The 144,179-nt window shown below is 35.6% G+C and overlaps 4 protein-coding genes, 1 long non-coding RNA gene and 1 pseudogene across 6 annotated transcripts; 3 read left to right on the top strand and 3 right to left on the bottom strand.

Annotated features, from left to right (window-relative positions):
• Positions 1-22,446: 22,446 nt before the first annotated feature.
• On the bottom strand, positions 22,447-28,220 carry LOC112290683 (uncharacterized). Its single transcript, XM_024537244.3, is given in 3 exon segments — positions 22,447-25,007; positions 25,261-26,334; positions 26,520-28,220. Coding segments are annotated over 3 exon segments (3,024 nt in total). The 3' UTR covers positions 22,447-24,758.
• LOC112290684 (uncharacterized) lies at positions 28,168-30,180 on the bottom strand. 2 transcript variants are annotated; one of them, XM_073538287.2, is made up of 3 exons: positions 29,930-30,180; positions 28,637-28,731; positions 28,168-28,253 (listed from the first exon to the last, which is right to left on the bottom strand). In XM_073538287.2, exons 1-3 carry the CDS (start codon positions 30,163-30,165, stop codon positions 28,249-28,251), a joined length of 336 nt encoding a protein of 111 aa, XP_073394388.1. In that variant the 5' UTR covers positions 30,166-30,180; the 3' UTR covers positions 28,168-28,248. The 2 variants fall into 2 exon arrangements, with proteins under 2 accessions (XP_073394388.1, XP_090111286.1); XM_090255160.1 differs by having other exon boundaries at positions 28,238-28,731.
• Positions 30,181-31,117: 937 nt separating this feature from the next.
• LOC149987896 (uncharacterized) lies at positions 31,118-32,751 on the top strand (annotated as a pseudogene).
• Positions 32,752-35,514: 2,763 nt separating this feature from the next.
• LOC112290359 (uncharacterized) lies at positions 35,515-36,791 on the top strand. Its single transcript, XR_002972147.3, has 2 exons — positions 35,515-35,860; positions 36,330-36,791. It is a non-coding gene; the product is annotated as an uncharacterized LOC112290359 (long non-coding RNA).
• An 865-nt stretch (positions 36,792-37,656) lies between these two features.
• On the bottom strand, positions 37,657-122,607 carry LOC112290758 (uncharacterized). Its single transcript, XM_090255513.1, has 4 exons — positions 121,058-122,607; positions 119,798-120,871; positions 116,821-119,545; positions 37,657-37,931 (listed from the first exon to the last, which is right to left on the bottom strand). The coding sequence occupies exons 1-4, from the start codon at positions 122,033-122,035 to the stop codon at positions 37,657-37,659; spliced, it is 5,052 nt and encodes a 1,683-aa protein (XP_090111639.1). The 5' UTR covers positions 122,036-122,607.
• A 3,130-nt stretch (positions 122,608-125,737) lies between these two features.
• On the top strand, positions 125,738-135,558 carry LOC112290757 (uncharacterized). Its single transcript, XM_073538330.2, has 3 exons — positions 125,738-129,726; positions 129,913-130,986; positions 131,239-135,558. Exons 1-3 carry the CDS (start codon positions 128,749-128,751, stop codon positions 134,368-134,370), a joined length of 5,184 nt encoding a protein of 1,727 aa, XP_073394431.2. The 5' UTR covers positions 125,738-128,748; the 3' UTR covers positions 134,371-135,558.
• The last annotated feature ends 8,621 nt before the right edge of the window (positions 135,559-144,179 follow it).

Below are 144,179 nucleotides of genomic sequence, written 5' to 3'. Positions count from 1 at the left end.
TGTGATGTTTAGGTTTCAAACTAACATGTACTGTAAAATAATGATAGAATTTTGAAAAAAGAATAGAATCTTTATTAAGTATTGTACAAGGTTCTAGCCACATGATCTTTATTATAGTTGGACATACTTATTTTTTAACATACTATCTTTTTTGACAATTAAACTTTTCATTTTATAATAGCATTATTTCTTTGGACAATATTGAGATGTATGCTTTGGTTCTCTACAATATAAACACAATCCTTCTTAATAATGATGAGTCTTTTTTTACTCAATAAGAGGTTTAAAACATACTGCATTGATTTGCATATCCTATACTTTCAAAGGTATATGTTGAGAAGATATTGATGTTACTATTGAATTATAATAATATTGAAGCCTATTTATACAATTCTCAGACCAAAATTCAAAATATTGATTGTCACATTTTACAACAAAATCAATTATTTGATTTAATGTTTATGGATTAAGTAAACTAGGCATCAATTTTTTTATCTTATATTGTAATCTATAAAAAAATTGGCTAATGAATGCATCATCATCCTACTTGATCTTAATCGTAAGTTGTCAAAATTATGAAACATATAATATTACAGATTAATTTCTTTATTATAAAATATAAATCTTATTTGTTGTAACATGAACTACATCATGTTTTCCATACTGTCAAGGACAAGAACTCGATGAAAAAAAAATTAAGACAAGTGAGCCTTCATTCAAAGAGAGGTAACAAAATATATATATAAACAAGTATATATATTGAAAGAGAAACTGGAATGGCTATTGCCGAAAGACAAGAAAACTAGAGACCCTTGAAACTAGACTAGAAGCAAGAAAAGAGTTGACAAGAGTGAAGAAGCCTTCACTCTTGTCTCTATATATACTATCTAACTAGGGACTATATGGCGACGTTCTATGGGACCTCCAATATGTGTTGACTTTGTAGGATACATGCCTTGACTTACAAGGCAAGTTTTTCTATATGTGGGCCACATAATTAGCTTGATCTTCAAGCTAACAACATGTGTGGCACACGGCCAACTTGCTGACCACGTTTCTAATCCAAAAAGTCAATTAAAGACACCTATGAAGTCAAAGCAGCATCTAGGAAGTTTCTAAGAAGCTTTCGTATTAAATACTATAGAACTAACTTACTTTTACCTACTTTTACTTACTTCTACCTATTTATTTATGTAATTATTTAGCTTATATGATTATGTCCGTGACATTAGCCCTCCTTCTAGGGACGAGTTCTACGAGGAGCGGTCATCATATGTTGAAGAAATCTATGATGCGACAAATTATATTCGCTACATACTCTAATCTTTGTTCTCTTCAAAGATGATTGATACGGCCTCTCAACCATTGATAGTATCCCATACCAGGGTGGAAAGACCACCCAGTTATTTGATCATTGTTGAAGCCTTCGTAACTTCCTTTGAATAGAATATTTGGAACACCATCAGGAGTTGTTCCTACCTCTAACAAAATCATGAAATATCAGGAGTTCCTTCCCAAATCGTGATACCAAACACATTGTATCTCGCCATCTATTCGAGGAAGAACATGTTGTTCTTGAAGATCTTCATCTCGATTGCGTCGTCTTGAAGGTTGTGACAATCGTAATATCTCGTCCGATAGGTCAGCAAATGAAGGCTCTTGAGTCGAATCCACTTGTTGTTGGTTCTCCATCTCCTGAGCGTCACTACTACAACGAAGCTACAAACAAGAATTGAAAGTAGAATGTTATCTTGCCTAGATGTTGTTTCTTTTATAAAGAAGGTTTTCATCTTGATTTTGATGGATGTCATCGATGAAAATCCTCCACCACCTTTGCTGCATTTGCAAGATTCTTTATTGGCTCCCATGTGCATTCACTAATACCATATCCGTGCCAATGGACAAGATATTCTAATTTATTTTGGCGCCGCCTTGAATCTAAGACTTCTTCTACTTCAAATTCTTCATTATTGTCTACTTCTATAGGAGGAGGTGGAGCTTGTCATCTTCTTGGTATATCCATTGTCTTGTATGGTTCAAGAAGAGACATGTGGAATATTGAATGGATTTTCATTGACTCCGGTAGATGTAAATGATATGCAACTTGATTGATTTGTGCAGAAATAGAAAATGGTCCTAGCCTTCGATAGTCCAACTTGTCGCAAGGATGAGTGGTCTTGATATTACGACAAAGTAGCCATACCTTATCACCCAAGACGAATGATGGTTGTTCTTTTCGATAGACATCCGCATTGACCTTCTGTTGTTCTTGAGCCTCTTTTAACTGTGCTTTCATCGTTGCATGTAGCTCTGATAAATGAATTGCCAAATCTTTTGCAGCAGGATTATCAACTTTTGAAAAGTCAAAAGTATCAAGTCATGGATGATAACCATAATTAGCAAAGAAAGGTGTTTGTTTTGTAGAAGAATGTACCATATTATTGTAAGCAAACTCTGCCAATGGCAAAAGAGTTGTCCAATCATCTTGTTGGTAATTAATGGTACATCTTAAATATTGCTCCAAAACTTGATTAACAAGCTCCGTTTGTCCATCAGTTTGAGGATGGAATGTCGAAGATAGTTTTATTTCCACTTTAAGAATCTTGAAAAGAATCCGCCAAAATCTTGATACAAATTGAGTTCCCCTATCTGATATAATATCCTTGGGTAATTCATGATAGCGATAGATATTGTCAAGAAAGAGCTTAGATGTTTCTTCACCTATGATAGATTTTGTACATGGTAAAAAATGTACCATCTTGGTAAAACGATCTACTATCACGAATATAGAGTCATAAGAACCTGAGATTGGAAGATCCATGATGAAGTCCATAGAAACAGAAGATCATGGTTGTTCTGGAATGGATAATGGCTGAAGAAGTCCAAAAAGTCAATGATGAGGAATTTTTGAACTTAAGCAAATATCACATGATTGTACAAAATCTTTAACTGCCTTCCACATTTGAGGCCACCAAAAATCCCTAGATATCAGCTCCAAAGTCTTATTATATCCAAAATGTCCTACTGTTGGGAAGTCGTGACGAGCTTGAAGAACACGTAAACGTGCTTCTCCTTCTGGAACAGATAAGCGTCCTTCGAAATAGAGTAGGTTGTTCTTGAATTCAAACTTAGAAGGATCATGAGATTTAGAAGAATTATTCTTGATATCATGAACAAGACGGTCTGAAGACATACTTAACTGGACTTACTTAAGAAAAGTTAAATCAACAGTCAATGTTGATTTTATTGCTCGAAGATAAAATTGCTCTGGCTTCAAGAGAACCATTCTTTGTTGCTCAAAAGTTGCATCTCCTTCTTTTGGTGCAAGATAAGAACGTCTAGACAAGGCATCAGATAAACCTTGTTGTTTTCCTGGCCGATAAGTGATGATGAACTCGAATCTTGATAAAGACATGTTCCAACGAGCTTGGCGACGATTTAATACAGGTGCTGACATAAAATATTAGAGGTTCTTGTGATCCAAATAAACGGTGACTGGACTGGAAGTACCTTCTAGATAATGATGCCATTCTTGAAAAGAATCCACAATTGCAAGAAGTTCTTTGTCATAGAACTCGTAATTGATTTTTGCTACTGAGAATTTTCTTGTATGAAAGGCTACAGGATGAAGTTTGTCATCTGTTCCCATTTGTGATAAAACCGCACCCAGAGCAAAGTCCGATGCATCTGTTTCCATAAAGAATACTTTGGAAAAATCAACACGATACAAGATTGGTACAAAAACAAACGATGTCTTCAAAGATTCAAAAGCAACTTCCGCTTCTTGATTCTATTGGAGTTTGTCTTTACAAGTCAAACGTGTAAGTGGAGCTGCAACTCGAGAGAAGTCTTTGACGAAGATCCAATAGTAGTTGGCAAATCCCAAAAAACATTGAACATCTCTTACCGTTTTTGGGATCTTCCAGTCTATAATAGTTTGAACTTTCTTAGGATCCATCATAAGTCCATCATTTGAAATGATGTAACTTAAGAAATCGACTTGAGTAGTATGGAATACACACTTTTCTATCTTGGCATAGAGTCCTGCATCTCTTAATTTTTGTAACACACGACGAACATGAAGTTCATGTTCTTCTAGATTCTTAGAATAGATAAAGATGTCGTCTAGATAACAGACCACAAAATCGTCCAAAAACTCTCAAAAAATATCATTCATTAGATGTTGAAAAGCTGCTGGTGCATTTGTAAGTCCAAAAGGCATGACGTTGTATTCAAAATGTCCATATCTAGTTTGAAATGCAGTCTTCCATTCATCTCCTTCTTTGATGCGTACTAGATTGTATGCTCCCCGAAGATCTATTTTTGTATAGATCTTAGCTTGATTCAGCTGATCAAGAAGTCCAGATATTAAAGATAGTGGATACCTGTTCTTGATGGTAATCTTGTTGAGTCCTCAATAATCAACATACATCCGCAATGATCCATCTTTTTTCTTCACAAATAGAATTGGAGCTCTTGCCAGAGATTTAGAATGGCGTATGAAATTCTTGGCTAGATTTTCTTCAATATACTCTTTGAGTTCAGTCAACTCATTTTGTGATAAATTGTAGATTGGTCCGAATCGCGGTTGTACTCCTTCTTGAAGGTCAATTGAGCAATCATAGGAACGATGTTCCGGGAGTGTATCTGCATTTTTTTTTTCAAATACATCTTAAAATTCTTGATATTGGCTTGGAATGCGACTTGAAGTCTTTTCACCAGTAGAAACGGATGTGGCATAAATAATATATGGTGATTCTTTCATAGCAGCATGCAAGAAAGCTTTTGCTCCTATAAATACGGATTTAATTGAACTAGACTTATGACTCTCTACTTGATTAACTACACTGTTAGTTATACTTCTAGAGAAAGTAAGAGTTCGGGAAATCGAATCTATTTGAGGGTTGTATTTTTCTAACCACGATAAACCTAAAATGACTGGATTAGAGGGAGATCTAATGATATTAAATACTACAAAACTATTATGACCATTGATTATTACTTCTATAGGAAGGGTTTCGTGAGTAATATCTCCAAAAGACAATGGACGACCATCTATGACTTCTACATGAACAGGTTTAGTTTTCTTTACTAAAGATATGCTATGTCTTTTAGTAAATTCTTCATCTAAAAAATACGCTGAGGCTCTTGAATCTAACAAGGCAGAGACTTTGTAATATTTAGGTCCTAAAATAACATTTAATGTAAAACAAGAAGAGGGCTCTGAGGAGAGAATAGGACCTTTACTAGATGTTGTGCAAGGTTCCAGCCGCACGGTCCCTATTGTAGCTGGACAAATTCATTTTTCGACATATTATCTTCTTTCACAGCCATACTCCTCATTTTGTGATTGCGTCGTTTCTTTGGACAATATTGAGCAGTGTGCTTTGGTTCTCCACAATATAAACATAATCCTTCTTGACGACGACGAGTCTTTTCTTGCTCAATAAGAGGTTTGAAACGTACTGCATTAATTTGCATATACTCTACTTCCGAATGTATGTGTTGAAGAGGTGTTGGTGTTGCCATTGAATTATAGTAACGTTGAGGTCCACTTGTACGGTTCTCAGATCGAAATTCAAAAAGGCGATTGTCTCACTTCACAACAAAGTCAATTGCTTGACTCAATGTTTGAGGATCAGGTAAGTTGAGCATTAATTTTTTTATCTCATATTGTAATCCATAGAGAAATTGGCTAATAAGTGCAGCATCATCCCACTTGATATCAGTTGCAAGTTGTCAAAATTGTGAAGCGTATAATATTACTGATCAATTGTCTTGTCGTAAAATACGGATCTTATTGGTTGCAACATGAATTGCATCATGTTCTCCATACATGGATCAAAACTCCGCCAAAAAAGCCTCTAGATTATCCAATATTGGATCTCGTCATTCAAGAAAAGATGAAAACCACGATAGTGCTGAACCTGAAAGAAGCGTACCAATGAATCTAACTTGCGATCCTGGAGTTGGATAGCTTTGGGATTGAAGTTCAATCACAAGTTTTACTTGATTGATAAATCCTCGAAACTTGGACCTGGTGCCATCAAACTTCTCGGGTAGGGCGATTCTTGGTTCTCTAACATTTGAAGGACGTTCCACCATAGGAGAAAGGACATGGTTTGGTGCAGATGTTGAAGCAGCTTCAAGCATTTCTATATCTTCACTTCCTGCCAATCTAGTTGCTCCTTGTGGTGGTAAATTGAGTTGATGTATCGTAAGCATTAACTCCCTCAATTACTCTTGCATTTGTGCCATTGCACTCTTCATTTTAAGAAGTTCTGCCATGATAACACTTAGAAGAAAGAAGATGTCTAATATAACTGAAGACAAATAGAAGAGAGGACTTGAGAACAAAGAAAATACTAAGGACAATATCAATTTAGAAGAGGGTAATCCGCAACTTCTAATATGCTTATATCTTATCAAGAAAAAAGGATAATCCACTCTTAATCAAGATTAGACAAAGCTCTGATATTGTAGGTGTACTCTTGTCAATCTATCAAGGACAAGAACTCGATGAAAAAACAATTCAGCCAAGTGAGCCTTCACTCAAAGAGAGGTAACAAAATATATGTATAAACAAGTATATATATTAAAAGAGAAACTGGAATGGCTATTGCCGAAAGACAAGAAAACTAGAGATCCTTGAAACTAGACTAGAAGTAAGAAAGGAGTTGACAAGAGTGAAGAAGCCTTCACTCTTGTCTCTATATATACTATCTAACTAGGGACTATATGGCGACGTTCTATAGGACCTCCAATATGTGTTGACTTTGTAGGACACATGCCTTAACTTATAAGGCAAGTTTTTCTATGTGTGGGCCACATAGTTAGCTTGATCTTCAAGCTAACAACATGTGTGGCACACGGCCAACTTGTTGACCACGTTTCTAATCCAAAAAGTCAATTAAAGACACCTATGAAGTCAAAGCAGCATCTAGGAAGTTTCTAGGAAGCTTTCGTATTAAATACTATAGAACTAACTTATTTTTACCTACTTTTACTTACTTCTACCTATTTGTATATGTAATTATTTAGCTTACATGATTATGTCCGTGACACATACATAGAACAAAACTTTGCTAAAAAATCTTCCAAATTATCTAATATTACATCACGTTGTTTAAAAAAAGATGAAAACCATGATAAAGCAAAATTAGAAAGTAATGTTCTAATAAACTTGACTTATGATGCTAGAATTGAATAGCTTTGGAATTGAAGTTCAATTATCAGTTGTACTTCATTGATGAATCTTCAAAACTTTGATCTTATACTATCAAACTTTTCAAATAAGTGTCAAGGATATAAATCTCAAAAAACTAAAATGTCAATACACTCTTATATCACTTAAAAAGATTAAAAAATTTTTTAAAGATGATGTAGTATTAAATTAGAATGGCTATTGCCAAAGACAAGAAGACTAGAAAGTCTTGAAACAAGACTAAGGACTAAAAAGACATTGATAAGAATGAAAAAGACTTCAATCTTGCTTCCATATATACTCTCTAATTAGAAGCTATGTGGCGATATTCCATAGGACCTTTAACATGTATTGACTTTGTTAGCTACATGTCTTAACTTACAAAGCAAGTAATCTATGTATGCACTATATAGTTAGCTTATTTGACAAGCTACTATATAGATTAATTTATTCTATAAGCTATTAATACGTGATTAATTTGTTGGCTAAGTTTCTAACCTATAAATACATCTAAAGTCAAAATTGTGTCTATGAAGCTTTTAAGAAGTTAGTGGAGAAGACTTTATGGATTTAATCTATATTTACTTACTTCTACCTAATCATTTAAGTAACTATTGGGATAAATGTGTATATCAACTTCTAATATGCTTATGTCTTATTAAGAAAAAGAAGTAATTTATTCTTAATTTAGAAAAGACAAATCTCTAATATCATAAGTACATTCTTATAAATTTGTCAAAGACAAGAATTCAATAAAAGAAAATAAATAAAAGAGACTTTTTTAAAGAAGTATGATAAAATAGAAGTAATAAAATATGTATATTAAAAGAAAACTGGAATGACTATTGTCAAAAGTCAAAGAAATTAGAAACTCTTGAAATTAAACTAGAAGCAAAAAAAGAATTGATAAGAGTGAAGAAGGCTTTACTCTTGCTTCTATACATACTATATATCTAAGAGCTATGTAGCAACATTCTATAGGACCTCCAAAACGTGTTGACTTTGTATAATATGTATATTAATTTACAAGGCAATTTTTTCATATGGACGCCACATAGTTAGCTTATTCCATAAGCTCTCAATACGATTAACTTGTTGACTAAGTTTCTAATCTATCAATCAACTATAAACACATGTAAAATCAAAGCAACATCTATGAAGATTCTAGAAAGCTACTCTAGGAGATATTATGAAATTAATCTATTTTTAGCTATTTCTATCTATTCATATCACTTAAGTAATAATTATAGTAATGATATGTCGATGATATTAGTCTTTATAAGATGTTTATGAATAATTGGTTGTTTTTAAATTGATATCATTAATTTTTAAAAACTATCAATTCTACCTACTATAATAAAATATGTATTTTTACTCTTTTTACTTCTAAAGTTTAATAATTCTATTAATTATGTAATCTAAGCTATTACATTAAAAAAAATTATTTTAATTATAATAGACATTTGAACACTATTAATGTATTATAATTAAAGCTTTTTAATAGTAATCATTTATATATTATGATTTGATCCTATTTATTTTAACATATATATGTAAATTATACTATCAAATTTAGAATTTTTAATTAGATATAAAAAAAGAAAAATCTCTCTTATTAGATAAAAAATAAATTTTAAAATATAAAATTAAATATAAGTAAAAATATGGATTTAAGTATATCAATTTAGGATAGAACTTTAACTCTGAAATTTATGATTAAATAAGTTAAAATTTTATATGATAATTTACTTGGTAGTTATAAATTAGATAGTATCTAGTATCTAGTATCTAGTATCAAATTTACTTTAAAGGAAATTAAAAGAAGAAGTAGAATAAAAACCATTAACAATTACTTTAAAAAACTTATTTCAAAGATTCGAATAAAATATTTTAAAAAATAATTCTATTTAAATAAAAATAAAAATTTAAAAAATTCTAAACATACAAAAATGTTAAGTCTAATTTGATTCAAAGCATATGTAAATGGGTTTGATATTTTAGATTATAGAAATATTTTTTGAATTTATAAAATGTTTTAAATCTAAAAAATTCTAGAATAAAATCTCATATCAAAATGCATAAGGTAAAGAATTTGATTCTTCTCTTTAGTAGTGTGATTTGTCATGTTGCCTTAAAAGTTCAGTTTGCAAGCAAAACAAGAGGTCCATTGCTACATTAGACAATCTAATGATGCATTATCTACTTGTTGATTGATTCACCTTTTGCTCATACTAGAAAAAAAACCACCTCTTTAAGTGATGTTAAAAACATTAAATGAGATGGTTCTATATTATCTATAGAATATATGTTTTTAAACACATTCAACAATGTTATATTTAATATTGTCTTTAACATAAACAAACATGGCATATTCAATTTAGTGGATCAGTATGAACTTATTAAAATTAATGTATTTATATTCTATTTATAATCCAAAATATACTTGTTGTCTTTTATAACTTAGTTAAAATTCTATTCTAGTTTTTATAATTTGACATTTAATGTACAACTGCAATTTTATACATAAATTTCTATGCCCCTCTTTTTAGACTATATGAGCCAACATTATTTTAATTTTTAACCTTGTGTCTTTCAAAGGAATAATCAACAATGCACAATAGAGAATTACATATATATATATATATACTATATACTATATAGATTATTATTCAAAATCAATGTTATTGATTTAGAATAAAAATATAATATTTTATTATGATTTACATTTCTACACTCTATAAGAGATACTTCACATACTAGAAAAAGTTATCTATTCATCAAAAATATTCTCAAAATTAAATAACAAATAATATATTCTTATATTACTTTACTAATATTGTGATCTATTGTAGGTACCCCTTAATCAATGTAGACACTAACATCTCATTTGTCATTTTTAGTCAAAAACTAAGTTCTTAATAATATACCTAAACATCTTCTTTTAATAAGTCTTCTAGTAAACTCTTATCTTGTACATTATTTTGTTGTATATTTTCATTGAGATAAAGACTTGTAAAGTTAAAATTGAATCCAACTAAAAAAAGAAGACCTTTTTTTTTGGCAAATTGCTGTTATCATGTTATAATATAATTATTAGATTAAAAAAAAGATTATATTATAAAAGAGCTTAATTAAAAATATTATATCAAATTATTTCAATAAAGTAGATAATGGTCACTGAAATAGTAGAACTAATAAGTACTAATGTTATCTTTTTGTAAAAAGAACTATTTATTTTTTAGAGCCAAAATTAAGATAAAATAAGATAAATTAAAAAATATATTATTGCAACCTTCTTTGGATGATAGAAAAGAATAGATTATATCAAATTTAACTTAGAAAATTTAGACGTTGATATCTAAAGGTAATCGGTTTTGAACCTAGATTGAAATCAGACCTTAAGACACAAAATTGCAATCTTACAGCAAAATCATGATTCTTTTGTTGATTGAAGAGTAAGATTAGAAAAAAAAACTTTACGAGGATTATTTGATTGTTGGTTTTATGTGATTTGGATAGTTATTGAATTTTGAAGAGCTTTTTAAAAAGAAGGATATTTTTAATAATTTTGGATTTTAAAAATATAAAAAGATGCTTACATATTTAAGAAATTTTTGAATATTATAGCTCATGTATAGATAAAATTGTAGAATCCTATAAATATACTTATCATCAATATGTTTTTTAAATTTTAAGCCAAACAAAAAATTAAATTAAAGAATATAGAAATTTGATTGGTTTAGAATCTTAGATATTTAAATTTTAGAGTCAATGAGATTTTTTGTGATTTTAAGAAATCCTTTGATTCAATCAAAGCAAAATTTTGTGAGTGCATAGTGGACTTAGGTATCTATACTTTTGACAATTTAAATAGCAATTGAATGATTCAACAAGAAGTAATCATTGCTAGAAGATCAAAATTCAGGTTAGCGAAAGAGGACAACTAACATTCAAGAATATTAAGAGTTTTCTTTTTTTCTTTTTTTTCCAATTAGTAAGTTCGGATTTTTTCAAATTTTTTGGAATTATTCTTTGCTTGAAGATTGAAATGTAAAATAATGTTCAGTCAAAATCAACAATTTGAGTAATAGTTATTAGAATTTTAAAATTGCTATAGAAATTTAGTTAGGATTTACTTAAGATTTACTTATGATTTACTTGGTATTTATTTTGAATTTACTTCGAATTTATTTAGGATTACATTAGGATTCATTTTTAAAAAATGAATTTTATTAAGTTTTTATTAAGTTTTGGTTAGAATTTATTTAGAATTTAATTGGAATTAGTATTTTTAAAGATTTCCTTCTTATTTCTTTAATAATTTTATTTTGATATTTTTTTAAGATTTTTATTTTTAATATTTTTTAACTTTTACTTATGATTTCTTTAGGATTTATTGTAAAGTTCTTTATAATATTTTCAAAACTTCTTTAGGACTTCTTTATGTTTCTTTTATAATTTCTTTAAGAGTGCTTTTAGATTTGACTAAGGTATAATTAGAATTGTTAAGGTCTAATTGATGTTTAATTAGGATACTACTAGAGTTTTTAGGACTTTGTTGTTGTAATTTCCAATTTATTTTCCACATCTAAGTGCCTGTTGCATTTCTAAGCAAGACTTCACATACTATAATATATTTCATGAATCTAATATAAAAAGCTTCAAGTGGATGATATTTTGTTTTTCTTTGTTTGTTTGAGTTATAGAAAAAAAGACAAGAAAGTTAAAGAAGGAACTATAGATGGTACTTCAAATAGAGTTTTAAGTAAAGTTACAAATGGAGCTAGAAGACTTAACTATATACCATGAATATTGTTTTCTTGTAAAATTTATATTAGATCCATTAAAAGATATGATTTATTGAATATTTAGGAATTTTTTTTTAATTTTTTATTTTTTATTTTTTATTTTTAATAATTTTCACATTTAAGACGTGAATTTCTATATTAAAAATCATGATAAAAGAATATTGTGATACTTATAATGGCCTATTTTTGTTTTATGTTATTTTCAAAAGCCAAAGATTTGAAAAATTTACATATCTTCACAAAGTGCATGATCTTCATATGACTTTTGAAAGTAGACATATAGACTTTAAAATCTTGTCAATCTTTTAAATTTGAAATAATGTTTCATATCCAAGTCAAAAAAAAAAAATACCTTGTTATCTTACTATTGTTGATTATTTTATTAACTTATTAACTTATTATCTTAAATAAACTAAAATATTTAATAAAATACTACTACATGACGTGCATTTAGATTTATTAGAAAACAATTAGAAAAATAAAAGATAAAATATAAAAAATGACAAGTATTTTGTGAATTTTTTAACAAATCATTTTCTTAGAAGTATCCACTTCTAAAACCTGAATTGTTTATTTAATTATTTTAATATTTTTTTTCAGTAACTCCAAAAAATTTTGAAAATTACGTGAAGGCCAATCCACAAGAAGAAGATTATGCCACAAGCATCTTCTGGAAGAAAACATTTCAACTTGTTTTCTCTTTTCTATACCCAGAAGCCAATGATTGTGTGCAGTTATAGAAATTAGGCAAGTTTAAATGTGAATTTTGAGGAAAAAGAAAGAGTTGATAATTCAATTAAAAATTTATCGGAAATTCTATATTATGTCAATTTATTGTTGGTGCTGAAAGACAATAAATTTCTAAAGATGCAGTCTATTTATTGATAAATAAAACAAAATTTATTACCTTTTGTTGCAACAAATTTGGAGTTTTTTTTCTAAAAATAAATAAATACATTTATAATCTGAAATATATAGATTTGAAAAAATATTATTGAAGTAATTTTTGAATTTGAATGTATATAAAACCTTTCAATGGTTTATTAAAATTATTTAAAATAGTTGATTGAAATCTCTAACAAAACAAAAGCTAAGATTTTTTATTTTTTATTTGTGAAGCTTTCAATATTTTACTTTATCAATAAAAATATTATGGAAAATAAAAATCATAAAACTATCTATTTATTTAATTATTATAGCTAAAAGCTAGAAGAAGATGTTTAATTTTTATTTAAATGCTTAAGTTTCAAAACTTCTAAGTATTCAAAACAATTATTATAAAAATTCCATTATGCCAAAAAATCAAAAAAGAACTCTGAAATGATATTTTAAATTATTAAAAAACTTAATTGTGTATAACATAAGAAAGAGATTTATATCTTTAAATTCAAAATTAAAACAAATACAAATAAATAGTTATTTGAAGAGACAAACAAGTAGTTAAAGATTATGAACCACAAGACTTATTAAATGTTTAAAAGACTATTTAGAAAGAAGGATATTTTTTATATTTTATCATTACAATATAAAAAAAAAAATCTAAAACAAATCTTGTTGCACAATTTTCAAAGAGTACATTGCAAAAGTTGTCCTGAGTCTTCATTTGTAGTAAAATTGGCCAATAGTTCTATTGTAGTTTAAAAGTCTTAAAAATTCCAAATTTTGGATTGTACATGTTTTAACTTTATTACATTCTATCATTTATACAACACAAAAAAATTATTATAAAATTTTAATTGTAGAACATTGGTAATAAAAATATTCTATAATTTAGTTTTATTATAACATATTATAAACTTGTAGAGTTATATAAAAATGCTCTCAAAAAAGCTTTTGAGGTTCTTAGATTTATTTTAAAACTAAAAACTGATTAAAATATATTTTACCAAAAAAAAAAACCTAAAATTTTTATTTCTACTTTGGTTAGATTAAGATAAAATATTATTTAGAATAATTTTTTTTGTAATAAAATAGTGTAATATAAAAATAATCTCTAACTTGTACAACTTTTTTTCAAAATCTTATAAGAATTATTTTAAAAAATATAGAAATTTATTGTAAATAATAAATTTCTTTTAAAAAAATTATGTATAAATTTAAAATATTTTTTAATTAATACCTAATAAGATTTTATAAATTACATTTAAATTACATACATATATATAGAGTGGAAGAAAATAAAATTTGGTTTTACATTCAATTACAATATGCCACATTCCAAACAATGTTTGTTTATTAAAATTTAATATTATTTCTTCTAATTAAAGTTTTTATATTTAGAAGAAGAAAAAAAGTTAGTAGCAATCATAGTTGCTAATGATGAAGCAAGGATTCTCATGCAATAAATGCATTGGCATCCCCAAAGAAGAAGTTGTATAATGGTAAGCACGACAATCTTGTATAAATATAAGAAATTGGACACAATCAGTTATTTATAGATTAAGATTTGAGATGAGACCTTCAATTAGTCAAACCACAAAATTGGTTAAAATTGACACATTGAATTTCCTCTGTAATCCTCTAACTCTCAATTAATTCTGTGTAGATTTAATGTCAATTCTACAAATTCATGTTTCATATAATTTGGTATATTTGTGACACAATTTAATTGATGAAATATCTATAGAGAGTTTTTTGCATCTCCAATTATCAAAAGTTAATCTAATCACTCTTACTCAATACAAAGAAGCAGAAAGTAGAAATGTAAACATTTTTGGTAATGCATTCAACTTGGTAAACCTATATGTAATCTTTATCATAAATATTAGTAAAATACGCAAATAAAAAATATGTTCAAATAAGTCATATGTCTTAATGCCAAGAAGATTGCTCAGTCCCTTTTGCAACTCACAAATAGAAAAATTTCTTAGGGAGTTAAATATCTTAGCATGCAAAAAACTGCAAGGCATGTCAAAATATTTGTATTGTTGATATAACCTTAATCAAGAGTACATACTTTTGAAACTCCTATATTATTCATATGATAATTAGTTCATTTTTGGTAATAAAGATGATACTATTTGCACTTCATTGAATGCTCCTTGCTAAGTCAAGCTTATTGCTGGACATCTAATCATTTTAAAAATCTCTAATTGATCAAAGACTAACTTATATCCATTATCAAAGGATATGGCTTTGGCATTATTTTTGTCTTCCCTTTAGGTACTCAACAAGCATCATCCTATGCTATATTTTGTGTATCTATATTACATTTGCACTAATAAAAACAAAAGATAAATGAACAATAATCATGTATTTTATGAAAATCATGCAATCTACTAATCATCATGAACAGATCATATGACACAATATATACCATAAAGATAGACTAATCAATAAAACAAGATTCTTCATCTAAAAAGCCATGTAGATTTTATTTGAATAAAGCTCAAAAGGAGACATAAGTTCAATAAGTGAAACGCAGCAACAATAATGTTTATATGCCACTTGTATTTTTTTCTCAAATCATATTGAGTATGAACATACTAATTTACTTACTGATATCTATGCTCTGAAATAATGAATCTACAAGACAAATATTCTCTAACTAAGATATAAACATCCTTCAATTGCAATAAAATAATGATTGTTAAAGTACAAATCCCCCCTGGCAATATCAGTTCTACCACTGATTGCACCTTACATAATCCGACAATATTTACAAGTCTATCAACTCATTCCACGATTAGAATAAAATTCAGGTTTTAGACAAAAAAAAATAATTATTGTGTTAATTTTATGGATTGTATTATATTATCAAAAGGCAATCACTCTCAATGCAGATATAAGATCAACAAAGTTAGAAAATTCTATTCTGTACTTTGAAGCTTTGTCATTATAATCTAACCATTCAATTGATAATTGGCAGTAGGTAATATCCAATGAGGCTTAAGTAAAATATAAAAATTTGACCACGAAGATGACTTACCAACAAAGAAGGAGAATACAGTTGAAGTATATAAATTTGTTGTGCACGTCTTTTAGGCTCCATCGTAATTTTAATACTAACAAGTTTGTAGCTATTATCGATAATTAACTATGACAATTAATAACAAAACTTTAATTTTGTTAGAAATCGTCTAAAAAAAAAATCAAAAGTAGCAAAACAAAAATAGGTTCCAACACCTGAAAATATGATCCCAGTTATGAAAGACATCATATTTTTTGTAAATTTAATTGATGCAATCTCCAAGTTGTCATGTAAAATAGTTCTATGTATGTTCAATAAAAATATGATCAATATGTAAAATAGTTCGTATGTATGTTCAATAAAAATCTCAAATTGTATCTCCAAAACGAGTACAATAGGTTGTATACGAAAATTCTAAAACTTACACAAATAAATCAGCCATGATGAGCATAAGAATCATTGCATTTGATTTATACTGCACTCTAATATAATTCCACAACAAATATGCTATATGATATATCCTCCAATATAACCAGAATATCTGAAGTTCAACTGAGATTAGACCTAATTTCGCATTGTTTGGTTGCAGCAAAGCAACTACATTAGATTATTCATCATTTACTTGTAATTACTCAAGTCATTTAATACAAAAATATCTACATCAAATGGTTCTTCTCACACAATCTTTTGGCAACATACAAAATCTAGTTGCATTTAAATGCCTATAATTCATCTACAGGAATTGTTTCATGATATCAATCATAAATCTTTCTAATTTATCTTTGTTCTTACCAAACTGTCTTGCAACTTTTTTACATTTATCTTTTATTTCTATTTCCAACTTCATAAAGTAATGATAAGAATCGCCTCCATGCATAAAGAAAATACTTTGCTGATAGATGGTCTTTAATAATCCAACAACTCCAAGAATAATACTAATCTAAAAAAGTGTAAAAGATTTTTCAAAGGTGTAACATAATAATAATTCGTTGAAATAGTAGTGTATTTAATCGAGCTGACACTCCATGTGAACAACATGGTTTTATTACATCAGTAGAGTTGGCAGTACAAGTCACATATAGCACAAGATTAAAAAGTACTCTCTTCGACGACTCACCAATCCTACTGATCAGCAGAATTACGATGTAAAATACTAATGACTGGGGAGAATCGGCAACAATGTATATGGAAATCAATTGGATTTGAAATCTAACCATCTTATGCAGATTGATCGATCAAAGAAACAATAATCCAGCAATATCTAAGATGGCTACAATTACTATTAGATACACCAACATAGATCTAAATCTAAGGTCAACTAATAGCATACCAAAGAGCATCTGAAGAAATATGAAGTAAGAACTACTACTACAATGCAACATCACATCATTACAACTAGACTGTCAAATCCATCAATACATATATTGCATGCTCGTTTGCGTTGCCATCTCAAACTTGGAATCTTCTACTATGGTCCTTTCCATACATCACATCTCACATTAGTACTTCTATTGCTGAAATATATAGATCCTCTGAATATCGAACAGCATTGGTTGCTAACAACACAAATTACAAGGTAACAAAAAATTGAGCCAATAGTTTTGATGTCACAAATCCTATGGCTATACTTTTTCAACATGTGCATGAATCGAATTAAAGAACAAAATTAGGAATTGCTGCCACAAAAAATAAGAATGTAAAATTCCTAAAGCCAACATGCTCTTCACAAACTCCTCAATTAGTATAGATATGTTGTTGTTTCGATGTTCTTTTCCTCAATAATAACTCCTACACAATCTTATAGATGTAAATTATTGAAGGGCCTTGAATATTATGCCCAACAACTAAGTAGATGACAATAATTTTTCACAAGCATCGCTAATGCTAGTCATCTTGCTAGTAACTTTGAGTACTCAAGAATTTTAGGAGATTATACATTTGTCACTTTCAATGAAGAACGATCATACTGATGAGGAAAAGATATACTAGTGAGGATGAAAATACATCATCATTGGAAGCATGGATCTTGGAATGCTAGGAGATTATTATCGTATTACGTGTTATCTAGCTTAAGAATGCACCGAGCGTCTGGTTGTAGAAGATAAAATAATAATTTGCAAGTACCCAAGTAGTCTAGTGGGTTTCAACCATCTAAATACAAACTAATTCGGATTTCAATGTAAAAGCTTAATCCCAATACAAAGTACTTAGAAACACTATTTTTAATAGCTTCTAGATATTATAAGCATAATTTCTTTTGTTATTTGTTATTTATTATTTTTATTTTTATTTTTTATTTTTTATTTTTTATTTTTTATTTCTTTATTTCTTTATTTCTTTATTTCTTTATTTATTATTTTATTTTATTTTACTTTTTTTAAATCCTAACCTTGGACAGTGAGCATCCACAAGCTATAATTCTCAATCTGATCTTCCGATTGTTGTAAAACTTCTACCACTAGTGTCTTTACAAGTCTTCTAAATGCTGAAGAAGTTTAATCCAATCCAACTTATAGATTGCAAAAAAATGCCATAAATCCGTACTAATGTTCCTTGACGATTGCCTAAAAAGTTGTTGACAAACTTGAACTTGTAATTTTTCCTTTTCTAACCGTTAATTCTCACTCAACTTTGTGTGTAGCTCCGTTTTTAAGTCCTTGACTTATCGCGTTAAAATTCACCTTATTCTAGTTGGTAGATCTCCAGATATTACAAAAATCCTAAACAACCTCAATATGCTAACTTTTGATACCTCTTTATACTAATGATCAAATATCCTCTATCTGTACTATTAGATCAACACAAATTCTTGCATGCACTTGGTATACTCAACCATCTAGACACCTCTAAAATTTTAACTACAGATGTCTCTCTAATTGTACAAAATAGTCAAGAGTACTAGCCTTTACTTTATTGCAAAAATCTAATTCACCAATACAAATACTAACTTTGAGCAATGATTGCAAAGTCCTCCTAAATCCTATGAAATCTAATTCTACACCTTTCGAAGGAGCTTGAAGCTTGCTCTTCGATCCCAAAATTCCAATCTTTGAATGTCTTCTTCTTGATCCTATCCTTTCTTTTAACTCTATGAGGCTCCTATTCTTCCGCCCTAAACTCCCGAATTAGAATAGCAAACTGCGCTTCCATGGAATTTCTCCCTCTAAGAGGATCTTTTCATCAAAAAGACGTTTTTCCAAAACGGCATAGAAAACGGAATAGCATGAAATAAAATCGAAGCCTACATAATCGGAACCTCATTGGATTGCTCAACTGAGTCAGATCTCATACTGGGTAAGAGGCCCGTAATAGGACCTGGACTGGATATTCTCTGTAATTGGATCAAATTAGCCCTTTCCATCAGGCTGACCCGAATGTTGAATTGGTCCTTTCTACTTTTATCGACTCCTGGTAAGAACAGCTTGGACACATTCCATCCGATTTATTGGAGAATCTTGAAGACCTCGATTTATCTCCTCAATTTTTTCTTAGCTTTATATCTACTAATCCCAATTATTGAAATTAAACAGAGCATTATATTATCGATAAGTATGCCCTGTTTACTAATAATTCCCACATGCTGGTGTGTAATTGTCACTAGCTCTAGGATTGGGACATTCACTAGCATAATGACCAATCTGTTTGCAACGGAACAACGAAGTGGTCTTCCTGTACCCCCATCAGCCATATTGGGTGTCTCCACCGATATATACCTACTAGGCTTGTTGCATATAGGGTTAGAAAATGATCCTGGTTGTCCCATTGGTATGGAGGGTACTTAGTTTGATGACGGTGATGGAGCATATTGTTGATGTCATGTACAGTGGTATAGCTTGCAATGGGATGATATTTATTGGCCCTTGAATATTGGCACTGGAATTGGCCATTGTTTCTAACATTCACAATGACTAAATGTTAATAAAATCTTTTTCATTTATATTTTTACCATATAGTCGTGTTACAACATGACACCATTGTCGTATTACATACTATCTTGCTTGAGAAAGTATCGGGCATCTGGCTGTGGAAGATAAAATAATGTTTTGCAAGTATCTAAGTAGTCTAATAGGTTTCAACCATCCAAATACAAACTATTTTGGATTTCAATGTAAAAACTTAATTCCAATACAAAGTACCTAGAAACACTATTTTTAATAACTTTAAGATATTACAAGCACAAATTCTTTTGTTATTTGTAAGTTTTATTTTATTTTATTTTATTTTTTTAGTATTATTTTCTTTTTTTTATTCTTTTTTTTAATCCTAATCCTAGATAGCGAGCTTTGGAAAGCTAGAATTTCCAATCTGACCATTTGATTGTTGTAAACTTCTTTGACTAATATCTTTGCAAGTCTTCTAAATGCTTAAAAATTTTCAAACCAATCCAACTTCCAAATTTCAAGAAAATACTGTAAATCCACATTGATGTCCCTTGATCGCCGCCTAGTAAGTTAATGACAACCTTTGAATTGTAATTTCTCCTTCTCTAATCGTTAATTCTCATTCAACTTTATGTGCAGTCCTACCTTTAAGTCCTCAACTTACTATGCTAAAATTCTCCTTATTCTAGCTGATAGATCTCCAGATATTGCAGAAACCCTAAACAACTCCAATCTGCCAACTTTTAATACCTCTTTACACTAATGATCAAATATACTCTATCCATATCGTTAGATTAATACAAATTATTCATGCACTTGGCATACTCAACCATCTAGACATCTCTAAAATTTCAACCACAGATGTTTTTGTCAATTTTACAAAATAGTCAAGAGTACTAGTCCTTACTTTATTGAAAAAAAATCCAAATCACCAATACAAACACTGACCTTGAGCAATGATTGCCAAATCTTTTCTAAAATCTTATAAAAAAATATCCTCCTAGTCTTATACCTTTCGAAGGTGTTTTAAGCTAGCTCTCCAACTCCCCCCCTCCCCAAAAAAAATCCTTGATCTCCCAAAAATCCTATATTCCTCTTTTTCTTGAATTTTCCCCATGTGGTCTAATATTCTTCGACCTTGGATCCCGAATTAGCCCGACCAATGGAACTCCCCTCCAATTTTTGCCTCTAAGAGGATCTTTCAATAGAAAGGATATTTCTCCGAACTACATAAAAAATGGTGTCGTACTGTAAATGCTTATAGTATGTAAAAATTAGTTAAAACATAGTATATATTAATAAATCTAGATGTGAGTTATAGTGGATAGTAGATTAAATTGAAAGGACTTGGTATAAGAAACTTTAATTTCTTCCTTTACTTATTTTGATTTTGGCAAAAATAAAATAAAATAAAATAAGACCTAAATATTTAGTATGAAGCCTTGCGAGAAAGAAGAAGCCTAAGGATGAAAATCTAAACTAATAGGAGGCTAATTGGGAGGGATGAAAGTAAGGCATAGTCGGATGAAGGCAAGGAATGGAGAACTTCATCCTATTGATCGAATACCATGTTCAATGGACTTTGAGGAGGTTGTCCACGACCTTATTTTATCTCTAATTTTGTCTAATTCTTCATATTCATACAAGAATGTCGTACTTATTATTATAGAGCTGCCTCTTCAAGGATATCAATGCACTTGATGAATAAAAATCTTTACTTTATTATTAGCAACTATGCCTACCAGTCCGGCTCCCACTTACTTTTTTGCTTCAATATATTCATGACATGAAATATAAATTGGAATCAGTAGACTAATATTTCTTTTGAGAAGATACTTCAAAATTTTGCAATTGTGTATCTTTGATGGTGCATCCAAGTTGTTATGCATTGAATGTGCTAATATGTTTTATGGTTTTTGCCTTGAAGTTGTTTAATTTAATTTGGATACACACATAGAATTTTTTTATAATGTATAGTTGATTAATTAAATGGTTTTGTAATTATCTTTCTTCTTCTTTTTTTTTCTCTTTTTTCTTTTTTTCTTTCCTCTAAATATAAGAACTATAATTGAAAGAAGCAATATAAAATTTTAACAAAAAGTCAAGGATTGTTTAGAATGTGGCCTATTATAATTAAATGTAAAATCAAATTTTATTTTCTTTCACTTCATACATAAATGTGGATAATTTAAAATTAATTTATAAAATACTACTAGGTATTAATTAGGAAATATTTTAAATTTATACTTGCAAAAAGTTTAAGAAATTCATTCTTTACCATAAACTCCTATATGTTTTTAAAATAACTCTTATAAGATTTTGAAAAAAAAGTTTTATAAATTACAGATTATCTTCATATTATACTATTTTATATAAAAATAACTACTCAAAATAATATTTTTATCCAAAGTGGTAATGCAATTTTTAGGTTTTTTTTCTTAAATCACATTTTAATCATTTTTTAGTCATAAAAGAAATCTAAGAACCACAAAATTTATTTTGGAACATATTTATACAATTCTACTAGTTTATTGAATGTTGTATGAAAAAATATGCTTTAGTAATAATTAGATTCATAGAATTTAATTATTTATAATAAATTTGTTGAAGGAAAAAAAATTACATGCATAAGAAATGTTTCAAAAATAAAGTTATTTTATCCATATCCAAAACAATATACACAAGTATTGTGATTTTATCAAGCTTAACTTTAAGATTGTTAAAACCTTCATAAACAATTCAAAAAATGCTCTAAGCATTCATTATATAAGACATATACCATGCTACATAAGGCAATGCTTCTTCCTCTCTCTATAGCAAAGAAAAGATAAATTTGATCAATTTCTTCTATCAAAGGTGGTCAACAATATGAAGTTGATCAATTCATTTGGCTATGATGTCAAGCTTGAATATCTCCTCATTTAAAAATTAATCAAAAAATTGAACATATCCAATTCTTCTAGAAATGATGTCAATTGTGAGTAATTACTAATACCAAAAGTAGTCAACTCTTTTAACAATAATGCCAAGCTTGAGCAACTCTACAAACTACAAATATTTCAAGATGTAAGATTACCCAATTACTTTGGCAATGCTATCAAGTTTGAACAATCTCTCATATTCAAGATACTCAAAGTTGTAAAATTAACCAATTCTTTTGATAATTATGTCAATTTTAAGTAATTACTAATATCAAAAATATTCAATAATGGTAGAACTCATAATAGAACAAGTAGAAATTTTGAAATAAAGATGTCAATAAAATTAATTACATCCATATAATCTTAAATTCTAAATTTTTAAATTTAACATACCAAAAGTTAAAATCCTAAAACCAAAGTCAAAGCAATTATATCCTCCAAACTAGGATATTATGTAAGAAAGTGTTTATATTACTAAACTTATCAACCTCAAAAATAGAAAGGTACATTATGTTAAAATTAAAAAGTAAAGGTGTCAAGAAACTAGAAATACTTACATAATTCTAACTTGTAAATTATAAGTTTCAAATCATAAACTTATCATTCACTTTAAAAATTAAACAAATTAGATATTTTATTTGTATGCTTACAATAATCTTCTTGTCTTTATAAATATCTTATCTAGATTTAATTTTATATTTTATACTAACTTGTGAGTTTAATAACTATTGATTTTTTACTTGTTTAAAAAGTATCTTTCTAAAAATGCATTGACCATTCATTTTGACAATGATGTCAAGCTTAAGCACCCTCTTATATCAAAGGTAGTCAAACATGTAAGGTTGTCTAATTTATTTGGTAATGATGTCAAACTTTTGCAATATCTCAAATACAAGGTAGTCAAAGATGTGAGGTTGCCTAATTCATTAAGCAATGATGTCAAGCTTGAGCATCCATTCATACTTAAGGTAGTCAAATATGTGAGGTTGTCCAATTCATTTAGCAATGATGTCAAGCTTTTGCACCCATTCATTTTTAAGCTAGTCAAAGATGTGAGGTTGCCCAATTCATTTGGCAATGATGTCAAGCTTGAGCACATTCTTATATCAAAGGTAGTCAAAGATGTGAGGTTGCCCAATTCAATTGGCAATGATGTCAAGCTTGAGCACCCATTCAATTTTAAGGTAGTCAAAGATGGAGGTTGCCCAATTCATTTGGCAATGATGTCAAGCTTTTGCACCCATTCAATTTTAAGGTAGTCAAAGATGTGAGGTTGTCCAATTCATTTGGCAATGATGTCAAGCTTGAGCATCCAATCATGTGTGAAGTAGTCAAAGAATTGAGGTTGCCCAATTCATTTGGCAATGATGTCAAGCTTGAGCACCCTCTTAAATCAAAGGTAGACAAAGATGTGAGGTTGCCCAATTCATTTGGCAATGATGTCAAGCTTGAGCACCACTCCATATTTAAGGTAGTCAAAGATGTGAGGTTGCCCAATTCATTTGGCAATGATGTCAAGCTTGAGCACCACTCCATATTTAAGGTAGTCAAAGATGTGAGGTTGCCCAATTCATTTGGCAATGATGTCAACCTTGAGCACCACTCCATATTTAAGGTAGTCAAAGATGTGAGGTTGCCCAATTCATTTGGCAATGATGTCAACCTTGAGCACCCTCTTAAATCAAAAGTAGTCAAAGATGTGAGGTTGCCTAATTCATTTAGCAATGATGTCAAGCTTGAGCAATACTCTAAATATAAGGTAGTCAAAGATGTGAGGTTGCCCAATTCATTTGGCAATGATGTCAAGCTTGAGCACCACTCCATATTTAAGGTAGTCAAAGATGTGAGGTTGCCCAATTCATTTGGCAATGATGTAAACCTTGAGCACCCTCTTAAATCAAAGGTAGTCAAAGATGTGAGGTTGCCTAATTCATTTGGCAATGATGTCAAGCTTGAGCAATACTCTAAATATAAGGTAGTCAAAGATGTAAGGTTGCCCAACTTATTTGGCAATGATGTCAAGCTTGAGCACCATTATATATCAATGGTAGTCAAAGATGTGAGGTTGCCCAATTCATTTGGCAATGATGTCAATCTTGGGCAAACTAGTACAAAACATCTTAAGTTGACTAAATGTGTTGTCAACTTCAAAAACCTTCCCAAATCATCTTTGGATGTGACATCACAATCATTACAAATTAATAATCGGAGTGATGAAAAGCATGCACTTTTCATTTCACTAAACTTAAACCCCTTCACATTGTTGCAACACAATCCCTCCAACTATGACATAATATGATTCAAAGACACCACAAAATTAGATTCTTTGCATCAAAAGTCAACTTCATATATACATAAATTTCAATACAATACAAATTAAATAAATCAACTAAGAAAGTTACATCAATATGCATTTCTAACACATATTAATACCAAAATGATACAATTATATTACATCTCCAATCTTCAAACCTTCATTCTTGTTTATCATTATTACTTCCATACATGCTATTTGAATAATGGTCAAGTCCAATACCTTTTCATTAATTCCATCAGACACCTCTTCATTCATATTCCACATTCGTGTGTTCGTATATTCTATTTCTGTTTCAACAATCTTTCTACCCATGTCTCGTAGTTGATCATGCACTCTTATAACTCCATATTTGTGTACTTTTATCAATGATTGGTTAATCAATGTATTTAATGTATATTCCATATCTTCTTTTGCTCTTTTTTCTTCTATGTTGGACCATATTCGCAATGCTCTTTCTTTCAACATGCCTTCCAAAAACACATCATTGTTAAAAAAACAACATATATCCAAAAACATTTTCTTCTCTTCAACTCTCAAGTTATCAAAACTTACTCTCAATATATTCCAAATCTTATAATCACTATTCTTTTCATCTCCATCCAACTCTCTTCCCCTCTTCAATCTTTGAAAAGCTCGCTCCCAACATCTCAATCTCTTTTTATCTCTTAAATATGCACCCATAACTTTCAAACTCAATGGTAGGCCATTGCATGCTTTCACAATCTTTTTGCCAACTTCAACAAGTTCATTAGGCAATTTGCCTTCATGTCCACAAGAATGAGTGATAAACAACCTCAATCTTGTTTCTTCATCAAGTTCTTCAATATTTATTTTACATAGTTCAATACCACAATGCTCCATAACTTCCCCATTTTGAGTTGTGACAATTAATGTACTACCACTCATTGAAAATAAATCATCCATAGGCACAACATCTTCAATTTGATTTTGATTTATTACATTGTCAAAGACTATAATGACTCTTTTTCTAGACAAAAACAACTTCAACATTTTTTGTGATTCTTTCAAATCCTTTGGTTTTGCTTCAACTTTCAATTGTTCTAAGATGTGGCACAGGCTTTGGTAACAATCACTTGTACTTTCATCACACTCAATAAAGCATGAGGCATCATACATATGCTTCACATTATTCAATGTTGTCTTTGCTATTGTAGTCTTGCCTATTCCACCCATTCCAACAAGACACAATGCTTTCACTTTGCTTATACATAAATTTGATATTTGCAATAAGCATTGATTTCTACCAAGCACTTCTTCCTCAACCATATCAACCTACAATAAGGATTAAACAAACAATCAACACAAAGAATAAAGTAAACACTCACAAAGCAAATACTACATTTTAATCTAGAACTTTAAACTAGTAGTCTTTTACCACAACTCACTATTATCACATCATGTAATTTTGAGTACAAATAAAAACCCTAAACAATCAAATCACTTCAATACATTCTTACCTCATTTAAAAAAATTGGTTTTGGAACAAATACTTTTTTGGATAATTGTTGTAACTCTATATTTTCATAACCATTATTCTTTGATATACCATAATATTTTGTTTCTACTACAACAACTCCACTCATAATCTTTTTCTTCAACATTAAAAGTCTTTCACAAATGTTTGCAAACTTTGGTCGATGCAATGGATTTAAGTTCTAACACTCTTTGATAAGCTCCGTCAATTCATTGCAATTTGGAGGTAATTCCGGTCTTTCACCTCTTTCTATTCTTTCTAATATCTCTGTTCTCTTACAATCATCAAATGGATCTCTTTTGGAAAGAATCTTACAACATACCATTGCAAATGAAAACACATCAGCATCAAAAGGGCACATTGTCATCGTTTCATATTTTTTCTTCAATACCTCTGGAGCTATGTAGGAAGTACTACCATAAATATAATTATTCTCTATTGCTTCTGGATTGCTACCAACTTCAATCTTAGATATTCCAAAATCAATCACTTTTACAATAGCATATCGAACAATCTTGTTCATCACTTTCTTCTCCACAACATTAACCAAAATGTAGTCAGGCTTCAAATCACGATGTGCAATGTGCATGTCATGTAAGTAAGACATCCCTCTCGCAATTTGATACATGATATCAATTAAAAATATGTCAGATGTCCCTCCATTTGTTTCCAACATATGCGTTAGACTTGTTTGCATCAATTCCATCCCCAAATAGACATGATCATTCTTCATTTCAAATGAGGAACATCCATTATATTCATTTGTAATACTTTTCATTGCAAAATAATATGATATCAAGTTGGGATGGCTTAGATTAGCTAGGATGTTTGCTTCTTTTACAAAAGAATTCACATACACATTGTTCATCTTTTTGGTTGCACACAAAAGACCATACCACTTTGATTTATACACTTTTCCATAAGATCCTTCACCTATAGGTTTTATAAAATCAACAGTTTCCATATTTAATGATAATTTCAAATCATCCAATTCTCCACCTTCTATGCAATGCAAGTTTCTCACCCTTAATAATAGATGCTTTGCCAATCCACAATTTTCAAAATTTCCTTCTTCATTTAAAAGAATCAATCTTTCATACAAACACCTTTCATCACCTTCTACTTCATCATAGGTTGCAACATGAATAGTATCAAAAACCTTCTCTTCAAACATTTTACCAAAGTCCTTCAAAAGGACATGAGTTGCTACTTTATAACAACACTTCAAGTCCAAAAGTAGTTCTCTAAAAGTCTCTTTGTTCTTCAATTGAATCACTGCTGCTTTGCACCATTTCTTTTTCCCACAATTCTTCACCAATACATAAGCTTTATCCAATGTAATCATCAACTCCCTCAATAAATCCCCATATTTTAATCCATCATTGCTATAACTCATCAAGTAGTCATACACCTTCATAACATGTTCAATCCTCTTGCATAAAATTGTACATTGGTTTTTGTTTAATATGTCTTCTTTTTTCAACAAAACCTTCAATGCTACAATATAGGCTTGACATCCTCTCCAAACATCTCCACCAATACCTTCCATGTTTGATATTGTGTCAATATCTTGCAAACAATCATTAGACTGTTTCATACTAGTTAAGTATCTTTCCTTCCATACACATGGATCAGACCTCAACACCAAAATATATTTCTTGATCAACTCCAAAACATATGCCATACTCACCTGCTCACAAATTATCCAATATTCAACCTGTTCCCATACGTTCACAATTTTACATTAGATTTACTTTCTTAGCTATTCTACACACTCTTGTCTACATTGCTACACCAAGCATATCATCTTCTGTCCTACACAACACATGTATCATTCTAGCAATACCTCTTCAGCTTTAGAGACTTTAGAGGAATGCTTATCTGATGCATTCCTAAGTGTAACCAAGGTGCTCACAGAAGAGAACCTATAATTCACTGCCATAACGCCCATCATGTCACTACGTCTCCTAATGCATTGGCGTACCCATTCCAAATTACATGCAAGATCCTGCGTTTTGTACAAGTAGCTTCGGCACATTTCACTATGATCTCATACATCTGCATAAGCATTTGAAACATGTGAGCGCCCACAACATTCACCTGAAAAGAAAGTGTCTCCAGACGGAGCAGTCGACGCTGGTGTGGACGGTACGCGTATAGGATACCGCACATGCAATGGCGGAAGAGGAAATCTGCTGATAAACAAGCTCCCGGTTAAAAAAATCGTACTCACATCAGTTCCACTTGCGTACTCCTGGAACTCCGTAAAACCGGACGCCGTAATAGTGCTCAATTGTTATGATCTTTCAAAAAAGACAATTGCGCAACTCAACATCATCGATGAGAAACTACGAGCGTGAATGAAGAGTTAACAGTACAACACTCTGGTTGAAACACGCAACAAATTTTGGAAGCCACCCATCCGTGAAATTTCCGAGTACAGATTCCGACCACTCGATGACATCTTCATTACGGACGAGATGCTGATTATGGAACTACCCATGTGAAACGGGAATCAGTACAGTCATTGTTTCTTTCAAGCACCAGTTTATCAACCCAATGAATTACGAAGCCACGAAGGCTTGATATTTCTTGGTGTAAATGGTTAACTAACTTGATTTTCTCGTCCAATCCGAGACAAACTACATAATTGTTTCAATCAATATGGGGAGGGGGGGTGCACCAGTTGAACTGGATATCAAGCACGATAAGCAGTTCTTGCTGAATTGAGCTCCTACCTCATAAAAGATTCAGATTGAATATCACCAGCTCAGAACTTCAATGACTCAGACAACCTAAAATTGATTCAAACCAGAAAGTAGATTGTCGGCAGAAATAATCCATGTTTGCGTTTCCAAATAACATGATGCAGGGATGACCTGAAATGATCTATGACTGCTTTTAAGCTGGGTAGGTATGTAGTTGACAGACATGTAGCTACCCACAGCAACGAAAGTGACACAGTACATATCGATAGACCCTCGTTACCGACAAAAAGTACACTCGCTAAAAATAAAACGATGTTGCATGCAGACCCTCCTAACTAGAAACGAAGTGCTGATGTTATAACGTATCAGCCTACGGTCACTTAAGTTTCAACTCGACCTAAGAATATGCATTTGCAACGTTGGACCTAAGATTTGGGAACAATCAAAGTTGGGAACCATGCGGCACACCAACCCGAGGCTGCCACGAGATCCCCAGAACGCCATGACATCAGGCAAGTGGAGGTGTGTTAAGGAGTTAACAGACGAGGAATATGAGAGAGCAGGTTCGGATGGGAATTGTGAGATCCGGTTCACCGCACTAGAGAGAGGAGGGAGCACTGTGCAGAAACAAAGATCGATTGAGCAAGAGAAGAGAAGAAAGGATGAGACGAGCATACACACATACCTGGGAGGCAGGCAGGCAGAGGAACGGGAGGCGAGGGAAGGGGCAGGTTGCAGTGCAAGTGACGTGGGGGTGGAGATGGCAGCGATACGTTCGTTAGATTGCAGGCATGGGGAAGAGAACGAGTGGCGAGAATCACGAGAGGAATGAAGAAGGAGAAGGGCACGGCAGTGCAGGGGCAGAGCAGGGTTAGGATTAGCTAGGGGGGAGGGAGGGTTAGGGTTAGGGAGGAGGGGCATCTTGGAAGCTGTCAAAGCCGCAAGACCAGGTGTGGAGGCCCAGCAAGTCCAATGATTGATGATGGCATTGATGCATTTCCACCCATCCCAACAAAGTCGTCACCTCGACTTTCCTCACTCGCTCCCTCTTAGCCAATGTTTACGGATATGCATGCATTCAAATATCAAGGTATCAACAAACTTGAAAATGTTTGGTTGTGCTTTTGGACACGAATTTGGATATTTTGATGCAGCTTCAAACACAAAAAAAATCTTTTTGTGAAATATTATTGATGAGAGTTTTTTACATGAAATTTATTCAACGGAGTGGCAAAGAAAGCACTTGATGCACAAGGAGGGGACAAAGAATTGTTACTTGATGGTAAAGAACTTTATTTGGAATACTGATAAGGGATGGTTATTGTTGGAGTTGCGATAGCCACTACAGTTTTAACTTATAGTACAAACAATGAATGTTGAGAAAGTTGTGTGCAAATAATAGATTAATCGAAAACTTTACCTGTGCAAAGTTATTGTCATGTCTTCATTAGCTTTACTCAGTAGAAGTTACTGGCTCTTATAAAGATCTTTTTTGGTTCCTACTTGACATTCTGCAGGTCCTATCATCGAAGAAGTGCATGATGAAGAAGCTGAGAAGTCGATGTCTGGAAACGACACGCAGCCATTAGAAAGTACTGATGATCGAGAAAAGAACATTCCAATATGCCAAATTGTGAAGCGTCTACTGCTACCAGTAACTCTGTTCTGGTAATTCCCAACACAGCTGCTTTTGGTGATACCCTTTCTGCTTTGAAGCAGAATCCTGAGATGTTGACATGAGTTATTTCTTTTCCCTTGTCCTATCCCCTCCCTCCCCCTGTTCCTAATGGTTTTTATTTTGACGTATGTTCAACCTGCAGGATCATTTGCTATAATCACCATTTTTGTCTGATGCACGATTTTTCTTGTTTTGATTCATGTCAATTGACAAAGATCAATGTGTGCTATTAGTTTAAAAAAAGTAATCCATACAAGTAACTTGTGTGCCAATTGTTTTGCCAATTTTCTGGTCAGGAACATGCACTCAGTTTTGTCAACAGTGAATCAGGACATAATTGCTGCAATGAGCAGCCGTCAAATGTCCCCTAAAATGGTGAAATTTGCCACAAATATGATGGAACAGCTGTCTCCTGAAGACATGGAGAGAATGATGAATTTGGCCAGTACACCCCAGATGCCAATGCCCCGGAGGCACTTCTCCAAATACCACAAGACACATCTTCAGCAATTCCAAGTACATCTCAATATGCTTCAGTCAAGGCCACATCTGGACTCCAAATCACACCAGATGCAAGCTTCAGATCTGGAGTTCGGACACTTGGTACTAATATACCTAGCATGGAAGACTTTAGTCCCGAAATGAAGGAACACATGAGGAAGCAGATGAAGGACCCAGCAATGAAGCAGGTGTGTGTTTGGTTGATCTAGTACAAGATTGATACTGACCCACTTTGATCCTATTACTTAATTATTTTCGCACATGGGCTTTTTTTATTATTAATATCCCTAAAATTTCTTATTTATTAAGGTTGGCTCTTGTATTTTTATTAATTTTAGTACTCCATGGTATGGAAACATGGTAGTAGGTAGTATAAAGTGTCATTTTGCAGGTGATGGCTGAAATGACACCTGAAATGATGACCAGCATGAGTGAGCAACTTGGCATGAAACTTAGTCACAAGCCCAGCAAGCCAGTTTGAGCCCAGAGACACTTGAACAAATCGTAAGTATGTTCTTTTCTTTCATTGCCTGTTAGGCTTGCTGCTCTAGTATATATTATGTTGGGCTATTGTATAATGATCTGTTCAATTTACATGATTTCTCTTCATGACATTGATGGGTTATTTGTGCAGATGCTATGGGCTGAAAAGGCCCAAAAGACAACCCACCAAGCACGATCCACCAAGAATTGGTTATTAAGAAGATCAGGCTTGATACTATCTTTAGTAATTTTAGTAGTTGCAGTTATTTTGAAACAATTAGGTTACATTGGTTCCTAACTGAACTTGCCCATTTCCAGCTTCTTTAACTCTCAGTTGGCATTCTTATAAAGTTGACAGTGTGCTCACATTGCATAGTTTAAGGAAGGTGAACATGCAACTGCTAAGTGGAGTCTAACTCTACTAAAGTTAGTGGTAACCACCAACTTCATTGTTATCAAGAAAACAGATTGAGGGTTGATTGAAATTCTAAAATATTGAATTGAATTGAACAAAATTCTACTCAGAATTGTTTCTATGATAGTTGGTTCTGAATATGTAGAGTTCTTCAATTGCTTATTCTATTTTGATACTCACATGGATGTGCTTAGGCACAATGTACCTTTCATGACTTTAAATTGGAAAAAACTGAGTATGAGGGTTCAGGGATTAGTTAAATGAGGTATTTATGCCATTTCTTATGCCATCATCCCAACTAAGTACATTACGCTGAAATGGGCATGATAATAAAACAATTAATAAATTAGACTCCATATAAACTAAAAGTTCCAATCATGATTAAGGAATAGGTAGATTGATAACTACTTGAAAAGACATACTATTTACCTATCTAATCAGATGCATAATTGACCTCAAACCATATATTTCAAAACTGAAATAGTAAATAAGCACTGTGTTGGAATAAGCAACATACAACCATGGACCAAAACTATACAAAAGATTTCTATGTACATTATATGAATATTGAGCTCATAGCCACTGAAAGGGATGGCAGACCTGCCTAGGAACATAATAATATGCATTACAATTCTATAAAGAGCAACAATAATAGGGAAAGCTAATGTACTCTTAGAGGATGACTGATTGCATATGTCCCGATATGCCACTGTTTCGGTTGGAAAAACTTCTTCAACTTCTTCCAGCAGATGCTTCCATAGTGCATGAAATTTCAAAAGCCACAGTTGAGCCAATTTTTCAATATATGTACTACCAAAATATAGATTAAGAGATATCTCCAAAGTAAAGAAATGAACCAATCTTAATGTAGAACACCTCCTACATCTGAAACCAAGTCCTTGAACCATATACAATACTCAATGCATTTACTTACCTTAGAGGAATCCACCTTGCCTTTTGATGTTTGATTCTTTTGAATACAACCATTTAGTAGATGCTTTGTATGCTCATCAGGGTTCCAGCCTTCATCTATGAAGCTGCTCATATTCAGCCAACCATTACAAATGTTTAAAAACTCAACATAGCTATAAGTAATGAAAGATCCATAAAACTTCAACCATATTACTGTAGAACTCAACCACAAAGAAGATCCCATATCAATGTCACCAAGTCAATTAATTAGTTCTGGCATTTTCATTCATACAGCCAATTCAGTAAAATAGCAAAACCTAAGTTCCTGCCGTAAAGAGACCAATTTGTAGTCGAGAATGAAACCGTGATTGAAAATTGTTTAAGAACCATTGCTTAAACAGATTACTAAATTAATTGATTTACCAAAACAATTAATTGGGTATTTAGTAATTCTGGGTAAACAAAGAAATCTTACACATGCAATGAACAAAATCTAAAGCAAAAACTTTCAAAGCCAGAATTACCTCGATGGTTTACTATGAATTATGTTCTGAATCATGAAAAAAATTAAAGCTACATACAAATCAATTCAGGCAGTAACGTGTCCACTTACTTCAAGACTTCCAATGGAATCTGAATGTGACTATGATTTATTATTATTATTATTATTATTATTTGTAATTCTAGAATTTTCTACAAATAATACTAAAATAACATTTATCTAATTTAGGAAACTTTTGTTTGATTCCTATAATTCCAAAAATATTTTGTCTTTGCACAATTCGTTTTGTAAGTATTTTATTTAGAGAAAAAACATGTTTTCTTTTGTAAATTCAGTTACATATCAAGGAAAAAGCATGAAGATACTATTATTATTATTCTGGACAAGGGTGATAAGACTAACCATTGACCTTCTCAAGGGCCAAACATCCCTTGTTGTTGGATGTTAATGTGATCCCTCAATTGTAATACATCAATAATGTAATAGAACATATAGATACATATTGTAGGTTCTTATCAATATTTACATCATTCTTCTCTGGATACATTCTTAGATATAGATTAATATTGTTTTAACTTTGGCTACAGTATATATATTTGTATTTTCTCAACAAAAAGAAGACCATTTTTATATTCTCTATTATGTTTTTATTCTTATTTTCAAAATAATTAATAATTTTTGTTTCATAATCTTAGGAAAAAAAATGGTATTTAAAAAAAGAAAAAAGAAAAAAGAAAAAAGAGTGTATATTTCAAATTTAAGTTTTAAAACTTATTTGTATTTTTTGTTAGCAATTTTTATATAAAGTTGATATTGTTTCTTGTATGTTTAGACATAAGTAACAAGTATTTGACATTGAAAATTAAATCATGATTAAATCATATTGATACACCACCATATTTTGAAGTAATTCCAATTGTATCAACATTTAAACTTAAAATTCAAAATACATCTTACTACAACTAAAGCATATCAATTTATTAATCTGAGAAAAAACATTGTTATCAGTGAATATGTTGCTTTCAATTGTTATCAAGGAGAAATTTTACAACATTCAATTTTGTCTGTATTGATTGATACACCTTCATTAGGGCATGTATCTTTTATGTCCATTGATGAAGAAGAATAAACACACCACAGTATATCCAAATGAAAAAGAAGCATCACTTGTATTTTCTTTTATTTATTTAATAACGAAAAGTTATTTCTTTTTATTTATTTATACTTTTTAATAGTATGAGAGTGTGTGTGCATAAATATATAGACCAATAGATTGATATGTATTGAGAGAGGAATCAGATAATAACAAGATGATGAGGAGAGAGAGTTATTGTTGCGAAGAAGTCCCTGAATGATCCCAGATGACCATGACAAGGACGATGATCCCTATCCCCGTGCCCAACTTTATGGCGGGATAGCAGACGTGGACGATGACGAGGCATGCTGAGTAGCGACACGCCAGCATCCAGCTGTCACGATGGGTCCTACCCAATGCTGGGAGACCACGTCATCATTGCCTGTTTTTGAAGGGAAAGGGCGGAAGGAATGTTGCATTGGGGTCCTAATTTGGGGTTTTCGGATCTTCTAGAATCTTTGATCCTATTCATCAATCGCCAGAAGCAGCAGAAGAAGGTGAAGAAAGTTTGGCTTGGATTTGCTTGGCTCGGCTTGACTTGGCTTGACTTGGCTTGACTTGGCTTGGTGTGGTGGTGCCGACTGAGGGCGGGTCCTCGCAGCTTTTGATGCTTGGGAAATTTGATCACCGCATTCCGGGTAACACTCCATGTGGCTGCTCACCCTAACCCGACTTTCCTAGAATTTCTGTTATTGCGGGTCCGTGGCGACTTTTCCTCTGCGCCGACGAGAAGGGACTTGAATTTTTTCCATGGTTTACACTGGTAAACGGTGGCGAAGGATGTAATGGGGGAAGCTGGCATCCCGAGTAGAGGTACACTGCGTGGGAATTGGTGCTGTAAATGAGAAATGCTGTTGAATTAATTGTGTTGAAGGATTCTTCAGGCGGTTTGAAACTTGATCGAGGTGAGGAGGACTGATGGATGGATGCGACTGGAGTCCGTTTTATTGTGACGAAGGAATGATGAATGGAATGTTCTAGACAAAGCAGGTATGGCTGTCTCATTCGTTAATGAAATGTTGATGATTGAAGGCTGATTGGAATTGTGATCACGAAAATCCTATTTTCTCTTTCTTCGATTCTCTGCTGCGTTCGTTGTTTGCATTTGTGAATTTTTAGCGGGAAATGGTCAAGGACGAACGTGATGGTTTGTGCGTAGTCTTGTACGTTTATGTCATTTGTGGTGAAGAACAATTGATGCGGTTACATTGGCTGTTACCTCCAGCCACAGAAATTGCTGATTCATGGATCACTGTACTTTCTGGACCTTCTTAACACACATCTGCGTGGATATTTGTGCATACTATCCGACTAGGAATGCCTTGAAGAAGTCCACCTCTCCCGTCTTTTCCGTAATGACATCCCGTCATAGTTCTCTTGAAGAAGCTATTGAAATCCTGATATTTATTTAGAATGAAGGCATTATATTACAATACTATTGTCTTTTACTTGCACGCAGAGATGAACACCTACGGGACAAAAAAGCCGTTGTGATTTGCTATTGGCAAGACCTGCATTGCCTAACGAGGCAGACATGTACCATACACTCTATGTCAAGAAAATTCATGAATGTATTTCCTCGGGAAAGAGACGGGCCGAGGGAGGGAGGGTGGAGGTGATGAGGAAACGAGGAAGGAGGGAGACTGTTCCAGACAGTTGAGGAGCAGGTGGGATGGTGGAACGGGTACAGCAGAAAGAACCACGCGGACGTAGCAATTGTATGGGGCAACGATTTCAGATGGTGGACATGATATTTTCCGAAAGGGCACATTACTGCTTCACCTCCTTCGCATAGTTCAATCACTGTTTGATCTTGTGAAATACGTTGACTTAGTAACTTAGGAGTCCCTGCAGGATTGTTTGTGTGATGGGAGCAATTTTCATATTTTTGTATAGATCTTTTTTTTTTTGGGTTTTCTCCGTGAAATTTAGCTTCTAATCCTCAACGTCGAATCGATATCTTGCATTTGTATGTAGAGCCGGCGTAGTGTCCTCATGGAAACCTTGTAGATAAGTTTTCAAGTCACACGGTGTGCATAGAGAATCGGTGTATCATCTTCAGAAGGTTAGTGCAGAGTGCTCTAGCTTGATTCAAATTTTGTCATCTGGAATTTTATCTCATGGTTTTCCCAGAGATTGTCTTTGGAGTATAACTTGATGGCTGCATCCATGTTCTTCTTTACACTGGAAGGACAATGAACCGCCAGTGCCCACTCAATAGAATGGAAGGTTTTCTGCACAGTTTTGGATTAAACCAGAAAACTATGTGTACAGTATGCTTCCCACTAGATTTCTAAGTTTTTTTTTGTTTCATTTTTGTCTATATATATATATATATATATATACATAAATATATGTGTGAGTGTGTAATCAAACATTTACGAAAGAATCTTTCACAAATTGTAGAAAAACACTTCATAATTCTATATATTTATCATTCCTATTTAAAGTAATAATTTTTCATGTTCTGTTTGTATTGAATTCTTTGTAACTTAATTTTGGATTAGTTAATGTCACCAATAACCACACTAAAGTTCTTCAAGCATCCATTCAATCTCTTCAGAAAAAAGTACAATCAGTTCATTGTAAATTTGACATTTTAAGAGATATGGCCTTAATTGTGGATAGTTCCTAATAAATCACCAAATTGGAAACACCTCATGCGGGAAACACGACATCATAAAACATGCAGATGTAAAATCCTGATTAAGACAAACATTAGAACTAAGCATATCTAAGACTCATTTTAGCATGAGCGTAATTAGATAAAAATAATGGAACACTCTTCAGTAATTCAGAATTACGGCATCACCATCACAAATTAGATACTTTGGACGGAGTGCAACGATATTTTGGACAAGTGGCATCTCCTCCAACGAGTCTCCAATGGTGAGCAGTCGGAGCAACGGAGACCAGGAACGAGAACAGTTCCATAGTCGGTCGGGCTCGTTCATCGACAGAACCATCACCCGTCGTCGGTCGTTGAGCCGCGTCCACTCCCCCGGAGCACTCGGTGGGCAGAAGCGAAAGATCTCAGTCAGAGGCTTCAGAAGAATCGTCCCTAAACCGACCATCATGCATGAGACGTTAACCCCCCTCCCTGCTTCGGATGTATGCTTGCACCAGCATTCACACCTTCGATGATGTGGTATTGATTCCATTGCTGTTTGTGTTGCCAAGTCTCCTTCGGTTAGGGTTAGGGAGGAGGGGCATCATAAATCTGCATCATCCTTTGTTGCATGAATCTGCTACACTGCATTGCATTGCATTTTGACCCATCATGTTTGTCCTTCTGTAATCTCATTAATGTCCCTCCACAATGAGCACATATTGCATTGTAAGCCCAACTCAGAACACTGTGTGCTTTCTACAGATTTTTAGGATTTAAGAAAAGACTAGTTGTTTTCTTCAAAAAATGTGGTTAGCATAGAGTCCTTTCTAGCTACTTTCAAGTTATTATTATGAAAACAGCTGTTTCCTTTGAAATAAAAATGTCTATATTTTTATTTTTAATATTTAGTATTTAAATTTTCATTTGTTTTTATGTTTGGTGATATATATATACATATATATTTTTATTTGTTTTTATGTTTGGTGATATATATATATTTCTCACTCTAAGTTTATACAAACATTTTTGATTTTGGGACAATCTCATTTTATTTTAAACAGGAAAAAACTCTATTTCACATCTATATAATTTTTAACTTAAACTAACAAATAAAATATTTATTTATATGCTTTTTGATATTTATAAAAATATATACTAATTGTATAAAATAACGCAAATAAGTATTGTTAGCTCTTTGAAAATCTTCTTAGTTACATAAAAGTAAATAAGATTAAATATTTTATATTTTAGAGAAAAAATTGCTTAAATGTTCTTGCTATAGAAGAACAAAACATATATCCATCTCATCTTATTTGTATCAACTTCTGGCTAAATGTTTGTATGTCTTTTGCAAGGAATTTGTAATATGACAGAATTTTATATTGTTGTATTCATATTATCTTATTTAAAGTATATATTTTTCTGAAATCTAAAATACCTTCAACATACCTAAATTTGACAATCATGAGAATAATCTTAAAAATAACCAATTGGTAGGAAATGCTTGACCATTTTACTTAGATTTGATTTTCTGGAATAGTAATAAACTCAGCTTACTCCAGTTGTCTTTGTTTTCAAAATATTGTTTGTGAGATAATAGAATAAAAAAATTTATTATTATTATTATTATTATTCTTTCATGTGCCTGCTCTGTACTTCTACAAACAATTGTTTCTTCAAAGATTTTGTTTTATACTATCTAATTATCTAAGTGTATTTTGCAAAAACAACTGGCACTATATTCACTTATACATATATGCATATATATATATATATATATATGTGTGTGCGTGTGTGTATGTATATATATATATATATATATATATATATATTACTTCACAAAAATTAATTTGATAACTAGGGCCCCTCTACTTATTATTAACTTTTTAATTTTTTTTTAAGAACAACTATAAATTTATAGAAATTGGTATAAATCCTGGTTTAGCAGAGTAATGATATATATCTATATCTATATCTATATATATGAATGTTTGTGTGCTTGATTTTAATAAAATAACCTAAATATAATTGATTAAGAAATAAATAAAAAATAAAATAATAACAAAGACTAAATTACTTAAATACCAAGCAATCAATATGTGGATTATTCTAGTTTTGAATTCTAATTTAATGTATGCATCAGTTTTACTATTTTATCAATATTTTACAGATTGTATGAATTTAAAATTTTAAAGAATAACTCAGCATAATTTGGAAAAAAAATTGAAGACTTCTGAACTGTCATTGAACTTTAATGTAGTATGTCTGGGTCTGTATTGTTTTTAAATTTTTTGAAGGTTGTATATTAGATTGTGTATAGTTTTTTCAGAGTTATTTTCAATAAATAGATAATATTTATATGGTGATAATTTTTAAATCTTAATTTGAAGTTATTTGTATGAAATGTAAAAAAAGACTATACACGTGTTCATGTAGGTGACTTATAAATTTGAATACTGGAATAGAAGATAATCTGCTTCTTGTTTACGTTGGTTCGTTAAGTATCTTGATCCTTTTGTTGTTTTACTAAAAACAATACTTTTAAGCAGTATTTTCAAAAAACATCTAAATCAAAACTGAAGAAATATGATGTCTCTATCTTTAATATTGGAATGTACTGTTAATGTTAAAAAAATGAATGCTACAGTATTGTGGGTTTATAAACTCATTATTTTAACATAATGTTTTGATGTCATTCTTGTTATTAAAACATTATGGTTCTCCAATACCAGTTGTATTGCTGAGTAGAATTCAATTTTAAGTCCAGGCTTATTAACTTGTTAAAAGAAGCTCCATTCTTTCTTAGTTTCTTTTTGAAATAAGGCTTACCAATCAACCAAATAGGATAGCCTTATATTTACTTTTCAAATTGTTTTAATCCTAAAGTGTGCTACAATTATATATTAATTTATAAAGTTTTTGCTTTTCAAGATTTAACCCCAAATACTTAATTACACCACCACACCAATATTCGCAGGCCATTCCATGTGCCCTTTCATATCTCTAATAATGAGTGTATTATTTGTTTTATTTGATGATTATTGTAGTGGCTTTTGTTAAGGAAAAGTATAAAAGAATAAAATGATTCATGTACCCATTCGAGAGACTCCTAAATAAGTGATGTTGATCGAAAACATTATCATTTTGCTGCAAAGTAAATCAAATGTTGGACTTAAGACATCCTTGACTTCAATTCCTTCTTGATATTCACAATCCATGTCCATCTGGCATATTCTTGATGTAAAAATCACTATATAATGTTGCATCTTCATGTTCACATGATGTTTCAGTGAGCACTGTGAGACCCAAAAATTCACAGGAGAAACTTGTTAACCATCTCAATGAATTCAAATCGAAGAAAAGAAACACCAAATTTCTAGCATGAAAAAGAATCAAGCAAGTACCAACTTAGTGCACAATTTGTGTCTCCGCTTCTACAAACCTATCTCCAAATTCATCGATTCTAAGCATCAATCCTTCTACTGTGCCTATTTTTGTTGTTCAAAACCATCTGTGCGTGTCTATTAAACCTAGTGCAAGAGGTCCTTTAGACTCATTATGAAATAGAGTGGGAGGTTTTCCTCGATTTTCTTTGATGGATTCAGTTTGAAATCATTCATATTCTCTTAATTAGGAGTTACATGGTAATATCTTATAGGACCTCCAAAACATGTTGACTTTACAAGATATGTATCTTAATTTGTAAGGTAAGTGTTTTATATATGTGCCACAAACTACCAACACGTGGTTATTCCACAAGCTACCAACACATGATTATTCCACAAGCTACCAACACATGATTATTCCACAAGCTACCAATATATGGTTAACTTGTTGATTAAGTTTTTAACCTATTATTTGATTAAATTGCCATAAATATAAACCAAGAGATAACAAAATATCAAGTCAATAGTTTTGATATTACAAATCTTATGGCTATGCTTTTTCAACAATGTGGATGAATCAAATTAAAGAATAATATTAAAAACTATTACTACAAGCAACAAGAATGTAGAATACTAAGAGCTAACATGTTCTTAACAAATTCTTTAATTAGTATAGACATATTCTTGTTTTGATGCTCACTTAGTCAATTACAATTGCTATACAATTTCATAGATCTAAATTATTGAAGAGCCTTGAATATTATACCTAACAGCTAAAAAGATAACAATAATTTTTTATTAGCATTGCTAATTCTAATCAACTTGCTAGTAACTTTGAATACTTGAAAATTTTAGGATATTACGCATTTGCTACTTCAGTGAAAAATGGTCATATTAATTAAGAGAAGATACATTGATGAGAATAAAAATGTATTATCATTAGAAGCATGAACCTTAGAATGCTACAAGACCACTGTCAAGTACAATGATACCAAGAGTATTTTCATGCACAATTATAGCAACAAGTTGCTGATAATAATAAATTTATCATAATTGAGCTCTTAAGTGACCTCTATTGGAGATGCTAATTGTAAGCTATGGAAGATAAAATCATGATTAAAGCTTTATGTGATTGAGATTCTTCCTACCTTGACTAGCTAACCATATTCAAGTTTGTATAATAAAAGTAAAAGTATGATTCTTCCTTAAAACCTAACTTAACTGCTCCCACATGTCTCTTCTCATTGCTACAATTTCCAAATTATTAACAAAATTGATCCAAAAAGAATGCCTTACAAAATAATCTCTTAGAATTCCTAAGAATTTCATTTAAAATAAATTGTTGCATAACCTCTAATATGATGTTACAATTTATTATCAATATCATCCTCAAATTCAAAGGTTTTGATGATTTTGTCTTTGACAACAACATATTGTGAAATCTTGGATTCCTTTATATTTCATAACCTTTGACAGCTAAGTTAATTTATATGCATTTTGTTTCCTTTACAGTATGGTTTTATATGTTATGATATGAATTTGTAGCATATATGCCAATATTTGTATATAAATTGTAATGTGCTTTGGCTTGACAATTCTTTGTACATATTATTATTGTAGTCACTTTGAAGTGGTATTTATTAGCTTAACTTATGCATTTGTCTTCTTTATCATATTCATTCTAATAAGCAGATGTCAACTTTCACCTCAAAATTGGTCTTTATCTTCCATGTTCTTATATCATGCCCTTTTTACAAAGTTACAATACCACTTGGCATATAATACATTCTAATTTTATTTAAATTCTTATTAAAAAAGTTTTGAGTGATTACACTTTGTGGTGCCTAAAGATTGTTGCCATCAAGTAGTGTGAGTGGTGATAAAAATTAAAGAATCTTTTCATTACTAAATCTGCTAATAGCTTCTTTCTTTTCAAGTTCTTGTGATATTTAAGTCAGATTTGTAAGATACACTAGTGAAAAATTTAATTTATTGCTATGTATTGCAAATCCTAAATGATTGCTTTGTCTTCTGCAATATTGATAATCAATGCTTGAAGGAAGGGCCAGATATACCTAAAAGAAGTTTTTCTCCAAAAAGTTTTTTCAGGCTTTACTTTATTGATTGATTACTTTGTAAAGAGTTACAAGTTGGATTCCTTTGTCACATGCATATAAGAGTCTAGTTTAAGTCATACTTTCTTCATGGATTATCAAATAAGTACTTGTGAACTGCATCTCCTTCCCCCTGCCTTTGTTGATTCATGCAGTGGTTAAAATATCTAATTTGGTGTATGTACTCTATTAATGTACTACTATACATCACCAAATATGTGAAAACAAGAAACTGAATCATGTGCCTTAATCTTCAATTTTAAAATTCTATGAAATATTATATTGCTATAAATGTATTGATAATTTGAGTTAGAAGTTCTAGTGACTATATTGCCATTATTAGTAGAGATATATTTAGGAACCAAGGCACTTTGTTTTGTTACACTTCTTATGCAAGGTTCACACCTATTGTGAGTATTATGGATGTAGATGAGTAATTTTATTTTTACAGTTTATGACATGAATAGAAGCATACTTGTTGTTTAAACCTCAACCATTTGGATTAGTAAAGAGAATTTATGTTATTGTTGTTGATGCACAAGTTGTTGTCTTCTTTTTCAAAGTTGAGTTCACATGGTTGAAGGGCATGGCTTTGGTTGTCATCTTCATTAGTATTAGTCTCTTCAACTAGTTCAAATATGTCCTCTCTTCTTGAAAGTATATGAATATAGCATATGGTTATTTTTTATAAGGAACGTAGTCAATTTTTAGTAAATGTTTAGGCCTAGGATATGATATTGTTTAAACTTTCATCAAAATATTATTTACAAAGAGGTGAAAGATAGCTTTAGTACCTAAATGCCCAACCATAATATGAACCTGGGTCAAATGTAGGAAATAGGATTTTTTTAAATGCTTCCATGTAAGCTTTGCTGAATATATTTTGATTTTTACACAGGTATCAAAAGCTAGTCGAAGGGAGTTTGGATAACCATACGCTTGAAGACAATCAAAGTTCTCCCAAGTATGTAGTTGTCGACAATGAAACCACCAAAATCTTTAAATTTGAAGATGACATTGATCACATATTGTAACATCGTACGAGAGGTTATACTCCACTGATCAATGCTTATAGGTTTCAGCACCATGTTTTTAAATTTATCTTTAATTAAATTCTTGGAAAATCTAAGAGATTATTATGTAAGACATTCTTTTTGGATCAATTCTGTTAGTAATTTAGGAATTGCTACAGCGAATAGAGATGTGTGGGAGTAGTTAAGATAAGTTTCAAGAAAGAATCCTACTTTCATCATACAAATTTGAATATGGTTAGATAGTCAAGGTAGCACGAATTTTAGTTACATAGAGCCTTAATCATGATATTTATATTCCCTACCTCACAATTAGGATCTTTTATAAAGGCCATTCAAGAGCTTAGTTAAGATAGGTTTATTGTTATTGGCAGCTTATTGCAACAATTGTGCATGAAAACACTTTTGGTGTCATCCCACTTATTGATGGTCTCCAAGCATTCTAAGATCTGAGCTTTTGATAATGACGCGTTTTTATCCTCACTAGTATATCTTCTCTTGATCAATATGACTATTCTTCATTGAAAGTATTGAATGTGTAATCTCTTATAATTCTCAAGTACTCAAAGTTACTGACAAGGTGACTAGCATTAGTAACGTGAGAGAAATTATCGTCATCTACATAGCTGTTGGACATAATGTTCAAGGCCCTTCAATAGTTTACAACTATGAGATTGTGTAGCAAATATAATTGAAGAAGAGAGCATCGAAGCAAGAGCGTATCTATATTAATTGAGGAGTTTGTGATGAGCATGCTGGCTCTCAATATTCTGCATTCTTGTAGCAACAATTGTTGCAACAATCCCTAATTTTATTTTTTAATTTAATTCATGTACATGTTGAAAAAGTACAGCCATGGTATTTGTGACATTAGAACTAGGCTCATTTTTTTGTTATCTCTTAGTTTGCGTTATTGAAAATCAGTATTGATTGATATTAAGAGGATATGTTTGTTCAATAGTAGAAGTGCTGATGTAAGATGTGATGTATAGAGAGGACCATAATAGAAGATTTTAAGTTTAAGATGGTAACATGAACGAATGTGTGATAAATGTGTTGATGTGTTCGACAGTCTAGTTGTAATGATGCAATGTTGCATTGTAGTATTAGTCTTTATTTCATATTTCTTGAGATATTTTTTGGTATGCTATTAGTTGAACTTAGATTTAGATCTATGTCGATATTTCCAATTAGTAATTGTTGCCATCCCAAATGCTATCTGGGGATTGTTTCTTCAATCAACTAGTATAAATAAGATTGCTAGATTTTAAATTCAAATTGGAGATTTTCAAATTCAATCGATTTTTATGTATATTCCTAACAATTTTTTTTAGTCATTAGCATTTTGCATCGTAATTCTGCTGAACAACAGGGTTGGTCAATCATCAGAGACAGTGCTCTTTAATCTTGTGTTGTATGTGACTTGTACTATGAATTCTACTCATGTAATAAATCCGTGTTATTTACATGGAGTATCAACTCTATTAAATATACCACTATTACAATGAATTGTCATTATATTATACCTTAGAAAAATCTTTGTTAAAATTATGACAGAGCCTAAAAGATGGGCACAACAAATTTGTATACTTCAGTTGTATTTGCTTTTTTTGTGGATAATTCATCTTCGTGGTCAAGTTGTTATATTATATTGAAGCCTCATTGGGTATTACTGGCTGCCAATTATCAATTGAATGGCTAGACTATAGTGACAAAGCCTCAATGTATAAAATAGAATTTTCTAACTTTATTGATCTTATATCTGCATCGAGAATGACTGCCTTTTGATGACACCATATAATCAATATAATAAATATTTTTTTTATCTAAAACCTCAATTTTAGTGCAATTGTGAGATGAGTTGATAGACTTGTAAACATTTTTAGATCGAGTGAAGTAGAGTCAATGGTGAAACTGATGTTCTTGACGAGAATTTGTGCTTTGACAATCATTCTTTTACTACAATTGAAGGATGCTTATATTTTAGTTAGAAAATGTGTGTCATGTGGATTCATTATTTCAAAGCATAGACAATAAGAAGTAAATTAGTATGCTCAAGTTCACTATAATTTAAGAAGTCAAAAAAACAAGAGTATTATATAACCATTATTATTGTTCCATTTCACTTATATGCACCTCTTTATATCAAAGATAGTCAAAGATGTGAGGTTGCTCAATTCATTTGGCAATGATGTCAAGCTTGAGCACCACTCCGTATCAATGGTAGTCAAAGATGTGAGATTGCCCTATTCATTTGGCAATGATATCAAACTTGAGCACCTTCTTAAACCAAAGGTAGTCAAAGATGTGAAGTTGCCCAATTCATTTGGCAATGATGTCAAGCTTGAGCACCATTGTATATCTAAGGTAGTCAAAGATATGAGGTTGCCCAATTCATTTGGCAATGATGTCAAGCTTTTGCATCCATTCATTCTTAAGGTAGTCAAAGATATGAGGTTGCCCAATTCATTTGGCAATGATGTCAAGCTTAAACATCCATTCATACTTAAGGTAGTCAAAGATGTGCACTTATCCAATTCATTTTGCAATGATGTTAAGCTTGAACACCACTTCATTTTTGAGATAGTCAAAGACATGAGGTTGCCTAGTTCAATTGGCAATGATGTCAAGCTTGAGCACCCTTTTATACCAAAGATAGTCAAAGATGTGGAGTTGCCCAATTCATTTGGGAATGATGTCAAGCTTGAGTATCCATTCATACTTGAGGTAGTCAAAGATGTGAGGTTGCCCAATTTATTTGGCAATGATGTCAAACTTGAGCACCACTTCATATTTATGGTAATCAAAGACAAGAGGTTGCCTAATTCATTTGGCAATGATGTCAAGCTTGAGCACCTTTTCATTTTTAAAGTAGTCAACGATGTGAGGATACCCAATTCATTTGGCAATAATGTCAAGCTTTTGCATCCATTCATTTTTAAGGAAGTAAAAGATATGAGGTTACCCAATTCATTTGGCAATGATGTCAAGCTTAAGCATCCAATCATACATAAGGTAGTTTAAGACTTGAGGTTGTCCAATTTATTTGGCAATGATGTCAAGATTGAGCACCTTCTTAAATCAAAGGTAGTCAAAGTTGTGAGGTTGCCCAATTCATTTGGCAATGATGTCAAGCTTGAGCACCCTCGTATGTCAAAGGTAGTCATAGATGTGAGTTTGCCTAACTCATTTGGCAATGATGTCAATCTTAAACAACACTCCATATTTAAGGTAGTCAAAGATGTGAGGTTGCCCAATTCATTTGGCAATGATGTCAAGCTTGAGCACCACTCCGTATCAATGGTAGTCAAAGATGTGAGATTGCCCTATTCATTTGGCAATGATGTCAAGCTTGAGCACCTTCTTAAACCAAAGGTAGTCAAAGATGTGAGGTTGCCCAATTCATTTAGCAATGATATCAAGCTTTTGCATCCATTCATTCTGAAGGTAGTCAAAGATATGAGGTTGCCCAATTCATTTGGCAATGATGTCAAGCTTGAACACCTTCCAATATCAAAGGTTGTCAAAGATGTGAGGTTGCCCAATTCATTTGGCAATGATGTCAAGCTTGAGCACCTTCCAATATCAAAGGTTGTCAAAGATGTGAGGTTGCCCAATTCATTTGGCAATGATGTCAAGCTTGAACACCTTCCAATATCAAAGGTTGTCAAAGATGTGAGGTTGCCCAATTCATTTGGCAATGATGTCAAGCTTGAGTACCTTCCAATATCAAAAGTTGTCAAAGATGTGAGGTTGCCCAATTTATTTGGCAATGATGTCAAGCATGAACATCCATTCATACTTAAGGTAGTCAAAGATGTGGACTTATCCAATTCATTTGGCAATGATGTCAAGCTTGAGCACCACTTCATTTTTGAGATAGTCAAAGATATGAGGTTGCCTAGTTCAATTGGCAACGATGTCAAGCTTGAGCACCCCTTTATATCAAAGATAGTCAAAGATGTGAGGTTACCAAATTTATTTGGCAATGATGTCAAACTTGAGCATTCAATCATACGTATGATAGTCAAAGACTTGACGTTGCCCAATTCATTCGGCAATGATGTCAAGCTTGAGGACCCTGTTAAATCAAAGGTAGTCAAAGATGTGAGGTTGCCCAATTCATTTGGCAATGATATCAAGCTTTTGCATCCATTCATTCTGAAGGTAGTCAAAGATATGAGGTTGCCCAATTCATTTGGCAATGATGTCAAGCTTGAGCACCTTCCAATATCAAAGGTTGTCAAAGATGTGAGGTTGCCCAATTCATTTGGCAATGATGTGAAGCTTGAGCACCTTCCAATATCAAAGGTTGTCAAAGATGTGAGGTTGTCCAATTCATTTGGCAATGATGTCAAGCTTGAGCATCTTCCTATATTAAAGGTTGTCAAAGGTATGAGGTTGTCCAATTCATTTGGCAATGATGTCAAGCTTGAGCATTCATTCATTCTTAAGGTAGTCAAAGATATGAGGTTGCCCAATTCATTTGGCAATGATGTCAAGCTTGAGCACCACTTCATTTTTGAAATAGTCAAAGATATGAGGTTGCCTAGTTTAATTAGCAACGATGTCAAGCTTGAGCACCCCTTTATATCAAAGATAGTCAAAGATGTGAGGTTACCAAATTTATTTGGCAATGATGTCAAACTTGAGCATTCAATCATACGTATGATACTCAAAGACTTGACGCTGCCCAATTCATTCGGCAATGATGTCAAGCTTGAGGACCCTGTTAAATCAAAGGTAGTCAAAGATGTGAGGTTGCCCAATTCATTTGGCAATGATATCAAGCTTTTGCATCCATTCATTCTGAAGGTAGTCAAAGATATGAGGTTGCCTAATTCATTTGGCAATGATGTCAAGCTTGAGCACCTTCCAATATCAAAGGTTGTCAAAGATGTGAGGTTGCCCAATTCATTTGGCAATGATGTCAAGCTTGAGCACCTTCCAATATCAAAGGTTGTCAAAGATTTGAGGTTGCCCAATTCATTTGACAATGATGTCAAGCTTGAGCATCTTCCTATATTAAAGGTTGTCAAAGATATGAGGTTGTCCAATTCATTTGGCAATGATGTCAAGCTTGAGCATTCATTCATTCTTAAGGTAGTCAAAGATATGAGGTTGCCCAATTCATTTGGCAATGATGTCAAGCTTGAGCACCACTTCATTTTTGAAATAGTCAAAGATATGAGGTTGCCTAGTTTAATTAGCAACGATGTCAAGCTTGAGCACCCCTTTATATCAAAGATAGTCAAAGATGTGAGGTTACCAAATTTATTTGGCAATGATGTCAAACTTGAGCATTCAATCATACATATGATACTCAAAGACTTGACGTTGCCCAATTCATTCGGCAATGATGTCAAGCTTGAGGACCCTGTTAAATCAAAGTTGTCAAAGATGTGAGGTTGTCCAATTCATTTGGCAATGATGTCAAGCTTGAGCACCATTGAATATTTAAGGTAGTCAAAGATTTGAGGTTGCCCAATTCATTTGGCAATGATGTCAAGCTTGAGCACCATTGAATATCAAATGTTTTCAAAGATGTGAGGTTGCCCAATTCATTTGGCAATGATGTCAAGCTTGAGCACCTTCTAATATCAAAGGTTGTCAAAGATTTGAGGTTGCCTAATTCATTTGGCAATGATGTCAAGCTTGAGCATCCTTTCTTTCTTAAGGTAGTCAAAGATATGAGGTTGCCTATTTCATTTGGCAATGATGTCAAGCTTGAGCACCTTCCTATATCAAAGGTTATCAAAGATGTGAGGTTGCCCAATTCATTTGGCAATGATGTCAAGCTTGAGCAACTTCCAATATCAAAGGTTGTCAAAGATGTGAGGTTGCCCAATTCATTTGGCAATGATGTGAAGCTTGAGCACCTTCCAATATCAAAGGTTGTCAAAGATGTGAGGTTGTCCAATTCATTTGGCAATGATGTCAAGCTTGAGCATCTTCCTATATTAAAGGTTGTCAAAGGTATGAGGTTGTCCAATTCATTTGGCAATGATGTGAAGCTTGAGCATTCATTCATTCTTAAGGTAGTCAAAGATATGAGGTTGCCCAATTCATTTGGCAATGATGTCAAGCTTGAGCACCACTTCATTTTTGAAATAGTCAAAGATATGAGGTTGCCTAGTTTAATTAGCAACGATGTCAAGCTTGAGCACCCCTTTATATCAAAGATAGTCAAAGATGTGAGGTTACCAAATTTATTTGGCAATGATGTCAAACTTGAGCATTCAATCATACGTATGATACTCAAAGACTTGACGCTGCCCAATTCATTCGGCAATGATGTCAAGCTTGAGGACCCTGTTAAATCAAAGGTAGTCAAAGATGTGAGGTTGCCCAATTCATTTGGCAATGATATCAAGCTTTTGCATCCATTCATTCTGAAGGTAGTCAAAGATATGAGGTTGCCTAATTCATTTGGCAATGATGTCAAGCTTGAGCACCTTCCAATATCAAAGGTTGTCAAAGATGTGAGGTTGCCCAATTCATTTGGCAATGATGTCAAGCTTGAGCACCTTCCAATATCAAAGGTTGTCAAAGATTTGAGGTTGCCCAATTCATTTGACAATGGTGTCAAGCTTGAGCATCTTCCTATATTAAAGGTTGTCAAAGATATGAGGTTGTCCAATTCATTTGGCAATGATGTCAAGCTTGAGCATTCATTCATTCTTAAGGTAGTCAAAGATATGAGGTTGCCCAATTCATTTGGCAATGATGTCAAGCTTGAGCACCACTTCATTTTTGAAATAGTCAAAGATATGAGGTTGCCTAGTTTAATTAGCAACGATGTCAAGCTTGAGCACCCCTTTATATCAAAGATAGTCAAAGATGTGAGGTTACCAAATTTATTTGGCAATGATGTCAAACTTGAGCATTCAATCATACGTATGATACTCAAAGACTTGACGCTGCCCAATTCATTCGGCAATGATGTCAAGCTTGAGGACCCTGTTAAATCAAAGGTAGTCAAAGATGTGAGGTTGCCCAATTCATTTGGCAATGATATCAAGCTTTTGCATCCATTCATTCTGAAGGTAGTCAAAGATATGAGGTTGCCTAATTCATTTGGCAATGATGTCAAGCTTGAGCACCTTCCAATATCAAAGGTTGTCAAAGATGTGAGGTTGCCCAATTCATTTGGCAATGATGTCAAGCTTGAGCACCTTCCAATATCAAAGGTTGTCAAAGATTTGAGGTTGCCCAATTCATTTGACAATGATGTCAAGCTTGAGCATCTTCCTATATTAAAGGTTGTCAAAGATATGAGGTTGTCCAATTCATTTGGCAATGATGTCAAGCTTGAGCATTCATTCATTCTTAAGGTAGTCAAAGATGTGAGGTTGCCCAATTCATTTGGCAATGATGTCAAGCTTGAGCACCACTTCATTTTTGAAATAGTCAAAGATATGAGGTTGCCTATTTTAATTAGCAACGATGTCAAGCTTGAGCACCCCTTTATATCAAAGATAGTCAAAGATGTGAGGTTACCAAATTTATTTGGCAATGATGTCAAACTTGAGCATTCAATCATACATATGATACTCAAAGACTTGACGTTGCCCAATTCATTCGGCAATGATGTCAAGCTTGAGGACCCTGTTAAATCAAAGTTGTCAAAGATGTGAGGTTGTCCAATTCATTTGGCAATGATGTCAAGCTTGAGCACCATTGAATATTTAAGGTAGTCAAAGATTTGAGGTTGCCCAATTCATTTGGCAATGATGTCAAGCTTGAGCACCATTGAATATCAAATGTTTTCAAAGATGTGAGGTTGCCCAATTCATTTGGCAATGATGTCAAGCTTGAGCACCTTCTAATATCAAAGGTTGTCAAAGATTTGAGGTTGCCCAATTCATTTGGCAATGATGTCAAGCTTGAGCATCCTTTCTTTCTTAAGGTAGTCAAAGATATGAGGTTGCCTATTTCATTTGGCAATGATGTCAAGCTTGAGCACCTTCCAATATCAAAGGTTATCAAAGATGTGAGGTTGCCCAATTCATTTGGCAATGATGTCAAGCTTGAGCAACTTCCAATATCAAAGGTTGTCAAAGATGTGAGGTTGCCCAATTCATTTGGCAATGATGTCAAGCTTGAGCACCTTCCAATATCAAAGGTTGTCAAAGATGTGAGGTTGTCCAATTCATTTGGCAATGATGTCAAGCTTGAGCATCTTCCTATATTAAAGGTTGTCAAAGGTATGAGGTTGTCCAATTCATTTGGCAATGATGTCAAGCTTGAGCATTCATTCATTCTTAAGGTAGTCAAAGATATGAGGTTGCCCAATTCATTTGGCAATGATGTCAAGCTTGAGCACCACTTCATTTTTGAAATAGTCAAAGATATGAGGTTGCCTAGTTTAATTAGCAACGATGTCAAGCTTGAGCACCCCTTTATATCAAAGATAGTCAAAGATGTGAGGTTACCAAATTTATTTGGCAATGATGTCAAACTTGAGCATTCAATCATACGTATGATACTCAAAGACTTGACGCTGCCCAATTCATTCGGCAATGATGTCAAGCTTGAGGACCCTGTTAAATCAAAGGTAGTCAAAGATGTGAGGTTGCCCAATTCATTTGGCAATGATATCAAGCTTTTGCATCCATTCATTCTGAAGGTAGTCAAAGATATGAGGTTGCCTAATTCATTTGGCAATGATGTCAAGCTTGAGCACCTTCCAATATCAAAGGTTGTCAAAGATGTGAGGTTGCCCAATTCATTTGGCAATGATGTCAAGCTTGAGCACCTTCCAATATCAAAGGTTGTCAAAGATTTGAGGTTGCCCAATTCATTTGACAATGATGTCAAGCTTGAGCATCTTCCTATATTAAAGGTTGTCAAAGATATGAGGTTGTCCAATTCATTTGGCAATGATGTCAAGCTTGAGCATTCATTCATTCTTAAGGTAGTCAAAGATATGAGGTTGCCCAATTCATTTGGCAATGATGTCAAGCTTGAGCACCACTTCATTTTTGAAATAGTCAAAGATATGAGGTTGCCTAGTTTAATTAGCAACGATGTCAAGCTTGAGCACCCCTTTATATCAAAGATAGTCAAAGATGTGAGGTTACCAAATTTATTTGGCAATGATGTCAAACTTGAGCATTCAATCATACATATGATACTCAAAGACTTGACGTTGCCCAATTCATTCGGCAATGATGTCAAGCTTGAGGACCCTGTTAAATCAAAGTTGTCAAAGATGTGAGGTTGTCCAATTCATTTGGCAATGATGTCAAGCTTGAGCACCATTGAATATTTAAGGTAGTTAAAGATTTGAGGTTGCCCAATTCATTTGGCAATGATGTCAAGCTTGAGCACCATTGAATATCAAATGTTTTCAAAGATGTGAGGTTGCCCAATTCATTTGGCAATGATGTCAAGCTTGAGCACCTTCTAATATCAAAGGTTGTCAAAGATTTGAGGTTGCCCAATTCATTTGGCAATGATGTCAAGCTTGAGCATCCATTCTTTCTTAAGGTAGTCAAAGATATGAGGTTGCCTAGTTTAATTAGCAACGATGTCAAGCTTGAGCACCCCTTTATATCAAAGATAGTCAAAGATGTGAGGTTACCAAATTTATTTGGCAATGATGTCAAACTTGAGCATTCAATCATACGTATGATACTCAAAGACTTGACGCTGCCCAATTCATTCGGCAATGATGTCAAGCTTGAGGACCCTGTTAAATCAAAGTTGTCAAAGATGTGAGGTTGTCCAATTCATTTGGCAATGATGTCAAGCTTGAGCACCATTGAATATTTAAGGTAGTTAAAGATTTGAGGTTGCCCAATTCATTTGGCAATGATGTCAAGCTTGAGCACCATTGAATATCAAATGTTTTCAAAGATGTGAGGTTGCCCAATTCATTTGGCAATGATGTCAAGCTTGAGCACCTTCTAATATCAAAGGTTGTCAAAGATTTGAGGTTGCCCAATTCATTTGGCAATGATGTCAAGCTTGAGCATTCATTCATTCTTAAGGTAGTCAAAGATATGAGGTTGCCCAATTCATTTGGCAATGATGTCAAGCTTGAGCACCACTTCATTTTTGAAATAGTCAAAGATATGAGGTTGCCTAGTTTAATTAGCAACGATGTCAAGCTTGAGCACCCCTTTATATCAAAGATAGTCAAAGATGTGAGGTTACCAAATTTATTTGGCAATGATGTCAAACTTGAGCATTCAATCATACGTATGATACTCAAAGACTTGACGCTGCCCAATTCATTCGGCAATGATGTCAAGCTTGAGGACCCTGTTAAATCAAAGTTGTCAAAGATGTGAGGTTGTCCAATTCATTTGGCAATGATGTCAAGCTTGAGCACCATTGAATATTTAAGGTAGTTAAAGATTTGAGGTTGCCCAATTCATTTGGCAATGATGTCAAGCTTGAGCACCATTGAATATCAAATGTTTTCAAAGATGTGAGGTTGCCCAATTCATTTGGCAATGATGTCAAGCTTGAGCACCTTCTAATATCAAAGGTTGTCAAAGATTTGAGGTTGCCCAATTCATTTGGCAATGATGTCAAGCTTGAGCATCCATTCTTTCTTAAGGTAGTCAAAGATATGAGGTTGCCTATTTCATTTGGCAATGATGTCAAGCTTGAGCACCTTCCAATATCAAAGGTTATCAAAGATGTGAGGTTGCCCAATTCATTTGGCAATGATGTCAAGCTTGAGCAACTTCCAATATCAAAGGTTGTCAAAGATGTGAGGTTGCCCAATTCATTTGGCAATGATGTCAAGCTTGAGTACCTTCCAATATCAAAAGTTGTCAAAGATGTGAGGTTGCCCAATTTATTTGGCAATGATGTCAAGGTTGAACATCCATTCATACTTAAGGTAGTCAAAGATGTAGACTTATCCAATTCATTTGGCAATGATGTCAAGCTTGAGCGCCACTTCATTTTTGAGATAGTCAAAGATATGAGGTTGCCTAGTTCAATTAGCAACGATGTCAAGCTTGAGCACCCTTTTATATCAAAGATAGTCAAAGATGTAAGGTTACCAAATTTATTTGGCAATGATGTCAAACTTGAGCATTCAATCATACGTATGATACTCAAAGACTTGACGTTGCCCAATTCATTCGGCAATGATGTCAAGCTTCAGGACCCTGTTAAATCAAAGGTAGTCAAAGATGTGAGGTTGCCCAATTCATTTGGCAATGATATCAAGCTTTTGCATCCATTCATTCTGAAGGTAGTCAAAGATATGAGGTTGCCCAATTCATTTGGCAATGATGTCAAGCTTGAGCACCTTCCAATATCAAAGGTTGTCAAAGATGTGAGGTTGCCCAATTCATTTGGCAATGATGTCAAGCTTGAGTACCTTCCAATATCAAAAGTTGTCAAAGATGTGAGGTTGCCGAATTTATTTGGCAATGATGTCAAGCTTGAACATCCATTCATACTTAAGGTAGTCAAAGATGTGGACTTATCCAATTCATTTGGCAATGATGTCAAGCTTGAGCACCATTGTATCTCTAAGGTAGTCAAAGATGTGAGGTTGCTTAATTCATTTGGGAATGATGACAAGCTTGAACACCTTCCAATATCAAAGGTTGTCAAAGATGTGAGGTTGCCCAATTCATTTGGCAATGATGTCAAGCTTGAGTACCTTCCAATATCAAAAGTTGTCAAAGATGTGAGGTTGTCCAATTTATTTGGCAATGATGTCAAGCTTGAACATCCATTCATACTTAAGGTAGTCAAAGATGTGGACTTATCTAATTCATTTGGCAATGATGTCAAGCTTGAGCACCACTTCATTTTTGAGATAGTCAAAGATATGAGGTTGCTTAGTTCAATTAGCAACGATGTCAAGCTTGAGCACCCTTTTATATCAAAGATAGTCAAAGATGTGAGGTTACCAAATTTATTTGGCAATGATGTCAAACTTGAGCATTCAATCATACGTATGATAGTCAAAGACTTGACGTTGCCCAATTCATTCGGCAATGATGTCAAGCTTGAGGACCCTGTTAAATCAAAGGTAGTCAAAGATGTGAGGTTGCCCAATTCATTTGGCAATGATGTCATGCTTGAGCACCATTGAATATTTAAGGTAGTCAAAGATGTGAGGTTGCCTAATTTATTTGACAATGATGTCAAGCTTGAGCAACCACTTAAATCAAAGGTAGTCAAAGACGTGAGATTGCCCAATTCATTGGCCAATGATGTCAAGCTTATGCATCCATTCATTTTTAAGGTAGTCAAAGATGTGAGGTTGCCCAATTCATTTGGCAATGATGTCAAGCTTGAACATCCATTCTTTCTTAAGGTAGTCAAAGATATGAGGTTGCCCAATTCATTTGGCAATGATGTCAAGCTTGAGCACCTTCCAATATCAAAGGTTATCAAAGATGTGAGGTTGCCCAATTCATTTGGCAATGATGTCAAGCTTGAACAACACTTCATATTTAAGGTAGTCAAAGATGTGAGGTTGCCCAATTCATTTGGCAATGATGTAAAGATTTTACACCATTCCATATTTAAGTAGTCAAAGATGTGAGGTTGTCCAATTCAGTTGGCAATGATGTCAAGCTTGAGCACATTCCAATATCAAAGGTTGTCAAAGATGTGAGGTTGCCCAATTCATTTGGCAACGATGTCAAGCTTGAGCACCTTCCAATATCAAAGGTTATCAAAAATGTGAGGTTGCTTAATTCATTTGGCAATGATGTCAAGCTTGAACAACACTTCATATTTAAGGTAGTCAAAGATGTGAGGTTGCCCAATTCATTTGGCAATGATGTCAAGATTTTGCACCATTCCATATTTAAGGTAGTCAAAGATGTGAGGTTGTCCAATTCAGTTGGCAATGATGTCAAGCTTGAGCACATTCTAATATCAAAGGTTGTCAAAGATGTGAGGTTGCCTAATTCATTTGCCAATGATGTCAAGCTTGAGCACCATTGTATCTCTAAGGTAGTCAAAGATGTGAGGTTGCCCAATTCATTTGGGAATGATGTCAAGCTTGAGCACCTTCCAATATCAAAGGTTGTCAAAGATGTGAGGTTGCCTAATTCATTTGGCAACGATGTCAAGCTTGAGCACCTTCCAATATCAAAGGTTGTCAAAGATGTGAGGTTGCCTAATTCATTTGGCTATGATGTCAAGCTTGAGCACCCTCTTAAATCAAAGGTAGTAAAAGATGTGAGGTTGCCCAATTCATTTGGCAATGATGTCAAGCTTGAGCACCTTCTAATATCAAAGGTTGTCAAAGATGTGAGGTTGTCCAATTCATTTGGCAATGATGTCAAGCTTGAGCATTCATTCATTCTTAAGGTAGTCAAAGATATGAGGTTGCCCGATTCATTTGGCAATGATGTCAAACTTGAGCACCATTGAATATTTAAGGTAGTCAAAGATGTGAGGTTGTCCAATTCATTTGGCAATGATATCAAGCTTGAGTACCATTGAATATTTAAGTAAGTCAAAGATGTGAGGTTGTCGAATTCATTTGGCAATGATGTCAAGCTTGAGCACCATCCTATATCAATGATAGTCAAAGATGTGAGGTTGCCCAATTCATTTGGCAATAATGTCAAGCTTGAACAACACTCCATATTTAAGGTAGTCAAAGATGTGAGGTTGCCCAATTCATATGGTAATGATGTCAAGCTTGAGCAATATTCCATATTTAAGGTAGTCAAAGATGTAAGGTTGCCCAATTCATTTGGCAATGATGTGAAGCTTGACCACCCACTTAAATCAAAGGTAGTCAAAGACGTAAGGTTACCCAATTCATTTGGCAATGATGTCAAGCTTGAGTACCATTGTATATCAAAGGTTGTCAAAGATGTGAGGTTGCCGAATTCATTTGGCAATGATGTCAAGCTTGAGCACCTTCCAATATCAAAGGTTGTCAAAGATGTGAGGTTGTCCAATTCATTTGGCTATGATGTCAAGCTTGAGCATACATTCATTCTTAAGGTAGTCAAAGATATGAGGTTGCCCAATTCATTTGGCAATAATGTCAAGCTTGAGCAACATTCCATATTTAAGGTAGTCAAAGATGTGAGGTTGCCCAATTCATTTGGTAATGATGTCAAGCTTGAGCAATATTCCATATTTAAGGTAGTCAAAGATTTAAGGTTGCCTAATTCATTTGGCAATGATGTGAAGCTTGACCACCCACTTAAATCAAAGGTAGTCAAAGACGTAAGGTTACCCAATTCATTTGGCAATGATGTCAAGCTTGAGTACCATTGTATATCAAAGGTTGTCAAAGATGTGAGGTTGCCGAATTCATTTGGCAATGATGTCAAGCTTGAGCACCTTCCAATATCAAAGGTTGTCAAAGATGTGAGGTTGTCCAATTCATTTGGCTATGATGTCAAGCTTGAGCATACATTCATTCTTAAGGTAGTCAAAGATATGAGGTTGCCCAATTCATTTGGCAATAATGTCAAGCTTGAGCAACATTCCATATTTAAGGTAGTCAAAGATGTGAGGTTGCCCAATTCATTTGGTAATGATGTCAAGCTTGAGCAATATTCCATATTTAAGGTAGTCAAAGATTTAAGGTTGCCTAATTCATTTGGCAATGATGTCAAGCTTGACCACCCACTTAAATCAAAGGTAGTCAAAGACGTAAGGTTACCCGATTCATTTGGCAATGATGTCAAGCTTGAGCACCATTGTATATCAAAGGTTGTCAAAGATGTGAGGTTGCCGAATTCATTTGGCAATGATGTCAAGCTTGAGCACCTTCCAATATCAAAGGTTGTCAAAGATTTGAGGTTGCCCAATTCATTTGACAATGATGTCAAGCTTGAGCATCTTCCTATATTAAAGGTTGTCAAAATTGTGAGGTTGCCCAATTCACTAGGCAATGATATCAAGCTTGAGCACCACTCAATATTTAAGGTAGTCAAAGATGTGAGGTTGCCGAATTCATTTGGCAATGATGTCAAGCTTAAGCACCCTTGTATATCAAAGGTAGTCAAAGATGTGAGGTTTCCCAATTCATTTGGCAATGATGTCAAGCTTGAGCATTCATTCATTCTTAAGGTAGTCAAAGATATGAGGTTGCCCGATTCATTTGGCAATGATGTCAAACTTGAGCACCATTGAATATTTAAGGTAGTCAAAGATGTGAGGTTGTCCAATTAATTTGGCAATGATATCAAGCTTGAGTACCATTGAATATTTAAGTTAGTCAAAGATGTGAGGTTGTCCAATTCATTTGGCAATGATGTCAAGCTTGAGCACCATCCTATATCAATGATAGTCAAAGATGTGAGGTTGCCCAATTCATTTGGCAATAATGTCAAGCTTGAACAAGACTCCCTGTTTAAGGTAGTCAAAGATGTGAGGTTGCCCAATTCATTTGGTAATGATGTCAAGCTTGAGCAATATTCCATATTTAAGGTAGTCAAAGATGTAAGGTTGCCCAATTCATTTGGCAATGATGTCAAGCTTGACCACCCACTTAAATCAAAGGTAGTCAAAGACGTAAGGTTACCCAATTCATTTGGCAATGATGTCAAGCTTGAGCACCATTGTATCTCTAAGGTAGTCAAAGATGTGAAGTTGCCCAATTCATTTGGGAATGATGTCAAGCTTAAGCACCCTTGTATATCAAAGGTAGTCAAAGATGTGAGGTTGCCCAATTCATTTGGCAATGATGTCAAGCTTGAGCATTCATTCATTCTTAAGGTAGTCAAAGATATGAGGTTGCCCGATTCATTTGGCAATGATGTCAAACTTGAGCACCATTGAATATTTAAGGTAGTCAAAGATGTGAGGTTGTCCAATTCATTTGGCAATGATATCAAGCTTGAGTACCATTGAATATTTAAGTAAGTCAAAGATGTGAGGTTGTCCAATACATTTTGCAATGATGTCAAGCTTGAGCACCATCCTATATCAATGATAGTCAAAGATGTGAGGTTGCCCAATTCATTTGGCAATAATGTCAAGCTTGAACAACACTCCATATTTAAGGTAGTCAAAGATGTGAGGTTGCCCAATTTATTTGGTAATGATGTCAAGCTTGAGCAATATTCCATATTTAAGGTAGTCAAAGATGTAAGGTTGCCCAATTCATTTGGCAAAGATGTCAAGCTTGACCACCCACTTAAATCAAAGGTAGTCAAAGACGTAAGGTTACCCGATTCATTTGGCAATGATGTCAAGCTTGAGCACCATTGTATATCAAAGGTTGTCAAAGATGTGAGGTTGCCGAATTCATTTGGCAATGATGTCAAGCTTGACCACCCACTTAAATCAAAGGTAGTCAAAGACGTAAGGTTACCCGATTCATTTGGCAATGATGTCAAGTTTGAGCACCATTGTATATCAAAGGTTGTGAAAGATGTGAGGTTGCCGAATTCATTTGGCAATGATGTCAAGCTTGAGCACCTTCCAATATCAAAGGTTGTCAAAGATTTGAGGTTGCCCAATTCATTTGACAATGATGTCAAGCTTGAGCATCTTCCTATATTAAAGGTTGTCAAAATTGTCAGGTTGCCCAATTCACTTGGCAATGATATCAAGCTTGAGCACCACTCAATATTTAAGGTAGTCAAAGATGTAAGGTTGCCCAATTCATTTGGCAATGATGTCAAGCTTGACCACCCACTTAAATCAAAGGTAGTCAAAGACGTAAGGTTACCCGATTCATTTGGCAATGATGTCAAGCTTGAGCACCATTGTATATCAAAGGTTGTCAAAGATGTGAGGTTGCCGAATTCATTTGGCAATGATGTCAAGCTTGACCACCCACTTAAATCAAAGGTAGTCAAAGACGTAAGGTTACCCAATTCATTTGGCAATGATGTCAAGCTTGAGCACCATTGTATATCAAAGGTTGTCAAAGATGTGAGGTTGCCGAATTCATTTGGCAATGATGTCAAGCTTGAGCACCTTCCAATATCAAGGGTTGTCAAAGATTTGAGGTTGCTCAATTCATTTCACAATGATGTCAAGCTTGAGCATCTTCCTATATTAAAGGTTGTCAAAACTGTGAGGTTGCCCAATTCATTTGGCAATCATCTCAAGCTTGAGCACCACTCAATATTTAAGGTAGTCAAAGATGTGATGTTGCTCAATTTATTTGGCAATGATGTCAAGCTTAAGTAACCTTGTATATCAAAGGTAGTCAAAGATGTGAGGTTGCCCAATTCATTTGGCAATGATGTCAAGCTTGAGCATCTTCCTATATTAAAGGTTGTCAAAACTGTGAGGTTGCCCAATTCATGTGGCAATGATATCAAGCTTGAGCACCACTCAATATTTAAGGTAGTCAAAGATGTGATGTTGCCCAATTTATTTGGCAATGATGTCAAGCTTAAGTACCCTTGTATATCAAAGGTAGTCAAAGATGTGAGGTTGCCCAATTCATTTGGCAATGATGTCAAGCTTGAGCATTCATTCATTCTTAAGGTAGTCAAAGATATGAGGTTGCCCGATTCATTTGGCAATGATGTCAAACTTGAGCACCATTGAATATTTAAGGTAGTCAAAGATGTGAGGTTGTCCAATTCATTTGGCAATGATATCAAGCTTGAGTACCATTGAATATTTAAGTAAGTCAAAGATGTGAGGTTGTCCAATACATTTGGCAATGATGTCAAGCTTGAGCACCATCCTATATCAATGATAGTCAAAGATGTGAGGTTGCCCAATTCATTTGGCAATAATGTCAAGCTTGAACAAGACTCCCTGTTTAAGGTAGTCAAAGATGTGAGGTTGCCCAATTCATTTGGTAATGATGTCAAGCTTGAGCAATATTCCATATTTAAGGTAGTCAAAGATGTAAGGTTGCCCAATTCATTTGGCAATGATGTCAAGCTTGACCACCCACTTAAATCAAAGGTAGTCAAAGACGTAAGGTTACCCGATTCATTTGGCAATGATGTCAAGCTTGAGTACCATTGAATATTTAAGTAAGTCAAAGATGTGAGGTTGTCCAATACATTTTGCAATGATGTCAAGCTTGAGCACCATCCTATATCAATGATAGTCAAAGATGTGAGGTTGCCCAATTCATTTGGCAATAATGTCAAGCTTGAACAACACTCCATATTTAAGGTAGTCAAAGATGTGAGGTTGCCCAATTTATTTGGTAATGATGTCAAGCTTGAGCAATATTCCATATTTAAGGTAGTCAAAGATGTAAGGTTGCCCAATTCATTTGGCAATGATGTCAAGCTTGACCACCCACTTAAATCAAAGGTAGTCAAAGACGTAAGGTTACCCGATTCATTTGGCAATGATGTCAAGCTTGAGCACCATTGTATATCAAAGGTTGTCAAAGATGTGAGGTTGCCGAATTCATTTGGCAATGATGTCAAGCTTGACCACCCACTTAAATCAAAGGTAGTCAAAGACGTAAGGTTACCCGATTCATTTGGCAATGATGTCAAGTTTGAGCACCATTGTATATCAAAGGTTGTGAAAGATGTGAGGTTGCCGAATTCATTTGGCAATGATGTCAAGCTTGAGCACCTTCCAATATCAAAGGTAGTCAAAGATTTGAGGTTGCCCAATTCATTTGACAATGATGTCAAGCTTGAGCATCTTCCTATATTAAAGGTTGTCAAAACTGTGAGGTTGCCCAATTCACTTGGCAATGATATCAAGCTTGAGCACCACTCAATATTTAAGGTAGTCAAAGATGTAAGGTTGCCCAATTCATTTGGCAATGATGTCAAGCTTGACCACCCACTTAAATCAAAGGTAGTCAAAGACGTAAGGTTACCCGATTCATTTGGCAATGATGTCAAGCTTGAGCACCATTGTATATCAAAGGTTGTCAAAGATGTGAGGTTGCCGAATTCATTTGGCAATGATGTCAAGCTTGACCACCTTCTTAAATCAAAGGTAGTCAAAGACGTAAGGTTACCCAATTCATTTGGCAATGATGTCAAGCTTGAGCACCATTGTATATCAAAGGTTGTCAAAGATGTGAGGTTGCCGAATTCATTTGGCAATGATGTCAAGCTTGAGCACCTTCCAATATCAAGGGTTGTCAAAGATTTGAGGTTGCTCAATTCATTTCACAATGATGTCAAGCTTGAGCATCTTCCTATATTAAAGGTTGTCAAAACTGTGAGGTTGCCCAATTCATTTGGCAATCATCTCAAGCTTGAGCACCACTCAATATTTAAGGTAGTCAAAGATGTGATGTTGCTCAATTTATTTGGCAATGATGTCAAGCTTAAGTACCCTTGTATATCAAAGGTAGTCAAAGATGTGAGGTTGCCCAATTCATTTGGCAATGATGTCAAGCTTGAGCATCTTCCTATATTAAAGGTTGTCAAAACTGTGAGGTTGCCCAATTCATTTGGCAATGATATCAAGCTTGAGCACCACTCAATATTTAAGGTAGTCAAAGATGTGATGTTGCCCAATTTATTTGGCAATGATGTCAAGCTTAAGTACCCTTGTATATCAAAGGTAGTCAAAGATGTGAGGTTGCCCAATTCATTTGGCAATGATGTCAAGCTTGAGCATTCATTCATTCTTAAGGTAGTCAAAGATATGAGGTTGCCCGATTCATTTGGCAATGATGTCAAACTTGAGCACCATTGAATATTTAAGGTAGTCAAAGATGTGAGGTTGCCCAATTCATTTGGCAATGATGTCAAGCTTAAGCACCCTTGTATATCAAAGGTAGTCAAAGATGTGAGGTTGCCCAATTCATTTGGCAATGATGTCAAGCTTGAGCATTCATTCATTCTTAAGGTAGTCAAAGATATGAGGTTGCCCGATTCATTTGGCAATGATGTCAAACTTGAGCACCATTGAATATTTATGGTAGTCAAAGATGTGAGGTTGTCCAATTCATTTGGCAATGATACCAAGCTTGAGTACCATTGAATATTTAAGTTAGTCAAAGATGTGAGGTTGTCCAATTCATTTGGCAATGATGTCAAGCTTGAGCACCATCCTATATCAATGATAGTCAAAGATGTGAGGTTGCCCAATTCTTTTGGCAATAATGTCAAGCTTGAACAACACTCCTTATTTAAGGTAGTCAAAGATGTGAGGTTGCCCAATTCATTTGGTAATGATGTCAAGCTTGAGCAATATTCCATATTAAAGGTAGTCAAAGATGTAAGGTTGCCCAATTCATTTGGCAATGATGTCAAGCTTGACCACCCACTTAAATCAAAGGTAGTCAAAGACGTAAGGTTACCCGATTCATTTGGCAATGATGTCAAGCTTGAGCACCATTGTATATCAAAGGTTGTCAAAGATGTGAGGTTGCCGAATTCATTTGGCAATGATGTCAGGCTTGACCACCCACTTAAATCAAAGGTAGTCAAAGACGTAAGGTTACCCAATTCATTTGGCAATGATGTCAAGCTTGAGCACCATTGTATATCAAAGGTTGTCAAAGATGTGAGGTTGCCGAGTTTATTTGGTAATGATGTCAAGCTTGAGCACCTTCCAATATCAAGGGTAGTCAAAGATTTGAGGTTGCCCAATTCATTTGACAATGATGTCAAGCTTGAGCATCTTCCTATATTAAAGGTTGTCAAAATTGTGAGGTTGCCCAATTCACTTGGCAATGATATCAAGCTTGAGCACCACTCAATATTTAAGGTAGTCAAAGATGTAAGGTTGCCGAATTCATTTGGCAATGATGTCAAGCTTAAGCACCCTTGTATATCAAAGGTAGTCAAAGATGTGAGGTTGTCCAATTCATTTGGCAATGATGTCAAGCTTGAGCATTCATTCATTCTTAAGGTAGTCAAAGATATGAGGTTGCCCGATTCATTTGGCAATGATGTCAAACTTGAGCACCATTGAATATTTAAGGTAGTCAAAGATGTGAGGTTGTCCAATTCATTTGGCAATGATATCAAGCTTGAGTACCATTGAATATTTAAGTTAGTCAAAGATGTGAGGTTGTCGAATTTATTTGGCAATGATGTCAAGCTTGAGCACCATCCTATATCAATGATAGTCAAAGATGTGAGGTTGCCCAATTCATTTGGCAATAATGTCAAGCTTGAACAACACTCCATATTTAAGGTAGTCAAAGATGTGAGGTTGCCCAATTCATATGGTAATGATGTCAAGCTTGAGCAATATTCCATATTTAAGGTAGTCAAAGATGTAAGGTTGCCCAATTCATTTGGCAATGATGTCAAGCTTGACCACCCACTTAAATCAAAGGTAGTCAAAGACGTAAGGTTACCCAATTCATTTGGCAATGATGTCAAGCTTGAACACCCTCTTAAATCAAAGGTAGTAAAAGATGTGAAGTTGCCCAATTCATTTGGCAATGATGTCAAGCTTGAGCACCTTCCAATATCAAAGGTTGTCAAAGATGTGAGGTTGTCCAATTCATTTGGCTATGATGTCAAGCTTGAGCATTCATTCATTCTTAAGGTAGTCAAAGATATGAGGTTGCCCAATTCATTTGGCAATAATGTCAAGCTTGAGCAACATTCCATATTTAAGGTAGTCAAAGATGTGAGGTTGCCCAATTCATTTGGTAATGATGTCAAGCTTGAGCAATATTCCATATTTAAGGTAGTCAAAGATTTAAGGTTGCCTAATTCATTTGGCAATGATGTCAAGCTTGACCACCCACTTAAATCAAAGGTAGTCAAAGACGTAAGGTTACCCGATTCATTTGGCAATGATGTCAAGCTTGAGCACCATTGTATATCAAAGGTTGTCAAAGATGTGAGGTTGCCGAATTCATTTGGCAATGATGTCAAGCTTGAGCACCTTCCAATATCAAAGGTTGTCAAAGATTTGAGGTTGCCCAATTCATTTGACAATGATGTCAAGCTTGAGCATCTTCCTATATTAAAGGTTGTCAAAATTGTGAGGTTGCCCAATTCACTAGGCAATGATATCAAGCTTGAGCACCACTCAATATTTAAGGTAGTCAAAGATGTGAGGTTGCCGAATTCATTTGGCAATGATGTCAAGCTTAAGCACCCTTGTATATCAAAGGTAGTCAAAGATGTGAGGTTGCCCAATTCATTTGGCAATGATGTCAAGCTTGAGCATTCATTCATTCTTAAGGTAGTCAAAGATATGAGGTTCCCCGATTCATTTGGCAATGATGTCAAACTTGAGCACCATTGAATATTTAAGGTAGTCAAAGATGTGAGGTTGTCCAATTAATTTGGCAATGATATCAAGCTTGAGTACCATTGAATATTTAAGTTAGTCAAAGATGTGAGGTTGTCCAATTCATTTGGCAATGATGTCAAGCTTGAGCACCATCCTATATCAATGATAGTCAAAGATGTGAGGTTGCCCAATTCTTTTGGCAATAATGTCAAGCTTGAACAAGACTCCCTGTTTAAGGTAGTCAAAGATGTGAGGTTGCCCAATTCATTTGGTAATGATGTCAAGCTTGAGCAATATTCCATATTTAAGGTAGTCAAAGATGTAAGGTTGCCCAATTCATTTGGCAATGATGTCAAGCTTGACCACCCACTTAAATCAAAGGTAGTCAAAGACGTAAGGTTACCCAATTCATTTGGCAATGATGTCAAGCTTGAGCACCATTGTATCTCTAAGGTAGTCAAAGATGTGAAGTTGCCCAATTCATTTGGGAATGATGTCAAGCTTGAGCACCTTCCAATATCAAAGGTTGTCAAAGATTTGAGGTTGCTCAATTCATTTCAGAATGATGTCAAGCTTGAGCATCTTCCTATATTAAAGGTTGTCAAAACTGTGAGGTTGCCCAATTCATTTGGCAATCATATCAAGCTTGAGCACCACTCAATATTTAAGGTAGTCAAAGATGTGAGGTTGCCCAATTCATTTGGCAATGATGTCAAGCTTGAGCACCTTCCAATATCAAAGGTTGTCAAAGATGTGAGGTTGTCGAATACATTTGGCAATGATGTCAAGCTTGAGCATTCATTCATTCTTAAGGTAGTCAAAGATATGAGGTTGCCCGATTCATTTGGCAATGATGTCAAACTTGAGCACCAATGAATATTTAAGGTAGTCAAAGATGTGAGGTTGTCCAATTCATTTGGCAATGATGTCAAGCTTTAGCACCTTCCAATATCAAAGGTTGTCAAAGATGTGAGGTTGTCCAATACATTTGGCAATGATGTCAAGCTTGAGCATTCATTCATTCTTAAGGTAGTCAAAGATATGAGGTTGCCCGATTCATTTGGCAATGATGTCAAACTTGAGCACCATTGAATATTTAAGGTAGTCAAAGATGTGAGGTTGCCCAATTCATTTGGCAATGATGTCAAGCTTAAGCACCCTTGTATATCAAAGGTAGTCAAAGATGTGAGGTTGCCCAATTCATTTGGCAATGATGTCAAGCTTGAGCATTCATTCATTCTTAAGGTAGTCAAAGATATGAGGTTGCCCGATTCATTTGGCAATGATGTCAAACTTGAGCACCATTGAATATTTATGGTAGTCAAAGATGTGAGGTTGTCCAATTCATTTGGCAATGATACCAAGCTTGAGTACCATTGAATATTTAAGTTAGTCAAAGATGTGAGGTTGTCCAATTCATTTGGCAATGATGTCAAGCTTGAGCACCATCCTATATCAATGATAGTCAAAGATGTGAGGTTGCCCAATTCATTTGGCAATAATGTCAAGCTTGAACAACACTCCTTATTTAAGGTAGTCAAAGATGTGAGGTTGCCCAATTCATTTGGTAATGATGTCAAGCTTGAGCAATATTCCATATTTAAGGTAGTCAAAGATGTAAGGTTGCCCAATTCATTTGGCAATGATGTCAAGCTTGACCACCCACTTAAATTAAAGGTAGTCAAAGACGTAAGGTTACCCGATTCATTTGGCAATGATGTCAAGCTTGAGCACCATTGTATATCAAAGGTTGTCAAAGATGTGAGGTTGCCGAATTCATTTGGCAATGATGTCAGGCTTGACCACCCACTTAAATCAAAGGTAGTCAAAGACGTAAGGTTACCCAATTCATTTGGCAATGATGTCAAGCTTGAGCACCATTGTATATCAAAGGTTGTCAAAGATGTGAGGTTGCCGAGTTTATTTGGTAATGATGTCAAGCTTGAGCACCTTCCAATATCAAAGGTAGTCAAAGATTTGAGGTTGCCCAATTCATTTGACAATGATGTCAAGCTTGAGCATCTTCCTATATTAAAGGTTGTCAAAACTGTGAGGTTGCCCAATTCATATGGCAATGATATCAAGCTTGAGCACCACTCAATATTTAAGGTAGTCAAAGATGTGAGGTTGCCCAATTTATTTGGCAATGATGTCAAGCTTAAGTATCCTTGTATATCATAGGTAGTCAAAGATGTGAGGTTGCCCAATTCATTTGGCTATGATGTCAAGCTTGAGCATTCATTCATTCTTATGGTAGTCAAAGATATGAGGTTGCCCAATTCATTTGGCAATAATGTCAAGCTTGAGTAATATTCCATATTTAAGGTAGTCAAAGATGTGAGGTTGCCCAATTCATTTGGTAATGATGTCAAGCTTGAGCAATATTCCATATTTAAGGTAGTCAAAGATGTAAGGTTGCCGAATTCATTTGCAATGATGTCAAGCTTGACCACCCACTTAAATCAAAGGTAGTCAAAGACGTAAGGTTACCCGATTCATATGGCAATGATGTCAAGCTTGAGCACCATTGTATATCAAAGGTTGTCAAAGATGTGAGGTTGCCGAATTCATTTGGCAATGATGTCAGGCTTGACCACCCACTTAAATCAAAGGTAGTCAAAGACGTAAGGTTACCCAATTCATTTGGCAATGATGTCAAGCTTGAGCACCATTGTATATCAAAGGTTGTCAAAGATGTGAGGTTGCCGAGTTTATTTGGTAATGATGTCAAGCTTGAGCACCTTCCAATATCAAAGGTAGTCAAAGATTTGAGGTTGCCCAATTCATTTGACAATGATGTCAAGCTTGAGCATCTTCCTATATTAAAGGTTGTCAAAACTGTGAGGTTGCCCAATTCATATGGCAATGATATCAAGCTTGAGCACCACTCAATATTTAAGGTAGTCAAAGATGTGAGGTTGCCCAATTTATTTGGCAATGATGTCAAGCTTAAGTATCCTTGTATATCAAAGGTAGTCAAAGATGTGAGGTTGCCCAATTCATTTGGCTCGTTTTTAGCGCGATAATGTCAAAACGCTTGAGTAATATTCCATATTTAAGGTAAATCGAAGATGTGAGGTTGCCAGCACTCGTTGGTTTACGATTGAATTCGTTTGGTAATGATGTCAAAGCTTGAAGCGAATATTCCGTATTTAAGGTAGTCGAAAAGATGTAAGGTTGCAGTTGTTGACGAAGGATGTCGAGGCGACCATGCCAATTCAGCCGGTAATGCGATGTCAAGAGCGACCACCTTTTACTTAAATCAAAGGTAGTCGAAGAGGCGTCAAGGAGTTGCTTGGTGATTCATACGGCAATGATATCGTCGAGCGGCGCAGGCGCCATTGTGTATATCAAAGGTTGTCCAAAGATGTGGAGCGTTGCTTAGAATTCATTTGGCGCAATGATGTGCGAATTTGTCGGTGACCGCCACTGGCAAATCAAAGGTAGTTAAAGACGTAAGGGATTCTACTCCAACTTTATTTAGCGATGATGTCGAGCTTCGAGGCGCTATGATGTCAAGCTTGAGCATTCATTCATTCTTAAGGTAGTCAAAGATATGAGGTTGCCCAATTCATTTGGCAATAATGTCAAGCTTGAGCAACATTCCATATTTAAGGTAGTCAAAGATGTGAGGTTGCCCAATTCATTTGGTAATGATGTCAAGCTTGAGCAATATTCCATATTTAAGGTAGTCAAAGATGTAAGGTTGCCCAATTCATTTGCCAATGATGTCAAGCTTGACCACCCACTTAAATCAAAGGTAGTCAAAGACGTAAGGTTACCCAATTCATTTGGCAATGATGTCAAGCTTGAGCACCATTGTATCTCTAAGGTAGTCAAAGATGTGAGGTTGCCCAATTCATTTGGGAATGATGTCAAGCTTGAACACCTTCCAATATCAAAGGTAGTCAAAGATGTGAGGTTGCCCAATTCATTTGGCAATGATGTCAAGCTTGAGCACCTTCCAATATCAAAGGTTGTCAAAGATATGAGGTTGTCCAATTCATTTGGCAATGATGTCAAGCTTGAGCACCATCCTATATCAATGATAGTCAAAGATGTGAGGTTGCCCAATTCATTTGGCAATAATGTCAAGCTTGAACAACATTCCATATTTAAGGTAGTCAAAGATGTGAGGTTGCCCAATTCATTTGGTAATGATGTCAAGCTTGAGCAATATTCCATATTTAAGGTAGTCAAAGATGTATGGTTGCACAATTCATTTGGAAATGATGTCAAGCTTGAGCACCATTGTATATTAAAGGTTGTCAAAGATGTGAGGTTGCCGAATTCATTTGGCAATGATGTCAAGCTTGACCACCCACTTAAATCAAAGGTAGTCAAAGACGTAAGATTACCCAATTCATTCGGCAATGATGTCAAGCTTGAGCACCATTGTATATCAAAGGTTGTCAAAGATGTGAGGTTGCCGAATTCATTTGGCAATGATGTCAAGCTTGAGCACCTTCCAATATCAAAGGTAGTCAAAGATTTGAGGTTGCCCAATTCATTTGACAATGATGTCAAGCTTGAGCATCTTCCTATATTAAAGGTTGTCAAAACTGTGAGGTTGCCCAATTCATTTGGCAATGATATCAAGCTTGAGCACCACTCAATATTTAAGGTAGTCAAAGATGTGATGTTGCTCAATTTATTTGGCAATGATGTCAAGCTTAAGTACCCTTGTATAGCAAAGGTAGTCAAAGATGTGAGGTTGCCCAATTCATTTGGCAATGATGTCAAGCTTGAGCATCTTCCTATATTAAAGGTTGTCAAAACTGTGAGGTTGCCCAATTCATTTGGCAATGATATCAAGCTTGAGCACCACTCAATATTTAAGGTAGTCAAAGATGTGATGTTGCCCAATTTATTTGGCAATGATGTCAAGCTTAAGTACCCTTGTATATCAAAGGTAGTCAAAGATGTGAGGTTGCCCAATTCATTTGGCAATGATGTCAAGCTTGAGCATTCATTCATTCTTAAGGTAGTCAAAGATATGAGGTTGCCCAATTCATTTGGCAATAATGTCAAGCTTGAGCAACATTCCATATTTAAGGTAGTCAAAGATGTGAGGTTGCCCAATTCATTTGGTAATGATGTCAAGCTTGAGCAATATTCCATATTTAAGGTAGTCAAAGATGTTAGGTTGCTTAATTCATTTGGCAATGATGTCAAGCTTGACCACCCACTTAAATCAAAGGTAGTCAAAGACGTAAGGTTACCCAATTCATTTGGCAATGATGTCAAGCTTGAGCACCATTGTATCTCTAAGGTAGTCAAAGATGTGAGGTTGCCCAATTCATTTGGGAATGATGTCAAGCTTGAACACCTTCCAATATCAAAGGTAGTCAAAGATGTGAGGTTGCCCAATTCATTTGGCAATGATGTCAAGCTTGAGCACCTTCCAATATCAAAGGTTGTCAAAGATATGAGGTTGTCCAATTCATTTGGCAATGATGTCAAGCTTGAGCACCATCCTATATCAATGATAGTCAAAGATGTGAGGTTGCCCAATTCATTTGGCAATAATGTCAAGCTTGAACAACATTCCATATTTAAGGTAGTCAAAGATGTGAGGTTGCCCAATTCATTTGGTAATGATGTCAAGCTTGAGCAATATTCCATATTAAAGGTAGTCAAAGATGTAAGGTTGCCCAATTCATTTGACAATGATGTCAAGCTTGAGCACCATTGTATATTAAAGGTTGTCAAAGATGTGAGGTTGCCGAATTCATTTGGCAATAATGTCAAGCTTGACCACCCACTTAAATCAAAGGTAGTCAAAGACGTAAGGTTACCCAATTCATTCGGCAATGATGTCAAGCTTGAGCACCTTCCAATATCAAAGGTTGTCAAAGATGTGAGGTTGCCCAATTCATTTGGCAATGATGTCAAGCTTAAGCACCCTTGTATATCAAAGGTAGTCAAAGATGTGAGGTTGCTCAATTCATTTGGCAATGATGTCAAGCTTGAGCATTCATTCATTCTTAAGGTAGTCAAAGATATGAGGTTGCCCGATTCATTTGGCAATGATGTCAAACTTGAGCACCATTGAATATTTATGGTAGTCAAAGATGTGAGGTTGTCCAATTCATTTGGCAATGATATCAAGCTTGAGTACCATTGAATATTTAAGTTAGTCAAAGATGTGAGGTTGTCCAATTCATTTGGCAATGATGTCAAGCTTGAGCACCATCCTATATCAATGATAGTCAAAGATGTGAGGTTGCCCAATTCATTTGGCAATAATGTCAAGCTTGAACAACACTCCTTATTTAAGGTAGTCAAAGATGTGAGGTTGCCCAATTCATTTGGTAATGATGTCAAGCTTGAGCAATATTCCATATTTAAGGTAGTCAAAGATGTAAGGTTGCCCAATTCATTTGGCAATGATGTCAAGCTTGACAACCCACTTAAATCAAAGGTAGTCAAAGACGTAAGCTTATCCAATTCATTTGGCAATGATGTCAAGCTTGAGCACCATTGTATATCAAAGGTTGTCAAAGATGTGAGGTTGCCGAATTCATTTGGCAATGATGTCAAGCTTGACCACCCACTTAAATCAAAGGTAGTCAAAGACGTAAGGTTACCCAATTCATTTGGCAATGATGTCAAGCTTGAGCACCATTGTATATCAAAGGTTGTCAAAGATGTGAGGTTGCCGAGTTTAATTGGTAATGATGTCAAGCTTGAGCACCTTCCAATATCAAAGGTAGTCAAAGATTTGAGGTTGCCCAATTCATTTGACAATGATGTCAAGCTTGAGCATCTTCCTATATTAAAGGTTGTCAAAACTGTGAGGTTGCCCAATTCATATGGCAATGATATCAAGCTTGAGCACCACTCAATATTTAAGGTAGTCAAAGATGTGAGGTTGCCCAATTTATTTGGCAATGATGTCAAGCTTAAGTATCCTTGTATATCAAAGGTAGTCAAAGATGTGAGGTTGCCCAATTCATTTGGCTATGATGTCAAGCTTGAGCATTCATTCATTCTTAAGGTAGTCAAAGATATGAGGTTGCCCAATTCATTTGGCAATAATGTCAAGCTTGAGTAACATTCCATATTTAAGGTAGTCAAAGATGTGAGGTTGCCCAATTCATTTGGTAATGATGTCAAGCTTGAGCAATATTCCATATTTAAGGTAGTCAAAGATGTAAGGTTGCCCAATTCATTTGCAATGATGTCAAGCTTGACCACCCACTTAAATCAAAGGTAGTCAAAGACGTAAGGTTACCCGATTCATTTGGCAATGATGTCAAGCTTGAGCACCATTGTATATCAAAGGTTGTCAAAGATGTGAGGTTGCCGAATTCATTTGGCAATGATGTCAAGCTTGACCACCCACTTAAATCAAAGGTAGTCAAAGACGTAAGGTTACCCAATTCATTTGGCAATGATGTCAAGCTTGAGCACCATTGTATATCAAAGGTTGTCAAAGATGTGAGGTTGCCGAATTCATTTGGCAATGATGTCAAGCTTGAGCACCTTCCAATATCAAAGGTAGTCAAAGATTTGAGGTTGCCCAATTCATTTGACAATGATGTCAAGCTTGAGCATCTTCCTATATTAAAGGTTGTCAAAACTGTGAGGTTGCCCAATTCATTTGGCAATGATATCAAGCTTGAGCACCACTCAATATTTAAGGTAGTCAAAGATGTGATGTTGCTCAATTTATTTGGCAATGATGTCAAGCTTAAGTACCCTTGTATATCAAAGGTAGTCAAAGATGTGAGGTTGCCCAATTCATTTGGCAATGATGTCAAGCTTGAGCATCTTCCTATATTAAAGGTTGTCAAAACTGTGAGGTTGCCCAATTCATTTGGCAATGATATCATGCTTGAGCACCACTCAATATTTAAGGTAGTCAAAGATGTGATGTTGCCCAATTTATTTGGCAATGATGTCAAGCTTAAGTACCCTTGTATATCAAAGGTAGTCAAAGATGTGAGGTTGCCCAATTCATTTGGCAAGAATGTCAAGCTTGAGCATTCATTCATTCTTAAGGTAGTCAAAGATATGAGGTTGCCCAATTCATTTGGCAATAATGTCAAGCTTGAGCAACATTCCATATTTAAGGTAGTCAAAGATGTGAGGTTGCCCAATTCATTTGGTAATGATGTCAAGCTTGAGCAATATTCCATATTTAAGGTAGTCAAAGATGTTAGGTTGCTTAATTCATTTGGCAATGATGTCAAGCTTGACCACCCACTTAAATCAAAGGTAGTCAAAGACGTAAGGTTACCCAATTCATTTGGCAATGATGTCAAGCTTGAGCACCATTGTATCTCTAAGGTAGTCAAAGATGTGAGGTTGCCCAATTCATTTGGGAATGATGTCAAGCTTGAACACCTTCCAATATCAAAGGTAGTCAAAGATGTGAGGTTGCCCAATTCATTTGGCAATGATGTCAAGCTTGAGCACCTTCCAATATCAAAGGTTGTCAAAGATATGAGGTTGTCCAATTCATTTGGCAATGATGTCAAGCTTGAGCACCATCCTATATCAATGATAGTCAAAGATGTGAGGTTGCCCAATTCATTTGGTAATAATGTCAAGCTTGAACAACATTCCATATTTAAGGTAGTCAAAGATGTGAGGTTGCCCAATTCATTTGGTAATGATGTCAAGCTTGAGCAATATTCCATATTAAAGGTAGTCAAAGATGTAAGGTTGCCCAATTCATTTGGCAATGATGTCAAGCTTGAGCACCATTGTATATTAAAGGTTGTCAAAGATGTGAGGTTGCCGAATTCATTTGGCAATGATGTCAAGCTTGACAACCCACTTAAATCAAAGGTAGTCAAAGACGTAAGGTTACCCAATTCATTCGGCAATAATGTCAAGCTTGAGCACCTTCCAATATCAAAGGTTGTCAAAGATGTGAGGTTGCCGAATTCATTTGGCAATGATGTCAAGCTTAAGCACCCTTGTATATCAAAGGTAGTCAAAGATGTGAGGTTGCCCAATTCATTTGGCAATGATGTCAAGCTTGAGCATTCATTCATTCTTAAGGTAGTGAAAGATATGAGGTTGCCCGATTCATTTGGCAATGATGTCAAACTTGAGCACCATTGAATATTTATGGTAGTCAAAGATGTGAGGTTGTCCAATTCATTTGGCAATGATATCAAGCTTGAGTACCATTGAATATTTAAGTTAGTCAAAGATGTGAGGTTGTCCAATTCATTTGGCAATGATGTCAAGCTTGAGCACCATCCTATATCAATGATAGTCAAAGATGTGAGGTTGCCCAATTCATTTGGCAATAATGTCAAGCTTGAACAACACTCCTTATTTAAGGTAGTCAAAGATGTGAGGTTGCCCAATTCATTTGGTAATGATGTCAAGCTTGAGCAATATTCCATATTTAAGGTAGTCAAAGATGTAAGGTTGCCCAATTCATTTGGCAATGATGTCAAGCTTGACCACCCACTTAAATCAAAGGTAGTCAAAGACGTAAGCTTATCCAATTCATTTGGCAATGATGTCAAGCTTGAGCACCATTGTATATCAAAGGTTGTCAAAGATGTGAGGTTGCCGAATTCATTTGGCAATGATGTCAAGCTTGACCACCCACTTAAATCAAAGGTAGTCAAAGACGTAAGGTTACCCAATTCATTTGGCAATGATGTCAAGCTTGAGCACCATTGTATATCAAAGGTTGTCAAAGATGTGAGGTTGCCGAGTTTATTTGGTAATGATGTCAAGCTTGAGCACCTTCCAATATCAAAGGTAGTCAAAGATTTGAGGTTGCCCAATTCATTTGACAATGATGTCAAGCTTGAGCATCTTCCTATATTAAAGGTTGTCAAAACTGTGAGGTTGCCCAATTCATATGGCAATGATATCAAGCTTGAGCACCACTCAATATTTAAGGTAGTCAAAGATGTGAGGTTGCCCAATTTATTTGGCAATGATGTCAAGCTTAAGTATCCTTGTATATCAAAGGTAGTCAAAGATGTGAGGTTGCCCAATTCATTTGGCTATGATGTCAAGCTTGAGCATTCATTCATTCTTAAGGTAGTCAAAGATATGAGGTTGCCCAATTCATTTGGCAATAATGTCAAGCTTGAGTAACATTCCATATTTAAGGTAGTCAAAGATGTGAGGTTGCCCAATTCATTTGGTAATGATGTCAAGCTTGAGCAATATTCCATATTTAAGGTAGTCAAAGATGTAAGGTTGCCCAATTCATTTGCAATGATGTCAAGCTTGACCACCCACTTAAATCAAAGGTAGTCAAAGACGTAAGGTTACCCGATTCATTTGGCAATGATGTCAAGCTTGAGCACCATTGTATATCAAAGGTTGTCAAAGATGTGAGGTTGCCGAATTCATTTGGCAATGATGTCAGGCTTGACCACCCACTTAAATCAAAGGTAGTCAAAGACGTAAGGTTACCCAATTCATTTGGCAATGATGTCAAGCTTGAGCACCATTGTATATCAAAGGTTGTCAAAGATGTGAGGTTGCCGAATTTATTTGGTAATGATGTCAAGCTTGAGCACCTTCCAATATCAAAGGTAGTCAATGATTTGAGGTTGCCCAATTCATTTGACAATGATGTCAAGCTTGAGCATCTTCCTATATTAAAGGTTGTCAAAACTGTGAGGTCGCCCAATTCATATGGCAATGATATCAAGCTTGAGCACCACTCAATATTTAAGGTAGTCAAAGATGTGAGGTTGCCCAATTCATTTGGTAATGATGTCAAGCTTGAGCAATATTCCATATTTAAGGTAGTCAAAGATGTATGGTTGCCCAATTCATTTGGCAATGATGTCAAGCTTGAGCACCATTGTATATTAAAGGTAGTCAAAGATGTGAGGTTGCCGAATTCATTTGGCAATGATGTCAAGCTTGACCACCCACTTAAATCAAAGGTAGTCAAAGACGTAAGGTTACCCAATTCATTCGGCAATGATGTCAAGCTTGAGCACCATTGTATATCAAAGGTTGTCAAAGATGTGAGGTTGCCGAATTCATTTGGCAATGATGTCAAGCTTGAGCACCTTCCAATATCAAAGGTAGTCAAAGATTTGAGGTTGCCCAATTCATTTGACAATGATGTCAAGCTTGAGCATCTTCCTATATTAAAGGTTGTCAAAACTGTGAGGTTGCCCAATTCATTTGGCAATGATATCAAGCTTGAGCACCACTCAATATTTAAGGTTGTCAAAGATGTGATGTTGCTCAATTTATTTGGCAATGATGTCAAGCTTAAGTACCCTTGTATATCAAAGGTAGTCAAAGATGTGAGGTTGCCCAATTCATTTGGCAATGATGTCAAGCTTGAGCATCTTCCTATATTAAAGGTTGTCAAAACTGTGAGGTTGCCCAATTCATTTGGCAATGATATCAAGCTTGAGCACCACTCAATATTTAAGGTAGTCAAAGATGTGATGTTGCCCAATTTATTTGGCAATGATGTCAAGCTTAAGTACCCTTGTATATCAAAGGTAGTCAAAGATGTGAGGTTGCCCAATTCATTTGGCAATGATGTCAAGCTTGAGCATTCATTCATTCTTAAGGTAGTCAAAGATATGAGGTTGCCCAATTCATTTGGCAATAATGTCAAGCTTGAGCAACATTCCATATTTAAGGTAGTCAAAGATGTGAGGTTGCCCAATTCATTTGGTAATGATGTCAAGCTTGAGCAATATTCCATATTTAAGGTAGTCAAAGATGTTAGGTTGCTTAATTCATTTGGCAATGATGTCAAGCTTGACCACCCACTTAAATCAAAGGTAGTCAAAGACGTAAGGTTACCCAATTCATTTGGCAATGATGTCAAGCTTGAGCACCATTGTATCTCTAAGGTAGTCAAAGATGTGAGGTTGCCCAATTCATTTGGGAATGATGTCAAGCTTGAACACCTTCCAATATCAAAGGTAGTCAAAGATGTGAGGTTGCCCAATTCATTTGGCAATGATGTCAAGCTTGAGCACCTTCCAATATCAAAGGTTGTCAAAGATATGAGGTTGTCCAATTCATTTGGCAATGATGTCAAGCTTGAGCACCATCCTATATCAATGATAGTCAAAGATGTGAGGTTGCCCAATTCATTTGGCAATAATGTCAAGCTTGAACAACATTCCATATTTAAGGTAGTCAAAGATGTGAGGTTGCCCAATTCATTTGGTAATGATGTCAAGCTTGAGCAATATTCCATATTTAAGGTAGTCAAAGATGTAAGGTTGCCCAATTCATTTGGCAATGATGTCAAGCTTGAGCACCATTGTATATTAAAGGTTGTCAAAGATGTGAGGTTGCCGAATTCATTTGGCAATGATGTCAAGCTTGACCACCCACTTAAATCAAAGGTAGTCAAAGACGTAAGGTTACCTAATTCATTCGGCAATGATGTCAAGCTTGAGCACCATTGTATATCAAAGGTTGTCAAAGATGTGAGGTTGCCGAATTCATTTGGCAATGATGTCAAGCTTGAGCACCTTCCAATATCAAAGGTAGTCAAAGATTTGAGGTTGCCCAATTCATTTGACAATGATGTCAAGCTTGAGCATCTTCCTATATTAAAGGTTGTCAAAACTGTGAGGTTGCCCAATTCATTTGGCAATGATATCAAGCTTGAGCACCACTCAATATTTAAGGTAGTCAAAGATGTGATGTTGCCCAATTTATTTGGCAATGATGTCAAGCTTAAGTACCCTTGTATATCAAAGGTAGTCAAAGATGTGAGGTTGCCCAATTCATTTGGCAATGATGTCAAGCTTGAGCATTCATTCATTCTTAAGGTAGTCAAAGATATGAGGTTGCCCAATTCATTTGGCAATAATGTCAAGCTTGAGCAACATTCCATATTTAAGGTAGTCAAAGATGTGAGGTTGCCCAATTCATTTGGTAATGATGTCAAGCTTGAGCAATATTCCATATTTAAGGTAGTCAAAGATGTTAGGTTGCTTAATTCATTTGGCAATGATGTCAAGCTTGACCACCCACTTAAATCAAAGGTAGTCAAAGACGTAAGGTTACCCAATTCATTTGGCAATGATATCAAGCTTGAGCACCATTGTATCTCTAAGGTAGTCAAAGATGTGAGGTTGCCCAATTCATTTGGGAATGATGTCAAGCTTGAACACCTTCCAATATCAAAGGTAGTCAAAGATGTGAGGTTGCCCAATTCATTTGGCAATGATGTCAAGCTTGAGCACCTTCCAATATCAAAGGTTGTCAAAGATATGAGGTTGTCCAATTCATTTGGCAATGATGTCAAGCTTGAGCACCATCCTATATCAATGATAGTCAAAGATGTGAGGTTGCCCAATTCATTTGGCAATAATGTCAAGCTTGAACAACATTCCATATTTAAGGTAGTCAAAGATGTGAGGTTGCCCAATTCATTTGGTAATGATGTCAAGCTTGAGCAATATTCCATATTTAAGGTAGTCAAAGATGTAAGGTTGCCCAATTCATTTGGCAATGATGTCAAGCTTGAGCACCATTGTATATTAAAGGTTGTCAAAGATGTGAGGTTGCCGAATTCATTTGGCAATGATGTCAAGCTTGACCACCCACTTAAATCAAAGGTAGTCAAAGACGTAAGGTTACCTAATTCATTCGGCAATGATGTCAAGCTTGAGCACCATTGTATATCAAAGGTTGTCAAAGATGTGAGGTTGCCGAATTCATTTGGCAATGATGTCAAGCTTGAGCACCTTCCAATATCAAAGGTAGTCAAAGATTTGAGGTTGCCCAATTCATTTGACAATGATGTCAAGCTTGAGCATCTTCCTATATTAAAGGTTGTCAAAACTGTGAGGTTGCCCAATTCATTTGGCAATGATATCAAGCTTGAGCACCACTCAATATTTAAGGTAGTCAAAGATGTGATGTTGCTCAATTTATTTGGCAATGATGTCAAGCTTAAGTACCCTTGTATATCAAAGGTAGTCAAAGATGTGAGGTTGCCCAATTCATTTGGCAATGATGTCAAGCTTGAGCATCTTCCTATATTAAAGGTTGTCAAAACTGTGAGGTTGCCCAATTCATTTGGCAATGATATCAAGCTTGAGCACCACTCAATATTTAAGGTAGTCAAAGATGTGATGTTGCTCAATTTATTTGGCAATGATGTCAAGCTTAAGTACCCTTGTATATCAAAGGTAGTCAAAGATGTGAGGTTGCCCAATTCATTTGGCAATGATGTCAATATTGAGCATCTTCCTATATTAAAGGTTGTCAAAACTGTGAGGTTGCCCAATTCATTTGGCAATGATATCAAGCTTGAGCACCACTCAATATTTAAGGTAGTCAAAGATGTGATGTTGCCCAATTTATTTGGCAATGATGTCAAGCTTAAGTACCCTTGTATATCAAAGGTAGTCAAAGATGTGAGGTTGCCCAATTCATTTGGCAATGATGTCAAGCTTGAGCATTCATTCATTCTTAAGGTAGTCAAAGATATGAGGTTGCCCAATTCATTTGGCAATAATGTCAAGCTTGAGCAACATTCCATATTTAAGGTAGTCAAAGATGTGAGGTTGCCCAATTCATTTGGTAATGATGTCAAGCTTGAGCAATATTCCATATTTAAGGTAGTCAAAGATGTTAGGTTGCTTAATTCATTTGGCAATGATGTCAAGCTTGACCACCCACTTAAATCAAAGGTAGTCAAAGACGTAAGGTTACCCAATTCATTTGGCAATGATATCAAGCTTGAGCACCATTAAATCTCTAAGGTAGTCAAAGATGTGAGGTTGCCCAATTCATTTGGGAATGATGTCAAGCTTGAACACCTTCCAATATCAAAGGTAGTCAAAGATGTGAGGTTGCCCAATTCATTTGGCAATGATGTCAAGCTTGAGCACCTTCCAATATCAAAGGTTGTCAAAGATATGAGGTTGTCCAATTCATTTGGCAATGATGTCAAGCTTGAGCACCATCCTATATCAATGATAGTCAAAGATGTGAGGTTGCCCAATTCATTTGGCAATAATGTCAAGCTTGAACAACATTCCATATTTAAGGTAGTCAAAGATGTGAGGTTGCCCAATTCATTTGGTAATGATGTCAAGCTTGAGCAATATTCCATATTTAGGGTAGTCAAAGATGTAAGGTTGCCCAATTCATTTGGCAATGATGTCAAGCTTGAGCACCATTGTATATTAAAGGTTGTCAAAGATGTGAGGTTGCCGAATTCATTTGGCAATGATGTCAAGCTTGACCACCCACTTAAATCAAAGGTAGTCAAAGACGTAAGGTTACCTAATTCATTCGGCAATGATGTCAAGCTTGAGCACCATTGTATATCAAAGGTTGTCAAAGATGTGAGGTTGCCGAATTCATTTGGCAATGATGTCAAGCTTGAGCACCTTCCAATATCAAAGGTAGTCAAAGATTTGAGGTTGCCCAATTCATTTGACAATGATGTCAAGCTTGAGCATCTTCCTATATTAAAGGTTGTCAAAACTGTGAGGTTGCCCAATTCATTTGGCAATGATATCAAGCTTGAGCACCACTCAATATTTAAGGTAGTCAAAGATGTGATGTTGCCCAATTTATTTGGCAATGATGTCAAGCTTAAGTACCCTTGTATATCAAAGGTAGTCAAAGATGTGAGGTTGCCCAATTCATTTGGCAATGATGTCAAGCTTGAGCATTCATTCATTCTTAAGGTAGTCAAAGATATGAGGTTGCCCAATTCATTTGGCAATAATGTCAAGCTTGAGCACCACTCAATATTTAAGGTAGTCAAAGATGTGATGTTGCTCAATTTATTTGGCAATGATGTCAAGCTTAAGTACCCTTGTATATCAAAGGTAGTCAAAGATGTGAGGTTGCCCAATTCATTTGGCAATGATGTCAATATTGAGCATCTTCCTATATTAAAGGTTGTCAAAACTGTGAGGTTGCCCAATTCATTTGGCAATGATATCAAGCTTGAGCACCACTCAATATTTAAGGTAGTCAAAGATGTGATGTTGCTCAATTTATTTGGCAATGATGTCAAGCTTAAGTACCCTTGTATATCAAAGGTAGTCAAAGATGTGAGGTTGCCCAATTCATTTGGCAATGATGTCAAGCTTGAGCATCTTCCTATATTAAAGGTTGTCAAAACTGTGAGGTTGCCCAATTCATTTGGCAATGATATCAAGCTTGAGCACCACTCAATATTTAAGGTAGTCAAAGATGTGATGTTGCCCAATTTATTTGGCAATGATGTCAAGCTTAAGTACCCTTGTATATCAAAGGTAGTCAAAGATGTGAGGTTGCCCAATTCATTTGGCAATGATGTCAAGCTTGAGCATTCATTCATTCTTAAGGTAGTCAAAGATATGAGGTTGCGCAATTCATTTGGCAATAATGTCAAGCTTGAGCAACATTCCATATTTAGGTAGTCAAAGATGTGAGGTTGCCCAATTCATTTGGTAATGATGTCAAGCTTGAGCAATATTCCATATTTAAGGTAGTCAAAGATGTAAGGTTGCTTAATTCATTTGGCAATGATGTCAAGCTTGACCACCCACTTAAATCAAAGGTAGTCAAAGACGTAAGGTTACCCAATTCATTTGGCAATGATGTCAAGCTTGAGCACCATTGTATCTCTAAGGTAGTCAAAGATGTGAGGTTGCCCAATTCATTTGGGAATGATGTCAAGCTTGAACACCTTCCAATATCAAAGGTAGTCAAAGATGTGAGGTTGCCCAATTCATTTGGCAATGATGTCAAGCTTGAGCACCTTCCAATATCAAAGGTTGTCAAAGATATGAGGTTGTCCAATTCATTTGGCAATGATATCAAGCTTGAGCACCATCCTATATCAATGATAGTCAAAGATGTGAGGTTGCCCAATTCATTTGGCAATAATGTCAAGCTTGAACAACATTCCATATTTAAGGTAGTCAAAGATGTGAGGTTGCCCAATTCATTTGGTAATGATGTCAAGCTTGAGTAATATTCCATATTTAAGGTAGTCAAAGATGTAAGGTTGCCCAATTCATTTGGCAATGATGTCAAGCTTGACCACCCACTTAAATCAAAGGTAGTCAAAGACGTAAGGTTACCCGATTCATTTGGCAATGATGTCAAGCTTGAGCACCATTGTATATCAAAGGTTGTCAAAGATGTGAGGTTGCCGAATTCATTTGGCAATGATGTCAAGCTTGACCACCTTCTTAAATCAAAGGTAGTCAAAGACGTAAGGTTACCCAATTCATTTGGCAATGATGTCAAGCTTGAGCACCATTGTATATCAAAGGTTGTCAAAGATGTGAGGTTGCCGAATTCATTTGGCAATGATGTCAAGCTTGAGCACCTTCCAATATCAAAGGTTGTTAAAGATTTGAGGTTGCCCAATTCATTTGACAATGATGTCAAGCTTGAGCATCTTCCTATATTAAAGGTTGTCAAAACTGTGAGGTTGCCTAATTCACTTGGCAATGATATCAAGCTTGAGCACCACTCAATATTTAAGGTAGTCAAAGATGTGAGGTTGCCCAATTCATTTGGCAATGATGTCAAGCTTAAGCACCCTTGTATATCAAAGGTAGTCAAAGATGTGAGGTTGCCCAATTCATTTGGCAATGATGTCAAGCTTGAGCATTCATTCATTCTTAAGGTAGTCAAAGATATGAGGTTGCCCGATTTATTTGGCAATGATGTCAAACTTGAGCACCATTGAATATTTAAGGTAGTCAAAGATGTGAGGTTGTCCAATTCATTTGGCAATGATATCAAGCTTGAGTACCATTGAATATTTAAGTAAGTCAAAGATGTGAGGTTGTCCAATTCATTTGGCAATGATGTCAAGCTTGAGCACCATCCTATATCAATGATAGTCAAAGATGTGAGGTTGCCTAATTCATTTGGCAATAATGTCAAGCTTGAACAACACTCCATATTTAAGGTAGTCAAAGATGTGAGGTTGCCCAATTCATTTGGTAATGATGTCAAGCTTGAGCAATATTCCATATTTAAGGTAGTCAAAGATGTAAGGTTGCCCAATTCATTTGGCAATGATGTCAAGCTTGACCACCCACTTAAATCAAAGGTAGTCAAAGACGTAAGGTTACCCAATTCATTTGGCAATGATGTCAAGCTTGAGCACCATTGTATATCAAAGGTTGTCAAAGATGTGAGGTTGCCGAATTCATTTGGCAATGATGTCAAGCTTGAGCACCTTCCAATATCAAGGGTTGTCAAAGATTTGAGGTTGCTCAATTCATTTCACAATGATGTCAAGCTTGAGCATCTTCCTATATTAAAGGTTGTCAAAACTGTGAGGTTGCCCAATTCATTTGGCAATCATCTCAAGCTTGAGCACCACTCAATATTTAAGGTAGTCAAAGATGTGATGTTGTCCAATTTATTTGGCAATGATGTCAAGCTTAAGTACCCTTGTATATCAAAGGTAGTCAAAGATGTGAGGTTGCCCAATTCATTTGGCAATGATGTCAAGCTTGAGCATTCATTCATTCTTAAGGTAGTCAAAGATATGAGGTTGCCCAATTCATTTGGCAATAATGTCAAGCTTGAGCAACATTCCATATTTAAGGTAGTCAAAGATGTGAGGTTGCCCAATTCATTTGGCAATGATGTCAAGCTTAAGCAATATTCCATATTTAAGGTAGTCAAAGATGTAAGGTTGCCCAATTCATTTGGCAATGATGTCAAGCTTGACCACCCACTTAAATCAAAGGTAGTCAAAGACGTAAGGTTACCCGATTCATTTGGCAATGATGTCAAGCTTGAGCACCATTGTATATCAAAGGTTGTCAAAGATGTGAGGTTGCCGAATTCATTTGGCAATGATGTCAAGCTTGACCACCCACTTAAATCAAAGGTAGTCAAAGACGTAAGGTTACCCGATTCATTTGGCAATGATGTCAAGCTTGAGCACCATTGTATATCAAAGGTTGTCAAAGATGTGAGGTTGCCGAATTCATTTGGCAATGATGTCAAGCTTGAGCACCTTCCAATATCAAAGGTTGTTAAAGATTTGAGGTTGCCTAATTTATTTGACAATGATGTCAAGCTTGAGCATCTTCTTATATTAAAGGTTGTCAAAACTGTGAGGTTGCCTAATTCACTTGGCAATGATATCAAGCTTGAGCACCACTCAATATTTAAGGTAGTCAAAGATGTGAGGTTGCCCAATTCATTTGGCAATGATGTCAAGCTTAAGCACCCTTGTATATCAAAGGTAGTCAAAGATGTGAGGTTGCCCAATTCATTTGGCAATGATGTCAAGCTTGAGCATTCATTCATTCTTAAGGTAGTCAAAGATATGAGGTTGCCCGATTCATTTGGCAATGATGTCAAACTTGAGCACCATTGAATATTTAAGGTAGTCAAAGATGTGAGGTTGTCCAATTCATTTGGCAATGATATCAAGCTTGAGTACCATTGAATATTTAAGTAAGTCAAAGATGTGAGGTTGTCCAATTCATTTGGCAATGATGTCAAGCTTGAGCACCATCCTATATCAATGATAGTCAAAGATGTGAGGTTGCCCAATTCATTTGGCAATAATGTCAAGCTTGAACAACACTCCATATTTAAAGTAGTCAAAGATGTGAGGTTGCCCAATTCATTTGGTAATGATGTCAAGCTTGAGCAATATTCCATATTTAAGGTAGTCAAAGATGTAAGGTTGCCCAATTCATTTGGCAATGATGTCAAGCTTGACCACCCACTTAAATCAAAGGTAGTCAAAGACATAAGGTTACCCAATTCATTTGGCAATGATGTCAAGCTTGAGTACCATTGTATATCAAAGGTTGTCAAAGATGTGAGGTTGCCGAATTCATTTGGCAATGATGTCAAGCTTGAGCACCTTCCAATATCAAGGGTTGTCAAAGATTTGAGGTTGCTCAATTCATTTCACAATGATGTCAAGCTTGAGCATCTTCCTATATTAAAGGTTGTCAAAACTGTGAGGTTGCCCAATTCATTTGGCAATGATGTCAAGCTTGAGCACCACTCCATATTTAAGGTAGTCAAAGATGTGAGCTTGCCCAATTCATTTGGCAATGATGTCAAGCTTAAGCACCCTTGTATATCAAAGTTAGTCAAAGATGTGAGGTTGTCCAATTCATTTGGCAATGATATCAAGCTTGAGCACCACTCAATATTTAACGTAGTCAAAGATGTGAGGTTGCCTAATTTATTTGGCAATGATGTCAAGCTTAAGTATCCTTGTATATCAAAGGAAGTCAAAGATGTGAGGTTGCCCAATTCATTTGGCAATAATGTCAAGCTTGACCACCCACTTAAATCAAAGGTAGTCATAGACGTAAGGTTATCCGATTCATTTGGCAATGATGTCAAGCTTGAGCACCATTGTATATCAAAGGTAGTCAAAGATGTGAGGTTGCCCAATTCATTTGGTAATGATGTCAAGCTCGAGCAATATTCCATATTAAAGGTAGTCAAAGATGTAAGGTTGCCTAATTCATTTGGCAATGATGTCAAGCTTGACCACCCACTTAAATCAAAGGTAGTCAAAGACGTAAGATTACCCGATTCATTTGGCAATGTTGTCAAGCTTGAGCACCATTGTATATCAAAGGTTGTCAAAGATGTGAGGTTGCCGAATTCATTTGGCAATGATGTCAAGCTTGAGCACCTTCCAATATCAAAGGTTGTCAAAGATTAGAGGTTGCCCAATTCATTTGACAATGATGTCAAGCTTGTGCATCTTCCTATATTAAAGGTTGTCAAAATTGTCAGGTTGCCCAATTCACTTGGCAATGATATCAAGCTTGAGCTCCACTCAATATTTAAGGTAGTCAAAGATGTGAGGTTGCCCAATTCATTTGGCAATGATGTCAAGCTTAAGCACCCTTGTATATCAAAGGTAGTCAAAGATGTGAGGTTGCCCAATTCATTTGGCAATGATGTCAAGCTTGAGCATTCATTCATTCTTAAGGTAGTGAAAGATATGAGGTTGCCTGATTCATTTGGCAATGATGTCAAACTTGAGCACCATTGAATATTTAAGGTAGTCAAAGATGTGAGGTTGTCCAATTCATTTGGCAATGATATCAAGCTTGAGTACCATTGAATATTTAAGTTAGTCAAAGATGTGAGGTTGTCCAATTCATTTGGCAATGATGTCAAGCTTGAGAACCATCCTATATCAATGATAGTCAAAGATATGAGGTTGCCCAATTCATTTGGCAATAATGTCAAGCTTGAACAACACTCCATATTTAAGGTAGTCAAAGATGTGAGGTTGCCCAATTCATTTGGTAATGATGTCAAGCTTGAGCAATATTCCATATTTAAGGTAGTCAAAGATGTAAGGTTGCCCAATTCATTTGGCAATGATGTCAAGCTTGACCACCCACTTAAATCAAAGGTAGTCAAAGACGTAAGGTTACCCAATTCATTTGGCAATGATGTCAAGCTTGAGTACCATTGTATATCAAAGGTTGTCAAAGATGTGAGGTTGCCGAATTCATTTGGCAATGATGTCAAGCTTGAGCACCTTCCAATATCAAAGGTTGTCAAAGATTTGAGGTTGCCCAATTCATTTGACAATGATGTCAAGCTTGAGCATCTTCCTATATTAAAGGTTGTCAAAACTGTGAGGTTGCCCAATTCATTTGGCAATCATATCAAGGTTGAGCACCCTCTTAAATCAAAGGTAGTCAAAGATGTGAGGTTGCCGAATTCATTTGGCAATGATGTCAAGCTTAAGCACCCTTGTATATCAAAGGTAGTCAAAGATGTGAGGTTGCCCAATTCATTTGGCAATGATGTCAAGCTTGAGCACCCACTTAAATCAAAGGTAGTCAAAGACGTAAGGTTACCGAATTCATTTGGCAATGATGTCAAGCTTGAGCACCTTCCAATATCAAAGGTTGTCAAAGATGTGAGGTTGTCCAATTCATTTGGCAATGATGTCAAGCTTGAGCATCTTCCCATATTAAAGGTTGTCAAATCTGTGAGGTTGCCCAATTCATTTGGCAATGATGTCAAGCTTGAGCACCACTCAATATTTAAGGTAGTCAAAGATGTGAGGTTGCCCAATTCATTTGGCAATGATGTCAAGCTTGAGCACCTTCGAATATCAAAGGTTGTCAAAGATGTGAGGTTGCCCAATTTATTTGGCAATGATGTCAAGCTTGAGCATTCATTCATTCTTAAGGTAGTCAAAGATATGAGGTTGCCCAATTCATTTGGCAATGATGTCAAACTTGAGCACCATTGAATATTTAAGGTAGTCAAAGATGTGAGGTTGCCCAATTCATTTGGCAATGATGTCAAGCTTGAGCACCTTCCAATATCAAAGGTTGTCAAAGATGTGAGGTTGCCCAATTCATTTGGCAATGATGTCAAGCTTGAGCACCATCCTATATCAATGATAGTCAAAGATGTGAGGTTGCCCAATTCATTTGGCAATAATGTCAAGCTTGAACAACACTCCATATTTAAGGTAGTCAAAGATGTGAGGTTGCCCAATTCATTTGGTAATGATGTCAAGCTTGAGCAATATTCCATATTTAAGGTAGTCAAAGATGTAAGGTTGCCCAATTCATTTGGCAATGATGTCAAGCTTGACCACCCACTTAAATCAAAGGTAGTCAAAGACGTAAGGTTACCCAATTCATTTGGCAATGATGTCAAGCTTGAGCACCATTGTATCTCTAAGGTAGTCAAAGATGTGAGGTTGCCCAATTCATTTGGCAATGATGTCAAGCTTGAGCACCTTCCAATATCAAATGTTGTCGAAGATGTGAGGTTGCCCAATTCATTTGGCTATGATGTCAAGCTTGAGCACCTTCCAATATCAAAGGTTTTGAAAGATGTGAGGTTGCCTAATTCATTTGGCTATGATGTCAAGCTTGAGCACCCTCTTAAATCAAAGGTAGTAAAAGATGTGAGGTTGCCCAATTCATTTGGCAATGATGTCAAGCTTGAGCACCTTCCAATATCAAAGGTAGTCAAAGATGTGAGGTTGTCCAATTCATTTGGCAATGATGTCAAGCTTGAGCACCATCCTATATCAATGATAGTCAAAGATGTGAGGTTGCCGAATTCATTTGGCAATGATGTCAAGCTTGACCACCCACTTAAATCAAAGGTAGTCAAAGACGTAAGGTTACCTAATTCATTCGGCAATGATGTCAAGCTTGAGCACCATTGTATATCAAAGGTTGTCAAAGATGTGAGGTTGCCGAATTCATTTGGCAATGATGTCAAGCTTGAGCACCTTCCAATATCAAAGGTTGTCAAAGATTTGAGGTTGCCCAATTCATTTGACAATGATGTCAAGCTTGAGCATCTTCCTATATTAAAGGTTGTCAAAATTGTGAGGTTGCCCAATTCACTTGGCAATGATATCAAGCTTGAGCACCACTCAATATTTAAGGTAGTCAAAGATGTGAGGTTGCCCAATTCATTTGGCAATGATGTCAAGCTTAAGCACCCTTGTATATCAAAGGTAGTCAAAGATGTGAGGTTGCCCAATTTATTTGGCAATGATGTCAAGCTTGAGCATTCATTCATTCTTAAGGTAGTGAAAGATATGAGGTTGCCCGATTCATTTGGCAATGATGTCAAACTTGAGCACTGTGATTGTCGTTTTACTTACTTTAACTTATCTAATCAGAGTAAACCTGTATAGGGGAATTCGAACACAGGGAAAGAATACCGCATGAGCTTACACGTTAGGGTCACACAATTAACTGTATTCCGCACTACTTAAAACATCCAGGAAACACTACAATGCTTTCCACTTCCTAATAATACTCCACCATCACTGATAACAACATGTAATCCCGCACTATCCTAAATGACTGGACATAATCATACTATAATCCAAATTCTGGAGTTCTTCACCATTAACTGCCTTCACATTACAGTGTTTCACACAAACACAGACTCATTCTCTCTGCTGAACTACATTCAGATTTCAGCATTCAATCTCTCTTCTTCTCATTCAATAACATATAATTCCATTCACACTTTCATTCCATGATTCACTTCACAATATTCAGAAACTCTCAATACTCTTATTTCAAAGAACATAACAATAAAAGAAAAGAGGTAGCACCAAGCTTACCCCGGCTCACACTATCACAGTAATGGCCCCTACTTCCTCTCTCCCATCCTCCTTATGCTACCACGAGATACCAACTGCTACATCTCTAATGAAAACTGCTTTTCCTAATTATTCATCCATTTTACCTACTGAACTACCTTTTCAACAGTCATCTATCCCTGTTTACACTATGAACTAAGTATCTACAATTCAACAAATAACTATTTATTCTACATACCCCACTCCCATCTGTGCAGCGTCCTCGCAAACATAGAACCGATACATAACTAAAAAAAAAACTTCTCCAAAATTTCTATTTATTTGATATATCCAATTGATCAATTACTACATTATCCATTATTGGTTCCACCGATTCTGGCTGTAGTGGTACGTCTTCATCCTCTTCCAATATTTCAAGCGACTCCTTTCTCAACTGGGCTGAAAGATCTTCATTGTATTCTCCCAATTCACGGATCTGAGCTTCCAGTTTCAGGATCTGGGCATCGCGAAGTTCCAACTGATGTTGCTGCGGACTCATCCCTTCTGGGACATCTTTAATCGACACTTGAGATTGGCTCCTCACAGTTAACTCTTCCGTCAGTTTTGACACCTCATTTTGTAAAACTTCAATTTCAGACCTCATTTTCCCCGTTTCACATCTCAATTGGTCACACAATAACGCTTTCTCTGTCGCCAATAACTCTGTCTTGTCCACTTCCACTTGCAACTGGCATTTGAACTTCTCCCGTTCCAAATCTCATGACTTCCTATTCTGAATCAATTCGTCCCGTTGTCCTTCCACAATCCGTGAAATCTGTTCTTTTTCCTTTGTCCAAGCCTCATATTGGAGAACCAATTTCCGCTCCAGGACCAACTTGACTTCTTCAATTTCATGAATCCTCAGTTCTTGCTCCCTGATTTTTTTATTTTGATCCGATATCCTTTTTTTACTGTCCTCCCAATCCCGTTTACTTCTGTCTTCGACATCCAATGCTCGTACCATATAATGTATTTGCGAAATGTGCTTCAATATGGCATTTTTAAGAGATACTCCTTCAGGGAATCGACCCTCTGGAAACGCCAACTGGTTGATATCTATCAATAATGGGACTTGATTCTCCTCTTCCACCGCAAGACCACTTGGAACCCGTCTCGCTTCGATAACCGGAGCTACCCCTTGAACCATTGTACGACTTGATTCTCCAATTTCGTGTATTACATCCGCTACATTGTGATTCTGTGCCAACAAATTTCGTTCTCTCTGCAAAGGTGCTGACACTGGTATAGGGTTTTCCTCTTCTGACGGTGGTTGACGCAATGTGTGCGCGATGACAGCATACACATAATTTGAACAAAGCAAGGATGTGAACTTCCCCAATTTGAACTTGGCTCCTATCTCCGCATGAATACGAGTAGCTACGTAAGCCGCCCAGTTGAACACCATCCCCTCAAACGCCCCTACTGCTGCATACAATAATCGTTTTGACACATATGTGGGGTGTCGGTACAATCCTAACCGCCTCAGCACGAACCGCAACCATTCCACATATTCTGGTGTAATCGCCTCCTGAGTCCGCCATCCTTGGCTCCTTTCAAAGGATGACATTCCTCCCTTGAAATATCTACCTGGGCTGAAATCGCCTGACTCATCAGTCCTAACTGCCATCTCTCCAATGGGAAGAAACAACACCTTTTCCAGGATTGTTTCATCAATCCCAATAATTCGCCCTTGAACGACACTCGATCCATCTTCGGGGTCGTAATTCTCAATGTATTCCTCCACTAATGACACATTGATTGATGGTAAACGCTCTGAATGGTGCAAAAATTGGAACAGCTTCGCAGTCCAAAAATCCCTTATTTTTCTCTGCGTCCAACAGATTTCTAACTTCATCGGCTCCATATTGGTAACGATTATCACAGCCGGTGGTTTTGCTGTGCGTTTAGCTCTCACATTCTGGCCACTTTCATCTTTGTCTACAGCTCTCTTGGTACTTTCAATCGCCATGACTCAAACGCTTACAGGTCCTAACCGTCAATGCCACTCTCCAGTCTGCCCGAAACACTAAAATGAGACACAAATAAGCAACAACATAATATAACACCACAGAATAACCCTTAGTAGGAGCCCCACTCCTATTCTATTACCTAGTGATGAGAGCGACAACATGGTACCCATACTGTCCATTTCTCACTTCCTTCGCATCTGACACAATAGTGATTACTACATATCCTTGCAGCCGCCTCTACGTCTTATACCATAATTAGGTCCCTCCTGAGTCCATTCGAAGTCCCCTCCCCTCAAATGAAATAAAACCCGTCCCGGGTTTTAGGTATTATATAACCGTAAACGATTTCCATTAATGCGGGTACTGAAACGATGGCCCGTGAAATCCTCCAATTGAACAGACCCATTGGAAAATCCTTCAATTACGCGATATGGCCCATGTCAGCGAACTTGAAATTTTCCCGGAAAATGGTTGAATCGGCTGTCATACAGCAATACCAAATCATTGGGCATAAAACACTTCGGCCGCAGTTTACTATCATAGTAACTCTTCCTCCGTTTTTGAGTGGCTTCCATGTGGAATAGAGCGACAGCCCGTATTTCATCCAATTCCTCCAATTTCATCAACCGAGAGTGTAATGACTCACTGTCACTGAGGCGTTCGTCTAAGGCAATTCGTAAACTGGGAACCTCCAATTCGATAGGTAAAATTGCCTCTTGACCGTAAACTAATTGGAACGGAGTAGAGTGGGTAGTTACCTTATAGGCGGTACGATAAGCCCACAAAGCTGCAAAGAGTTTGGTCTCCCAATCTGTACCGGCCCCTGAAATTGTCTTAGTCAAGACTTTGCACAAAATACCGTTGGTCTTTTCCGTTTGCCCATTGGCACGAGGATGGTAGGGAGTGGTCTTACGATGCTTGATCTCATATGTGGTCGTCAAGGCGGCGATGGTAGCATTGATGAAATGGGTGCCTCGATCGCTGACCAATTCCTTGGGACACCCAAAGCGAGTGATAATATTCTCATACAGAAAAGTTGCCACCGTACTGGCATTATCGGTGCGGGTAGCAATCGCCTTTGCCCATTTGGTGACATAATCGGTGGCGACTAAGATATACCGCTTTTGACGAGGTTTTGACGCTGGTGCAATGGGACCAACAAAATCAATACCCCATTTTTCAAACGGAACCTGGACCAAGATTGGGACTAACGGCATGGCGGAAGTACCCGTAGGTCGACCAATTCGTTGACAAGGATCACAACGGCGAACGAACTGGTGGGCATCAGAAAACATTGTGGGCCACCAATATCCGGCCATTAAAGCCTTGCGGGCAGTGCTGTCTCCCGCGAAATGACCACCACAACTATCTAAATGACAACCTGTAAGTATCGACTGTACTTCACTGGGAAAGATACAGCGCCGTAAAAGACCATCGCGTCCTTGTTTATACAAAGCATCACGAATCATCGTGTATGGGGCACTCTTCAGAATAAGGCGCTTCTTAAGCTTGTCCGTGAAAGTCGGCGGAAAAGTATGGAAGGTCAGAAACTGAATAATTTCGCTATACTCGGGGGATATCACATCCACCACAAATAATGCGGCGTCGGGAAGATCATCGGGAACAGGCTCGTTGCCGAGAATATTAGACAACCGGGATAAATGATCTGCGTTCGCATGTTGCTTCCCAGGTCTGATAACCACCGTAAAATTGAACTCCTGGAGGAGTAAGACCCAGCGAGCAATGCGCCCACTCAATTGAGGCTTATTAATCAGATATTTGAGGGCATCATGATCCACATAAAATACAAACGGATACCCAAGCAAATAGTGCCGAAATTTTTTAACCGAGTATATCATACCCAACGCCTCTCGTTCAGTAGTAGTATAGTTGCGTTCGGCAGCCACCAATTGTCGACTGGCATAATATATTGGATGATCGAATCCCTTATCATCCTTCTGGCTTAACACCGAGCCAATAGCAGCATTGGATGCATCAACATACACATGAAATGGCTTTGTCCAACAAGGAGCCACCAATATTGGTGCAGAGACCAATTTTGACTTTAAGACCTCGAAGGCTACGGTACACTCCTTGGTCCAGAGGGGACTAGTACCATCGGACGGAGGTTTCTTCAGTAAGTTCGTTAAAGGTTGACAAATAACCGCAAACGAACTTATAAATCGTCGATAATAACTGACATGACCAACGAACCCTCGAACACCGGAGACTGTCTCCGGTCTGGGCAAGTTCATGATATGCTGCACTTTGTCAGGATCTGTAGCAATACCACGACTGGAAACAATATGGCCCAATAATTTTCCGGACGGAACACTAAATTGGCACTTCTCCGAATTCAACGATATTCCAAATTTGGCACACTGAGCCAAACATTTGCCTAGACAATGAAGATGATCTTGTTTGGTACTGAATGTACAAAAGTCATCTAAAAAGATCTCCATAAACAGTCGGAGATAATCTTGAAAAGCCTGAGTCATCTCGCGTTGGAACGTGGCTGGGGCGTTACATAACCCGAAAGGCATCACGCGATAAGCAAATGTGCCCCAATCCGTAGTAAAGGTTGTCTTGAGCTGGTCTTCTTTTGCAATTTGAACTTGATTATACCCGGAGAAACCATCGAGAAACGAATAGCATTCGTGACCGGCGACGGCGTCCAATATACTATCCGTGAATGGTAACGGAAAGTAATCTTTCTTGGTGGCTGCATTAAGTTTTCGGAAATCTTGACAAATTCGGATTTTTCCGTTCTTTTTCGGCACCATCACAATTGGAGAAAGCCACTCACTATTCGGTACCGGGTAAATGAAACCCACCGCAAGAAGCTTGTCCAATTCTTCCTTCACTATAAGGGAATATTTAGGATTAAGGCGATGTTGCCTCTGGCGTACCGGTTTAGCGTTTTCTTCCAATATGATACGATGTTCACAGACATCAGCGGGGATACCTTGTAGATCATTATAAGTCCAAGCAAAAGCGGATTTATGATGTAAGAAAAAGTCTGTCCAACAGGTCAACTCTTGTTCCTTAATACCTTCGTAGACCTTAATTAGCCGAGGTTCGGCCGTGGTCGCTAAGTTAATAGTTTGACATACAGGGTCAGCAACAATACTCTGTTTCAATTCTCGCAGTGATTTAAAGTTACTCGGTATGTCCGACATATGCGAAGTAACGAATCCCGTCTCGAGGGCACTAACATGGTGCACATCGTACCCAGGTTTCCAGTCAATACTTACATAAGCAGAGTTTTCCGAATCCTTCGGATATATCAAGTACTCCCCCGGACCTCCACATTGGTACACCACCTCAGGGTGCTGTGCTGCCTCCACATTGGCCTCCGTTGTCGTATTACGTGCTTTCCTGCTCGAGAACGCGCCGGGCGTCTGGCTGTAGAAGGTAGTATGGAGATTCGCCGATAGTCAAGCAGTCTATCAGTTTTTGACTGCTGGAATATAAACGACTGCAACAATGTACCGTAAATCTATACGGGTGCTCTTCGATTGCTTGTCGGAGTCCTTTTTGCCCCAGCCGGTAGGTCTCTAGACGTTACAGAGAACCCCGTACAACCCAAACTGTTAACCTTCAATACTCCTTTGTACTTACGATCTTGTATCCACTGACTGTCTTGTTAGATTAACCCAATAAATTTCATTCACTCCGCATACTCAATCCTATAGACACCCTTTTAATCCTTCAATCACAGACGTAACTCGATTTCACAAAACAGTCAAGAGTATTCAAACCCACTTCATTTAAAAATCCCGATTCACCAGTACAACACTGACTTCAGCAGCGATAGCCTCAGTCTTCCTCAAAACTCTACGAAGAAGAAAAATCCAAATCCTATGTCTTTTCTTCCCCGACCCGAAGCATGAAGCTCCTCTCTCTAATTCCCTTCTTGATCTTCAAAAACCTCCCATTCCCCCTAAATAAAAATCCACACCACTCCAAAACTATATCCCCCCTAACCTTATCCTCTGAATTTCTTCAATCTTCCATCTTAGATCCGGAATTGGCTCCCACCTCAAGCTTTCTCCTCCGTTTTTACCTTTAAGAAATCCATTTACCGAAAACAACGTTCCCTGAGACGGCACAGAGAATAGGACAGCCTGAAACAGAATCGAACCCCGTAATCGGGACTTCATTGAGTCGCCCGACCAATTCAGGTCCTATATTGGGAAAGATGCCCGTAATAACCTGGATGTTCCCGTAATTGGGTCAAATTGGTCCTCGCGTCAGATTGGCTAAGATCCGTAGTAAGACCTCGATTTCCCGTAACTAGACTGCATTGGGTTGCCCCACCAATACAGGTCTCATATTGGGTAAGAGGACCCGGATTGGATTATCGAAATTGGATCCAATTGGCTCCTCGAACCCGTCGTGTGAATTGGTCCTTCTCTTCCTACTGACTCCCGTTATTCGAATCGAATGGGGCATTCCAGTATGCCCCGGCTGACTGTAACGGAGTCACTGAACCTGACCACTCAGTATTTGTACTGGAGTTGGTCGATGCTCCCAATATTCGAGATAACTGAATATTAATAAAATCCCCCTTTCTTTTTATTTTCACTGTATACTCGTGTTACAACACGACATCCACCCCCTCTGAACCTGTGCATCCTCCGGTATGCATCAATTTACCCAATTGCTGTTTGATTCAGAATATATCCCCTACGTCTTTGTCCAGTTCGTCTTCGTCACCTTCATTATCCATATCACTTTCATCTTCTTGCTGCGGAATCTCTGTACCTTCATTAAGGTCTTCCATATTCATCTCTGCGTGTCTTCGTTTAAATATTTTTACTCTCTTCCCTGCAATTGGTATTTTCAATTTTGTACCATCTAACTCCCGTAATGAGTAAGTCGCATTATCATGAACAGTTGTTACAACATATGGTCCAAACCAACGTTTTGAAAATTTCCGCAAAGTACTATGTTGATTATCCAGACTATTGTCATAAACAAGTACCCAGTCACCTTCCTCGATTGCTTTTGGTCTCAATCGATGTTGCTTATCGAATCGCGCCTTGTTTTGTAACCTTGCTCTTTTTAACCTTTCCAATGCTATCTGGACATCTGCCGTTCTTTGCTCCAATTGTCGAATCCTAATAGCCAGAAGTTCTTCTCTTGTCAATCCATCTTCCCATGGTAGCATACTCCAAGTAAGTACCTTTTCTTCAATCGGCATAATTGGTTTTTGACCTGTCATAAGTTCTACTGGCATATATCCTGTCACCGAACTATGTGTTGTTCGATCAGCCCATAATGCAAATGACAAAAGCCGTGGCCACTCTTTAACCTTCCCATTACAAGCTTTAACCAGTGCTTTCACAATCGACGGGTGACCGCGTTCGCTTTTCGCATTCCCTTCCGGATTATAAGCAGTAGTAAGTGATAGTTTAACTCCACATTTTTCAAAGAACTTACGAGCTTCTTGTGCATTTAATTCTCCACGATCTGCAGTGATTTTTCCTACGCACCCGTAACGGCAAATGACATCTTCAAGCAAAAACCTACAAATCCCTTCTGTAGATTTTGTCCTCAATGCTCTTCCTTCTACTTGATTTGATAAATCTTCACGAGCTAAAACCAAATATCTCATCTGCCATAACCCAACCGGCATAATAACCAAATCAACAACCCATTTAAAATGAATAGCCAGAGGATACGTAGGATGAAGACCATCTCGATGTCGGATATTAGAATACGATTGACAGATTTCACATGACTCTACAAATGAGAGCACATCTCGATACATATTTTTCCACCAATATCGTTCCTTGAGTTTAGCAAAAGTAGCCCAGATTCCTCTATGGCCTGCCCATAAACTATCATGAAATTCCTTTAATAAATTTAGTTTTTCTTTCCTTTTGCCTATCACTCGTTGTGGCATCCCAATTCCTTTCTTCGGTCTCTTCCATAAGAATCCATCTCGAAGTAAAAATCCATATGCTTTTTTTCTTATTTGTTTGAATTTTTCTGTAGACCAATTCCCCTGCTTAGACAAGGTATTCAAATAATGACCAATATCCAATAATTCTCCTTCATAAGATTCTTCAAGAAATAGCTTGTCTTCTCTGTTGAGATTTGATATTGAATAGAATTTCAATCCGACATCATCAATGTCTTCAACCATTTCGTCCTCCCTCTCGTATCTTGCTCGAGATAGCATGTCTGCTACTAAATTGTCCTTTCTAGTGAACGCCTCAGCAAATTCATCCACAATAGGTCCAATTCCTTCATTCCTGACAGTTACAGCATTCACCGGCTGCATATCTTGAATAAACCGCAGTGACCCATTCTTCTTAGGTACCGTAAACCATCGGCTAGAATACGGCGCAAATGAAGGTTCTAATATTTTCATCTTTATCTTTTCTTTCAATAGTTCGACCAATTTAGGTAAATATGCCCTCGGTACTGGAATCGGTCTTAGATTCCAAGGTACATGCGGTACAGTGAAGATAACCATAGGTGTTATAATATTTGGATCCACACACCCAATTTCATGAGATTCGAAGGCAAACGATCTACCTTGTTTAGCCAACATCTTTTCGAAGCAAGTAATTTCCTCCGGCAATAAAGAACCATCAGAACCAATCTTCAATTCTTCAAAAGTCTCTTCAGTAAACTGGTGTCCAATACTCATTGGATCTCTTAAACTTGCTTCTTTTGATGCTTCTCCCATTTGTTCTTTAGAATCCTCTGGTAATGGTCCGGCAACAGGCTTTACCTTCTTATCTGCCGTTTTATATCTCGTCTCTACTGTGACTTCTGGTGCTTGAAAAGATTCAAGCATGGTATAAACCTCTCTCGAATGAATCTCAACAATCTTATCATTATCTCCTAACCCAATAGATGCAATCAATTCCAATGAATCTTCCAGCCCATTTTCTTCATAAACATCCAAAATCCTCTCATCATCTTGCAATGTACCTATCTTGCATAACTGTCCTTCAATATCATATAATCTTTTTCTTTCTTTTCTTTTAAAATCTTCAACTTTCTTATACATAATATTTCCATTCTCCAATATACCAATAAAACTCGCATCAAAGGCACCTTCATCTCGCGAGAGTACCTCCTCTTTTGTACCTCCATAATCTCGCTTTACAGTGGTACCTCCCCAAAATCCTTAAATCCTTCAACAATCTTTGGCAATGGTTTCTCCCTCAACCTATCTCGATTCCGTTCATGGTTAGGAGGTACTGTTAGAAATTGTACAGCTTTCCTCCCATCTTCGCTCCGTACCCTTGCATAAGCAGAACCATCGTCAAGTACTTTTGTTTCCATCCGTGTTGCCGTGATATAAGGTTGTCCTAAAATCAACGGATAAGACGTTGTATCTTGAACGAAGAAATGTTGCTCCGTAGCAACATCCCCAATCCGAATTTTGACATCTGGACAAGCTCCATATAATTCGCCTCGTGTGTTATTAGCTGCTCGTATTGCCCATCCATGTTCCATATCAATTGGCCATTTTTGCTTCTTATAAAGATCTTTAGACATGAGATTTATTTCAGAACCATGGTCCACCAAAGCAACTATTGGTTCTTCTATATCTCCTACCTTCACCAATACCTCAGTAGTTGCCCTTGCCCAATGCTTTCGAGTATAATGGCTCAAAGTTTCCATTTCCTTGTCATTAGAATCTTCGAAACGTACTCGCTGATTATACCCATTCTTTTCATTTGTTGGTTGCTTGTAACCAATATCAACCTCTTCTTCATCTCTACATATTCTTGCGTCAATAGCATGACTCATTCCAGTTTCGCTCATTAATTGCCTCTTTCGCTTAATGCTGTCAATGATAACATCATGAAACTCCTTCTTTGCAATTCCCAAGACTTCTTTCAATGTGAATTCCACCTTAGCATTTAATATACGTTCTTCCAACACCCCTTTCAAATTTGTTGCTGCTTCAATGTCAGAAAGTAGCTTATAAGCAATTGATTTGCCCTTATCTTTTGTCTCCGTTGTTTTTTCTCCCAATGATGCTGAGGTATCCTTTACAGGCAATTCTTGTGAAGCTGCCTCCCGAGCCTTTCTCCTCGAGTTTGCCTCTTAAAAGAATTTCCTTCTCTAGTATCATCAAAATTTCTTCGTCTTTTCTCTTCCATCAAAGCTTCATGTTGGCTCTTAGCAATATATGCATGAACTGAAAGAGACTCAACGGGATCCTCCCAACCTGTTCTTCCTCGTATTGTAGCTGCAGTTCTCAATAACGCTTCTCGAGGTAATTTCCCTTCTTGCATTGTAGAAACGGCAGAAGCCCAAAACTCACTAGTTTCCGTACTTCCACCAATTTCATCATCTACTCTAGCACCATAACTTGCACTTTCTCGTGCTACTGTTTCATGCCCTTTTAAGTAATCTTGAACCAATGCTCTCATTCCTCCCTTGCCAAAATTGGTTTGAAGAAGATCCTCCCTATCTTTCAATGCTATCTTCCCATCTTTCCAGCAAATAATTCCCTGCCATATCATATTATTAAATTCATTGCAATCTTTTCTAGTGTGTGAAGCATCATCACACCAAATGCATCTTTGTACATATCCTTGTTTTGAAACATTCTTCGAATTGTTTATAGAAGTATTCTCTTCAAGTCTTGCCAATTTGATTTGAAGATCTCGCATTCCTCGTATAATTTCTTCCATACCCATATCTGTTTTCTTTGACAAGGATGTCGAAGGTTGAACTGTAGGCATTGTTGGTGGTGTAGTACGTACTGGAGCTTTGGATGCTTGTACTTGTTTCGGAATATTACTCCTATCCTTCCTCCTTTCTTTTTTTGTAAGCAACCCCCCCGCATCTTCAACGTTCTTCCACTTCGTTGTCAATCCTTCATCTTCTTCTTTGTCTTCAAGAAGGGGTTCTAATTTCTCTTGCAATTCTCCATCAGCAGCTTGAAGAAATAAATCAACTTTGTTCGGCTCCAATGTCAATTTTTCTACCTTCGATAATTGAGAGTACTGCCTCTCAAATTCCCTTAGTAGCTCTGTTGCTTGCAAATTCTTATTGGGTCGTTCAATCCATCCCAGAAACAGCTTCTTAGTAACGCGATCAGCATCTTCTAAGAAATATTCGTTTTTCAATGCATGTGAAAAATCCTCCCATGAATTCCCACAATGATCCGTAATCGATGTAATGTGGTCCCTTATCTCCGGTATCGTGGCAAGTCCAAATAGTGCAACCATTTTCTTCTCAGAAACCCGATTTAATTCCATTTCACGAACATAACATCTTAAATACCTTGAAATATTCCTCCCATCAAATTGATCAATTTTATTGACCACTGCTTGCAATGCTTTGGTTGCCAAAGCTTCCTTTCGATCATTGTTTTGCTGTTGCTGCATTGACAATGAGAAGGCTTGAAACAAACTAGCAATAGATGGATCCATGTGCATACCTTGTCCTTTAGAAGACTCCCCACCAGAAATTTCTCCCAAAAATCCTTCAAAATTTTTATTTTCGTTTTCCATAAAAAATAAAGATAAAATCAACCAAAATCCAATACCTTCTACCTCAAGCTTTCACGTCGGGTTCACCACTTATGTCGTATTACGTGCTTTCCTGCTCGAGAACGCGCCGGGCGTCTGGCTGTAGAAGGTAGTATGGAGATTCGCCGATAGTCAAGCAGTCTATCAGTTTTTGACTGCTGGAATATAAACGACTGCAACAATGTACCGTAAATCTATACGGGTGCTCTTCGATTGCTTGTCGGAGTCCTTTTTGCCCCAGCCGGTAGGTCTCTAGACGTTACAGAGAACCCCGTACAACCCAAACTGTTAACCTTCAATACTCCTTTGTACTTACGATCTTGTATCCACTGACTGTCTTGTTAGATTAACCCAATAAATTTCATTCACTCCGCATACTCAATCCTATAGACACCCTTTTAATCCTTCAATCACAGACGTAACTCGATTTCACAAAACAGTCAAGAGTATTCAAACCCACTTCATTTAAAAATCCCGATTCACCAGTACAACACTGACTTCAGCAGCGATAGCCTCAGTCTTCCTCAAAACTCTACGAAGAAGAAAAATCCAAATCCTATGTCTTTTCTTCCCCGACCCGAAGCATGAAGCTCCTCTCTCTAATTCCCTTCTTGATCTTCAAAAACCTCCCATTCCCCCTAAATAAAAATCCACACCACTCCAAAACTATATCCCCCCTAACCTTATCCTCTGAATTTCTTCAATCTTCCATCTTAGATCCGGAATTGGCTCCCACCTCAAGCTTTCTCCTCCGTTTTTACCTTTAAGAAATCCATTTACCGAAAACAACGTTCCCTGAGACGGCACAGAGAATAGGACAGCCTGAAACAGAATCGAACCCCGTAATCGGGACTTCATTGAGTCGCCCGACCAATTCAGGTCCTATATTGGGAAAGATGCCCGTAATAACCTGGATGTTCCCGTAATTGGGTCAAATTGGTCCTCGCGTCAGATTGGCTAAGATCCGTAGTAAGACCTCGATTTCCCGTAACTAGACTGCATTGGGTTGCCCCACCAATACAGGTCTCATATTGGGTAAGAGGACCCGGATTGGATTATCGAAATTGGATCCAATTGGCTCCTCGAACCCGTCGTGTGAATTGGTCCTTCTCTTCCTACTGACTCCCGTTATTCGAATCGAATGGGGCATTCCAGTATGCCCCGGCTGACTGTAACGGAGTCACTGAACCTGACCACTCAGTATTTGTACTGGAGTTGGTCGATGCTCCCAATATTCGAGATAACTGAATATTAATAAAATCCCCCTTTCTTTTTATTTTCACTGTATACTCGTGTTACAACACGACACCGTACTCGGTACTTATGTGTCATCATCGGAGCTAAGCCCTTCGTCCGACGTCAATTCAGATACTGGCAACTGAGACTCCCCGTGATAGCGTACTGGGTACATTTGTAACACCATTTTATCTACGCCCTTACCAATTGTCAAAGTACCTCGACCCCAATCGTTCTTGGCCTTCGCTTGATACAGCCAGGGTCGTCCCAATAAAATAGGGTACGATAAAGTCGAACGTTGTAAGCGAAAGACAATGTAGTCAATTTCATAGGCAATACCTGCAATTATAGTTTGAACACTCCGTAAAATACCCATTGGCTTAACTCGGCTATGATCTGCCATCCGTAATACCAATGTCGTGGGGACTAATTGTTCCAGACCTAAAGCATCCATTGTATCAGCGTTCATTAAATTGACGCTGGAACCTCCATCTACCTGGACGCCAAAGATCCGAACACCATCAATCGAAACATCAATGGTTGGTGCACCTGGATCAGGGTTCAAACTAACTTCACAAACTTCCATATTACGATGCCGATGTCTTGTTAGGGATGAATTCAAGGTGGAACGACACTGTGGTGCGACTGCTAGAAGTTGCTTCATAGAGATTGAAGGCCGAATAGCATCCAAATCCTTTAAAATATCGTAGGGTTCCATATTTAGGGTAATTCCCAATGCCCTCTTCCGTTTCATGGGTTTGAGCTTAACTCCGTGAGGTAAATTATTCTGCCGCCCTGGACTTGGAATTGGAACAACAGATTGAGCTTCCTTGGGACTTCCTTTCCCAAGGGGATCTTTCAACGGGTATGATGCTTCTTGGAACTGCGGTGGGAACGGATCGGTTCGAGACGGAACTGAAGACTCCGTAATTGGGACCTCATTGGGCTTCGCAACCAAATCAGGGCTCAAGACTTTCCCAGTTTCCGGGCCTGAATGGGATTGGTCCGTAATTGGGTGTGATTGGCCCTTCGCTTTAGGATCTTCCAAATGTTTAATTGGGCCTTTCCCTTTTTGCTGGCTCCTAGTAAGAACGGTAAAGACACATTCCACCCGATTTACTGGAGAGTCTTGAGGTCCTCGATTTATTCCCTCCATTTTTCCTGGACTCTGGATCTGCTGATCCCGATTATTGAAATTGAATGGAGCATTACATTGCTGATACGTATGCCCTGACTGCTTGCAATTCCCACAAACTGGGGCATAATCGTCACTGGCTCTTGGATTGGGACATTCATTGGCATAATGACCAATCTGTCTACAACGGAAACAACGCAATGGCCTTTTTGCACCCCCATCAGGCATATTGGGTGTCTCCATCGGTATATACCTACTAGGTTTGTTCCATGTAGGTTGAGAAAACGATCCTGGTTGTCCCGGTTGTACTTGGTTCAATGGCATCGATGGAGCATATGGCTGATACCCATGCTGCTCCTTACCATAGTTCGGAGGATTTGATACAAACCCCTCACTATAAGTGGAATTCTGAAAATGATTGACTGCTCAATTTTGTCGGTTAGATCGATTTCCATGCCATCCAAACGTATTTCCTCTTTGAACTTGATTGACATCCCATGGAGTTGGTGGAATCATGGTCGGATTACTGAATTGTTGTTGTCTTTGCAAATTCCAACAATTAGCGGTTAAGTGCTTGCCTCCACAAAATGTACATTTACCCAACACTTGTGAAGGTGACGGGCATTCCGTTACCAAATGACCGTGGCCCTGACAATTACTGCACCATACATTGGTCCTAGTATTGGTTGGCTTTTGCCTCTTCTCCTTATCTTTGGCCATATTAACGGCCATTTCCTCCATTTTCTTCGTCAAGTTCAATAACAAGGCTTCATTGGAATCTTTTGAAGCTGATATTATTTGTTTTTCCGCCAAAGTTGACTCGTGTGTTTGATATGGAAAATATGGGGCATACGCTGTTGTTACTTGCGGTGGTAAAGCTTGCAATGGGGTAACATTAACTGGCCCCTGAGTATTGGCACTTGACTGGGCAACTGTTTCGATCATCTGTGGATAACTACCCACTGATCCGTTCAAAGCCGGATATTGATAATTGCTTTGAACTGGTATCATCGTGGCACACGCAGTTAAAAACTGATCATAATGGCATTCCTCCCAAACCTTGGCTCTATCAAGGGATGCAGATATCGTAACTGGTTGAGCTTCTTTTACAAACATTTTTAGCTCTGGTGGGTGCAAACCATTTATTAATATAGATAATATAAATGCCTCCGGCATTTGGTGGTTCGGCCACTTACTAAGTATATCAGCCACTCGGCCATAGAACGATTCCACCGCCTCTCCTAGGATCATTTTGCTGTTCATTAACCTTCCTCGAAGACGGTCTTCAAAACCAATTGGTCGAAAACGGGTCAAAAATACATTCTTCAATGCTTCCCAGTTCGAAAATTGACCAACTGGTTGACGGTTATACCATTCAAACGCCGTATCCTTTAAGGTTGCTGACAACCATCGTAACCAAATATCCTCGGTTCTCCCATTATTGGCGACACATGCTGTCAAAAACTGCGACAAATGTTGATCTGGATCCGCACCCGGAAAACCCCTAAAGGTAGGTAATGGAGCCACGCTAGTTGTGTGATCACTCACAGTACCCATTTGTACTGCTATGGGAACCGCTGGACCTCCCGTCGTCATTGAATTTGACAATGTGACACTTAATCGTTTGTTAATATAGTCTGCGTCTCTCCTAAATATATTTTCTGAACTTTCCACCCTGCTCAATTTGCTATTATTATCCTTGAACAAGTTTATTGGTTGAATAGGAGGTGAGAATGATGGATTTTGAAACACACTGAATTGGCCCTTATTGACCAATAATTTATGCCACTCTATGGAACCAGTTTTGACGGAATCGGCAGTTTCCGCTATTGGAAACGTACCCAATGGTGTACCCAACTCTTCTGTGATTCCCCCACTCTCAGTTAACAGTCTCAGAAGAAACCCTGGCCTATTGATCAAATTTTCAGCACATGCTCTTGGCAATTTCTCTAACGGTATATACTTCTGAAATATTAGATGTCGATTAGCTTCTCGATATGCTCGAATATGACGACAGGCATGCAACCATGGCTTAATCCAGCTTTGTCTATGATTCCTTTTTAACTTTCTTAGTTGCTCGTTTCGCAACAAATTTCTTGCTTGCGATCTCTCTATTCTTTCTCTTGACTGCCGTATTTTCTTTACTGTTAAGTTCTCATTCTTAATAACCATACTCTTTCATTATATTCTTCTGCGACTGCTACCTATTTCCCATCTACTTCAACCGGCAGTTAAAACCTAACACTCCATGCTATTATCAATTTCTCCGGCAGCGGCGCCAAAATGTGATTGTCGTTTTACTTACTCTAACTTATCTAATCAGAGTAAACCTGTATAGGGGAATTCGAACACAGGGAAAGAATACCGCATGAGCTTACACGTTAGGGTCACACAATTAACTGTATTCCGCACTACTTAAAACATCCAGGAAACACTACAATGCTTTCCACTTCCTAATAATACTCCACCATCACTGATAACAACATGTAATCCCGCACTATCCTAAATGACTGGACATAATCATACTATAATCCAAATTCTGGAGTTCTTCACCATTAACTGCCTTCACATTACAGTGTTTCACACAAACACAGACTCATTCTCTCTGCTGAACTACATTCAGATTTCAGCATTCAATCTCTCTTCTTCTCATTCAATAACATATAATTCCATTCACACTTTCATTCCATGATTCACTTCACAATATTCAGAAACTCTCAATACTCTTATTTCAAAGAACATAACAATAAAAGAAAAGAGGTAGCACCAAGCTTACCCCGGCTCACACTATCACAGTAATGGCCCCTACTTCCTCTCTCCCATCCTCCTTATGCTACCACGAGATACCAACTGCTACATCTCTAATGAAAACTGCTTTTCCTAACTATTCATCCATTTTACCTACTGAACTACCTTTTCAACAGTCATCTATCCCTGTTTACACTATGAACTAAGTATCTACAATTCAACAAATAACTACTTATTCTACAAGCACCATTGAATATTTAAGGTAGTCAAAGATGTGAGGTTGTCCAATTCATTTGGCAATGATATCAAGCTTGAGTACCATTGAATATTTAAGTTAGTCAAAGATGTGAGGTTGTCCAATTCATTTGGCAATGATGTCAAGCTTGAGCACCATCCTATATCAATGATAGTCAAAGATGTGAGGTTGCCCAATTCATTTGGCAATAATGTCAAGCTTGAACAACACTCCATATTTAAGGTAGTCAAAGATGTGAGGTTGCCCAATTCATTTGGTAATGATGTCAACTTGAGCAATATTCCATATTTAAGGTAGTCAAAGATGTAAGGTTGCCCAATTCATTTGGCAATGATGTCAAGCTTGACCACCCACTTAAATCAAAGGTAGTCAAAGACGTAAGGTTACCTAATTCATTTGGCAATGATGTCAAGCTTGAGCACCATTGTATATCAAAGGTTGTCAAAGATGTGAGGTTGCCGAATTCATTTGGCAATGATGTCAAGCTTGAGCACCTTCCAATATCAAAGGTTGTCAAAGATTTGAGGTTGCTCAATTCATTTCACAATGATGTCAAGCTTGAGCATCTTCCTATATTAAAGGTTGTCAAAACTGTGAGGTTGCCCAATTCATTTGGCAATCATATCAAGCTTGAGCACCACTCAATATTTAAGGTAGTCAAAGATGTGAGGTTGCCCAATTCATTTGGCAAGGATGTCAAGCTTAAGCACCCTTGTATATCAAAGGTAGTCAAAGATGTGAGGTTGCCCAATTCATTTGGCAATGATGTCAAGCTTGAGCACCCACTTAAATCAAAGGTAGTCAAAGACGTAAGGTTACCCAATTCATTTGGCAATGATGTCAAGCTTGAGCATCTTCCTATATTAAAGGTTGTCAAAACTGTGAGGTTGCCCAATTCATTTGGCAATGATGTCAAGCTTGAGCACCACTCAATATTTAAGGTAGTCAAAGATGTGAGCTTGCCCAATTCATTTGGCAATGATGTCAAGCTTGAGCATCCATTCATTCTTAAGGTAGTCAAAGATATGAGGTTGCCCAATTCATTTGGCAATGATGTCAAACTTGAGCACCATTGAATATTTAAGGTAGTCAAAGATGTGAGGTTGTCCAATTCATTTGGCAATGATATCAAGCTTGAATACCACTGAATATTTAAGTTAGTCAAAGATGTGAGGTTGTCCAATTCATTTGGCAATGATGTCAAGCTTGAGCACCATCCTATATCAATGATAGTCAAAGATGTGAGGTTGCCCAATTCATTTGGCAATAATGTCAAGCTTGAACAACACTCCATATTTAAGGTAGTCAAAGATGTGAGGTTGCCCAATTCATTTGGTAATGATGTCAAGCTTGAGCAATATTCCATATTTAAGGTAGTCAAAGATGTAAGGTTGCCCAATTCATTTGGCAATGATGTCAAGCTTGACCACCCACTTAAATCAAAGGTAGTCAAAGACGTAAGGTTACCCAATTCATTTGGCAATGATGTCAAGCTTGAGCACCATTGTATATCAAAGGTTGTCAAAGATGTGAGGTTGCCGAATTCATTTGGCAATGATGTCAAGCTTGAGCACCTTCCAATATCAAAGGTAGTCAAAGATTTGAGGTTGCCCAATTCATTTGACAATGATGTCAAGCTTGAGCATCTTCCTATATTAAAGGTTGTCAAAACTGTGAGGTTGCCCAATTCATTTGGCAATGATATCAAGCTTGAGCACCACTCAATATTTAAGGTAGTCAAATATGTGAGCTTGCCCAATTTATTTGGCAATGATGTCAAGCTTAAGCACCCTTGTACATCAAAAGTAGTCAAAGATGTGAGGTTGCCCAATTCATTTGGCAATGATGTCAAGCTTGAGCATTCATTCATTCTTAAGGTAGTCAAAGATATGAGGTTGCCCGATTCATTTGGCAATGATGTCAAACTTGAGCACCATTGAATATTTAAGGTAGTCAAAGATGTGAGGTTGTCCAAATCATTTGGCAATGATATCAAGCTTGAGTACCATTGAATATTTAAGTTAGTCAAAGATGTGAGGTTGTCCAATTCATTTGGCAATGATGTCAAGCTTGAACAACACTCCATATTTAAGGTAGTCAAAGATGTGAGGTTGCCCAATTCATTTGGTAATGATGTCAAGCTTGAGAAATATTCCATATTTAAGGTAGTCAAAGATGTAAGGTTGCCCAATTCATTTGGCAATGATGTCAAGCTTGACCACCCACTTAAATCAAAGGTAGTCAAAGACGTAAGGTTACCCAATTCATTTGGCAATGATGTCAAGCTTGAGCACCATTGTATCTCTAAGGTAGTCAAAGATGTGAGGTTGCCCAATTCATTTGGGAATGATGTCAAGCTTGAACACCTTCCAATATCAAAGGTTGTCAAAGATGTGAGGTTGCCCAATTCATTTGGCTATGATGTCAAGCTTGAGCACCTTCCAATATCAAAGGTTGTGAAAGATGTGAGGTTGCCTAATTCATTTGGCTATGATGTCAAGCTTGAGCACCCTCTTAAATCAAAGGTAGTAAAAGATGTCAGGTTGCCCAATTCATTTGGCAATGTTATCAAGCTTTTGCATCCATTCATTCTGAAGGTAGTCAAAGATATGAGGTTGCCCAATTAATTTGGCAATGATGTCAAGCTTGAGCACCTTCCAATATCAAAGGTTGTCAAAGATGTGAGGTTGCCCAATTCATTTGGCAATGATGTCAAGCTTGAGCACCTTCCAATATCAAAGGTTGTGAAAGATGTGAGGTTGCCTAATTCATTTGGCTATGATGTCAAGCTTGAGCACCCTCTTAAATCAAAGGTAGTAAAAGATGTGAGGTTGCCCAATTCATTTGGCAATGATGTCAAGCTTGAGCACCTTCCAATATCAAAGGTTGTCAAAGATGTGAGGTTGTCCAATTCATTTGGCAATGATGTCAAGCTTGAGCATTCATTCATTCTTAAGGTAGTCAAAGATATGAGGTTGCCTGATTCATTTGGCAATGATGTCAAGCTTGAGCACCTTCCAATATCAAAGGTTGTCAAAGATGTGAGGTTGCCCAATTCATTTGGCTATGATGTCAAGCTTGAGCACCTTCCAATATCAAAGGTTGTGAAAGATGTGAGGTTGCCTAATTCATTTGGCTATGATGTCAAGCTTGAGCACCCTCTTAAATCAAAGGTAGTAAAAGATGTGAGGTTGCCCAATTCATTTGGCAATGATGTCAAGCTTGAGCACCTTCCAATATCAAAGGTTGTCAAAGATGTGAGGTTGTCCAATTCATTTGGCAATGATGTCAAGCTTGAGCATTCATTCATTCTTAAGGTAGTCAAAGATATGAGGTTGCCTGATTCATTTGGCAATGATGTCAAACTTGAGCACCATTGAAAATTTAAGGTAGTCAAAGTTTTGAGGTTGCCCAATTTATTTGGCAATGATGTCAAGGTTGAGCACCTTCCAATATCAAAGGTTGTCAAAGATGTGAGGTTGCCCAATTTATTTGGCAATGATGTCAAGCTTGAGCACCATCCTATATCAATGATAGTCAAAGATGTGAGGTTGCCCAATTCATTTGGCAATAATGTCAAGCTTGAACAACACTCCATATTTAAGGTAGTCAAAGATGTGAGGTTGCCCAATTTATTTGGTAATGATGTCAAGCTTGAGCAATATTCCATATTTAAGGTAGTCAAAGATGTAAGGTTGCCCAATTCATTTGGCAATGATGTCAAGCTTGACCACCCACTTAAATCAAAGGTAGTCAAAGACGTAAGGTTACCCAATTCATTTGGCAATGATGTCAAGCTTGAGCACCATTGTATCTCTAAGGTAGTCAAAGATGTGAGGTTGCCCAATTCATTTGGGAATGATGTCAAGCTTGAACACCTTCCAATATCAAAGGTTGTCAAAGATGTGAGGTTGCCCAATTCATTTGGCTATGATGTCAAGCTTGAGCACCTTCCAATATCAAAGGTTGTGAAAGATGTGAGGTTGCCTAATTCATTTGGCTATGATGTTAAGCTTGAGCACCCTCTTAAATCAAAGGTAGTAAAAGATGTCACGTTGCCCAATTCATTTGGCAATGTTATCAAGCTTTTGCATCCATTCATTCTGAAGGTAGTCAAAGATATGAGGTTGCCCAATTAAATTGGCAATGATGTCAAGCTTGAGCACCTTCCAATATCAAAGGTTGTCAAAGATGTGAGGTTGCCCAATTCATTTGGCAATGATGTCAAGCTTGAGCACCTTCCAATATCAAAGGTTGTCGAAGATGTGAGGTTGCCCAATTCATTTGGCTATGATGTCAAGCTTGAGCACCTTCCAATATCAAAGGTTGTGAAAGATGTGAGGTTGCCTAATTCATTTGGCTATGATGTCAAGCTTGAGCACCCTCTTAAATCAAAGGTAGTAAAAGATGTGAGGTTGCCCAATTCATTTGGCAATGATGTCAAGCTTGAGCACCTTCCAATATAAAGGGTTGTCAAAGATGTGAGGTTGTTCAATTCATTTGGCAATGATGTCAAGCTTGAGCATTCATTCATTCTTAAGGTAGTCAAAGATATGAGGTTGCCCGATTCATTTGGCAATGATGTCAAACTTGAGCACCATTGAAAATTTAAGGTAGTCAAAGATTTGAGGTTGCCCAATTTATTTGGCAATGATGTCAAGGTTGAGCACCTTCCAATATCAAAGGTTGTCAAAGATGTGAGGTTGCCCAATTCATTTGGCAATGATGTCAAGCTTGAGCACCATCCTATATCAATGATAGTCAAAGATGTGAGGTTGCCCAATTCATTTGGCAATAATGTCAAGCTTGAACAACACTCCATATTTAAGGTAGTCAAAGATGTGAGGTTACCAAATTTATTTGGCAATGATGTCAAACTTGAGCAATATTCCATATTTAAGGTAGTCAAAGATGTAAGGTTGCCCAATTCATTTGGCAATGATGTCAAGCTTGACCACCCACTTAAATCAAAGGTAGTCAAAGACGTAAGGTTACCCAATTCATTTGGCAATGATGTCAAGCTTGAGCACCATTGTATCTCTAAGGTAGTCAAAGATGTGAGGTTGCCCAATTCATTTGGGAATGATGTCAAGCTTGAACACCTTCTAATATCAAAGGTTGTCAAATATGTGAGGTTGCCCAATTCATTTGGCTATGATGTCAAGCTTGAGCACCTTCCAATATCAAAGGTTGTGAAAGATGTGAGGTTGCCTAATTCATTTGGCTATGATGTCAAGCTTGAGCACCCTCTTAAATCAAAGGTAGTAAAAGATGTGAGGTTGCCCAATTCATTTGGCAATGATGTCAAGCTTGAGCACCTTCCAATATCAAAGGTTGTCAAAGATGTGAGGTTGTCCAATTCATTTGGCAATGATGTCAAGCTTGAGCATTCATTCATTCTTAAGGTAGTCAAAGATATGACGTTGCCCGATTCATTTGGCAATGATGTCAAACTTGAGCACCATTGAAAATTTAAGGTAGTCAAAGATTTGAGGTTGCCCAATTCATTTGGCAATGATGTCAAGCTTGAGCACCTTCCAATATCAAAGGTTGTCAAAGATGTGAGGTTGCCCAATTCATTTGGCAATGATGTCAAGCTTGAGCACCATCCTATATCAATGATAGTCAAAGATGTGAGGTTGCTCAATTCATTTGGCAATAATGTCAAGCTTGAACAACACTCCATATTTAATGTAGTCAAAGATGTGAGGTTGCCCAATTCATTTGGTAATGATGTCAAGCTTGAGCAATATTCCATATTTAAGGTAGTCAAAGATGTAAGGTTGCCCAATTCATTTGGCAATGATGTCAAGCTTGACCACCCACTTAAATCAAAGGTAGTCAAAGACGTAAGGTTACCCAATTCATTTGGCAATGATGTCAAGCTTGAGCACCATTGTATATCAAAGGTTGTCGAGGATGTGAGGTTGCCGAATTCATTTGGCAATGATGTCAAGCTTGAGCACCTTCCAATATCAAAGGTAATCAAAGATTTGAGGTTGCTCAATTCATTTGACAATGATGTCAAGCTTGAGCATCTTCCTATATTAAAGGTTGTCAAAACTGTGAGGTTGCCCAATTCATTTGGCAATGATATCAAGCTTGAGCACCACTCAATATTTTATGTAGTCAAAGATGTGAGCTTGCCCAATTTATTTGGCAATGATGTCAAGCTTAAGCACCCTTGTATATCAAAGGTAGTCAAAGATGTGAGGTTGCCCAATTCATTTGGCAATGATGTCAAGCTTGAGCATTCATTCATTCTTAAGGTAGTCAAAGATATGAGGTTGCCCGATTCATTTGGCAATGATGTCAAAATTGAGCACCATTGAATATTTAAGGTAGTCAAAGATGTGAGGTTGCCCCATTCATTTGGCAATGATGTCAAGCTTGAGCACCTTCCAATATCAAAGGTTGTCAAAGATGTGAGGTTGCCCAATTCATTTGGCAATGATGTCAAGCTTGAGCACCATCCTATATCAATGATAGTCAAAGATGTGAGGTTGCCCAATTCATTTGGCAATAATGTCAAGCTTGAACAACACTCCATATTTAAGGTAGTCAAAGATGTGAGGTTGCCCAATTCATTTGGTAATGATGTCAAGCTTGAGCAATATTCCATATTTAAGGTAGTCAAAGATGTAAGGTTGCCCAATTCATTTGGCAATGATGTCAAGCTTGACCACCTACTTAAATCAAAGGTAGTCAAAGACGTAAGGTTACCCAATTCATTTGGCAATGATGTCAAGCTTGAGCACCATTGTATCTCTAAGGTAGTCAAAGATGTGAGGTTGCCCAATTCATTTGGGAATGATGTCAAGCTTGAACACCTTCCAATATCAAAGGTTGTCAAAGATGTGAGGTTGCCCAATTCATTTGGCTATGATATCAAGCTTGAGCACCTTCCAATATCAAAGGTTGTGAAAGATGTGAGGTTGCCTAATTCATTTGGCTATGATGTCAAGCTTGAGCACCCTCTTAAATCAAAGGTAGTAAAAGATGTGAGGTTGCCCAATTCATTTGGCAATGATGTCAAGCTTGAGCACCTTCCAATATCAAAGGTTGTCAAAGATGTGAGGTTGCCCAATTCATTTTGCAATGATGTCAAGCTTGAGCACCATCCTATATCAATGATAGTCAAAGATGTGAGGTTGCTCAATTCATTTGGCAATAATGTCAAGCTTGAACAACACTCCATATTTAAGGTAGTCAAAGATGTGAGGTTGCCCAATTCATTTCGTAATGATGTCAAGCTTGAGCAATATTCCATATTTAAGGTAGTCAAAGATGTAAGGTTGCCCAATTCATTTGGCAATGATGTCAAGCTTGACCACCCACTTAAATCAAAGGTAGTCAAAGACGTAAGGTTACCCAATTCATTTGGCAATGATGTCAAGCTTGAGCACCATTGTATATCAAAGGTTGTCAAAGATGTGAGGTTGCCGAATTCATTTGGCAATGATGTCAAGCTTGAGCACCTTCCAATATCAAAGGTTGTCAAAGATGTGAGGTTGCCCAATTCATTTGGTAATGATGTCAAGCTTGAGCACCTTCGAATATCAAAGGTTGTGAAAGATGTGAGGTTGCCTAATTCATTTGGCTATGATGTCAAGCTTAAGCACCCTCTTAAATCAAAGGTAGTAAAAGATGTGAGGTTGCCCAATTCATTTGGCAATGATGTCAAGCTTGAGCACATTCCAATATCAAAGGTTGTCAAAGATGTGAGGTTGTCCAATTCATTTTGCAATGATGTCAAGCTTGAGCACCATCCTATATCAATGATAGTCAAAGATGTGAGGTTGCCCAATTCATTTGGCAATAATGTCAAGCTTGACCACCCACTTAAATCAAAGGATGTCAAAGATGTAAGGTTATCCGATTCATTTGGCAATGATGTCAAGCTTGAGCACCATTGTATATCAAAGGTTGTCAAAGATGTGAGGTTGCCGAATTCATTTGGCAATGATGTCAAGCTTGAGCACCTTCCAATATCAAAGGTTGTCAAAGATTTGAGGTTGCCCAATTCATTTGACAATGATGTCAAGCTTGAGCATCTTCCTATATTAAAGGTTGTCAAAATTGTCAGGTTGCCCAATTCACTTGGCAATGATATCAAGCTTGAGCACCACTCAATATTTAAGGTAGTCAAAGATGTGAGGTTGCCCAATTCATTTGGCAATGATGTAAGGCTTGAGCACCTTCCAATATCAAAGGTTGTCAAAGATGTGAGGTTGCCCAATTCATTTGGCAATGATGTCAAGCTTGAGCATTCATTCATTCTTAAGGTAGTCAAAGATATGAGGTTGCCCGATTCATTTGGCAATGATGTCAAACTTGAGCACCATTGAATATTTAAGGTAGTCAAAGATGTGAGGTTGTCCAATTCATTTGGCAATGATATCAAGCTTGAGTACCATTGAATATTTAAGTTAGTCAAAGATGTGAGGTTGTCCAATTCATTTGGCAATGATGTCAAGCTTGAGCACCATCCTATATCAATGATAGTCAAAGATGTGAGGTTGCCCAATTCATTTGGCAATAATGTCAAGCTTGAACAACACTCCATATTTAAGGTAGTCAAAGATGTGAGGTTGCCCAATTCATATGGTAATGATGTCAAGCTTGAGCAATATTCCATATTTAAGGTAGTCAAAGATGTAAGGTTGCCCAATTCATTTGGCAATGATGTCAAGCTTGACCACCCACTTAAATCAAAGGTAGTCAAAGACGTAAGCTTATCCAATTCATTTGGCAATGATGTCAAGCTTGAGCACCATTGTATATCAAAGGTTGTCAAAGATGTGAGGTTGCCGAATTCATTTGGCAATGATGTCAAGCTTGAGCACCTTCCAATATCAAAGGTAATCAAAGATTTGAGGTTTCTCAATTCATTTCACAATGATGTCAAGCTTGAGCATCTTCCTATATTAAAGGTTGTCAAAACTGTGAGGTTGCCCAATTCATTTGGCAATCATATCAAGCTTGAGCACCACTCAATATTTAAGGTAGTCAAAGATGTGAGGTTGCCCAATTCATTTGGCAATGATGTCAAGCTTAAGCACCCTTGTATATCAAAGGTAGTCAAAGATGTGAGGTTGCCCAATTCATTTGGCAATGATGTCAAGCTTGAGCACCCACTTAAATCAAAGGTAGTCAAAGACGTAAGGTTACCTAATTCATTTGGCAATGATGTCAAGCTTGAGCATCTTCCTATATTAAAGGTTGTCAAAACTGTGAGGTTGCCCAATTCATTTGGCAATGATGTCAAGCTTGAGCACCACTCAATATTTAAGGTAGTCAAAGATGTGAGCTTGCCCAATTCATTTGGCAATGATGTCAAGCTTGAGCACCTTCGAATATCTAAGGTTGTCAAAGATGTGAGGTTGCCCAATTCATTTGGCAATGATGTCAAGCTTGAGCATTCATTCATTCTTAAGGTAGTCAAAGATATGAGGTTGCCCAATTCATTTGGCAATGATGTCAAGCTTGAGCACCTTCGAATATCTAAGGTTGTCAAAGATGTGAGGTTGCCCAATTCATTTGGCAATGATGTCAACCTTGAGCATTCATTCATTCTTAAGGTAGTCAAAGATATGAGGTTGCCCAATTCATTTGGCAATGATGTCAAACTTGAGCACCATTGAATATTTAAGGTAGTCAAAGATGTGAGGTTGTCCAATTCATTTGGCAATGATATCAAGCTTGAATACCATTGAATATTTAAGTTAGTCAAAGATGTGAGGTTGTCCAATTCATTTGGCAATGATGTCAAGCTTGAGCATCTTCCTATATTAATGGTTGTCAAAATTGTGAGGTTGCCTAATTCACTTGGCAATGATATCAAGCTTGAGCACCACTCAATATTTAAGGTAGTTAAAGATGTGAGGTTGCCCAACTCCTTTGGCAATGTTGTCAAGCTTAAGCACCATTCAATATTTAAAGTAGTCAAAGATTTCAGGTTGCCTAATTCATTTGGCAATGATTTCAAGCTTTTGCACCATTCCATATTTAAGGTGGTGAAAGATTTGAGGTTGCGAAATTTTTTTGTAAATGATGTCAAACTTAAGCATCCATTCATATTTAAGGTAATCAAAGATATGAGGTTTCCCAATTCATTTGGCAATGACATCAAGCATAAGCACCCACTAATATTTAAGGTAGTTAAAGATGTGAGTTTGTCCAATTTATTTGGCAAAGATATCAAGCTTTTGCCCCACTCCAAATTTAAGGTAGTCAAAGATATGAGATTGTCCAATTCATTTGGCAATGATGTCAAGCTTAAGCATCCATTTAGATTTAAGGTAGTCAAAGATATGAGGTTTTCCAATTCATTTGGCAATGATGTCAAGCTTAAGCACTCCCTCATGTCTAAGGTGGTCAAAGATGTAAGGTTGTCCAACTCATTTGGCAATGATGTCAAGCTTAAGCACTCCCTCATGTCTAAGGTGGTCAAAGATGTGAGGTTGCCCAATTCATTCGGTAATGATGTTAACCTTGAGCATTCCCTCATATCTAAGGTGGTCAAAGATGTGAGGTTGCCCAATTCATTTGGCAATGATTTTAACCTTGAGCACTCCCACATGTATAAGGTGGTCAAAGATGTGAGGTTACCCAATTCACTTGGCAATGATGTCAAGCTTCTGCATGCTCTCATATTTAAGGTAGTCAAAGATGTAAAATTACCTAATTTACTTGACAATGACTTCAAGCTTGAATAAAAACGTATATCTAAGGTATTGAAAGATATGAGGTCACCAAATATATTAGGTAATAAGTTCAACCCAAAGCACTCTCTCATATTTAATGTAGTCAAAGATGTGAGGTTGCCCAATTCATTTGGCAATGATGTTAATTTTGAGCATTCCTTCATATCTAAGGTAGTCAAAGATGTGAGGTTGCCCAATTCATTTGGCAATGATGTTAATTTTTTGCAACTATTAATATTTAAGGTAGTCAAAGATGTGAGCTTGTCCAATTCTTTTGGCAATGATTCCAAGTTCAAGCACCACTCCATATTTAAGGTAGTTAAAGATATGAGATTGTCTAATTTATTTTGCAATGACATCAATTTCTTGCATCTATTCATACTTAAGGTAGTCAATGATATGAGGTTGCCTAATTCATTTGGCAATGATGTCAATTTTTTACAACTATTAATATTTAAGGTGGTCAAAGATGTAAGCTTGCCCAATTCCTTAGGCAATGATTCCAAGCTCAAGCACCACTCTATATTTAAGGTAGTTAAAGATATGAGGTTACCCAATTCATTTGGCAATGACATCAATTTTTCACACCTATTCATAGTTAAGGTAGTTAAAGATATAAGGTTGCCTAATTCAATCGGCAATGATGTCAAGCTTGAGCACCACTGCATATTTAAGGTTATCAAAGATGTCAGCTTGCCCACTTCATTTGGCAATGATGTCAAGTTTTCACACCACTTCATATTTAAGGTAGTCAAAGATGTGAGGTTGCCCAATTCATTTGGCAATGATGTTAATTTTTTGCACCTATTAATATTTAAGATAGTCAAAGATGTAAGGTTGCCTAATTCCTTTGGTAATGATTTTAACCTTTCACACCCACTTATATCAAAGGTAGTCAAAGATGTAAGGTTGCCTAATTCAATTGGCAATGATGTCAAACTTAAGCACCACTCCATATTTAACATAATCAAAGATGTGAGCTTGCCTACTTCATTTGGCAATGATGTCAAGTTTTCACACTTCTTCATATTTAAAGAAGTCAAAGATGTGAGGTTGCACAATTCCTTTGGCAATGTTGTCAAGCTTAAGCACCACTCAATATTTAAAGTAGTCATAGATTTCAACTTGCCCAATTCATTTGGCAATGATGTTAAGCTTTTGTACCATTCCATATTTAAGGTAATCAAAGATATGAGGTTACCTAATTCATTTGGCAATAACATCAAGCATGAGCAACCACTAATATTTAAGATAGTGAAAGATGTGAGTTTGCCTAATTCAATTGGCAATAATTTCAAGCTTTTGCAACGCTCCATATTTAAGGTATTCAAAGATATGAGATTACCCAATTTATTTGGTAATGATGTCAAGCTCAAGCATCCATTTATATTTAAGGTAGTCAAAGATGTGAGCTTGCCCAGTTCTTTTGGTAATGATGTCAAGCTTGAGCACTCCCTCATGTCTAAAGTAGTCAAAGATGTGAGATTGCCCAATTCATGTGGTAATGACATCAAACTTAAGCACTCCCTTATGTCTAAAGTAGTCAAAGATGTGAGATTACCTAATTCATTTGGCAATGATGTCAAGCTTGAGCACCTCTGTGTATCAAAAGTAGCAATAGATATGAGGTTGCCCAATGCATTTGGTAATGATATCAAGTATGGACAACTTAGTAGAAAACATCTTAAATTGACTGATTGTCTTGTCAACTCTAAAACACTTCTCAAATCATCTCCTGATGTAACAACACCATCATTACAAATTAACAATTGAAGTGAAGAAAAGCATGTACTTCTCATTTCACTTAACTTCTTGTCATTTATATTGTTGTAACACAATCCCTCCAACTACAACACAACATAGTTCAATCACATTACAAAATTAGATTCTTTGCATTAGAAGTCGACTTCATACATATACAAATTTCAATGTAATAGAAATTAATAAATCAACCAAAAAATTTGTATCAATATGCACTTTTCACATACATTAACACCTAAATGTTACAATTATATTACATCTCTAATATTCCAACCTTCATTCTTATCTATCATTAATACTTTCATACATGTCATTTGAATGATGGTCAAGTCCATTACCTTTTCACTAATTCCATCCAAAGCCTCTTCATTCATATTCCATACTCGTGTGTTCGTATATTCTATTTCTGTTTCAACAATCTTTCTACCCATGTCTCGTAGTTGATCATGCACTCTTATAACTCCATATTTGTGTATTTTTATCAATGATTGGTTAATCAATGTATTTAATGTATATTCCATATCTTCTTTTACTCTTTTTTCTTCTATGTTGGACCATATTCGCAATGCTCTTTCTTTCAACATGCCTTCCAAAAACACATCATTGTTAAAAAAACAACATATATCCAAAAACATTTTCTTCTCTTCAACTCTCAAGTTATCAAAACTTACTCTCAATATATTCCAAATCTTATAATCACTATTCTTTTCATCTCCATCCAACTCTCTTCCCCTCTTCAATCTTTGAAAAGCTCGCTCCCAACATCTCAATCTCTTTTTATCTCTTAAATATGCACCCATAACTTTCAAACTCAATGATAGGCCATTGCATGCTTTCACAATCTTTTTGCCAACTTCAACAAGTTCATTAGGCAATTTGCCTTCATGTCCACAAGAATGAGTGATAAACAACCTCAAACTTGTTTCTTCATCAAGTTCTTCAATATTTATTTTACATAGTTCAATACCACAATGCTCCATAACTTCCCCATTTCGAGTTGTCACAATTAATGTACTACCACTCATTGAAAATAAATCATCCATAGGCACAACAGCTTCAATTTGACTTTTGTTTGTCACATTGTCAAAGATTATGATGACTCTTTTTTTGATCAAAAATAATTTCAACATTTCTTGTGCGTCTTTCAAATCCTTTGGTTTTGCTTCAACTTTCAATTGCTCTAAGATGTGGCAAGATCTTTTGTAACAATCACTGCCACTTCCATCACATTCAACAAAGCATGAAGCATCATACATGTGCTTCACATTATTCAATGTTGTCTTTGCTATTGTGGTCTTGCCTATTCCACCCATTCCAACAAGACATAATAACTTCACTTTGCTTATACATAAGTTTGATATTTGCAATAAGCGTTGCTTTCTACCAAGCACTTCTTCTTCAACCATATCAACCTATAATAAGAAATTAAACCAAGCATCAACACAAAGAATGATATGAATACACATAAAGTAAACACTACATTTCAATCTAGATCTTCAAACTAGCACTCTGTTAATCACAACTAACCATTAACATATCATGTCATTTAGTGTATAACTAAAACTCTAAACAATCAAATCTCTTCTACACATTCTAACCTCATTTAATAAAATTGGTTTTGGAATAAGTACTTTTTTGGATAATTGTTGTAACTCTATATTTTTATGACCATTATCCTTTGATATACCATAATATTTTTTTTTTACCACAACTCCACTCATAATCTTTTTCTTCAACATTACCAGTCTTTCACAAATGTTTGCAAACTTGGGTCGACATAATGGATTTGAGTTCCAATAATCTTTGATAAGCTCTGTCAATTCATTACAATTAGGAGTTAATTCAGGTCTCTTACCTCTCTCTAATCTTTCCAATATCTCTGTTCTCTTACAATCATCAAATGGCTCTCTTTTAGAAAGAATCTTACAACATACCATTGCAAATGAAAATACATCTGCATCAAAAGGGCATATTGTCATCGTTTCATATTTTTTCTTCAATACCTCTGGAGCTATGTAGGGTGTACTATCATAAATATAATTATTCTCTATTACTTTTGGATTGCTACCAACTCCAATCTTAGATATTCCAAAATCAATTACTTTTACAATAGCATATCGAACAATTTTGTTCATCACTTTCTTTTCTACAATATTAACCAAAATATTGTCAGGCTTCAAATCACGATGTGCAATGTGCATATCATGCAAGTAACACATTCCTCTTGCAATTTGATACATGATATCAATTAAAAATATGTAAGATTCCTCTCTTTTTGTTTCTACCATATCCCTCAGACTTTTTTGCATCAATTCCATCCCCAAATATACATCATTTTTCTTCATATCAAATGAAGAACATCCTTCACATTCATCTCCAATATTTTTCATTGCAAAATAATATGATATCAAATTAGGATGGCATAGAGTTGCTAAGATGCTTGCTTCTTTTATGAAAACTTTCACATGCACACCAGTCATCTTCTTGATTGCATACGAAAGGCCAAACCACTTTGATTTATACACTTCTCCATAAAATCCTTTACCTAAAGATTTTATAAAATCAACACTTTTCATATTTGATGATAATTTCAAATCATCCAATTCTCCACCTTCTATGCAATGCAAGTTTTTCACCCTTAATAATAGATGCTTTGCCAATCCACAATTTTCAGATTTTCCTTCTTCATTTGAAAGATTCAATTTCTCCTATAAACACCTCTCATCGCCTTCTACTTCATCATAGGTTGCAACATGAATAGTATCAAAAACCTTCTCTTCAAATATTTCACCAAAGTCCTTCAAAAGCACATGAATTGCTACTTCATAACAACACTTCAAGTCCAAAAGTAGTTCTCTAAAAGTCTCTTTGTTCTTCAATTGAATCACTGCTACTTTGCACTATTTCTTTTTTCCACAATTCTTCACCAATATATAAGCTTTATCCAATATAATCAACAACTCCATCAATAAATCTCCATACTTCAATCCATCATTGCTAGAAGTCATCAAGTAGTCATACACCTTCATAACATGTTCAATGTTTGTGCATAAAGTTGAACATTGGTTTTTGTTCAACATGTCTTTTTTTTTCAACAAAACCTTCAATGCTACAATATAGGCTTGACATCCTCGCCAAACATCTCCACCAATACCTTCTATATTTGATATTGTGCCAATATCTTGCAAACAATCATTAGATTGTTTCATACTAGGTAGATATCTTTTTCTCCATACACATGGTGGTGGTGGTGTGTACCTCAACACCAAAAAATATTTCTTGACCAACTCCAAAACATATGCCATGCTCACTTCCTCACAAATGTTCCAATATTCAACCTGTTGACATACATTCACAATTGTACATTAGATTTACTTTCTTCCCTATTCTCCACTCTCCTATCTACATTGATACACCAAGCATATCATCTCATATCCTACACAATACATGTATCACTCTAACAATACATATTTAGCCTTAGAAAATTTAGAGCAATGCTTTTATCTGATGCATTCCTAAGTGCTCAAACAAGAGAACCTATGATTCACTACGATAATGTCCATCATGTCACTCAGTCACGTAATGCATTGGCGTAGCCACTCCATATCAGATGCATACCTTGCGTTCTATACAAGTAGCTTCGGCACATTTTACTATGATCTCATACGTCTGCACAAACATTTGAAACATGTTACTGCCCACAACATTCACCTAAAAAGAAAGTATATCTACGGACGGAGCAGTAGACGCTGGTGTGAACAGAAAGTGTAAAGGATACCACACATGCACTGGCGGAGGAGGAAATTTACTCATAAACAAGCTCCCAAATAAAAAAAACCGTAGTCACATCAGCTCCACTTACGTACTCCTGGAACTTCCGTAAAACCAGACGCCGTGATAGTGAAAAAGTAATATGATCTTTCGGAAAAGACAATTGCGCAAGTCAACGTCATCGATGAGAAACTACGAACGTGAATGAAGAGTAAACAGTACAACCCTCTGGTTGAAAGATGTAACAAATTTTGGAAGCCACCCATCCGTGAAGTTTCCGAGCACAGATTTCGACCACATCTTCGTTACGGACGAGATGCTGATTATGGAACTACCCATGTGAAACGAGAATCAGTACGGTAATTGTTTCTATCCAAGCACCAGTTTTCAACCCAATGAATTACGAAGCTGTGAAGGCTTGAAATTCCATGGAGTAAATGGTTAAACGGTTAACTAACTTGATTTTCTCGTCCAATCCCAGAAAAACTACATAATTGTTTCGATCAATACGGGGAGGAAGGTGCACCAGTTGAATTGGATATCAAGCACGATAAGCAGATCTTGCTGAATTGAGCTCCTACCTCGTAAAAGATTAAGATTCAATATCACCAGCTCAGAATTTCAATGACACAGAAAACCTAAAATTGCTTCAAACCAGAAAGTAGACTGTCGGCAGAAAGAATCCATGTTTGAGTTTCCAAACAGCATGATGAGGACACAGGAGGGAGCACTGTGCAGAAAGAAAGATCGAAAGAGCAAGAGCAAGAGCAAGATAAGAGAAGAAAGGGTGAGAAGAGAATGCACACATACCTGGGAGGCAGGCAGGCAGAGAAACGGGAGGCGAGGGAAGGGGCAGGTTCCAGTGCAAGGGACGCGGGGGTGGAGATGGCAGTGATGCATTCGTTAGATTGTAGGCATGGGAAAGAGATGGGGTGGCGAGAGTCACGAGAGGAATAAAGAAGAAGAAGAAGGAAACGGAGTTGAGCGGAGGCGGAGGAGGAGGGCACGGCAGTGCAGGGTTAGGGGGAAGGGGTGGGAGGGTTAGGATTAGGGTTTGAGGGAAAGGGAGGGAGGGTTAGGGTTTGAGGGGAGGGGAGGGAGGGTTAGAGTTTGAGGGAAAAGGAGGGAGGGTTAGGGTTTGAGGGGAGGGGAGGGAGAGTTAGGGTTTGAGGGGAGGGGAGGGAGGGTTAGGATTAGGGAGGATTAGGGTTAGGGAGGAGGTGCACCTTGGAAGGTGTCAAAGCTGCAAGACTGGGTGAGGAGACGCAGAAAGACAGATGATAGATAATGGCATTGATGCATTTCCACCCAACCCAACAAAGTTGTCACCTCAATAAAGTTGCTTAACTCAGAACACTATGTGCTTTTAGGATTTAAGAATTTCCATATTGTTCATGAAATTATTACATGAAACGACATCTGCACACATCTAACACAAGGCTCCAGTGCATTGTATTCTTTCATCATCCAAAAGGATCAAACTCCCCATTATTTGTTTGATTCACTCTACATTTTTGAATCAAAATCTTAAAAGTTTATGAATTTTGAAAAGACTGGTTGTTTTCATCAAAAATGTTGCAAGAATACTGTCCTTTCTAGCTACTTTTCAAGTTAGTAGTATGAAAAAAAATGTTTCTTTTGAAATAAAAAGGTTTATATTTTAACTAATTAATATTTAATTATTAAAATTTCACTTGTTTTTATGTTTGATGATGTATATATATTTCTCACTCTAAGTTTATTTAACTTTATAAAGTAAAATTAATAAAACATGGATTTTATAAATCTTAATAATATATGTGTATATTAAGGTAATTATATATACATATATAAACTACACAACTATACACACACACATATATATATATATATATATATATATATATATATACAAAAATACAGTATCTTAAACTGCTATAATATTTTGGTAGTGTTGAAGCGGTTCTTAATTAACTAATGACTGTTGTATTTAGATTAGCAGAAAGATGACAGAAACTGTTTGAGTTTTGTGGAATACATCAAGCATGGATATATAGAAAATTGTTGTCTTAGGTAGAAGTTTCTTAGTAACTCATCTAATAGTATTTTTTCTTCTTTGTCCTAAGCATGGTCACCAAGTTTTCTTGTTCATGTATGTTATAATTTTACTTCATTGTTTTCTTCTAGTATATTTTACTCTTTGTAGAATGTCTAAAATTTAATATATATACATGAATTTTTTTCTAATAACTAAAATACCTTCAACATACCTAAATTTGAAAAACATGAGATTAACCTTAAAAATAGCCAACTGATAGTAAATGCTTGACCAGTTTACTTAGTTTTGACTTTCTGGAATAGTAAAAAACTCAACCTTCTCCAATTGTCTTTTTTTTCAGACAAAGGTTTGTGAGATAATAGAATAAAAACAATTACTTAATTATTATTATCATCAAACATATATATATATATATATATATATATATATGTGTGTGTGTATAGTTGTGTAGTTTATATATGTATATATAATTACCTTAATATACACATATATTATTAAGATTTATAAAATCCATGTTTTATTAATTTTACTTTATAAAGTTAAATAAACTTAGAGTGAGAAATATATATACATCATCAAACATAAAAACAAGTGAAATTTTAATAATTAAATATTAATTAGTTAAAATATAAACCTTTTTATTTCAAAAGAAACATTTTTTTTCATACTACTAACTTGAAAAGTAGCTAGAAAGGACAGTATTCTTGCAACATTTTTGATGAAAACAACCAGTCTTTTCAAAATTCATAAACTTTTAAGATTTTGATTCAAAAATGTAGAGTGAATCAAACAAATAATGGGGAGTTTGATCCTTTTGGATGATGAAAGAATACAATGCACTGGAGCCTTGTGTTAGATGTATGCAGATGTCGTTTCATGTAATAATTTCATGAACAATATGGAAATTCTTAAATCCTAAAAGCACATAGTGTTCTGAGTTAAGCAACTTTATTGAGGTGACAACTTTGTTGGGTTGGGTGGAAATGCATCAATGCCATTATCTATCATCTGTCTTTCTGCGTCTCCTCACCCAGTCTTGCAGCTTTGACACCTTCCAAGGTGCACCTCCTCCCTAACCCTAATCCTCCCTAATCCTAACCCTCCCTCCCCTCCCCTCAAACCCTAACTCTCCCTCCCCTCCCCTCAAACCCTAACCCTCCCTCCTTTTCCCTCAAACTCTAACCCTCCCTCCCCTCCCCTCAAACCCTAACCCTCCCTCCCTTTCCCTCAAACCCTAATCCTAACCCTCCCACCCCTTCCCCCTAACCCTGCACTGCCGTGCCCTCCTCCTCCGCCTCCGCTCAACTCCGTTTCCTTCTTCTTCTTCTTTATTCCTCTCGTGACTCTCGCCACCCCATCTCTTTCCCATGCCTACAATCTAACGAATGCATCACTGCCATCTCCACCCCCGCGTCCCTTGCACTGGAACCTGCCCCTTCCCTCGCCTCCCGTTTCTCTGCCTGCCTGCCTCCCAGGTATGTGTGCATTCTCTTCTCACCCTTTCTTCTCTTATCTTGCTCTTGCTCTTGCTCTTTCGATCTTTCTTTCTGCACAGTGCTCCCTCCTGTGTCCTCATCATGCTGTTTGGAAACTCAAACATGGATTCTTTCTGCCGACAGTCTACTTTCTGGTTTGAAGCAATTTTAGGTTTTCTGTGTCATTGAAATTCTGAGCTGGTGATATTGAATCTTAATCTTTTACGAGGTAGGAGCTCAATTCAGCAAGATCTGCTTATCGTGCTTGATATCCAATTCAACTGGTGCACCTTCCTCCCCGTATTGATCGAAACAATTATGTAGTTTTTCTGGGATTGGACGAGAAAATCAAGTTAGTTAACCGTTTAACCATTTACTCCATGGAATTTCAAGCCTTCACAGCTTCGTAATTCATTGGGTTGAAAACTGGTGCTTGGATAGAAACAATTACCGTACTGATTCTCGTTTCACATGGGTAGTTCCATAATCAGCATCTCGTCCGTAACGAAGATGTGGTCGAAATCTGTGCTCGGAAACTTCACGGATGGGTGGCTTCCAAAATTTGTTACATCTTTCAACCAGAGGGTTGTACTGTTTACTCTTCATTCACGTTCGTAGTTTCTCATCGATGACGTTGACTTGCGCAATTGTCTTTTCCGAAAGATCATATTACTTTTTCACTATCACGGCGTCTGGTTTTACGGAAGTTCCAGGAGTACGTAAGTGGAGCTGATGTGACTACGGTTTTTTTTATTTGGGAGCTTGTTTATGAGTAAATTTCCTCCTCCGCCAGTGCATGTGTGGTATCCTTTACACTTTCTGTTCACACCAGCGTCTACTGCTCCGTCCGTAGATATACTTTCTTTTTAGGTGAATGTTGTGGGCAGTAACATGTTTCAAATGTTTGTGCAGACGTATGAGATCATAGTAAAATGTGCCGAAGCTACTTGTATAGAACGCAAGGTATGCATCTGATATGGAGTGGCTACGCCAATGCATTACGTGACTGAGTGACATGATGGACATTATCGTAGTGAATCATAGGTTCTCTTGTTTGAGCACTTAGGAATGCATCAGATAAAAGCATTGCTCTAAATTTTCTAAGGCTAAATATGTATTGTTAGAGTGATACATGTATTGTGTAGGATATGAGATGATATGCTTGGTGTATCAATGTAGATAGGAGAGTGGAGAATAGGGAAGAAAGTAAATCTAATGTACAATTGTGAATGTATGTCAACAGGTTGAATATTGGAACATTTGTGAGGAAGTGAGCATGGCATATGTTTTGGAGTTGGTCAAGAAATATTTTTTGGTGTTGAGGTACACACCACCACCACCATGTGTATGGAGAAAAAGATATCTACCTAGTATGAAACAATCTAATGATTGTTTGCAAGATATTGGCACAATATCAAACATAGAAGGTATTGGTGGAGATGTTTGGCGAGGATGTCAAGCCTATATTGTAGCATTGAAGGTTTTGTTGAAAAAAAAAGACATGTTGAACAAAAACCAATGTTCAACTTTATGCACAAACATTGAACATGTTATGAAGGTGTATGACTACTTGATGACTTCTAGCAATGATGGATTGAAGTATGGAGATTTATTGATGGAGTTGTTGATTATATTGGATAAAGCTTATATATTGGTGAAGAATTGTGGAAAAAAGAAATAGTGCAAAGTAGCAGTGATTCAATTGAAGAACAAAGAGACTTTTAGAGAACTACTTTTGGACTTGAAGTGTTGTTATGAAGTAGCAATTCATGTGCTTTTGAAGGACTTTGGTGAAATATTTGAAGAGAAGGTTTTTGATACTATTCATGTTGCAACCTATGATGAAGTAGAAGGCGATGAGAGGTGTTTATAGGAGAAATTGAATCTTTCAAATGAAGAAGGAAAATCTGAAAATTGTGGATTGGCAAAGCATCTATTATTAAGGGTGAAAAACTTGCATTGCATAGAAGGTGGAGAATTGGATGATTTGAAATTATCATCAAATATGAAAAGTGTTGATTTTATAAAATCTTTAGGTAAAGGATTTTATGGAGAAGTGTATAAATCAAAGTGGTTTGGCCTTTCGTGTGCAATCAAGAAGATGACTGGTGTGCATGTGAAAGTTTTCATAAAAGAAGCAAGCATCTTAGCAACTCTATGCCATCCTAATTTGATATCATATTATTTTGCAATGAAAAATATTGGAGATGAATGTGAAGGATGTTCTTCATTTGATATGAAGAAAAATGATGTATATTTGGGGATGGAATTGATGCAAAAAAGTCTGAGGGATATGGTAGAAACAAAAAGAGAGGAATCTTACATATTTTTAATTGATATCATGTATCAAATTGCAAGAGAAATGTGTTACTTGCATGACATGCACATTGCACATCGTGATTTGAAGCCTGACAATATTTTGGTTAATATTGTAGAAAAGAAAGTGATGAACAAAATTGTTCAATATGCTATTGTAAAAGTAATTGATTTTGGAATATCTAAGATTGGAGTTGGTAGCAATCCAAAAGTAATAGAGAATAATTATATTTATGATAGTACACCCTACATAGCTCCAGAGGTATTGAAGAAAAAATATGAAACGATGACAATATGCCCTTTTGATGCAGATGTATTTTCATTTGCAATGGTATGTTGTAAGATTCTTTCTAAAAGAGAGCCATTTGATGATTGTAAGAGAACAGAGATATTGGAAAGATTAGAGAGAGGTAAGAGACCTGAATTAACTCCTAATTGTAATGAATTGACAGAGCTTATCAAAGATTATTGGAACTCAAATCCATTATGTCGACCCAAGTTTGCAAACATTTGTGAAAGACTGGTAATGTTGAAGAAAAAGATTATGAGTGGAGTTGTGGTAAAAAAAAAATATTATGGTATATCAAAGGATAATGGTCATAAAAATATAGAGTTACAACAATTATCCAAAAAAGTACTTATTCCAAAACCAATTTTATTAAATGAGGTTAGAATGTGTAGAAGAGATTTGATTGTTTAGAGTTTTAGTTATACACTAAATGACATGATATGTTAATGGTTAGTTGTGGTTAACAGAGTGCTAGTTTGAAGATCTAGATTGAAATGTAGTGTTTACTTTATGTGTATTCATATCATTCTTTGTGTTGATGCTTGGTTTAATTTCTTATTATAGGTTGATATGGTTGAGGAAGAAGTGCTTGGTAGAAAGCAACGCTTATTGCAAATATCAAACTTATGTATAAGCAAAGTGAAGTTATTATGTCTTGTTGGAATGGGTGGAATAGGCAAGACCACAATAGCAAAGACAAAATTGAATAATGTGAAGCACATGTATGATGCTTCATGCTTTGTTGAATGTGATGGAAGTGGCAGTGATTGTTACAAAAGGTCTTGCCACATCTTAGAGCAATTGAAAGTTGAAGCAAAACCAAAGGATTTGAAAGACGCACAAGAAATGTTGAAATTATTTTTGATCAAAAAAAGAGTCATCATAATCTTTGACAATGTGACAAACAAAAGTCAAATTGAAGCTGTTGTGCCTATGGATGATTTATTTTCAATGAGTGGTAGTACATTAATTGTGACAACTCGAAATGGGGAAGTTATGGAGCATTGTGGTATTGAACTATGTAAAATAAATATTGAAGAACTTGATGAAGAAACAAGTTTGAGGTTGTTTATCACTCATTCTTGTGGACATGAAGGCAAATTGCCTAATGAACTTGTTGAAGTTGGCAAAAAGATTGTGAAAGCATGCAATGGCCTATCATTGAGTTTGAAAGTTATGGGTGCATATTTAAGAGATAAAAAGAGATTGAGATGTTGGGAGCGAGCTTTTCAAAGATTGAAGAGGGGAAGAGAGTTGGATGGAGATGAAAAGAATAGTGATTATAAGATTTGGAATATATTGAGAGTAAGTTTTGATAACTTGAGAGTTGAAGAGAAGAAAATGTTTTTGGATATATGTTGTTTTTTTAACAATGATGTGTTTTTGGAAGGCATGTTGAAAGAAAGAGCATTGCGAATATGGTCCAACATAGAAGAAAAAAGAGTAAAAGAAGATATGGAATATACATTAAATACATTGATTAACCAATCATTGATAAAAATACACAAATATGGAGTTATAAGAGTGCATGATCAACTACGAGACATGGGTAGAAAGATTGTTGAAACAGAAATAGAATATACGAACACACGAGTATGGAATATGAATGAAGAGGCTTTGGATGGAATTAGTGAAAAGGTAATGGACTTGACCATCATTCAAATGACATGTATGAAAGTATTAATGATAGATAAGAATGAAGGTTGGAATATTAGAGATGTAATATAATTGTAACATTTAGGTGTTAATGTATGTGAAAAGTGCATATTGATACAAATTTTTTGGTTGATTTATTAATTTCTATTACATTGAAATTTGTATATGTATGAAGTCGACTTCTAACGCAAAGAATCTAATTTTGTAATGTGATTGAACTATGTTGTGTTGTAGTTGGAGGGATTGTGTTACAACAATATAAATGACAAGAAGTTAAGTGAAATGAGAAGTACATGCTTTTCTTCACTTCAATTGTTAATTTGTAATGATGGTGTTGTTACATCAGGAGATGATTTGAGAAGTGTTTTAGAGTTGACAAGACAATCAGTCAATTTAAGATGTTTTCTACTAAGTTGTCCATACTTGATATCATTACCAAATGCATTGGGCAACCTCATATCTATTGCTACTTTTGATACACAGAGGTGCTCAAGCTTGACATCATTGCCAAATGAATTAGGTAATCTCACATCTTTGACTACTTTAGACATAAGGGAGTGCTTAAGTTTGATGTCATTACCACATGAATTGGGCAATCTCACATCTTTGACTACTTTAGACATGAGGGAGTGCTCAAGCTTGACATCATTACCAAAAGAACTGGGCAAGCTCACATCTTTGACTACCTTAAATATAAATGGATGCTTGAGCTTGACATCATTACCAAATAAATTGGGTAATCTCATATCTTTGAATACCTTAAATATGGAGCGTTGCAAAAGCTTGAAATTATTGCCAATTGAATTAGGCAAACTCACATCTTTCACTATCTTAAATATTAGTGGTTGCTCATGCTTGATGTTATTGCCAAATGAATTAGGTAACCTCATATCTTTGATTACCTTAAATATGGAATGGTACAAAAGCTTAACATCATTGCCAAATGAATTGAGCAAGTTGAAATCTATGACTACTTTAAATATTGAGTGGTGCTTAAGCTTGACAACATTGCCAAAAGAATTGTGCAACCTCACATCTTTGACTTCTTTAAATATGAAGAAGTGTGAAAACTTGACATCATTGCCAAATGAAGTAGGCAAGCTCACATCTTTGATTATGTTAAATATGGAGTGGTGCTTAAGTTTGACATCATTGCCAATTGAATTAGGCAACCTTACATCTTTGACTACCTTTGATATAAGTGGGTGTGAAAGGTTAAAATCATTACCAAAGGAATTAGGCAACCTTACATCTTTGACTATCTTAAATATTAATAGGTGCAAAAAATTAACATCATTGCCAAATGAATTGGGCAACCTCACATCTTTGACTACCTTAAATATGAAGTGGTGTGAAAACTTGACATCATTGCCAAATGAAGTGGGCAAGCTGACATCTTTGATAACCTTAAATATGCAGTGGTGCTCAAGCTTGACATCATTGCCGATTGAATTAGGCAACCTTATATCTTTAACTACCTTAACTATGAATAGGTGTGAAAAATTGATGTCATTGCCAAATGAATTGGGTAACCTCATATCTTTAACTACCTTAAATATAGAGTGGTGCTTGAGCTTGGAATCATTGCCTAAGGAATTGGGCAAGCTTACATCTTTGACCACCTTAAATATTAATAGTTGTAAAAAATTGACATCATTGCCAAATGAATTAGGCAACCTCATATCATTGACTACCTTAAGTATGAATAGATGCAAGAAATTGATGTCATTGCAAAATAAATTAGACAATCTCATATCTTTAACTACCTTAAATATGGAGTGGTGCTTGAACTTGGAATCATTGCCAAAAGAATTGGACAAGCTCACATCTTTGACTACCTTAAATATTAATAGTTGCAAAAAATTAACATCATTGCCAAATGAATTGGGCAACCTCACATCTTTGACTACCTTAGATATGAAGGAATGCTCAAAATTAACATCATTGCCAAATGAATTGGGCAACCTCACATCTTTGACTACATTAAATATGAGAGAGTGCTTTGGGTTGAACTTATTACCTAATATATTTGGTGACCTCATATCTTTCAATACCTTAGATATACGTTTTTATTCAAGCTTGAAGTCATTGTCAAGTAAATTAGGTAATTTTACATCTTTGACTACCTTAAATATGAGAGCATGCAGAAGCTTGACATCATTGCCAAGTGAATTGGGTAACCTCACATCTTTGACCACCTTATACATGTGGGAGTGCTCAAGGTTAAAATCATTGCCAAATGAATTGGGCAACCTCACATCTTTGACCACCTTAGATATGAGGGAATGCTCAAGGTTAACATCATTACCGAATGAATTGGGCAACCTCACATCTTTGACCACCTTAGACATGAGGGAGTGCTTAAGCTTGACATCATTGCCAAATGAGTTGGACAACCTTACATCTTTGACCACCTTAGACATGAGGGAGTGCTTAAGCTTGACATCATTGCCAAATGAATTGGAAAACCTCATATCTTTGACTACCTTAAATCTAAATGGATGCTTAAGCTTGACATCATTGCCAAATGAATTGGACAATCTCATATCTTTGACTACCTTAAATTTGGAGTGGGGCAAAAGCTTGATATCTTTGCCAAATAAATTGGACAAACTCACATCTTTAACTACCTTAAATATTAGTGGGTGCTTATGCTTGATGTCATTGCCAAATGAATTGGGAAACCTCATATCTTTGATTACCTTAAATATGAATGGATGCTTAAGTTTGACATCATTTACAAAAAAATTTCGCAACCTCAAATCTTTCACCACCTTAAATATGGAATGGTGCAAAAGCTTGAAATCATTGCCAAATGAATTAGGCAACCTGAAATCTTTGACTACTTTAAATATTGAATGGTGCTTAAGCTTGACAATATTGCCAAAGGAGTTGGGCAACCTCACATCTTTGACTACTTTAAATATGAAGTGGTGTGAAAACTTGAAATCACTACCAAATGAATTGGGCAACCTCAAATCTTTGACTACCTTAAATATGGAGTGGTGCTCCAACTTGACATCTTTGCCAATTGAATTAGGCAACTTTACATCTTTGACTTCCTTAATTATGAATAGATGCAAAAAATTGACGTCATTGCCAATTGAATTAGGCAACCTTACATCTTTGACTACCTTTGATATATTTGGATGTGAAAGCTTGACGTCATTGCCTAAGGAATTAGGCAAGCTCTTATCTTTGACTACCTTAAATATGGAGTGGTGTTCAAGCTTGATATCATTGCCAAATGAATTGGGCAACCTTACATCTTTGATTGCTTTAAATATTAGAGGGTGCTCAAGCTTGATGTCATTGCCAAATAAATTGAGGAACTTCACATCTTTGACAATTTTAAATTCAAACTAATGCTTAAGGGTGTTTTGCTATCCACATTGATTTTAATTAGATTAGAATATCTTCTAGGATTTATAATTTTTTTGATTTTTTTGATTTTTTTTAATGATATCTTTTTAAAAATAGTTCTATAAAATTACAATTATTGTAACCTTTTTTAACAAAGAAAAATGCTAGAATAATATCTAGTATCAAAATGTATAGGACAAAGCATTTGTCTCTTTTCTTTAGTTGTGAGATTTGACATGTTGCAATAGAAGTTGATTTTACAAACAAAACAAGTGGTTCATTGTTGCATTAGATAATCTAATGATACATTATCTATTTGTTGATTGATTTACCATCAACTCTCATAAGAAAAAAACCACTTCAAGTGATGTAAAAAACATTAAATGAGATAGTTCTATATTATCTATAAAATATTTAAAAATATTATATTTAATATTATCTTTAATATAAACAAAAGTGGCACACTCAATTTAGTAGATTTGCATGAACTTGTTAAAATTAATATATATATATTCTATTTATAATCCAAAATATCTTTGTTGTCTTCTATAACTCATTTATAATTCTATTTTAGTTTTTATAATTTAACATTTAATATATAATTACAAATTCAAACATAATTTTCTATGTATTTCTTTTAAGACTATATGGGCCAATACTAGTTTAATATTTAACCTTAAGTTTTTTAAAGGAATAATCTATAATTTATATAATCAACAATGGATAATAAAAAATTACATACAAACACATTATATGCTATACAAGTCATCAATCAAAATTAATATTATTGATTTTTAAATCAATATAAAATATTTTATTATGATTCACATCCTTACACTCTATAAGAGATATTAGACAAAGTTATCTAGTCATCAAATAAATCCTCAAAATTAAATCACAAATAATGTATTTTTATATTCCTTTATCAATGTTGTGATCTATAGTAGGTTTTCCTTGATCACTGTAGATACTAACATCTCCTCTTTGCCATTGTCAGTCAAGAACTAAATTCTTAGTAGTACACCTAAACATCTTCTCCAAATAAGTCCTCTAGTAAACTCTCATTTCTTAGATTATTTTGTTGTATACTTTCATTGGAATAGAGACTTGTAAAGTTCAAATTAGATCCAACTAAAAAGAGAGTACATTCTTTTTCATTGGCAAATTGCTCCAATCATGTTGCAATGAGGCTATTAGTTAAAAGAAAAAACAAAGATTATATTATAAAAAAGCTTAATTAAAAATATTTTAGAAAAATATTTTAAAATTATGGATAATGGTCAAGGAGATGGTAGAATTAACAAGTGCTAATGTTGCCTTTTTTTAAAAAGAAATACTTAATTTTTAGAGCCATAAATAAGATGAAATAAGATAAATTAACAAAAATAATACTAATACCCTTTTTGGATAATAGAAAAAAATAGATTTTATCAAATTTTACTTAGAAAATTTAGATGCTGATACTCATAGAAAATTTGATTTAAACCAAGGTTGAAATTAGATCTTAAGACACAAAATTGTAATCTTATGGCAAAATCATGATTCTTTTGTTGACTAAAGAGCAAGGTTACAAAAGAAACTTTAGTAAGGTTGTTTGGTTGTTGGTATTAAAGTAATTTATATAGATATTGAGTTTTGAATAGGTTTTTTTAAAAAAAGATATTTTTAGTAATTTTGGGTTTTAAAAAATAAAAAGAAGCTTACATATGTGAATTTTTTTAAAATATTATTGGTCATATATAGATAAAACTACAAAATCCTATCAATGTGCTTATCATCAATATGCTTTTCAAATTCAAAATCAATCAAAAAATTCAATTGAAGAATATAGAATTTTGATTGATTTAGAATTTTGGATATTTGAATTTTAGGATCAATGAGATTTTTTGTGGTCTTAAGAATATCATTGGTTCAATTAAAGCATAATTTTGTGAATGCATAGTGGACTTAGGTTTTTATACTTTTATCAATTTAGAAAGCAATTAAATAATTCGACAATGAGTAATCGCTACTAGCAAATCAAAATTCATGTAAAAAAAAGAAGACAGCCGATACCTAACAATATTAAAAGTTTTTTTTTTTTTTTTTTTTTTTTTTTTCAATTAATAAGTTTGGTTTTTTTAAAATTTTGTGTATTTATTGTTTGCTTGAATATTGAAATTTTAAAAACATTTTTTCAAAATCAAAAATTTGATTAATAGTCATTGAAATTTTAAAATTTCTAAAGGAATTTTATTAGGATTTACATATCATTTACTTAATATTTACTTGGAATTTACTTAGAATTTGTTTAGGAATTTGTTAAGATTCAATTTGAACTTTTTTGGATTTCATTAAGATTTGTTTAAGATTTTATTAAGATTTTACTAGAATTTGATTAGAATTGACTTATAATTTAATTTAAATTTATATTTTTAGTATTTAAAAAGAGACTTTCTATTATTTCTTTAGGATTTTTATTATTTATAATTTTATTATTTGCTCATATTTTCTTTAAGATTTATTATAAAGTTCTTTATAATATCTTTAGAATTGCTTTAGAATTTCATTATGTTTCTTTTATAATTTCTTTAAGACTTCTTTTAGATTTGATTAAGGTTCAATTAGAATTTTTAAGATTTAATTGAGGTTTATTTAAGATTCTATTAGAGTTGTTAGGACCTTGTTGTTATAATTTCCAATTCATCTTCTACAGCCAAGTGCCCAAAACATTTTCAAACAAGACTTCATGTAATATAACATATTTGATGAATCCAATGTGAAAAGCTTCAAGTGGAAGGTATTTTTTTTTTTTTTTTTTTTTTTTTTCTCCTTTATTTCTTTTAATTGTGGAAAAAAAATGCAAGAGAGTTGAAAAAAGAGCTATGGAAGATACTTCAAATAGAGCTTCAATTAAATATACAAATGGATCTACAAGACTTGTCTATATACCATAAATATTGTTGTCTCATAAAATTTATTTTAGATCCATTAAAAGATACAATTTTTTGAATATTTAAGAATTATATGTTAATTTTTATTTTATTTTATTTTAATAATTATTAAAATGAAAATATTAATTAATATATAAAGAATCATGATAAAAGAATATTATGATCCTTGTAATAGCCTGTTTTTGTTTTATATTATTTTCAAAAGCCCAGGCTTTGAAAAATTTACATATCTTCAGAAAGTGCAAGATCTTCATAAGACTTTTGAAAATAGATATATAGATTTAAATTTTTTTGTCAATCTTTTTAAACTTGAAACAATGTTTCATATCCAAGTCAAAAAAAATACTTTGTTATCTTATTATTGTTGATTATTTTATTAACTTATTAACTTGAATAAACTTAAATACTAATAAAATACTACTATATTAGGCGCATTTAGATTTATATAAAAGCAATGAGAAAAATAAAAGATAAAACATAAAACACCAACTTAGATCAAAATCTAAGTGCAACTAATAGCATACCAAAGAGCATCTCAAGAAATATGGAGTAAGGACTACCACTGCAATGCAACATCGCTTCATCACAACTACATTGCCGAACGAATCAACACATATATCACACACTGGTTCGCGTTGCCGTCTCAAACCTGAAATCTTCCACTATGGTCCTCTCCATACATCACATCTCACATAAGCACTTCTACTGCTGAAACATACAGATCCTCTGAACATCTAACAGCATTGGGTACCAACCACGCGAACTAAGAGATAACCAAAAATTGAGCCAATAGTTCCGATGTCACGAATCCCATGGCCGTACTTTTTCAACGATGTAGATGAATCAAATTAAAGAACAAAATTAGGAATTGCCGCCACAAGCAACAAGAATGCAGATTACCGGGAGCCAGCGTGTTCCTCACAAACTCCTCGATTAGTGCAGACATGCTCTTGCTTCGATGCTCACTTCCTCAATGATAACTGCTACACAATCCCGCAGAAGTAAAATTATTGAAGTACATTATGCCCAAAAGCTAAGTACATGACGATAATTTCCCGTTGGTGTCGCTAATGCTAGTCATCTTGCCAGTAACTTCGAGTACTCGAGAATTTTAGGAGATTACGCATTCGCCACTTACTGGGAATAACGGTCATACTGATCAGGAGAAGATACACTGGTGAGGATGAAAACGCATCGTCATCGGAAGCACGGGCCTTGGAATGCTAGGAGACCGTCATCAAGTGCGATGACACCAAGAGTGTTTTCATGCACAATTGTGGCAACAAGCTGCCCACAACAATAAACCCATCTTAACTGAGCTCTTGGGTGGCCTCTGTCGAAGACGCTAATTGTGAGCTTTGGAACACAAATATCATGATTAAGGCTCTATGTAACTGAGATTTTTGCCACGACTTACTGACCATATTCAAGTTCGTATGATGAAAGCGGGATTCTTTCTCGAAACCTGACTTAACTGCTCCCGTACGACTCTGCTCATTGCAGCAGTTCACAAACTATTAACAAAATTGATCCAAAAGGAATGCCTTGCAGAATAATCTCTTGGACTTGTCAAGAATTTAATTAAAGATAAATTTGCAAACACGGTGCTGAAACCTAAGAGCGTTGGACCGGTGGAGCATAACCTCTCGTACGATGTTACAATACGTGATCAACGTCATCTTCAAGTTCAAAGGTTTCGACGGTTTCATCGTCGACAACCGCATACTTGGGAGAACTTCGATTGTCTTCAAGAGTATGGTTACCCAGACCCCCTTCGACCAGCTTCTGGTACCTGCGCAAAAGTCAAAATATATTCAGCAAAGCCCACATCGAAGCATTTAAAAAAAAAAAAAAAAATCTATTTCCTACATCTGACCGAAGTTCATATTAAGGCTGGGCGTTTAGGTGCTAAAGCTGTCTTTCATCTGTTTGTGAACAACATTCTGATGAAAGTCTAAACAATACCGTATCCTGGGCCTAAACATTCACTAGAAACTGACTACATTCCTTACAACAAATAACCATATGCTACACCCATTTACTTTCAAGGGGAGAGGACATACTTGAACCAATTGAAGAGACTGACACCAATGAAGATGACAACCAAACCCATGCCCTTCAGCAACGTGAACTCATCTTTGAAAAAGAAACCAGCAACTTACGCATCAACAACAATAACATAAATCCTCGTTACTAACCCAAACGGTTGAGGTTTAAACAACAAGTATACTCCCAGTCATGTCATGAACAGTAAAAATAAAATTGCTCATCTTTATCCATATCGCTCACAATCGGTGTGAACCTCGCATAAAAAGTGCAACAAAAAAAATTTCCTTGGTCCCTAACCATATCTCCACCAATAATGGCAGTATAGTCACTAAAACCTCTAACTTAAATTACTAACGCATTTATAGCAATATGACATTCCATAGAATTTTAAAATTGAAGACTAGGGCACAGGATTCAGTTCCTTGTTTCCACATATTCGATGATGTATAGTAGTATGCTAATAGGGTACATACATCAGAAAACCAGAAGACATGTTTGTACTTACCACGATGGTCACAACTTCCTTAACGACACCAGCAATGGTCAGAGTCACCGCACTTGTCTCAGCGATCAGAAAGTACTCAGCCATAACCTGCAAACCCCAACGAATCATAAGTACCACAAAAGCCCACAGGTGATTCAGCAAGCACGCTTAAAAGAGAGTTGTTTTATTTGAGCGAAACAAGCATCATGCACCGACTTTGTTTCATGTGACCCACTGAACTCACAACTTCCAGAAAAAATTCACAAGTACAAACTATATGATTATGTTACATCCTAGCTAGTCTAAGTGAGGCCTAGGAATAACAAATGTACCATGGAAAAAGCTAGTGCCCCTCCAAGCAGCATTAGGTCACAACTTTCAAATAAATGATCTGATTTAGACAGGTATCCAATCAGTCAAAATAATTTATTTTATTAGGTGACTTGCTTACCTTAGATGGATCAAATGAATCAAAACCAAAGCACCAAAGCAAAAAACTTTAGCCACTTTGCTTATACAAGGAAATTATTGTGTCTCCTACATAATCCTTGGTTGAGACTAATTAAGAGAACAAAAAGAGGAATAAATCTACCAATTAACAAAATAAGTTCTTATAAAAAACTTACCATTACAAGTTAAGATATGTGACTTGCAAAGTCAACACATAATGGAGGTCCTATAGAACATCACCATGTAGCTTTTAATTAGATAGTATTTATGGAGGCAAGAGTGAAGCCTTCTTCACTCTTGTCAATGTATGACTAGTCCTTTATCTTATTTTAAGACTTCATAGTCTTTTTATATATGACAATAGTCATTTTAATTCAATATATTCATCTTTGAGTGATTTCCTAGATTTTTTGAATAACACCAATGTTAAGGATAAGAACTTGATAAAGACAAATAAACAAGTAAGACTTCTCTCAAAGAAAGATCACAAAATAGAAATAACTCAATATATATATTAAGAAAGAAACTAGAATGGCTATTACCAAAAGATAAGAAAACTAAAGACCCTTGAAACTAGATTGGAAGCAAGAAAAGAGTTGACAAGAGTGAAGAAGGCTTCACTCTTGCCTCTATATATACTATCTAACTAGGAGCTACGTGGCAACATTCTTTAAGACCTCCAATATATATTGACTTTGTAGGACATATGCCTTGACTTACAAGGCAAGTTTTTCTACGTATGGGCCACATAGTTAGTTTGGTCTTCAAGCTAACAACATATGTAGCACATGGCCAACTTGTTGACCAAGTTTTTAATCCAAAAAGTCAATTAAAGATACCTATAAAGTCAAAGCAACATCTATGAAGCTTCTAGGAAGCTTTTATATCGAATATTATAGAATTAACTTACTTTTATTTACTTTTACTTATTTCTACCTATTTATATATATAATTACTGCCTTACATGAGTATGTCCGTGATATTACCTCCCTTTCTATGGACGAGTTCCACGAGAAGCAGTCATCATATGTTGAAAAAATCTATAATGCGACAAATTGTATTCGCCACATATTTTGATCTTTGTTCTCTTTGAAGATGATTGATAGGGCCTTTCAACCATCGATAGTGTTTCATATCAGGGCGGGAAGACCACCCAATTATTTGGTCATTATTGAGGCCTTCATAACTTTCTTTAAATAAAATATTTAAAATACCATTAGGAGTTGTTCTTACCTCTAGTAAAATCACCAAACATCGAGAGTCCCTTCTAAGGTCGTGATACCTAACGTATTATATCTCACCATATATTCAAAGAAGAATATGTCATTCTTGAAGATCTTCATCTTGATTGTGTCATCTTGAAGGTTGAAATAATGATAATGTCTCGTCTGGTAGGTTAGTAAACGAAGGCTCTTGAGTCAAATCTGCTAATTGTTGCTCCTCCATCTCCTGAGTATCACAACTACAAAGAAGCTATAAACAAGGATTGAAAGTAGAATATTATCTTGCCTAGATCTTGTTTCTTTTATAAAAAAGATTTTCATCTTGAATTTGATGCATGTCGTTGATGAAAAGCCTCCACCACCTTTATTGCTTTTGCAAGATTCTTTACTGGCTCCCATGTTTGTTCACTAATATCATATATAAGCCAATGGACAAGACATTCTAATTTATTTCGACGCCGCCTTGAATCTAAGACTTCTTCCACTTCAAACTCTTCATTATTGTCTACTTCTATAAGAAGAAGTAGAGCTTGTCTTCTTCTTGGTACGTCCACTGTCTTGTATGATTCAAGAAGAGAAACGTGCTATTGTATTATAGAGTCATAAGAACTTGAGATTTGAAGATTCGTGATGAAATCCATAGAAATAGAAGACCGTGGTTGTTCTGGAATGGATAATGGCTGGAGAAGTCTATAAGATTGATGATGAAGAGTTTTTGATCTTAAGCAAATATCATAAGATTGTAGAAAATCTTTGACTGCTTTCCAAATTTGTGGCCACCAAAAGTCTTTAGATATTAGTTCCAAAGTTTTATTGTACTCAAAATGTCCTATTGTTGAAAACTCATGACAAGCTTAAAGAACATGTAATCGAGCTTCACCTTCTAGAATATATAGGCGTCCCTCAAAATATAGTAGATTCTTTTTGAATTCAAACTTGGAAGTATCGTGAGACTTTGAAGTATTTTCCTTAAAATCACAAACAAGAGGATCAGAAGACATATTTGACTGAACTTATATAATAAAAGTTGAATCAACAGTTAATGTTGATTTCATTGCTCAAAGATGAAGATGCTCTAGTTTCAAAAGAATTGTTCATTATTGATCAAAAGCAACATCTCTTTTTTTTGATACAAGATAAGATTGTCTAGACAGTGTATCTAAAAAACCTTGTTGTTTTCATGGTTGATAAGTAATCTTCAATTCAAATCTTGACAAAGACATACTCTAATAGGCTTGGCGACCATTCAAAACACATGTTGACATAAAATATTCAAGGTTCTTGTGATCTGTATATACTGTGACTAGACTAGAAGCACCTTCTAGATAATGACGCCATTCTTGAAATGAATCCATATTTGCAAGAAGTTCTTTATCGTGGATCTCGTAGTTGATCTTGACTACTGAAATTCTTTTGGAATGAAAAGCTATTGGATGAATTTTATCATCTATTTCTATTTGTGACAATACGGCACCTAAATCAAAATCTGATGCATCTATTTCCATAAAAAATGGCTTAGAAAAATTGACGCAATACAAGATTGGTACAGAAACAAAGGCTGTCTTCAAAGCTTCAAATGCTACTTTTGCTTCTTGATTCCATTGAAATTTGTCTTTATAAGTCAAACATATAAGTGGAGCTACAACTTGAAAGTAGTCTTTGATGAAGATCTGATAATAGTTGGCAAATCCCAAAAAACATTGGACATCTCTTACCGTTTTTGAGATCTTCTAATCCATAATAGTTTGAACTTTCTTAGGATCCATCATAAGTCCATCATTTGAAATGATGTATCCTAAGAAGTCGACTTGAGTAGTGTAAAATACATACTTTTTTACCTTGGCATAGAGTCAAGCATCTCTTAGTTTTTGTAATACTTGGCAAACATGAAGTTCATGTTCTTCTCGTTTCTTAGAATAGATTAAGATGTCATCTAGGTAACACACAACAAAATCGTCTAAAAATCCTAAAAACCATCATTCATTAGATGTTGAAATGCTGCTGATGCATTTGTAAGTCCAAAAGGCATGACATTGTATTCGAAATATCCATACCTTGTTCGAAACATAGTCTTCCATTCATCTCTTTCTTTGATGCATACCAAATTGTATGCTCTCCGTTGTCATGATGTAACATGATTAATAGGTAAAAGAGTGTGGAGATTATTATAATTTACGAGATCTTAGTTCAAAGTATTAGAATAAATTATCTTGAAAATATAGTAAATAATCAAAGGGGTAGAACAATTAAAAGGTACCAATGTTGCCTTTTAGAAAAGTGACTTCTACTTACTTTGTAGTACCATAAGTAAGGAAAACCAAAGTAGATTGGAAAAATAAATGATATAGGCATCTTAAGAAGAAAGTTAAGAGTAAATTCTAGAAAAAAGATTACTTAGAAAAACTAGATATTAATACCTCGAGAGGGCCGGTTATGAACCAAGGTCGAAATCAGACCCTAAAGCACAAAACCGAGTCTCGATGACGACTTCGGAGTTCTTTTGGAGATTGAAGAATGGGATTTGGTAGCAGACTAAATAGGTTTTCTATGAGCATTGATTTTGGGTGATTTGGAGTTGATATGACTTTGTAAGAGCTTTGCAAAGTCGAAGTTTGTTTCAGATGACTTGGATTTTATGAAATAAAATAGGGTTTACATTTTGAGTGATTTCAA

Source organism: Physcomitrium patens, chromosome 13 (genome assembly GCF_059467195.1).
Source record: "Physcomitrium patens ecotype Gransden chromosome 13, ASM5946719v1, whole genome shotgun sequence".
Lineage (NCBI taxonomy): Eukaryota > Viridiplantae > Streptophyta > Bryopsida > Funariales > Funariaceae > Physcomitrium > Physcomitrium patens.
Note: the sequence above shows the minus strand (reverse complement) of the source record. Positions and strands in the feature narration are given on the sequence as shown.

Excerpts from the sequence above, each read along its gene's own strand:
- LOC112290684 (XM_090255160.1), bottom strand. The coding sequence starts at position 30,165 with ATGCCCCTCCTCCCTAACCCTAACCCTCCCTCCCCCCTAGCTAATCCT. Across the intron at positions 28,732-29,929 it reads TCTGCCTGCCTGCCTCCCAG|CAGATTTCCTCTTCCGCCAT; the intron begins GTATGTGTGTAT and ends CTTGTTTATCAG.
- LOC112290758 (XM_090255513.1), bottom strand. The coding sequence starts at position 122,035 with ATGAAAAGTGTTGATTTTATAAAATCTTTAGGTAAAGGATTTTATGGA. Across the intron at positions 120,872-121,057 it reads AACCAATTTTATTAAATGAG|GTTGATATGGTTGAAGAAGA; the intron begins GTTAGAATGTGT and ends TTCTTATTATAG. Across the intron at positions 119,546-119,797 it reads TGGATGGAATTAGTGAAAAG|TTGGAGGGATTGTGTTACAA; the intron begins GTAATGGACTTG and ends GTTGTGTTGTAG.
- LOC112290757 (XM_073538330.2), top strand. The coding sequence starts at position 128,749 with ATGAAAAGTGTTGATTTTATAAAATCTTTAGGTAAAGGATTTTATGGA. Across the intron at positions 129,727-129,912 it reads AACCAATTTTATTAAATGAG|GTTGATATGGTTGAGGAAGA; the intron begins GTTAGAATGTGT and ends TTCTTATTATAG. Across the intron at positions 130,987-131,238 it reads TGGATGGAATTAGTGAAAAG|TTGGAGGGATTGTGTTACAA; the intron begins GTAATGGACTTG and ends GTTGTGTTGTAG.